The sequence below is a fragment of the Carassius auratus genome, chromosome 12 (assembly GCF_003368295.1).
Source record: "Carassius auratus strain Wakin chromosome 12, ASM336829v1, whole genome shotgun sequence".
Classification (NCBI taxonomy): domain Eukaryota; kingdom Metazoa; phylum Chordata; class Actinopteri; order Cypriniformes; family Cyprinidae; genus Carassius; species Carassius auratus.
This window is the reverse complement of record NC_039254.1, coordinates 16303148-16428259: the sequence shown is the minus strand read 5'-3', so window position 1 is coordinate 16428259 and position 125112 is coordinate 16303148. Positions and strand designations below refer to the sequence as shown.

At 36.3% G+C, this 125112-nt stretch overlaps 6 protein-coding genes across 16 annotated transcripts; 3 read left to right on the top strand and 3 right to left on the bottom strand.

Annotated features, from left to right (window-relative positions):
• Positions 1-1282: 1282 nt before the first annotated feature.
• Positions 1283-22900, bottom strand: LOC113111979 (microtubule-associated protein tau-like). Of its 3 annotated transcripts, XM_026277285.1 has the most exons (17): positions 22146-22900; positions 20532-20738; positions 14257-14334; positions 13783-13851; positions 13015-13035; positions 10708-11346; positions 9103-9137; positions 8835-8963; positions 7198-7273; positions 6820-7079; positions 6469-6561; positions 5726-5818; positions 4998-5090; positions 3378-3459; positions 3145-3251; positions 2538-2682; positions 1283-1523 (listed from the first exon to the last, which is right to left on the bottom strand). In XM_026277285.1, exons 1-17 carry the CDS (start codon positions 22180-22182, stop codon positions 1519-1521), a joined length of 2169 nt encoding a protein of 722 aa, XP_026133070.1. In that variant the 5' UTR covers positions 22183-22900; the 3' UTR covers positions 1283-1518. The 3 variants fall into 3 exon arrangements, with proteins under 3 accessions (XP_026133070.1, XP_026133071.1, XP_026133072.1); XM_026277286.1 differs by lacking the exons at positions 4998-5090; positions 5726-5818 and having other exon boundaries at positions 22146-22895; XM_026277287.1 differs by lacking the exons at positions 8835-8963; positions 10708-11346 and having other exon boundaries at positions 22146-22343.
• Positions 22901-39338: 16438 nt separating this feature from the next.
• Positions 39339-43540, bottom strand: LOC113112245 (myosin light chain 3, skeletal muscle isoform-like). Its single transcript, XM_026277672.1, has 7 exons — positions 43071-43540; positions 42144-42171; positions 40842-40991; positions 40049-40222; positions 39862-39939; positions 39729-39770; positions 39339-39441 (listed from the first exon to the last, which is right to left on the bottom strand). Exons 1-6 carry the CDS (start codon positions 43329-43331, stop codon positions 39742-39744), a joined length of 720 nt encoding a protein of 239 aa, XP_026133457.1. The 5' UTR covers positions 43332-43540; the 3' UTR covers positions 39339-39441; positions 39729-39741.
• Positions 43541-46475: 2935 nt separating this feature from the next.
• Positions 46476-90395, top strand: LOC113111978 (sodium channel protein type 4 subunit alpha A). 4 transcript variants are annotated; one of them, XM_026277281.1, is made up of 27 exons: positions 46476-46548; positions 46639-46774; positions 58765-59068; positions 59185-59303; positions 59413-59502; positions 60271-60399; positions 61789-61880; positions 62170-62424; positions 62725-62788; positions 62900-63041; positions 63123-63323; positions 63509-63667; positions 67366-67486; positions 68055-68293; positions 69095-69268; positions 69468-69824; positions 76056-76427; positions 78531-78657; positions 78753-78907; positions 79055-79228; positions 79327-79449; positions 81410-81688; positions 82102-82155; positions 83630-83767; positions 83873-83977; positions 84180-84450; positions 85192-90395. In XM_026277281.1, the coding sequence occupies exons 3-27, from the start codon at positions 58817-58819 to the stop codon at positions 86490-86492; spliced, it is 5493 nt and encodes a 1830-aa protein (XP_026133066.1). In that variant the 5' UTR covers positions 46476-46548; positions 46639-46774; positions 58765-58816; the 3' UTR covers positions 86493-90395. The 4 variants fall into 4 exon arrangements, with proteins under 4 accessions (XP_026133066.1, XP_026133065.1, XP_026133067.1 ...); XM_026277280.1 differs by having other exon boundaries at positions 63503-63667; positions 85192-90394; XM_026277282.1 differs by lacking the exons at positions 46476-46548; positions 46639-46774; positions 58765-59068; positions 59185-59303; positions 59413-59502 and adding an exon at positions 59504-59595 and having other exon boundaries at positions 63503-63667.
• Positions 90396-93401: 3006 nt separating this feature from the next.
• On the top strand, positions 93402-96893 carry LOC113111975 (uncharacterized). 4 transcript variants are annotated; one of them, XM_026277275.1, is made up of 5 exons: positions 93402-93633; positions 94102-94395; positions 94479-94594; positions 94700-94753; positions 96107-96893. In XM_026277275.1, exons 1-5 carry the CDS (start codon positions 93417-93419, stop codon positions 96212-96214), a joined length of 789 nt encoding a protein of 262 aa, XP_026133060.1. In that variant the 5' UTR covers positions 93402-93416; the 3' UTR covers positions 96215-96893. The 4 variants fall into 4 exon arrangements, with proteins under 4 accessions (XP_026133060.1, XP_026133062.1, XP_026133063.1 ...); XM_026277277.1 differs by having other exon boundaries at positions 93489-93559; XM_026277278.1 differs by having other exon boundaries at positions 93560-93633; positions 94128-94395.
• A 1569-nt stretch (positions 96894-98462) lies between these two features.
• Positions 98463-100646, bottom strand: LOC113111976 (interferon a3-like). The gene is made up of 5 exons (XM_026277279.1): positions 100087-100646; positions 99058-99135; positions 98807-98950; positions 98647-98724; positions 98463-98560 (listed from the first exon to the last, which is right to left on the bottom strand). The coding sequence occupies exons 1-5, from the start codon at positions 100216-100218 to the stop codon at positions 98468-98470; spliced, it is 525 nt and encodes a 174-aa protein (XP_026133064.1). The 5' UTR covers positions 100219-100646; the 3' UTR covers positions 98463-98467.
• Positions 100647-103336: 2690 nt separating this feature from the next.
• Positions 103337-122151, top strand: LOC113111974 (pleckstrin homology domain-containing family M member 1-like). Of its 3 annotated transcripts, none has more exons than XM_026277274.1 (12): positions 103337-103565; positions 105351-105439; positions 108023-108267; positions 110841-111461; positions 112490-112955; positions 113955-114123; positions 115904-116815; positions 117836-117981; positions 118716-118909; positions 119021-119084; positions 120934-121091; positions 121276-122151. In XM_026277274.1, the coding sequence occupies exons 2-12, from the start codon at positions 105386-105388 to the stop codon at positions 121382-121384; spliced, it is 3138 nt and encodes a 1045-aa protein (XP_026133059.1). In that variant the 5' UTR covers positions 103337-103565; positions 105351-105385; the 3' UTR covers positions 121385-122151. The 3 variants fall into 3 exon arrangements, with proteins under 3 accessions (XP_026133059.1, XP_026133058.1, XP_026133057.1); XM_026277273.1 differs by having other exon boundaries at positions 112487-112955; XM_026277272.1 differs by having other exon boundaries at positions 103339-103565; positions 112481-112955.
• The last annotated feature ends 2961 nt before the right edge of the window (positions 122152-125112 follow it).

Below are 125112 nucleotides of genomic sequence, written 5' to 3'. Positions count from 1 at the left end.
GTTTATGTCGCCAGAAAATGTATAATACACAACAGTTTGGCAATTCATCTCATCAGAGAAATGAGAAGGACTGTTGGCAGTATTATGGAGGAAGTTTACAGGTGCATAGGTTGTTTTTCCATAAGATACTTCAAATAGCGTTCAGATTCTCACATGCAACCTGTTATTAATAAAACAATAACACTTTACAATGACGTTAGTCAATGCATTTTGAATCAAACTAAAAGACGTTTTTTTAAAGCAATTTTTATTCCAGGTCAACTTATTTCCTATTGGTTGCTGTTAGTAAATAAATGTTCAAATGCATTAGTATATGTAGTAATGAACATTTATCAAGATTAATAAATGCTGTAAAAGTATAGTTGATCGTTATTTCATCAGTCTAATGCCAACAACCTGAACCTCATTGTAAAATGTTACCAATCAAACTTTCCTAAACAGCAGACATGTCATAGCTACAATTTTATGTTTGTTAAAAAATATAAATGGAAGGTAAATGTTCTGATAGTTGCCAAGCTAGAAAACAAGCAAAAAACCCAAAAGGGAGGCATTTTCAATTAAGACTGCCAGTAGGCACACAAAAAAAGTGTTTTCATCTTATAAACATCCCATATTCATCCACATATTAATACTGTACGAGACGTTTCCTTATGAAGCACTCTGAATTTCATGGCCATTTTAGAAAGAGATGTAGACTTTTTACACAGCGCTGTTATGCACCTGTTTTTCTTCACATAAGCCTTGCAAATCCTTTCAAACACAAACTGTGGGGCTTTAAGTTGCTTTCTTTCTCAAAGTCAAGATACGATGCTCTAATTTTCATTTTAAGCACTACTAAGCGACTTAAATATTCATAATCTCAATCTAATTTTAGCCTGATTTAAAAATGAGAACAATCCTCTCTGAAAGTAAAAATGGGTTCTGTATGAACTGTCCTAAATCCAGGAGCTACCAAAAAACGGCATCATGCATAAGTTAACATATAATGGTCAACAAAAGCCATACAAATACACAAACGTAATTTTGTGTTATTAAATATACTCAATGGAGGGCAGTCGGAGGACATTTCCAGTTGTTAAAAATGTCCACCGTGGGAACTGCCTTAAAGTGAAGGACGAGGCAAATTCAAAAAGTTCAAAAGCTTCATTGGCCTATAACAAATCTTAAGTATTACAAAATCGAACAGTGACTGCCAAAAGTTACTTGGCGTTGTTTTCTGGGCCACAAAATGACTTTCAGAGAGAGGTTAGAATACCATCAGGTATGCAGAAGAGAATGGGAAGGGCTGGGGTTGGGGGGCGTGGTTTGGTGGTGGTGTGGTCCAATCACAAGCCCTGCTTGGCCAGCGATGCAGACACCTGGTCAGCGAGGGTGGAAAGCTGCGGGGGGTCTGCCATGTTGATGCTGCCAGAAGAGGAGACGGTGCTCAGGCCATGTGGCGACTCCTCTAGAGACACGATTTCCGCGCCATGGTCGGTTCGCGCTTTGGCCTGCTCACGGAACATCAGTTTGTGCGACTCAATCTGGGAAAAGGAAATGGATATAAACTAGTGACCGCAAATGAAACCTCTGAGGTGAAATGGAGAGTATCCAGCGCTGGTTTATGTTGGTTCACAGCAGGCCTGAGATTCTTGAATGGAGATCAAACCTTATTCTGGACTGAATGTCTAATGTAATGGTGCTATTACTGGGAGTATTTGAATAATTACTGAATAATTCTAGATGAGTATATTTGATTTAAGAGCCTTGATTTAAGAGTCAAAATGCTGAATAAAAATATACTTAAATGGAGAAATTAATAAAATAAAATGGAAAAAAGGGACAAGGGAGCAGATTAAAAAAAAGTTCTTGATATTTCTTTTAACAAGGTGATTATTTTTGCTTGTAGCTATTTTGTAATGATGATTTCACATCCCTCTGTGCCAGAAGATGGCACCCAAGATGCATTTCACCAGATACTTGTGCAAGCTTACAATTACAAACAACATACAATTTATTTTTAATTCATTCATATGAAACATTTTCTCTTTGTTCATCTGCCATTTTACACTATTTATTAAGTTATTTCTAATTTGCAAATGGATTTATCAAATGGTGATGATGATAATTGTTGTTGCCATTCATTTAATTTAATTTAATATTGTTTTTTTTTAAAGGCAAGACACTACAGCCATAACCATTTTGTTTCATACACTGTTCAGTTTTGAGAATTTGGCCTATTTTGCTTTTGAATGCTTATTTTATTACACATACAACTATCTATCGATCTATCTATCTATCTATCTATCTATCTATCTATCTATCTATCTATCTATCTATCTATCTATCTATCTATCTATCTATCTATCTATCTATCTATCCTTTAACAAAATGGTTTGTTGTTATATCATTCATCTAATATATATTTTTAACATTTTATTCTTCAAAACAGAACAATTGTAATACAAATCAACTATTCACCTGTAGTGTCCCCAAATATATGACAGTAAAGTGCTAGATGGTTTGATGTGGATATCTCCCCGTCTTTGAATACTTACGGGAGTCCTCAATCTTTATCTGGGGGTTGCTGAGGAGGATGGGCTCTGGGGACATACTGGCAGATGAGAGGGTGGGGGTATCAGAGGGGTCTGGGGTGACGAAGCCCTCATCTCGGGGCGTATCTGCCCCTCTCCCCTTCTCTCTCTAGAAACGTACCCCAGAGTGGCATAATGGGTGGTGAAATGAACACCATGGTCAACCAAAACAGAAGGAAACACAAAATGATATGGGTTCAACAAAAAGGAAAATGATGGTAACACAAAACTAAATAAATAAATATTAAAATTTAACAATGAAACATGAAATGCTTATGTGTTTTAAATCCCAGTTTAATATGTAGTCATACACATTCACTCAGAAGCTCACGGAATCCAAAACAAAGGACAATGAGATGAGATTTCAAAGAAGTTCAATTAGTTCAGGGATTTATTTAAACCTGATCTTCCAAGAACCAAATGATTCAAACCCAGAGATCAGCTGAGACAGATTTACTCAGACATCTGGTTGTAAAATGATAAGGATTTATGAATGTTCTTATTTGACTCTAGGGTGGAGAGTGAATAATTGGAGTATCATATCCCATCAGCGGAGGACATGTGGTCTTACCCTCCTGCTGCCTCCTCCAGGTGTGTGTTTAATGTTGTCCATAGATCCGACCTTTGACTGAGCCTTGAATTCAAGCTTCTCAGACCTGATCTCAATGTTTCCTCCACCTTGAAAAGGCAGGAGAAATTCCTCGTGATTTAACTCAACTCAATGCATAATAATTTGCATGCTCTAAAAACGCTAAGTAAATCTCAAGTCCAAGGTTTGAGCTGTGGTTGCGTTTGGTGATTTACCTGGTTTGTGGCGGATGTTGTCTTTCGATCCACACTTTGCCTGCACATTGCTCAGATCAATCTTTTTGTGGAGGATTTGGACCTTTGCAGAAAAAAAACCAAGGGTTTTTATTATTCTTCCAGGTAATCCTATAAAAAACTGTACACTTTAGTTTAGGGACAAATTCTCCGTATTAAATAGTTGTTTATTAGCATACATATTACTAGCATATTGGCTACTTATTAGTACTGATATAAAGCACATATTAATGCCTTATTCTACATGAGCATATATTAGAACCCTTAATCATACCCCAAATCTAAATGTAACTACCTAAGTGTACTTACACTTCGGCGCAAGTCACAGTTAATAAGTTAGTTAGCATGAGAATTGGCCCCCAAAGTAAAGTGTGACCAAAGTAACTAAAGAAAATGCCAGACAGTTGCAAAAGTACAACTGGTCAGTAGCCTTTTGAGTGCCCTGAACATGAAACACCCTCTTGGTGGTTTGGTTGTAAAACCAATTTGTATTTATAGAGATGTAATCTCACCTCAAATGATGATGAACCACAACCCCTTCATTATTTTAGATGGTCATCGGTCTACTAAACTAATTAGTTCTTCACTTTAGACCATAGATTGAGGAGACAGCATGAGAACGGTACAATTGTGTACCATCCTTGCTCCCAAAAATAGAAGCGATGACCTCATAGCCACAGCTGTTGGGGTTTTTTTCTGTATAAAACGGCCTCAGTGTCTTTAGGGTGAGGTCAGCTCTCAGCTCTAGCCAACTGCTCAGCATAAAGCAGTACAACAAGACCCCTCTGTGCTAAAGAGCTGATGTCCTTCAACAGAAGATGAGAGCAACTCATCTTGAGTGCATAAGGATCTCTACAGATCAGCCGCTTGGACTTTTAATCAGTGTTCTGACTGTCCTTAATGACAGGTTGGTTGGCATTAAGGGTTTGGATTTTAGTGGTGGTCTGGTCATCTGTTTTTTTTAAGGAGACAGGCTTTCCTCAAAGTCAAAATCAGTCTTATAATTATATAGTAAATTGAAGTATTTGAGCTTTCTGTTTTATGTGCAGTGTATTGATTGAATGTCAATGCCACAAAACCATGTTTGTTCTTCTGAGTAAATGCTTAAACATATAAATATTCATAATGAATTGATACTGTTTTAGGAGGTTTTGCGACTGATTGCAGATTGAGGTGAAACTATTTAATAAACCACCACAAAACACAGAATTTATGAGATTTAGAGGGTGAGTGATCATAAAGTCCAGGCTAAGAAACCATTCAGTATTATCCCTGCATTAATATAAAACACATTTAGAATAAGTGATTTATATAAATAAAAACACTAATGTTTTAATAAATAACACAGTTAAATGTAATCTCAATATGAATATCCATCTTTCATATTGTACATTATGATGACGTGATGCCAAATTTCACTTTTAGCATTTAAAAGCACTGATTTTATATGTTATGCATTTAGACAAAAGCGATAGATCGGTTATTGACCAAACTGGCTAATTAGTATAAGCCACAATTGTAATATCGGTGCGTCCTCACTGTTAATGTCTCTTTAGTATGATTTTTGGTTAAACACCAACAAACGGGCCCCTGTTTACTCACATTTCCACCTCCAGGTAAATGTTTGATATTATCTTTGGAACCACATCTAGACTGCACGCTACTTAAGTCCAACTTCTGATCGAGAATTTGAACCTGAAAGAGTGAACAGTTTGGGGAAGAGAAGGAGTTATCTGTATTTTTAGCTCGGGACCAGAGAGGAAAGGCTTAGGAAAGGCTTTTTAGACCATGAAAGTGCAGGTGCTTGTGACTTTGACAGGGTAGATGGAACAGGGCTTCCAAATTGCTAATCCCAAGGTTTCCACAAATGGTCATAACTTCAGGAAGAACCAAGACTGAAGGTGTTGAGTTCAACCCATAGTTACTCACACTGCCACCTCCCGGTACATGCTTGATATTGTCTTTGGAGCCACACTTTGACTGGACATTACTAAAGTCCAACTTCTGATCCAATATTTTTACCTGGAAAACCAAGTTGGGAAGAGCAGGAATTACCTTTCTAATTATCTTAGAGATAGAAAGAACTGCCAGTTAGAAAGTGCTTTGTTCTTTCCCATTCACTCTTGACTTAGGCTTCAATGTTCAAAAGTGGAATCGTAAAGACCCTCTTTTACAGTTCAATATCAATTCAAAAGTGTGAGTAGTTAACATAACAGACAGAACTACTACATCGAATGGGAGCGTTCACGTTTTACAAGGTTTCCACAAATGGTCATAACTTCAGGAAGAACCAAGACAGAAGGTGTTGAGTTCATCCTATAGTTACTCACACTGCCACCTCCCGGTACATGTTTCAAATTGTCTTTGGAGCCACACTTTGACTGGACATTACTGAAGTCCACCTTCTGATCGAGAATTTTTACCTGAAAGAGTGCAGAAATCAAGGAAAAGAAGAGTTACTTTTTTGGGTGAAGCCAAACCAGAAACCTTCTGATAAAACCTAAAAAGTACTTTTACTTATAATATCTGAAGTCATACAGTAATTTTAACTTCATGAGGAACATCTCAAGTCAGTAAGGGATGGCTGGGAGATTGATTAGTCTTGATTTTCATCTATCAGTAGTAAGGAATGAAAGAATAATAGTATATTTAGGAGTGAACCGGGTCTGGATACTGTTTTACCCCAATGTAACTTACATTGCCACCTCCGGGTGTGATATTGTCTTTGGACCCACAAAGGGACATTACTAACATCCAACTTCTGATCAAAAGTGTTTACCCGTTTAAAGCAAACGTTCTGAAGTTTTCAATGAACAAAAATACCAAAATGGTACCCTGATTCTCATGAAGCATATTATAAAGTGCTTTCCCAAAATAGACTTGGAATGGCATATATTTTAAATTGTATGCACAACTGGATAGTTACCATACTTGGGACATGTAACCATTACAATACCTTGAGATAATTAGTCAGTTCTCACTGTACAGTATAATTCCTTGCTAACATTTGGCAATCAGTGATAGTTTACTTACTATTTTGAGATGTCAAATGCATTTTGGTGATAATACTCACATTTCCACCTCCTGGCGTATACTTGAGGTTGGCTTTGGAGCCACACTTGGCCTGAACATTACTGAAATCCACCTTCTGATCAAGAATTTGTACCTGTGAAATGAAGAACATTGGGAGAGTTGACTTGAAAGCTCATTTTAGCAAATTAATTTTAGCTGAAATGAATTGCACAGCCAATCCAATTATACTTCAAAACTTAAGTTGTTGCCATTTATATATACATATAAATTTTAGATATTTTTAAAAGTGCACAAATGTTTCACATACTTCAACATAAAAATGTGATTTTAACTGGATCTCAAACATAACTGCAAAGAGAACATTCAAGTGAATCAACTCGAGATGAATTACCCTGCCGCCTCCAGGCTGGTGCTTCAAGTTGTCAGTGGAGCCGATTTTGGATCGTACGTTCTTCAGATCAGGGAGGGGGGCAGCGGCCGACAGTGATGTGGGCGAGCGGTTCTTTGGAGATTTAGGAGTCGAGCGAATCACTGCGACCTTCTTGATTTCATTTCCTGTGGTTGGAGGCTTGCCACCCGCAGCCTTGCTGGCAGGGGATTTGGGAGTGCCGGGGCTGCTGTGCCCGCTGGTCTCCGGGGTCTTAGGAGAGTCTGGGAAACAGTATCGGGTTATGTACATGGCAATAATCTCATAATCAAATCTTCCATTCATCAAAAATATATACAAGATGGATTCCTAGAAACTCCTTTGTGAAAGAAACTCAATTACCTTTTCCATTTTTGGCAGCTGCAGTCATGGCAGGAATCTTTGTTCCGGCAGCATGAGGTCTACTGCTACTAGGAGCCTGGAGATACACAGATATAATATAGAGGCAAAGCAACAGAAATACATTAATAATTATATATTATATTAAATTATAGATTAAAAAAACTGCTAATGAATTTTTTTTTGTCACAAGGATTGGTGTACAATTAAAACTTCAAAAGAAAAATTCAAATGTCTTTTAGAACTAGATTTTATTTTTATACCCTTGACTAAGTTCTTTGAAATAAGAAATAAGAATAATAAAAATACTAATAATATTTTGAAAACTATGATAACATAGTGAATTAAATATTCAATATTTTAATATTTGTGTAAAACTAGTTGATATCCAATTTACACCCATTATCACCCCTGTATTAACCAACAATTTTTAGTTAGTGTAAATTTACTTTACCAAGAAGAAAACTTGAAATAGCTTGAAATAAGTTCAAGAAGAAAAAAGATAATTATCACTTTTGACAATATATTACCAATGCTTTAATATTCTCAAATTATGCAAAAGCTGTAAAATATAATTTAAGGAGCCAAATGCTATACTTGCATAAATAAGACAAAGAAGTTTGCTATTTTTATTACAAACTTTTTTCTTTTTTTTATCACTGAATGACACTGTTAGCATATTAAAATGGCAATTCTCTAGCAAGACCTGTACACCCACTGTTGAATATTACTGGACAAAAGTACTCATATTTTAAGAAGCATTCATAAAACAAATTAGGAAAATTAATTATTGGCCTAATAGCATGTTTGTCTGCTCAAACATACAGTTTTCTAAAAGCACAATCAATAATCATGAACCCATCCACCGGAAGCACGTAACAGAGCTGCAGCTGAAGTTATGCAGTACAACCATTCTATTCATGTTGACTATTTTCAGCCGTCAGTGTTGATGCTGTATCCTAAATCAAAGTTAACATCAAAGATGTGTGAATAAGTTGGTCAGTTAGTTGGAAGAGAGAAAAAGTTGCCATTCATCACAACAGACAGTGGACAGGCTGCCAGCAAAACAGATGCAAAGTTAAAGGAATACTCCACCCCAAAATGAAAATTTTGTCATTAATCACTTACTCCCATGTCGTTCCAAACCCATAAAAGCTTTGTTCATCTTCGGAACACAATTTAAGATATTTTGGATGAAAACCGGGAGGCTTGTGACTGTCCCATAGACTGCCAGGTAAGTTACTCTGTCAAGGTCCAGAAAAGTATGAAAAGCATCGTCAGAATTGTTCATCTGCCGTTAGTAGTTCAACCGTTACGTTATGACGCGATGAGAATACTTTTTGTATGCAAACAAAAAGAAAGTTTTTTTCATTTTTCTCAGTCTCCTCTGTGTCACTCCACATCACTCAAACTGCCTTAGCTCTTCTTTGTCAGCCGCGCCACAAGGATGCGCTGTTTTCTTTCAAAGGGATTGTTGAATTAAGTCGTTACTTTTGTTCCGAAGATGAACAAAGCTTTTACGGGTTTGGAACGACATGGTGAGTGATGACAAAATTTTCATTTTGGGGTGGAGTATCCCTTTAAAGCACTCTTCATAGAAGCAACAGGTCACGGGGTCCGACACCAGCAGCTGTACTCACTCTTGTCCTGGTTTCTTTGGGCCAAGAACTGGAGGAAGACACTAAGGGAGATCTACTAGAGGAGGTCTTTTTGGGGATGGAGGAAGGTGTTTTATGGAATGAAGGTCTGACTTTACTGTTTTTAGGGGTCTTTATATAAAGAGCAGAACAGTAGATGAAAACTCCATGTAGTACAGATAGCGACAGAAAGCAAAATAAAAGGAAGAAAATACTATAATGAAAATGGAAGAGAACAGAAAGAATATGCCAAACCATTATTAGCACTCACCCTCTTCTCAGTATCACCATTGGTCTTGGACTGAGCTGTGAAGGACCAAAAAATGCACCAATATGAATACAATCAATACATCAGAAATAGCATGTGAACAAATGTGTTGCTAAAGCTAGTGAGCTGCCCAACCATTACTAGATCACTACTAAACCTCACAAGGGACTAATCTGTAACACTAGAGACTCAATTCAAAATCAATTTCAATGCGGTTTGATGTTAACATTGCTAATAAGACGACACAAATACAAAGCACATACTGGATTAAATAGTTTGTTACTGAATCAAATGTTTTTCGTTTATTCTCTAACCTGGCCTGCCATCTTGGATTTTCCCTTTCCTTTTCCATGAAGGATATAAATAATGTTACTTCAGAATTAGAAAGCCTACTTAAAATGTTTATGGTAATGCATATAGCCTTTGTTCTGCAAGCGTCTGAAAAAATGAGCGATTGTGACACTGCAAGGGGATCTCATTATGTTATCACCCCTTAATCTGTACATTTCCACCCTCGGCGCCGTCATTTTTATTACGCAAGCGACAAAGATGTACAATTCTAATAACCTGGCGAAAGTTTGAGCAAAACATGCTAACTGTTCTGTCGTTGCACAGACGAGCACAGAACACTATTTAGAGACCCAGCCTCAGATTACAGAGAGACAACAGAGCAATGGATTTATTGATTCATTTACTGTATATAACACTTCTTCCACACAGATCTAAAATAAACTTGATTTATTTCCCAGCTGTTTTAACTTCACAGACTTTTCAAAACTCGTGTGTTTTTAAAGTAAACTTGTGTGTTAATGAGAACTTAGTTTAGTACTCACATGCTGTGACAGTAGCTTTCTGTATGTCTGCACTCAGAAAACCGTATATAAGAAGTTTAAACTAATATTGTTTAAAACGCATGATTTTCACCACAATGAACATGATAATCCTAACCAAAACAGATGTTTTTAGCAGGTATGAGCTGTAATGGTGCAGCTCTATTCTGGAAAAGGGGGCGGGGTGCAGCAGCTCATTTGCATTTAAAGAAACAGGCACAAAAACAGTTTGTTTCTGCTTCCACTCAAAATAGGCATTTTCAAAATAATATAATAAATAATCTGTGGGGTATTTTTAGCTGAACTTCACAGGCACATCCTGGGGACACCATAGACTTATATAATATATTTTTAAAAGAGGCATAATATGTTTGCTTTAAGAAACAATTGAGAAAAATAAGCTGTAAATGAAAGTGAGGGGCTCTGTTAAAGCAGCGCTGCACCAGATGGTGTTATGAACACATGCAAGTAACACGTTCATGCACATAGACATGCCAAACTGAATTAATTGAAACATGGCCAGCAAACTTGGATTTCATCAATCGGCACAAAACAGGCTGCAAGACCACTGGAGGGAACAAAAGAATGACAGATTGAGACTGAGTGTAGCAAACAATTGCAGGACAACAGATCGTTCTCCTCAGCACGCTGTTCATTTTGCAGGAAGTTTGTCATAGACAGGAAGTGGTGCATAGCTAAGCAGCTCTGTAAAGAATAGGTGGAGGGAAACCAAGAAAGAGACAATGCATTGGTATTCTGTGAGTTTATCTGGACAGACCTTTGAATTGAGCCACTGGCACCAAGGATTTTCTTGCCGTGGAGACGTTGACACCTTTTGGACAGCCAACTGTGCTTGCAGAGGGAGGAGTGGCTTCTGTCTTTCCGTCATCTTCGGCGGTAACGGTAACGATGTGATCAACCTCTGATAACATAGCATCAGCTTTCTCCTGCACTTCTCCCATTGCTTCCATGTGTTCATGAGAAAGAGTTTGGGAAACACTATGTTCTTTCGTTTCAGAAGGTGCATATTCATCAAGTGTCGCCTGAGCCCTGTAGGCCCATGCAGGAAGCGTTTCTTCTTCAACATTGCTCTCGTTGCCATAAAAAGACAGTTCTTCCTCTTCCTGGAGGGTTTCGCTGTAAGGAGCCGTGGCTTCTACAGTCCTCTCCCTGACGGATGTCAGGTCTTCCAGGGCAGCGCTGCGGACCAGGAAAGTCACAGGTGGCTCGTTCTCCAGAGACAGGCTCCTGGTGCGGTCTGGACTGACTGCTGTCCGTCGATGAAGGGAATGGACCGGTTGTCCAGACCAGCTGCTTCTGAGGAGGTCTTGGTCCTGCTCTAGTATTCTCTGGGGGTCTACACGGTTCCAGTCCGAGTGTTGATCATAACCATCTGATGAAAACCCTGCTGCTAAAGCTGAAAACAAAGCCGCTTTTGCCTGTCACTAATGCACGTCCCTTTCACCGTAGAGGAAAGACAACGGGCATAACAAACTGGTTTGCTGGCCTTTGTTAACATACAAAACAAACAGATGTGATGGAACCCGGACTTCACACTAAATACAGGAATATGAGCTGATAGGTACAACTGAAGAGCAAGATTGCTTGCAAAAAGTGTTTTTTTTTATCTGACTTAAACATGAAGCATGTTGTTTTTGTGCCATAAATCCTGAGAAAAAGAAGTACACTTTTGCATACTTTATTTTGTATTTATTGTGGAAATGACATCCGTTAAAATAATATAGTTGTAATGTTGATTTTATGTTATTTACAATTAAATAAAAATGTGACAGGCCGTTGAATTATAAGAAAAAATGCACACTCGAGGTGGTGATGCAGCCACGAAGGGTGTGCATTATTTTTCTAATAATTCAATGGAAGGGAGTAATTTATTCCGCTAATACTCTCTCTCTCTCTCTCTCTCTCTCTCTCTCTCTCTCTGTGTGTGTATCTGTCGCTCTCGCTCTCTTTCTAATAACTCAATTAATGATTGCATTAGAATGCTATCAATAGCTAATGCCTCCATTACCAGGTTTAAAATTACGTTTGGTACTAGCAAAAGAGTCATTTGATGAAATGTGTAAGAAATAATCCAACTCACAATAGCGATTTAACTACAAAAACCGGATGAATCTCTTTAAATAAATCATTGGATCGTTGTGTGGTAACCGTAGTATAAGCGGAATAATTGACTCTGGACCGTTGAATTATTAGAAAAATAATGCACACCCTGGGTGATGCGGTCATGATGTGGAGCGGAAGCCTGTTGTCAATTATTCCTTACATATTAAGTGCAAGTTCTTCTTGAGCAACAAAATTAAATATTATTTCATAATTCTACTGTCTTTGAAAAATGGTTACTGAAAAGCATTCATGATAACAACAATATATGCATGTCATGTAAACTGCAACATAGAAAAGTGCAACTTTTTATTGTAATTAATGTAATATTTTACATGTGAGTCAAGATATCAAAATAAGTGTTATCTCTTTTAAGCATGCCAAAAAATGTAAAATGTACTTTTAGTAAGTAGTCTTAAGAAACAATGTCATGAAAATGTGCAGAACTTTTTATTCTTATTATATAAATACAGGTTTTTAAAAAGATACACTTCAAAGATTTCAAGTGCACTTCTTTTCCACAACTATAGCAATTAACAAACAAACACGCCTCCCTTCTGTCATTGGCAGGTTAAAACAGAAACAGCCCCCCCCCCCAAACTTCCACCACTGGTTGAACTTAACTGTTTACTTAATAAACACAGCGTTTTTATGTTTGCACTGCGTTTTCACACCCAGTGAATGCTTCTATACTATTTAATTCTACACATTTAAGAGAAAAATGATTGCAGCCTGCTCTTTAAAAGCACCTAGCTGCTCCTGATTATTAAAATAAAATTGACATTGGTGAATTCACAAAACTAAATAACCAGTGCAAGATCCAGATCAGTGAGCTGGAGTACTACCAGACAAACATTAATAAAAAACAACCAAATAAAAAATGACGAGATCATAGCATATTGGCTATTCTACAAAGCATGACACTAATATGGTAGTTGTGAAAGAGAAAAAAAAATTACTTTACCTGCAGGTGCTGTTCCTCCAGCTTATTAATTATCAGGATATATAGCAAACAGAGAGAAAAACATAAAGGACAACATTAGAGAATAACATAGCATATTATTTCAGCCGCAAAGATGGACTATAAACACTATAAACCTAGCATGAAATCACACCATCAACATACTACACTCCATTTCAAAAGCAACAAATACTTGCAATTAAAGCATTGTGACCTGTGAGAGGCTGAGATGCTTTTTGGCACAAAGCATTAATTCCAGACTTGGCATAACCTCACACCTACCCTGGCTAAGGCAGCTGAGCTCTCTGAGGTCTTTGTGACTAATCGCATAGGAACTAATCTGAGAATGGTGCTGGAGTCTCACCCGAGTTTATTTTGATTTAAAAGCCAGAAACCTGTCAGCATGCCTCAGCACAGCAGTGATGTCAAAATCAAACTGTGTGCTTGCAGACATGCATATTACCTTACACTTTACAAATCACCCTGTTGTAAGCATAACATAAAAAGGATTTTGAAGCAAGAAATGGCAATTTAAAACAACTGCTTCCAAGATGGCGTTCTTGTTACCCGTAGGCCTGCTTCAAACAGAAGCAAATGCATCCTGCAGGCTTTAGATATGCAATGAATCAGAAAATAAAAATGCTGTAAAAAAATTAGAAGCATTAGGATGTAAGGCACAAAGGCATCCGCATAAATTAAAGCACAGAAGGGCAGTCAAGCAAAGCATGTCGGTCAAAAGAGGCAGCAGTCGATGGAGCAGAAGATCCATACCACTCGTCATTTCCACTACAGGCTGGCACTGATCCTCTTTCTCTTCCTGTTTTGAATCCCGGGGGCTCTCTATAAAACAGTCATTTGAACAGTTCACACACCAAGCTACTAAAGAAAGCCCAGGTTTAAAGTCAAAAAGCAAGCCAGAAATGAAAGGTTTAGCTTCACAGCTCAGCTGCAGTGAGACTTAAGTTGGGTTCTGAAAGGAAAGAACTGGATGATAAACTCACACGAGCACTACGACAAAATCAATTCAAGAGGAGAAAAGCATGTTGCAAACAAGCCTGGTCTTGAAACTCTGTATATTTATCAAGACATAGTTAGTAAAAGGCAAGCCAATACATAAGTACAAATAAATACTTTAAAAAAAAAACCTTGTTTAACTTTGTGCTTAATAAAAAAGGCAATTTGAAATGGAAAGGGAAGATGAAATGAATTTGAAAGCATCTTTATTATATGTGCAGCAATGCATACCACATTGCTGTTGCTCAGCAGAGGAGGTGCCTTCAGCATTACTGTGCTCAGCATCCACCTGTTCTTCTGAAAACTCCTCTGTGAGAGAGAACAGTGGTTAAAAAACACATAAGTCACAACTAATGTGGAGTTATCAGATAATCAGTAATCATAGAGACAAGTTTAAAATCTGTTACCTTTTTTCAATTTGACATAATATGCCTCTTAATTGGCAAAAATAACAAGTTTACACAGGTAACAACATTTTAGGTTTTAGTTGGTCCATGAGACCTCAGTATTTCCCTGCAACTGGGTATCTGAACTTGGTTGTAAAAAAAATATATTATTCAGTTCTGTAAGGACACCTGTAAATTTAAAAACGCACTGCTAATTTTACTGTCAAATAAAATATATGGGGAGAAACAGAGGGCATTTGAATGTCCTGGCATAAAAGCAACAACCCCGCAGTGCTGGAAAGTAACTGCTTGTTAAACTAACAAGAAACATTGTTTCTCCAAAAGAAATTTAGCTTTACAAAAAAACATTGGCATTCAAACAGTATAAATCCGAGGTGCGGAAACTTTTACTATGGGTGCTGTGGGCCAAAAGTGAAAACTGTATTATATCCAGCTATTTCATAAAATGTACAGTATAAACATGAAGATATGAAATAGAAATGAAGACGCGGGCCAAATTAAAGGTCACCATGGGTCAAGCAGCACTGGCCTGCAGGCCCTGGTTTGGGCTTCTCTGGTTTAAACTTCAAAAAGAGATACTTCATAAGTAGACTGCATTAAACACTGAATCATACGCACATCCTCACACGAGGGCCGTTCTGTTTTGCTGAATGTTACTGTTTGAGTCTACTGCATTTTTGTTGGTGTAATCATACCATTCTTATTTTTTTCACAATAGAGTATGCATTAAGAAAGTTGATTTTGATATCATTGAAGCCGACTTCTAAAAGTTAAATTTTTTTTACACAAAACTGAATTAACCGCAAAAAAAAAAATCCAGGATGATAGCTGAAGACAAAGGGATCATATAACACAATAATGGAGTATAGTACCATTTGATTGCTGCATAACTGGATGACACTGGTGAAAACATCCATGAAATGCTCTGATGACAATTGACTATTATTCAAGTTAGTTTTTTTTTAATGTGCAATACTGTTAATCTATAAAAACAAGCAAAACATGTCATGTAGTTATAGCACAGTACACATAGCAAGGTTGTTTTAAAGAATTGAATAGAAAAGAAATACAAGCCTTTCTGGAAAATCACCTGTAAATTACCACTTCATGTTTGATCAATGTATGAACTTGACCTTTTGCGAGATACTGGTAAATTCGTTAAACCTTTGATTGTGTGAGAGCAGCTAATGCTTAATAATGTGCTTCTAGAGCCACTACTAGCTTTACTATCTCTAACATACTCACTCTCTGCTGTGTCATTGCAGTATATGTCATTTATTGGTGACACATGATCTGAGTAGTGTTTCCTCCTTGTGTGTGGCATTACAGGAAGAGCAAAAGGGGAGAAAGTGTGCACTAGTGAAGGCTGTAAACTAGGGAAATATAAACCACGCACTAAAGAATGCAGGGGGTCACAGAGGAAAAAAAGAAGAGTATTATGGTCCCATTTATGGCATGTGAATACATACAACACAACGGAAGACTCTGTGGCAAGCTGGCACCTTCACAAAAGACTGTCAGTCAATACCAGCACTGTGTTTGTTCCTTTCTTCCATACACATGCTTGGAGTTCAGTGATTGGCTGTGGTTTTAAATAAAAGACTACATTTACAAAACGCTGTGTTCTCCAAAAAAAAAAAAAAACTAACGAAAAAAGCCGGATTTTCCCAGGACTATATTGCAACATCACTCAATTAAAGGAATAGTCCCCCCCCCCCCCCCCACAAAAAAATATAGTCAGGTCATCTCAGTTTATTCCTGTAAATGAGAGCCCAAACAGCTGATAAAAACATCACAATAATCCACAAGTAGCCTTATCCACAACCCTCCAGACAAAATCAAATCAAAAACAAATCATGCATTAATGCATTTTCAAATGCAAAAATCGCCATAATCAATAATAATGCTTCCTCCAGTGTAGAGCTGAAGATCTTTGCCCGAACCCGACGGGACCCGTCGGGACCCGACGGGTTCGGTCGGGTTCGGGCTTAATTTCTATCATCTTACGCGGGGTCGGGCCGGGCTCGGGCTTGCGATCCGGTTTGCGAGGTAAACGAGCGGTCATGTGATGTGTTTCGATTAGCGCGAGAAAGATGCGAAAACTAAAAACTAAAAGAAGCTAAAGCAAACACTGAGGTGTGGAAAAGTTTTGACCATGTCTATAATGAGAATAATGAGTGAATAATGACGCACCATCAGTGAGCGCAGGAGCACGCTGAAGACATCTACAGTGGATTCAATCATTTTCCTCCACATAAACATGTAGACCTAGCCTAATCTCTGTGAGTAAAGGTTTTTCAAATGATAACTAAATATTCATTGAGTCTTAAATGCATAGTGTTTACGCTAATGTTGGCATTATTCTTTTATGAAATAAAGCAAATCCGGCGGAGCCTTTATCTTAATTTCGTTATTGCCAAATACCCATCTTAATTTAAAATTGATCTTAATTGAACTTTTTTTAAATGACTCGTTTTTATTGGCGAGTTGGTCTATTTATAGGTTAAATGAGCCTATGTCTAGAATGCTGAGATGTTACGATGTGACACAGGACTTATTTTATTTCTTTATTCCAACTTCCAAGTGGTCTAGTCTAAGTTAGTTATAAGTAAATTATGTTAAAACATGAATAAATTGCTCATTTTTGGCAAAAGGCAAAAGAGTTGTGTGCGTGCGCACATTTGAATAATGTCGGGCTGTAAACGGGTTCGGGCTTTAAAAAAGCTGTCAATCAAAATGTACTTGTCGGGCTCGGGCCGAAACCTGTCGGGCTCGGGTCCTGTCGGGCCTAACTTTTAAGGCCCGATTACAGCTCTACTCCAGTGACCAAGTCCATCCCCTGTTGTCTTCCTACATCAAAATCCACCCACATGTTTGTTTAGAAATTAGACATTTTTTCACTGGAGAATATTTTGGAAAGAGTTGTGTGAATTACTTGTGGATTATTGTGATGTTTTTGTGATGTCAACTGTTTGGGCTCAAATATTCAGTCTGGTTTCAGGGAGCTACATACTACTGAATCAGCTTTGTTGAAGGTTTTAAATGACATCATACTCACTCGGGATGTAAGTTCTGGCTGTATTTTAGTTTTGCTTGAATTGAGTGAAGCATTTGACGCTGTAGATCACAATATTCTTTTACACAGACTAGAACATGTAACTGGGCTTTGAGGCTCTGTGCTGGAGTGGTTTGCCTTTTATCTCAAAGGTAGAACGTTTTCTGTCAAAGTAGGGAATTGTTTTTCATCCCATGCACCAATATATCACATTGTACCCCAGGGCTCCATCCTGGGCACTCTTGTTTTTATTATATTTTCTTCCACTTGGTCATATTATACAGAGACACACTTTTACTGCTTTTATGCCGATGACACTCATCTCTATAATTTCAAAAATAATAATGGTTCTTTGTCCTGTTTGACTGCCTGTTTGACATAAAATGTTGGATGGACATGAACTTCCTACAGTTAAACAATGACAAAACTGAAATTGTTATCTTCGCCTCACCAGATAGGACCTCTGACATAGTTAATCAGTTTGGTTCTTTATCCTCAAATGTTCATGACTGTCAAAAATCTTGATATAATTTTTTATTTTAATTTGAGTTTGGATAAGCAGATTAGTGCTTATGTTAAAAGTAGTTCCTTTCAGCTAAGATCTATTGCCAAAATCAAGATGAAGCTCTCTAAGAAAGATCTTGAAACCGTTATTCATGCTTTTATTACCTCAAAGTTTAATTATTGCAACTCTTTATACCTGGGTTTGTCTAATTCAACTGTAAATCACCTGCAGATAGTTAAAAACGCAGCAGCCAGGCTTTTGACTGGCACTAAAAAGTGTCAGCACATAACTCCTGTGCTTGCCTCTTTCCACTGGTTACCAGTTAGGTCCCGGGTTGATTTTAAAGTTTTGCTTTTTGTTTATAAAGCTTTACATGGCCTTGCCCCTCAGTACATCAGTGATCTTCTTGTCCCATACAATACTTCAAGATCCTTATGTTCTTCCAATCAACTACTTCTCTCTGTTCTTCACTCACATTATAAAACTAAAGGTGACCAGGCCTTCTCAGTGGCTGCTCCCAGACTGTGGAACACTCTACCTCTCAAAATAAGATCTTCCCCTTCTGTTTCTACTTTTAAATCTTCATTGAAAACTTATATGTATATTTTATGGTTTAAATGATGGTGTTTATATTTTATGTTTTCAAGTTTTTGATCCAGTGGGTTAATTTTGTTTTACAACCTCTTTACAGCACTTAGGTTGCAATTTCTGTTGTTTTGAAATGTGCTCTTTTAAATTAATCAACTAAACTCTCGTTCTGACGGCACCAATTCACTGCAGAGGATCCTTTTGCAAACAAGTGATGTAATTTCCCCAAATCTGTACTGATGAAGAAACAATTACATCTACATCTTGGATGGCCTGAAGGTGAGTATAGCAATTTTTTTTTTATTTTGGGGTGAACAATTACTTTAAGAAACTATAATCTAGTTTGGATTAAACTAATGTACAATGACTGAAGAAATCACAGTAAAGAGTGCCAGATGAGTCCATTTTCATTGTGGTGATTGAGTTACTGAACAAGACAACTGTTTATACTTTTGGTGGAGTAGTGAATGAGGGGGTTTCAATATTGCTCAACGTCCATCGATTGTGCATGCCTTCCTTTGTACCCTGTTGCCTTACATTTTCTGTAACGAAACTGAGAACTTTGTGCTTTTCAAAAGGCTAATGGTCTGCAAAAAAAACCCACACAAAACCGCACACACATGCAGAAGAAAGCAGGGTGTGTAATGGCGTTGAATTAGTACCAGAGAACGTCCTCAGAGGAGGGTGACCCACATGCCTGGATTACAGCGCGACGCAGCTGCAAAGCCTGGATTGAGGGCCCAGTCAAGCATAGCCTTGTGGTTTATGTAAAGGAATTAAAACACAAGGCTGTATCAAAGAGCTGCTGCCACTGCGGTCACATTCATCACTAAAATGTGTATAAAGATCATACGCCCTACATGTCTTTGATCATTTGATATGTTTAATTTGCTCATGATGGCAGGAAACACACGTTAACGGTAATGCTAATTTATGTTCAGAAGGATAACACATCTGCGTGTATGTCGTATGACTGTGAATTCATGTGCTAATGAAATTATTAATATAATTTTATTATTTAGTAGGCACATGTGCAAATCTTTTTCTGATGTATGACACATGTATGATGTAATCAACTTCAACCATTTTGTAAGTTGTTCCAACAAATTTAAGCATAATAACTGAGTGGTGGCCCTGGAACCAACTATTCTTATCTATTTTAATTCAAATTAACAGCTAGACTTTTGCAAAAAAAGTAAATATTTGAGCACATATGACTCATACTTAACCTTTTTTTTTTTTTAGCATAACAGTAACCACAAAAACTTTAACATAATAGAAACTCTGTTAAATGTCATTTAAACATTCAAACACATCAGCATTACAAAATAACAGGCCTTTCCATTCACTAATACATAAAAAAAAACATAAAATACCAAGTTGAGTATTTATTGCCCAATTCTCAAAGCTATCAATGCAATTTCATCAAGTTACTTTTTTTTAAAGTTTGAAATAAATAAATAAATGCATGTTTGAAAGTTAATATTCTAAATCTATTAAGAGACAGTTCACCCCAAAATGAAACTTTTGTCATTATTTACTCACCGTTATGTTGTTCCAAACACAAAATAAGATAATCTACAATAAAGGAATTTTGAAGAATCAAACAAATAAAAAAATAAAAAATAAATTACTATGGAAGTCAATGGGGACCATTAACTGTTTGATTACTAGCACTCAACAAAATACCTTCATTTATGTTCAACATAAAGAAACTTTTGGGTGAAATATCCCTTTAAGTTGTGGTAGAAGGTCCGCTGAATGTGTAAACCATATTCCATACCAGTACGTCCTTCAAAAACAATGAAACCTGTCCTTCAACTACATATACACACACACCCTGTTCACACTGCAAAGCTTGTTTAATAGTTCTGACTAATCGGTATATGTGTGTATTTATTTTGACTGGCTGTGACACAATCAACCTGTTTTCCCACAGAAGCGAGCTCACCTTTCATTGGACAGTCCCCTGGTCTCACGAGCCCCACCGCAATTCCGTTCTCCTTATGGAATTGGTTGCCATGGTGATGATCGTTGATGGTCATTCCAGAAAGGGAGGTTGCCATGGTATCACCAGAGTTGTAGTGAGCTGTGTGGCTATTGGGCGAGGAGCTCAATAAATCGTGCTGCTGGTCCATAGCAAGTCCGAATGAGGATACTGAGGGGAGGGGGAGGACAGAGAGTAAAGGTAAGATAGAAAAGAGTGAGATTAGATTAGATTAGATTCAACTTTATTGTCATTATGCAGAGTACTAGTACAGAGCTAATGAAATGCAGTTAGCATCTAACCAGAAGTGCAAGAATATAGTGTTTTATATACATAAAAGTGCAGAGTAAGTAAAGCTATGATATACAGAATGTACAGTGGAGTTGCTATATACAGTATTGAGCAGAGTATATTCAGAATATAAATATGAATGCAATGTAGATTTTGTATGTACATTATGAACAGAAGGGTGTAAGAAGAAAAAAAGGAATGAGTTTGTATATTAGCGGTTTGAAAAGCTGATTGTTTTGCTCTGATTCCTTGTGCCAAAATTATGGTGGACAGTAGTGCACAACACAACAAATTTTCCACAACATAATGAAACCACCACAATACAACGGAAGCAAGCCACAACAAAACCAAATTAGCTAAACAACAAAATAAACAACACAATGGAAACAAGCCGCAACACAAAGGAAACAAGTTGTAACCATGGAAACAAGCCACAACAAAAATAAATTAGCATAACACAAAGGAAACAAGCTATAACACAATGGAAAAAAGCAAAAACACAATGGAAACAAGCTGTAACCATGGAAACAAGCCATAACAGCAAAGGAAACAAGCTACAACAACAGAAGCAAGCTGAAACCATGGAAACAAGCCACAACACAAAGGAAACAAGCTACAACAATGGAAACAAGCTGTAACCATGGAAACAAGCCACAACGGCAAAGGAAACAAGCTACAACAACAGAAACAAGCTGTAACCATGGAAACAAGCTGCAACGCAAAGGAAACAAGCTATAACAACGGAAACAACCTGTAGCCACGGAAACAACCTACAACACAAAGGAAATGAGCCACAACACAAAGGAAACAAGCAGTAACCATGGAAACAAGCCTCAACACAACAGAAACAAGCCACAACACAAAGGAAACAAGCTGTAACCATGGAAACAAGACACAACGCAAAGGAAACAAGCTGTAACTATGGAAACAAGCTACAACGCAAAGGAAACAGGCTACAACACAACAAAATTAGCATAACACAACGGAAACAAGCCGCAACACAACGAAAATAGCACAACACAATGGAACAACAGAAATAAGCCGCAACACAAAGGAAGCAAGTTACAACACAACAAAATTAGCAGAACAAAACGGAAACAAGTCACAACACAACAAAATTAGTCCTATGTGTTGTGATGATTTTGTTGTGTTGTGCACTACTAGGCCAAAAATTCAAAATGGCTTTTCAGTGCTGACAGAATTATTTCAGTTATTTCCGTGAAAAAAATTCAGGTTGAAAATCCACAGTCCATTAGCAGAAACCTCAGAAACAACTGTCAAACCAACCATATGACTTTGGTGAGTCAACAGTAGAGGCGTCCATAAACTTTTCGGAGGACAGCTTGGGTTGAATCAATATCCAATTGGCAGGCTCTGTCTCTTCACACAGGGCTGTCACAAGCTCAATGTAAACAGAGCCAGAGTGCCGGTGTGAACCTGGATATTTATACTGTCAAACATGCCAGTCTAGCTTAAGGTTACTGCCATGCAGCCTAAAATAGTGCAGTCAAGCCAACGTGTCCCTACGCACCTCCTGCAAGCCTTTCTGTAGTCACTTTATTAAACCATTGTATCACACATCATAACACAGTGTACTTGCAAAACTGCTTCGGTATGTAATTTTTTTATAAGATGAAAGATTCACGCCTTATATGACGACAGAATGTAATTAACAATCTAATTGTCAAATTACAGAAAACACCCTTTTTTCCACTGACTGCAATTGTTATTTCTACACGGGACACTCCCACTCTAGAGCTATGAGGTGTCAGAAATCCAAATATTCACTCATTACTACATAATCATTTTGTAATACTATAATCGCTATTCGCTAATATTGAAAATCCATCCCATTAGTGGTACTTGTTATGAGGATATTTAGTTAGCTACCCAGCCTAAAGCAGATTATACATGTTGGATATTTCACAGTCATCCTGATGCGCTATTCAACCTACACACAAACACACACACACACACACACATACTAAACTGTGCCCAGCCCTCCAGACAGCCATTCTGACGTGTGTGCTTGTAGCATTTAGAAATGCTTTTTTTTTTCTAGAACAACATTGTGAAATATTATTACAATTTAAAACAACAGCTTTCTCTTTTAATAGATATATATAGTTTTAAAAATATACTTTAAAATATCCTTTATTACTGTGATGCAAAGCTTTCAGCAGCCATTACTTGGTCTTCAATGTCACATAATTTTTGGAAACAGTTGTGCTGCTTAATATGTTTTTATAACCTGTGATATATTTTTTTTTTTACAAGATTCTTTGATTAATAAAAAGTTCAAAAGAACAGCATTAATTTAAAACAGATTTTTTTCCCGGAACAATTTAAGTCTTTACTATCAGTTTTTCATTAATTTAACATATCCTCACTGAATAAAAGAATGAATTTCTTAAAAGATAAAAATAAAAATATGACTGCGAGTAAATGATGACGGAACTTTCATTTTTGGGTGAACTATCTATCCCTTTATTTTTAATGAGCTATGTACAGTCAGAAAGTTTCATGCATTATTTAGTTTCATTATCTTAGGTTTCAGAAGTGTCAAGCACTGATGGCAAATTGATTGGAATAAAGAGCAGCATATTATAGTAGATCTACATGATTTAGAGAGGAAATAAGTAAACCTAAGACTGCTGTAGAGCATTACCAGCATCTTCACTGCTACTATACGACTATACAATACACAGCTGTTGATGTAACCCATTAGCATTCATTGAATACTTAACCAACTAGCTCTTCTCTTTCATCTTCTTATGGGTTTTCCTGCTCTGCTTTACTAAAAAACACAGCTTAAGGAAAAAAATAACTGTCTGGATTCTCCAGGTCATTGCATTGGGCAGTGTGAAAAATCTCACCTGTTTTGTGTGCATCTGGCACACAAGCTGTCTGGAGCACAGAATTTGCACAAGATTCAGGATCTTTGTTCTCTCGCCTTTGCTCAAAGCTTACTGTAAACTGGGAATGTGATGACTGCTCAACATTTGTCAGTGTTTACCTTAAACACATCTTCAAATAGAGTAAGTAAACTCTATAGTATAACAAAAAGACTATGACACAGTAGGATTCAAAAGACTTTTGCATTTTTCTAATGTATTCTACTCATTTTACATTATCATCCCAACTGCAGTGAAAAGTTGAACTGACATGACTTACATTTCAGATCATCTTAGTATTTGGTATGCCAAACTTTTGCTTTACCGCTAATTACACCAACAAAGCACGGTTCATGTTCATGCTATCCCATATAATTTGGAAATGGGATTGTCCAAACAACATCTTGTTCTTCAAAGGAAGCAAGAACATCTGGTCATCGGTCACATTGATTATGTGAACTCCTTTGTACAAATTTGCTTATTCAGTGACCTAAATAGTGCATAATCTCAATCTGTTTATTATGCCACAATTTTCCAAATATAAATTAAATTTTTGTATCCCTGATGTTCAACATGACATTTGGAACACATTGTATGTCCAATGAGTTTGAGTTAAAAGACCTTTTAAAAATGTCCTGACTCCACCTAGTACCATAACACCACATGCCTCCAAGGGCAGTTGAAGAGCACCGTCTAGCCAGGTACTAACATCTGTTGTCTTTTGTGTGTCTGTGCCTCATTCTGAGTGTTAAAGCATTAAAAACATGCACAGTTGGCTCTCTTGTGTGTGTGTGTGTGTGTGTGTGTGTTCAAGGAACAAGAATGATGTACCTGGCGCAGCTCATAGCCCTTCTGCAAACCCACATAAACAGGGTGATTTAGAGGGTGTGTGCAGCTAGAGAAAGCAAAAGGTCAACAAAGATGTTTGCACACCACCTGCTATACTATGCAAAGACATATTCACCACAGAGTAAACACATAAAACCATCCGAAGTGTCAGTAACTGAATGCAGTAATTCAAACGAATATCTTTTTGCAAAGCAGAGGTGAGGGTTAACATGTATAGTTGCCTGGACACAAGATCAGATCGCAGTTGTCTTTCCTTCATTATAGCCTTTGAGTTGCTAATGGACAACATGTGGCAATAAGTAAGGTGTTCTTAATTTTAAAATGAGGCAATCGGTGGTGTAATACTTAACTAAACTAAAGTAGAGTATACAGTACATACAGTAGTAGTATGGTGATAAGTCAATCTAAATATAGGCCTGGTATCACAAAACTTGGGCCCTATGATTTCCGTGATGCAGAAAATGCGGAAGGAATTGCGGAATCCAGTCATAGTAACAGAATTTACAGTTTAATGCAGAATGTCACGGAATTTGTCTAATTTTTTATGAAGTTATCAAAAGTAGATCATTGCACTTACATCAAATTGTGATATTGACTAATATCTGTAAATATTAAGCCGGAAAAGTCTATCTAAATATGAATCCTGCATGTTCTGCGTGTCTGTGTTTATTGCACACACGGTAGAGCATGTGATGCTCGCGGTGATTTCAGCTTCTGCTGTCTCACTAAATAAGGACGTAAACACATGAAGAGCAGCATCTCCAGAACTGCTCTGAGAGTCACTTCATGAGCATTTTACCGTTTGATTTGAGTACAACTAGCGTCATATCACATACACAGAACTGTAAAGGTATTCACAGTAACCCGTCAAAAAGTCTGGTATAATTTAAAGAAAAGTTTCTGCCAGAAATGTTCAGCAGAATGTCCATAGCCTACTACTACAGCAACTAAAAAGAATAAAACATTATGTTTTTAGAGGTTTATTCACACAACATTTCTTCAGTTTTATTTTTAATAGTAAATCCCCTTAGTTTACCAAAAAAATAAAGTTTGCTTAATTTTCTATAATTAAAAGATAAATTAAATGATTGTTTTATGAAAAAATGTAAAAATGTAAATACTCAACAGAATTTCCAAGGGAAAAAAACATTTCATAAAGGCTATTTTAAGAAGAAATAAAGAATAAACTAAGTTGGTTTTTTTTTTGCATTAATATAACTAGAAATTCTTTCATTCATTAATTAGATCGCTCTGTACAAGAAATTGAACAGTATTTATATCATATTTTACCTCTGATTCACACAATGTCTGAACTGTTAGAACTCTCCTGAGCGTGTCCTCTTGTGCGTGTTCTCAGCAGCAGACACGGGCATCTTCTTCTTCTTGCTTTACGGAGAATCGCAGAAGTATTGTTCTTATAAGTCTGCAATCCTCCATAAAGCAAGAAGAAGAATAAGCCTCTTCATGCCCCTGCTTGAAAAAAAAATTGCACAACAGGAAGCCCTCGGGAGAGTTCGGACATTGTGTGAATTAAATGTAACTATTTATACAATATAAATACTGTTCAGTTATTGCACAGACTGATGAGCTGCAGGGTTTAATTTGGTTTTGTTTTATTTTATGTTTTAGCCATGATTCCCATTCACATCCATTGTAAGACTGATAGACTACAATGGTTTGAGCTAAAAATCTTGGTTTGTGTTCTACTGAAGAAACAGTCATCTACATCTTGGATGCCCTGGGGGTAAGCAGATAATCATCAAATTTAATTTTTTTGGTGAACCATCCCTTTTAACTAGACTGTATGCTACTAATAGATGCAGATGAATTCCAACATACACTTCCCTTTAACTGACCGCTGTGAAAGTGATAGTTCAAAAAAACTTGGGAACATTTAATTCTTCTCATGGAGCATCAAGATGGCTCATGAAACGAAACACCCACAGTTACTTTGACAGGATTTCATCAAACTTCTGGGAATTTTGGGCTGTTCTTGTCAGCGTGTGTGGTTCTTGTCATATTGTGGAACTTTTTTTTAATGCTAATTAATCTACTAAACATCTAAAATAGCGATTCATTCTTTTAGTCTTGTTATTGCAAAGATATACATATATGATGATACACTGAGGCAAGGCTGTAACTAGCGTGTTTGCTTCACAGAGCCGTGGTTAACTGAGAAGATGCGCAAATAAACGCTGAAAATGAACGTGGATTTGTGCAGCTTCTCAGTTGACAACGGCTCTGTGTAGTATCAGCTGCTCTATGTGAAATCACGCACCTGATGGAAACTACCGCTGATTAGAAAAAACGGCTTTACTGAAGAGATGCGCATAACGATCGGCCGATCGTGATTGGAGCACCCCTAATATTCAGTATTTGGCTATGTACATCTTACTTCACATTTTTAAAAACTGAAGCAAACTAAAGCAGAGAATTAATGTTTGGTACGTGTGAACAGTACAGCCTTATTTGTTTTAATTGGACATCTTGATTATTTTGACATTGACAATTACTGTCAGATGAGGCAGACCTCCTAAAAATGTAATCTTCATGTCTAAAATAAAATACAATAAATTGTAATGTTAACAATACACAGAGCAGCATCACATCTATCAAATATTAAAGAGGATAAGCTGGTCATTTCTAATTATTTTCTATAATTGTTATGGGCTAAACTGAGGTCCAGTAGACAGTAAAAATGCTCAAATTCTAAAATATATATTTTTTAATCATTGGTGTGTATGTTTGTGTGTGTGTATACCAACTCAACAGGTATTATTTGTTATGCAACCAGGCAAATCTCTAATCAGCAGATCTGACCATGTCAAAAAACTGCTTGTTTGGATTTAGCGATAAATCCATGGATGGCACCAGGAAAAGTCTGAATGTACCTCCTTAGGGTTTATTTGCTTGTTAATCTTGCACTGAAAAACCGTGCTCTCCACTGGCACACACTGGGGTTGTGCTTTAGAATAGCTGAATGTCTGTGATGCTCTCATCACGGATGACTACCCTTGTATCCCTGACCTAAATTTGCTTCACATCGCTTTGAAGCACATTACTCTTCCTCTCTCGGCCCTCGATCCCAACCTCCTTTTGGGCAGGGCCAGTCATGTTCGAATTCAAACACAGTCCCATAACAAGGTCACAAAATGACTCTTCAATATGAAATCCACCAGATCATAATTGCATAAGATCCTAGCAGTCTATGCAGAGCCTGATATTGGATTAGATGTCAAGAGAATACAGACTGTAAATCTGATACCACAAAATGCATTCTGAGTGCTGTGATGACTTAAGCAACTTCTATTATCTCAGTAGCATGTGAAATGATTCTTATGATGAGTCACTCCCTTATAAACTGGGTGTAGAATGATTCCACCGCACTGTGGTGGAAAGACAAATATTCCTTTTAGAAAAGTATGTTCTCTATGTTAAATATGTTATTTGTCTTTTACTGCAGCCCAGCCCATCAAGTAATAAATGTTTTATTATGAAAAAAAACAATTATTATATTCATATATTTACAAATATTTGGAGAAATATACAAAATACAAAATGTATAATCATCCAGCTCTAATATACATTCTAAATGTGATATTATAAGCATTAACAATGTGCTGATTTAGGATAATAATGTGTATTTTGAACAGCACTATACAAAAAAATTTTGTCTCGGCTTTTGAATTTAGAAATGTATTTTTTAAAAATTATGTAAAATAATCTTCAGATTGAAGTTCACAAAATGCTCTTGTCAGGCAGTATAAGACAGATCATGGGGTTCTGCACCAACTTGTGGAATTCATGATGCAGCTGGAGTGCTGCTTTCTTTAAAGTAAAAAGAAGGACAAACCAAATACTGAATTCTGAAAATTTTCAATTCATCTATATACTTGACTATATGCTATAATTTAGAATAATTTGGAATCATTTAATTACTAATAAAATGCTTCGATCTTCTATTTCGATCTATGTCTCAAGCTTTTGGAGCCCACTTTACATATGCTTCAGTTCATGGCTAACAGCATTCCAGAACAGTCATGCTTAAGTTCTCAGGGCAAAGGACCATGTGGATGCATGTAGACATGGAATTCTGGAATTCTGCTCATCAAGCTTCTGTCAGAGAGGTAATGGCCTAAGTCTCTACAGCTGCAAATTCACCTCAAATTACACAAACAGCTAGGTCTGTGGCAGAAATCCCAATCACATCCTCTCATGCCAGTTAGTTTGACGAGACTGGTGTTGCACCACGCGAAATCCCTCTTTCAGTGTCATGCCAATTAAACCTTCACATGGCTACAGGGCCTTTCGCACCGCTTAAGTTCCAGAACTAAATGTACAGTTCTAAGATACTGGGACTATTTTCACTATTCCCAGTACCATTTTAAGGGCTGCATTCACACAGACAGTGTGGACTATGTTTACACAGCGTTTTAAATCATGTCGGGTGAGGGTGTTTTCATAGGAGTTTGGCCAATCAATGTCTCCTTACATCACGGGTAGTACCAGTTGTGCTGGTTAGACCCTGCTCCAGAGTAGAAGCTAATTTGGCCCTGCGTCTCAATGTTCATACTTTCCATCCTAAATAGTATGTGAGATTAGAATAAGTGTGTCCCAAAGCACAGAATGTCGAAAAGAGTATGCCAAAAGTCTACTGATGGTCTACTATTTCAGGTCGATTTTAGAAGTGTGGATCCATGCACACACTAATGCCTAAAATTGTCCTTAATCTATTGTGCTTTGGTGAACTATTTGGTCTAGAAAGACAAACACAAATAAAACACGTTAAAAAAACTACAAACGTGGCAGATGTGCGCGATCGACAGTTATGTGAACTTTTATAAATATCCATTTGGTCGTTAACTTTTAAATGCATCATTGTGCAAAAAATATGAGCAGAGTTCTTCGCAACTGGCAGGTCAATGAGCTACTACTTTTCTCTCCAGTAAGGTGGGGAGTTGAGATAAATTAAATTAAATGTGAAGGATGTTAACTGTGATGAGATGATTGACAGGCCAGTTTACTGTGTGACGTGATAGTATGTCCCAAAGCTTGCCTACTCTTCTACTATACACTCAAAAGTGTGTACTTTTTCTTCACCAAAAGAGTACATACGTTAATGGCGTAGTATAAGTAGGCACACTGAGACCCAGGGTGGTTCTCGAAAAAGGCAGTCCGGTATTAAAATTGCACCCAGTTCCTGTGGTGCGAAAATGCCAAAATTGGGTAGTTCCACAATTAGTTCTGGTACTATGAAAATGTTCCCGCGGTGCGAAAGGCCCTATTATGTCAGAGATTTTATGTCGTTTGTAAGCTTGCCCATATCACTAAACCACAACAATTTGCTCAGATGTTTTCATGCAGCTTAGTGACCATTAAAAATAATAAGCGTGCACAGCTAATATTTATAATGCTGCAGCTAGCTAAAGTTTATCTTTTTTTTTATTAAAAAAATAATGACAAACTGAAAAAATCCAAATAATAGAATAGATAATTTTTTTTGATCGTCCCTTTAACACATTCTATTGACTGTAAGGAATATTGCCCATTAAGAGTTTTAATAGAGTAGTAGTAGAGTGGTAGAGTAGCATGTACTTGCAGTGTTACTTATAGAGCAGGTAATAGAGAGTATGACAATAAAGTGCAACATTACTTATTGTCAACAGAATGTTCAAAATGCCCAATCAAAATAAAGCGTTGCTGAATGAAAATAAATAATATATAATATATATAATATAATATATATATATATATATATATATATATATATATATATATATATATATATATATATATATAGTCTGGATAACGTTACACCCTTCGAAGAGTCTTGTCAGAGGGGCATGTCTGGTCCTCAACAGTTACTGGGCCCTCGACTGTAATCCAGATTCAGTCACATTAATACAATTTTATACCATCAAACAGCATTCAGCCGCGTGTAATTGCGAAAAAAAATGTTATAGAAACCGTCAACTTCAATTACTAAGAAAAAAAGGTGAGGCAACCCAATAACACAACCAGAGAGGCGTGTGTACACAAAAATCCTCAACCCCCATTTTAAATCGGATTACAGTCCACAGGGATGCAATGTAACACAGTGATAATATACCGTAGGTTCGACATCATATGCAGAATAATCCTGGTTACTGAATGGAATTCTGCATCCCCATGATTAGACAACTGTAGCCTAGTGTCGTTGAAGAAAGGCGTTGCATGCCATTATTTGAACACCGAATCAGCATTCGGTCAGCGACGAAGCGTAAACACGACTTGTAATAAAAACGAGTCGTCTATTATTTCAGCGTGATTTCAGACACTGAGACACTGTGATGGCTGAACACAGACGACATGAAGAGCTGGGATCATGGCCGCATCTCTGTTCTTTAGAGATGGAGAGGGAGGAGGTGCGTTCCAACAAAGCATCCTTCAACCAAAATCTATATACAATGAGTTTGAACTCGCAGACATATTCGGATTATTAAGAAGAAACAGCCTAATTTAAATTAATTCTCCATTTTATATGGAAATAGTGGCATTATTCGAATTCTTTATATTTAGTGCAGCAGAAATATTTAGCTAATACTAAAATTACACATTGCACACAACAGCTCTTGCAATTTGCGTTCAACTGACAAGAAATACAGGAAACGTACAGGAATAACGTTTTACGCGTTTAATCTTATAAGAGCAAGACAAGAGGCTACACGGGTATTTGGTGAACATTCACATAAATACCGTTACATCTTCGCCTTGTTAATTTTGAATAATTTAGTTACTTAACGTGTTTTTCTTATGAGACCCGGTATTTCCCACCCCTAATAACCGAGTCGATATTCAAGCATATTCTATATTCAGAGCATTAGTTAATTATCACGTAAGCAGCGCAGGCCCGATTTAACAACATGACATGACCGACGCAGATTTAAAATTGCTACAGGGCACGCATGTTTTACGTTTAATATAAATCTCATTCGAATACATTGGACGAAAACCAGTGGATACACTAATAAATCGCATTTAAACATCACATACGGCAGCTCTGACAGGTTTTTCCTTACCTGTGCACGGCTCGCTGTTATTGTCTCTCCAGCTGCAGTCGCTCGCTGAGCGCACGAGGAACTGATCGAGAGAGGAGGCGCTAGAGAGACATCACACACTCACAATAAACTGCGTTCTTCAGATACGAGCGAGAAAACAAGCTGAAGAAATGTCTGTTTACTATAGGTGACTGTATACAGTGGATGGGAATAAGCCGCCTGTACATCTACACTTCAACCCTAAGAATTAATTATTATATAGCTGCAAAACATCAATCAAAGTGACATTTAATTCAAATAAAGACTGCAAAACATGCTTCGAAGTAAATTACTTAAATAAGTTAGGTTCATTTCAGAACAACTGTGTGAACTCACACCTAAAAACACTTAGAGACAATTTCTTGGAGACTGAATTCATGCTTGAGCTTTACTTAGAACTAATTTGGTTACACTTTATTTTGCAATACATGTACTAGCATGCACTTATAGTGTACTTACAGTGTATTTATCTAAGAAAGTTCTGGTAATACAAGGTTGGGGTAGGGTTAGGTTTAGGGGTAGGTCAAGGGTTAGTACCTAGTTATTAGTTATTGTAATTACTATAATAAGTACATAGTATGTACATGAGGAACAGGACTGTAAAATAAAGTGCTACCACTAATTCTTTGCGGAGTCATACTTGAAAGTGTCTAAAAACACCTTTTGGGGACACTATGTGTCGTATATATTGACCAACCTAGGAGTATTTTCTTGACTCTTTTCTCATAGCAGTCATGAGACTTGTACTGAAATCAGCTGCTATGTAATCTCCAGGGTGAGCGTGATTTCACCAAGTACAACATGTTCCTGGATCAGCATCCTTGTTGAACCTGGAACAACATTTCAATCAACCAATCAGAATTGAGAGATAACTTTTCTGGAAATATTGGTTTTAGGCTTGCAATCAAGGTTAGGTGCTTATAAATCCTTGTTAATCAGCTATTATTTCCCACTGATTTTAGGAATAAGTTATGGGTAGGGTTTGGTTTACGGTCAAGTCTATATTTTTGGACAATAATGTTGATCCAGGATCATGAAAAGATGTTGATCCAGGAAAACGTCTTGGCAAAATCACGCTGACCCAATCTCCAGAGATTATTGTACTCTCTAAAGAGCTGTGAGAACGTCTAAGCAAGTAACAGTCTCTTTATCTTCTCACTATTTTCTGGACACGAGCCCAGGGGAACATCTGTTCGAATAGTTGATTTTCCAGATGGGGATCTGTTTTGACCTGCACTTTCCTGTCTATCAAGTGTTTCTTTATATCCTGATCAGCAAAAGAATTATAGGTCTCTTCCCTTAGCACCTGTTCATAACATGGCAAGTAGGTTTTGAAAGTGGATGCCCCTCTTTTTAAATGCTGGTTTAGTATAAAGTTTAGTATAAAGTGCACAATTTGTGCCAATTTATTGTTGAGAACAAAACATTTAAACAAAAGAATGATAGTAACAATGTGATTTGAGAGAATACAAATGTGCAAATACGTAAAATATTTATTGGGATGTATAAAGAGAGGCAGCACTTGCCACCACAAATGAAGAATGGCTCAACTTGTTCAGTTGTCTTCAGCAATTATAACAGGATGTACAATTACAATCAATGTACATGCATTTGCTTTTTAATTAAACATCTCAGAATGCAGCAAATTAAATGGTCAGTGCAACTTTTACCTGGGCATTTTGTGCATCTGACCACAGGTGAAGTAAGCAGTAAACCAGTAGATGGCGAAGTAATGCAGTGTATGCTGAGTTTTCTAGAATATCATGCAATGCTGCTGTATGGATAACATGCAAGAGGGAGGTGCTTATAAAAGCTACATAAAGGGCAATAACAAACTTTACAGTAATATTGTGTGAAAATGTGTGTATTGTGTGTATATGATGTGTTCATTTCAGTACTGAATCATTTTCCTTATTTTGCCAACCATTTGAGATGTAAATCCAGTCTGAGCTCTGAATTAAGCAGGACACTGATCCTAATCCACCCATGAAAAAGGTGACAACAGTGCCTCATAGGTGAAGCATGTTGTTTTTTAAATTTAAAGCGCTTTACAATATTGCCAATGTTTTATACACAAAACAAGAAGCATTAGGACAGCACCTTTTTATATGTTATTTGTTACTCTAATTAATTAAAATAAGAAAAAAAATCATAATATCTAAAAACAAAACAAAAATACTGTAAAATGGTTAGGTCCATATATATTTGGACACTGACAATTCTCATAATTTCAGCTCTGTATGCCACCAGAGTAGAACTAAAATGAAACAATCAAGATTAAATTGTAGTGCAGACTAAGTTTGAATTCAAGGGGTTGAATAAAAATATAACAAAAATCTTAGGAATTACAACCATTTTTATACACAGTCCCCACATTTTCAGGCGCTTAAATGTAATTTGACAACTAAATTATCATAAATAAAATGTTGACACCGTTCACATTTCCAATTAAATGCGATCTTTTGTGATCTCCTGTGTGCACGTGAAATGACCCAGAAGTGACCCGCATGCGCAGAAGAGTACTCAACGGTGAACGACGTCACTCGTTGTTTGCGGAAGTAGCTAATGTTAAACATGGATGTCAACAACAGTGTAACTTGGTCAGCAGTTATTTTCCCAATGGAGCCAGCACAATTACAATCTTCTCGAGAAAATTAAAAAGAAGGAGGAGAGCAAGGTTTTTGGCCACGTCGGTACAGAGAAACGTGTGGGTGTGGAGTCGAGTGGTGGGATACTGATGTGAGTGGCTCTTCTCGTTCCCGCCTAATTCAACGCAGAATTATGATGTTTGTAGCGTTTCAGTGACGTACGGGTCGGATACATGTGGCCTGGCCGTTCAGACTGAGGTCGCATTTCAAAAGATCAGATACGTATCGGATTCAGGACCACATACCCAAGTGGCCTGGGTCACATTTGAAAAGATCGGATCTGTGTCGTTCAGACTGTCATGAAAAGATCAGATATAGGTAAAAATGTTTTTTTTTGTGTGTGAATTTGCACTCGTGGTCGATCCATACCATACCAAACAAGGATTTGGCAAACCTGTATGCAACAAGCTTCAGGAGTCAGATTTGCCATATCATGGGTCAAGAGTACGAAGAGAGAATATTCTTCAAAATGGCACTATGGTGATGTGGAGACACATTTTCACACTTCAAAACGTTACCACTGATGGCAGATCGACTATTCTGACAATGTTTTTTTTGTATTATGACCGTATAACTTACTTGGCAGTCTATGGGACAGTCACAAGCCTCCAGGTTGACATCCAAAATATCTTAAATTGTGTTCCGAAGACAAACAAAATTTTTGTGGGTTAGGAACGACATAGGGGTTTAAGTGTTTAATGTCAAAATTCTAATTTTGGGGTGGAGTAACCCTTTAAATGTGACTATAGTGCCAAAATATGTTTTAGAACTAGGCCTAGCCTATAACACTCATAAGACACTTTCTATCATTTTTTTTCATTGAGTTGTGCACACCTCCTTAAATGTTATCTAAACATTTCAAGTTAATACTGGCTAGTACTGTACAGTATATCACACTTCAAGCACTGCAGTCACATTCACTATAACAGTGGTCAAATAAGTTCAGCATTCATGCTAAATGATGAATAATTCAAGATTAAATGTTCTTATTCTTTATTAGCCTATTAATTTAATATCACCAATGATGTTTTATTTTTTATCTTTAGATGTGAAAGTGTGACAAATACAGCTTGGAGCAATGAAGTCAACCAAAGTCCCTTTGTGTAACCTGGTGGTGATTTCACAAAAGAGATTAATTTGTGACTGGGTTTTATTCAAAGGAGTTTGCAGTTTTAAAGGTCCCATTTTTCGTGCTTTTTTCAAGCTTTGATTGTGTTTACAGTGTGCAATATAACGTGTTCATTTTTCGCGTGTTAAAAACAAACAAACAGTATTTTTCACACAATTCACCTATCTGTATACCGCTGTCATAAAAACGGGCTGATGACTTCCTTGTTCTATAAAGTCCCTCCTTCAGAAATACGTAACAAGTTCTGATTGGGCAACGGTTCCTGTGTTGTGATTCGACAGCAGCTGAACGCACGCTGCCCTCCTGGGAACGCAGTTGGGCTAGTTTTGAGCAGCAAGTGGGTAGGAGCATGTGCTGGAGATGTACTTGTAAATCACAGGAGCATTTTTACCTACGAGGTGCGCATAAAATCGCATTAGATTTTTTTGCACAGCCCTAACATCTAGTTAACAAAGCTAAACAGTGTTGCTCTTTGTGTAATAAGTAGTGGTGGGCATAGATTATTTCTTTTAAACTAGATTAATCTCACTGTGATCTTGAAATTAATCTAGATTCATCTAGATTAAAATGGCTCATTCGAATTCTGCCGAAGGCATTCAGAATATGTGTGTTGTTACCCAAATAAAATTGACAAACAGTAAGTCATTGAGAAAGGGTTTATCAAGCTAGGTGGTGCATTAGAAAAGGGGCTCATCTCCTGTTTCTGAAATGCATGACAAAATGCTTGAAAAAGCTGTAAACTAATTCCATGTTGCACAAGGTGCAATCAACCTTACGCCTGTTTCACACATACTCCGTCTCCATATTTTTTTATGCAACCATGTTAACGGATTCCAGTTGCATTCCAGGAGCGTTGCGTCTGCAGCAGTGCAGCGATCATTTATGTACCGAGTAGGGAACTGCAAACGCGTCTTGTGTGAAAGCACATCGAGTCTGTGCTGCACCACATACGTAACGCACAGGGACTGCATACGCACTGCAGAAGGAGTATGTGTGAAACATGCGTGAGCAGGGCCGTAGCTGGGGTCAGCGGGGACCCGGTGAAGGTTGTACCAGTGGGCCCTGTTTGAAATTGTTTAATTTCAATGTTCGTTTATTTTTATTTGTGCTATTTACACAATGTTTAAGTTTTTTTCAAGTTTGTAGGTGTGAACAGGGGCGTGTCTATGCGGGTCTATTCGATTGGACACCCCAGGTGCCCGCCCCCCATTAGATGTGTTGTGATTGGTTCATTTTATGGTCAATCATTTTATAGACTCTACTGAAGTTCTCGATTCAAAGACGTGCAGCGGCGTCAGAGAAACAAAGCTCGTCACGGACCTGGACTTTTACTTTATCAAGTGTGGGAATTTGAGACCATCGACAGTAAAGTGATGGGAAGTTCGGATCATTATACCGACTCGGACATTTGAGTCGCGTTCAGCAAAATGAACAAATCTTTTTTCGAGTCATTTCGTTCATTTTAGCAAAATTTAATTAAAATGTTACGTGTTACTTCCCCAACACATCTAGTACTTACGCAAATGTTGATCACACTACAAACAATACAAAACTAAAATGCTATAAAGATACAGAAAAGAAATTCTTCGCGTGACAGACCCATGCGCTATTTCTGACATTTCTGTCACTGTGTTTTTGTAACTGTTTCTTGAGGATCTCTGGTGTTATTATTTTATACATAAATAAAACCTTGTTATAAATAAAATATTGATTAATTTGTCTTTTTGACTGTCTATCAGTAAATAAACACTAGGCTATATAATAATGTTATAATCCAAGTATTTATAGCCTAGTTCAATTTTGAGGATTCATTAAATGTTTTGTAGGAGCTTTTAGTTTATTTATGAATGAGTTTTTAGCAAAGGCTTACAGCCATACAGAAATTTATATTCAAACACTGACAGCTGACCTTGGTCTTGCCTCAATATAGTTATTTCAATGGGACAACATTCTTCCAGCAAAAACTCCAGTAATTGGTTCCCTGAGTTCGCAGATGTCCCGTTAAAACCCTTCTTTCTTTTATAAGTGTTTGTGGCCAGGGGCTCTGTTGAGTGGCTCAAGTTCGTCCTGTGACTATGTTTGTTTTTTTAAATAGTTTTGTATTTGACTAAATTGGTCTGGATTCCCCCCCATGCCCCCCACCCCCTCAAGTTTGCTTGCTTTAGTTTGTAGATAAATTTTATATAATTGTCAATAGTGAAGGCTTGGGAAAGTAGTGAGACTGACGCGACCTTTTTGTTTATTGTAACCTCTTTTTGGACTGTTTTTGGTTGGGTAGCTAGTGTAGTATATTGTATTTTTATGTTTTTTTTTTGAGGGTTTTGTTAAAATCACCAGCTGGAGTGCCATGCATGAGCTCCACAAGAGGAAACTCCCCTCCAGACTGTTCTAACATTCTCACAGGCAACATTCCCCATAATCCTTTGCCCAGACTCATAACCAGTTGCAATGTGTAAGATTGGGACACACTTATGGGCTGCATCCGAAAACGTAGGCAGGTGACTTGCCGCCTTGCTGCCGTATTAGGCAATGACTTTGTAGGAAGCGTTTTTGCACGAAGGCACTTCATTAAACGGATTTCGGACAGGCTTCTGAGGCAGTGTAACGGTTTAATGATCTACGGCAAAATATAGAGAGCTTTGGTGATGACTAATGGGATATTTAATTACTGCAATATTAATTTCTCGCTAGAAATAACATAAAAAGTGGAAAACGTTGATCAGAAACATACATTTACACACAAACTTACCACCGACCGCAACATTCAGATGCCATCTTTATTTTCTGGCTTAACTCTCACAGAATGGAATGCATTGGATTGTGGGATGTCAAAGGCAGTGAAGGATACATCTATGCTGCCTTCAAAAACGGCCAGATGAAGGCATCTCAGGAGACAGGAAATGAAGCTAACAATGAATTAACACGACCTTGGAATGTATCCTCCAAAGGCAGCATTTTTTTAGTTTTCAGATGCAGCCATGTTCACATAGCTGGTGATTGATAGCCTGTAACATATTCCTAGTTCCTGTATTTTCATGCCTTGCCTTCGTGTTTTGATCCTGGACTGTTTTCTGGTTGTTTTCTGCTTGCCCTGACCATTGACTGTCTATTGGATTATTCTTGTGTCACCCTTTGGACATATTTGCTGGTATCGACCCTGCATGTTTCACCATGCTCCATAACAAAGCCTTGTGATTAGATCTTCAACTGTGTGGTAATACCTCCAACTTTAGGTTTAGGAAAGTGGCTATTAAAAAAAGTTGTAGGTCCAAGTCAGTTACCAAAGAAATTTCCTTATACTGTATTTGCATGCTGGATTATCCTTTTTTATACCATTAAAATGTTTTAAAAGGTCCATTGCTTCCAATTGCTCTTTCCATGTTGGACCCGGCCTTTACCCCTAGATGGGGTGTAACATACCCAACAACACTCACAAAAAACACACTTTGTACTTGATTCATATCTTTCCAATAGTTACTTGACTGGACACCATTTGTTCAGTGTGAGGTGCTGTAAATCAGCTCAGCTCAATGTTGCATCCTTTTAGTGAATGTAACTCTTGGCTACAGAACAAGGTTTTTCTTAGTAAAGTCCTTTGAGAGTTGTCTAGTGACAACGAGTCTGGGTTTATCTTATGTGCCTGGTAAAAGATCCTGACATTTGGGGATTAGAACAAACTGGGTACACTAGGTAAACCAAAGTCAAAGTTGATCTGCTGACAGCTGTGTTGATCCTCCCTTGGGACAGAGTCAGAAAAAATTTTTCAAGAGACAAACAGAGTTGGAATTAGGATTATGAATTTTGCTGATATAAAACAGCTTAACACTGGTGGTTGAAGAACAGACCGATTTTAATCAGTTGTACAATAAAATAAAAAAAAGTTGCATTATTTATGATTCATCGATGACATCATGAATCACTGATGAGAGGACAGTTTTCACACTCGACCTTCAGCTCACTGACGTGCATGTGAGGCTGCTACTGTACCTAGGCCATCAGAAAATATATAGTTATTGTTCATTTAAGTTTAAAATGTACTAGCAAAATGTATTATATTTCAGATCAGGACTTCTCAACTAAGGGGTTTGCCATCCTGTAAGAGATCATGAGGTCAGGAAGTTATGAACTGGCAGAATTACATTTATATAATTGATATCATTATATTTATTGAATTGTTAATGTAACACAGGGGGTACTTCAAACAAATCATAGGGATCATAGACCAAAAAATTAAATATAAAAAGGTTGGGACGCCTTGGTTTGGATGCACTTACCAGAAGAGGTCCCTCAGTCAGTCATGACATGTTTTATAAAAGCTTGGATAAAGAATATCAAGATTCATTTCAATGAGAACCTTCATGACATCAATTTTGTCAGTAGAGGAAAGTCTTTAGTAACTGCTCTTACCTTCATAGTTAATACAACCATTTGTGTCTTCTTGCCCTGCCAGCAACTGATCCACTTCACCCTCAGACAGTCTCTCACCTGAAAATGAGCCGGGGTTATAATGAGCAAAATGAAAATGAAATATTTCAATTGAAGAAAATTATGATTTTTTTTGGATTTGGCACATTTTCTCTCCCCAATTCCATACCCAAAGTAGCAAGCACATGGCGGAGTTCAGCCCCCATGACTGTTCCATTCCCTTCTTTGTCAAAGACCCGAAGTCCTTCCACAAAATCTTCAAATGTGCCCCTTTCATTAGATTTTGAAACTTGTTGATACATTGGCAGGAAAGTCTCAAAGTCGATCAGTTTGGATTCCATTTCTGAATGACACAATTTAAAAAGACCAATTTAGCAAATTATATATTTAGAAAAAAAAATTATTATTCAAAAATCCAAATGGCCTCCATTGACTTTATGGAGTGGGGGGGGGGACTTCTTCTTTTGGGTTCCATGGAAGAAATAAAGGGTTGGGCATAGCATGAAAATGAACGCAAATTATCCATTTAAGCTTCAATAGCACACAATTGCATAAAGTGAATGTTACATTTAGTAAGTGTCACCATTTTTTGTCAATGTTATGATGTGTTGAGGTGTCCTAATGCATTCCTGTGGTCAGAATGGCACCTTGACTTAGTGAGCCATTATGATGAGAATGAACTTGATCTTAATATTCAGAGAATGTCTTGCTAATGTAACAGAGGACTAACTGCTAATGATATCTTTGACGTTTGTGCCAATCAACATCTCAGTAATCTCTGACATTTGTGTTAAGTCTTTCCCTTGGTTTGCTCCCGTAGGATCCAGTGGCACTTGGGAAAGCACTAGTTGAATTAATTTATAAACCTGTGGATCTCAACCATTTTCCTGGTGCTATGAACACTGCACATTTTGCATTCCTCCTAGTCACAACAGCTGTTTTTTCCCCAACTGTGAGACTACCTTCGGGCTTTGGTTTCCCAAGAACTTTCAAAACTTCAGCATTGGTTGGGTTCTGACCCAAAGCTCTCATCACATCTCCACATTGAGCTAGTGAAATCTTCATCTCCCCCAATGGAGTCCTGGCAAACAACAGGAAAGCTTCTTTGAACTCTGTATAAAAATGAAATTACATTAAGTTAGTTAATTTTCAACTAAGTTGATCATATGACCTTTTAAAGTGTTAGTTCACAGAAAAATGAAAATTATGTCATTAATGACTCCAAACCCGTAAGACCTCCGTTCATCTTCGAAATACAGTTTAAGATATTTTAGATTTGGTCCAAGAGCTTTCGGCCCCTCCATTGAAAATGTATGAATGGTATACTGTCCATGTCCAGAAAGGTAATAAAAACATCTTCAAGTTAGTCCACACACAGAGCGTCTGAACTGAACAGATTCTTTTGATGATTGATTCTGAACTGATTCGGTGCTAGTGTTATGAGTGCGGGTAAACCGAAGGCTTGAATCAAGGGCAATCATCGCCAATGATGCCATTACGTCAAACGCAAAACCGGTGAACTGTTTTCTTCAACCAGTTTATTGAATCGATCTGTCTGAAAGAACTACTGGTGATCCAAAAACCGATGCAACCGGTTCTTGACTTGAGAAAGAGTCAGTGTTTTGTTCGTTATCTGGCTCGGCTCTGTGTTCATCTTCAGTTCTCTCTTCACAGCAGTTCAGTCAGTGTACTGTTTGAGTAAATGAATTACTCCGGGATATTGGTTTGTTTGAATTCAGAGGGAGTGTCAGACACATTAAAAAAGTTAACAGCTTAAGTCATTTGTGGAGTAATGCGTATTGGAGACGCAAACCGTTTCAATTGATTCAGTTCGATTTGGTGAACTGGTTCAAGAAGATCCGGTTACATCGAGTGATACTTTCACGAACCAGACATCACTAAATTGCAGTGCTTTGAACTCTCTCACAACAGACACGGAAGAGAAGACAATTCTGAATAAAGTCATAGTTTTTGCTATTTTTGGACCAAAATGTATTTTCGATGCTTCAAAAAACTCTAACTGACCCTCTGATGTCGCATGGACTACTTTGATGATGTTTTTCTTACCTTTCTGGACATGGACAGTATACCGTACATACAGCTTCAATGGAGAGACTGAAAGCTCTCGGACCAAATCTTAAATATCTTAAACTGTGTTCCGAAGATGAACGGAAGTCTTGCGGTTTTGGAACGACATGAGGGTGAGTTATTAATGACATAATTTACATTTTTGGGTGAACTATCCCTTTAAGGCTGTTCCTTACCTTCAAGCTGTTCAGCACTGAGATTACCCTGAAACCCAGAACAAGAAGTGTTTATTTTAGGTTTTTGTAGACATTTTCGTCTTAAAGTCATCAGTAAAATATATCAAATGAGACATAGTCATTTAGTGCTGACTCACACATGAAATGCATTTTTGAATTTTTGATCATTAAAGATCTTCTACCATATACTACTGAACAGATGTTTGCGTCATGTGTTTAATAACAGTCTGGCAGTTGTTCTGCCATCATTTTTTCCTGGCACCACAAATAATCTCCTCTCAAAGCACACAGTCGGTTTATGAGATCATATCATCCATATCTGTCTCCCTGGGGAGTCTAAGTTAGGAAGTGTATGAATACAGTGGTAAGTGGTAAGACCTCATAGATCAGTAGCAGGTGCGTGTAGATCCATGACAAGAACTACTACTAGAATCCAGCCATGAAGCAGTGAATTGTACAGTACATGTTCAGGCAACCGCTTAGCAAAATGTGCAGTTTTTTCAATAGAAATGATCCAGCAATTAAACTATTTGAAATTAATTAGTTACCTTTTGCATTGGGGATCTTTGCTGTGTCTACACCATTCCGGTTATTGATCAGGATTTATTATTATTTTTTTTCTGTAAATTTCTGTATTTTTTTTTTAATGAATTTCAGTGTCAGCACATCTCAATTTTAAATATGTGGACTGAGACTTTTCATTTTGAAAAATTTTATCATGGTGCCTCACTTGTACTTGATTACCCAATGCTTGTCAATAAAGAGAAAATCTAGATTTAGAATCTATAATTTAGTCTTTTTACTGTACATACACATTTAAATACAGAAGTCAACCATTATTGTGGGCACACCAATACAGGCCATTGGACACCTGAGTAAAATTAAATGCCACAACACAACACAACACAACACAACACAGAGACTTACTACAGCAGCAGGATCATATTTAAAAGCTGGATCTGGTTCTGGGGCTGCTGCCACTGGGGCTGCTCCAGGAGCAGGACTGGCTTTTTCAGGAGGTTTTGTAGCTGACTCCGATGTTGGGGCAGAAGCAGCCTTCTCCAGCGCTGGCGCTGTTGGTTTAGGATCAGCTGTTGACACTGGTCCTTCTGCTTCAGTAGCTGGTTCTTTTTTTGTAGCTGGAGCTGGCTTTCCTTCTTTTTTGGGCACTGGCTTTTGTGAAGCCATAGTGGTGCAATTACAACAAGTGAATGGACAAAAACAAAACCTTATTCAAATGTTTGATTGCTGTTAATTGGTATGGATTGGAGCCCTAGATGTTATATACCCTCCTCCATCTCCCTAAATTTGCTGCACCTCCCCAATATCACTACCATTTCTAAAAAAGGAAAGAATGCTGTGACTCCAGTGGGATCACTGTAATTGACAGGATACAAATTCACTCCCCACTTCACTTTTAATCAACACCATCATACACATCTCTCCTGTGAATATTTTGCATTAGGCACTATAAATGGATAGATGGATATTATTATATATTTTTTTGCACTTTTCCACTGCATGGTAAGATTAGGTACAGTTCACTTTTGGGGTTTTACAGTACCTAGTACCTGGTTCTTTTTTTAGCACCACCTAGGCTGAGGTTTCAAGTGAAACGTACCGTTAACAATACGTGACATGTAAACTCTGCTGATCACTGATTGTCCGGAAAGAATCGTCACTATCTGCATCACTGAACCGCAACAAACACAACAGAACCGCTACATTAAAATCAGCAAAGCCAGCAAATGATTGAAAAGCAACCGTTTTGAACGAGCTCACCTTTTTTAACAACCTAAAAAATTGCTGTTTCGTTGTCTGTTGAGGAATTACAGACATTCCTCTGATTGATAGCAGAGGAGGGAATCCAGCGAGGGCTTGATGTGGCGATGCAGAATGTAAAAGTAAAAAAAGGTTAAAAAAAAAAAAACTGCAATTTTACCATAAAAAATACAGTAGAAACATTTTAGGTTTTACGGTTTTAACTTGCATTTACAGTTAAATACCGTAATTTAATTAACTGATATAATATAATATACCAACTCTTCTGGTCATCCCTCTTTTTGGAGTGCATTATATCGTATTATTTCCTGAACATGTGGGTCTAGAGGCGAGACTCTTTTTGCTAGGTTCCTTCCAGGTACTGTTTAGGCACTCATAATGTAAGAATATGCACTGTAGAGTACAATACAAAACAAGAAATCATATTCTTTAATCAATAGGTCTAATAAATGACTCTGTTGTTATTATTTCTCTCATCTGATGTTATTATTGCTTCTAATGAGCCTTGTGAGAGAAACTCTGCCCTCTACTGTAAATATACGATTACAAAAGCTACTTATCTTGACATAGTGTCCCTTTTATATAAAACAATTATATATATTAGCAAAATGCAGAATGGTACTAATATATAGTACTAATCAATAAGTAGTCTACTTAAAGAAATCCATAAAGTGTTATTAAAGACTTATTCATTATGCTACTAAAAATGTCAAAATATTAATTATGGTTTTTCTTTGAAGGGTTTCATTGTGGCATTGTTACTTCTTGAACTGTGAGGTCTAATACATTTAAATAACATATAAAAATATAAAGTAATAGTGCATGACCTTACCAGTTAATGAATGCATTATAATATTTTTATAGAGGTCCAAAATGAACTAAGAAAAGAGATTGGGAAATATAATTTCCAAACCGACAACAACACTTTTCAAATGGCGACTCAAGACTTAACTGCATATACTTAAGTATGTATTATCACAACTGCACTTAAAGGTTTAGTTCACCCAAAAAACATTGCTGATCATGTTGATTATGTTGTGGGATACTCTCCGCAATGGCAGAGTGGTAACTCAGGGAGACGAATTGTTGAATAAATTATGTTATTATTGTTTTCTTTGTGCACAAAAAACTATTGTCCTAGCTTCACAAAATTGAAGTTGAGCCACTGATGTCACATGGACAATTTTACTAATGTCCTTACTACGTTTCTAGACTTGGGAACATTATAGTTGCATTGCTGTCTAAGGGAGGGTCTCAGATTTGATCAAAAATATTTTAAGTTGTGTTTTCTGAAAATTGTATGAAGGTCTTCTGGTTTTGGACCAAAATGAAGGTAATTAATTACATAATTTGAATTTTTGGTGAACTGACCCTTTAACCTTGTTATTACAGTGGTTATAATTGTGTTAATATTTATATTCTAAAATAGTCATATTAGATTAGTTAGATGTTAGAAATTGGTTTATATTTGGCCACTTAATTTGATTATATTTTTCTGATGCAATGACATCCATACATTTTTACATTACATTTTTGTCTCTGAAAACTTAATTTTACTTTTCTTGCTGAATTTCTTTGCTTACTTTCCTCAAATAGCCTGTTACACCAGAGGATGGCGCTACATGTTCAGTATTCAATGTGATGTATTACGTCATCAATATCACTTTTCAAACATGAGCTCCTTTTCAGCCAGTAGCCTATTTACAGTAGGCTTACGTGCTTGTAATATGCATTAAACATTCAACATTAAACACTGTGCTAATTACGATGTGAATACTTTCAGTAATTTATTTCTATCTGATTAAAAGAATGTTGTTGTTAGCATGTGCAGTTCAATGGTGGCACTTCCTCCCTTCCAAGAAGCATCTGCAACTTTATCAGTGGGAGTGATCAAGTATATTAGATTTCTGCTCAGCTGCCTGATCTACTTCAAACGGGCGGTGTTTGTGCGTGAGAGAGAAAGAGATGGAGGGAGAAATATAGAAAGAGAGAGTGTGAGTTTATATATATGTATGTATGTATGTATGTATGTATGTATATATATATATATATATATATATATATATATATATATATATATAGATAGATAGATAGATAGATAGATAGATAGATAGATAGATAGATAGATAGATGCTTTGGGTATGAATATAAAGTATTAAAGGCCCTGAAACTTAAAAAAAACACAATTTATATTAGGCCTATTTAATCATGACTGGTAGCATGTAAAAAAAAAATGTAATTACATTGGGTTAGCTACTACAGCTCCAATTATTCATTCATTTTCAGATTCATTAATAATTAAAATTAAATCTTAATCGCGTTAATCGATTTACTCCTTTGAGAGATTTTCGCGCCTTTTATCAAATCAACGGTCAAAATACGCATTTGAATTCTTTCCCACTCGCGAGCCCTGTACGTGGTATACAGTCTGAATATTTGTTCGATATTCAACAGTATAGCTTATTTTCGTTCGATATATTTTATAAATAAGGAAAACAAACTGTTTATATTGTGTTCCAGCTAAACCTTTAAATATTTGTGTGTGGAAAATCCTTTTCTTGTCCATAGGTGATACAGAAATTATTATAGTAAAACAACCCATAAAAGCATCTGTCCAGGAAAGGTAAAGTAGAAATAACGTTTTAATGTTTCAGGACCTTCGTAAGTAAGAGTTTTCCAGTGATGATCATCTGTACCTGCGGCTCAATCTCAGGTTTCATTCAAGACGTTTCTGCGTCAGCAACAGCTGTCCTGGAGCTCGCGCTGGACCCTGGTTAAGAGAACAGACTTCAGCTGGGAGGAAGACAAAGACTGAGGGTTTTGTGGAAATATTTACCTCACTGTGACAGGTAAAGCTGTGATCTAGAGCAATGTCTGCATGACGTATAGGTCAATGAGGGCAATGCTGTGTATCTGGAAAGCTGCAGGATTAATTTTGGCCCCCAAGGGTTTTGATTTCACTGTTGATTTAGTTTACTGTTGAGCACGTCTTGATAGAACTTTCTAGCTTGATATATGAAATATAATGTTGAGGAATTATCTGTTATAAAATTGTGACAAATATTTAACAGAATGCGATATTTTATCAGAAATTCTAATTAGGATCATTAAAAGTCATTAAAAATGGGAAAGTGAGAAAGATTTGAAAACATTTCTCAAATAATTATTGATTCTGATTGGTCAGTTTTGTCATTCTGCTGGCAAATATTTTTGTATAATAACCACTAAATATATAATAATTGTATAATTGACCATAGTCTCAGGCAAACTGTTTCTTATAACTGCACTAGATTCATGTCCCGAAATCACGCTGTGGCTTTTCTTTTAAAACAATAAAATAATAAATAATGAATACTGAAACTCAATTCAGTACTCATGTCTTTTTTATATATTTTGTAAGCATCCACGTAATAAAAATGTATAATGTATTTTATTCTTTAAATTTGATTTCTAAATGAGATAGGCAGTGTTGCCTCATTTTCCAGTTTTATCTTTATCACTGTCATGCTCATTTACCCTCCTTGGGACTTCCACAAATGTAAACGTGAACTATACACAGAACTTTTGTTTATGTCTAATGTGTCAGGTCTATTATTCCAGCAGATGCTGATCGTGTAGCCGTACACTTTTTCCCATCCCAACAGTGTATGGAGTCAGAGTTAAATATAGCCCATGTCTTCATTTCAAGGGCTCGGTTGATGATGCTCATAGTGCCCAGTTGTACCCCACCATTCCTCCCCTGTTAATCCATGTTGCCCTGATCAGAGGTGTAGGATGATGGAGACTTTGGACTGCTGGTCCCGAGATGCTCGTCAAAAGCACTCAGATCAGATTTTGCTTAACCCCCCTTCAGTTTTGTGCTCTTGCCTTTCATGGAGGAAGTGGAAGTAGACTTTGTCTCATGTAGACACCATTGTTTCAGAGAAGAGCCAGCTAGCTAAATTTAAGGTTGTTTAATGCTAGCTATTGCTTGAGAATGAAATAAAAGGAGATGCTTGTTTTTAGTTTGATCTCTAAGGGCAAGATTGAGACATGAAGTTGGAACTTGTGAGCTTCAGTTTCATAATATTAGCCCAGACTGGATGGGATGGATGCATGGAGTTAAATGGTGACACCATCATGTATATGATACAATCTTGGGTATATAGATGGAGCAACTATACACAGCATCATTCAGTGACATACTAGGTATTTGGTGTGGATTTTGTTGAATTAAAGAATGAGTTGTCTAGAGTGTGCGTCTCTACTGGGCATCACATGTTCTTGGACACAGTAGGTGTTGGTTTTAGGTTTCTTTCACCGGTGGAACCATGTGATCTTCTGGCGATCCCCCTACCAGCACCCTCCTATGTGCAAAAAGGGAATCAGTGTTGAAGGTGCAGACATAAATTTGACCCGTTTCATAGACACCACACACTTATGTGCATCTGGAGATTGTAGCATCCTGACATTTGATATCTTTGCACATGAGATGTGTTGATTAGGGCTGTTAGTAGCCCCCATCCAAAAATTGTCCAATATCAATATCTTTTGTTTTACCATTAGATATTGTTACGGCTATATTTATATAAATTGGCTTTGCAGTCAAGCTGCTTCATTGCCGACAAATGTCAAACGACATTTGCAGGTTTCTTTTCCTGCAATGGATTGTGGGTAAATATCTTATCTATTGCTTTTATGCTTTTGATTTTCTAAATATCTTATTGGTATTTCAGAGTAAGAAATTCCTGAAAAGGATTTGATGCAAATCAATCCAACCGAATCACAAACAAATTGAGAACATTTTGCAGACCTAATAAGATGAGATCAAAAAATAGAAAACAGACACAACATGATTTCTGAAGTATTATAAGAAAAAATGATTCTCAGGTCAGTATAAGGTAAACTCCAGTGCCACAGTAAAATATGTATTGTGACACCTCTGGTCACAATGAATTGTCATTTAATTTAATAGTTCATTTAAAAAAGAAAACTCAGTGTTGTTTCAAGTCTGTAGTACTATGACTTCTTCTATGGAAGACAAAAGAAGCTGTTTTGCAGAATCTCCACGCTACTCTTTTCTAGTCTTCAACAAACTGAATGCCAATCAAAATGAACAAGAAAAGCACAATCAAAATCAGAGACGTGATTTAGAGGCAACCTGAATTTGAGTACGTTACTGCTCATATTTTTTTTATTTTTCTCTCTGTATCATGTTGTTCAATACTTTTAAATTATATATTCAAAGTTGCTGTGTCTTAAATGTGTACAGGTGTGAATGCGAATTGAGAGCTACAGGGGAGGGAGGACTTTCAGCTAATAACAACTGAATGTTAGTCTGTTTCTCACAGAAAGCTATAGTATGGCTTCAGAATACTTAAAATATTATGAATTATTCATATAGAGTATGTTTATGCTTGTTTTGTATTGTTTGGAGCTTGACAGCCACTGGTCAATGTTCACAGTAAGCAGCTTAGACATTAGGCAAAATATCTACTTTAGTGTTACACAGAAGATGGGAATGCACTGGTTTCAAATGGCATGAGCGGTAGTAAATGATATCTGTAGTGTTAACACGCTTGTATGCTTGACATGCTATTCCATCTCCTGTTGTCTCTTACATCAAAATCCAGCCACATATTTGTTTAGAGCTGCTTAAACACTGCTTGATCTATGCAGATTTCTCTCCTGATTCAGACCAATTCAGGATTTCTGCGACATAGACCTTTTACTATTTCCTCAAAACGTACAAAGATGTCTTTGACAGTTTTTCAAATCTTAGAGTCCCACATTTTAGTGAATACATACATCTTTCTAGAAGTGATTTTCATTTCAAATGTCAAAACCTTGCATAGTGATTTCAGTTGATAGCAGTGGATCCAGCATACATTAAGGCCCATTCACACCGCACAGACAAACGCCAACAAACAAGTTGGCTGTTGGATTTAGAATTTTCTGAAAAATAACTGTCATGTTCACACTGCCCCAACAAACAACAACAAACCTCGAGTGACAGAGAGTCAAGTTAACACTGTGTCTTCACCAGACTCAACAGTTGTCACATCTTGGCGCATCCAGTGTAGACAGCATCACTGATTATAATCAGTTGAAACTTTGTATTTTGTTGCTGCACTGTGCTGTTTGTGTCCAGTGTAGTCTGTATGGGTTTAAGTCTGACTGAGGTGGGGAAGAAACTGATGATCCTGTAACCACAATTAAAATTTGACTGTTATTAAACTTTGCATGTCATTCTTCACCTGAAAAGACGCCATATAAAATAAAAGAGACTGTGGGTGAAGCACACTTTAAGTGAAATATGCACATTGTCATGGCAGTGGTTCATCAGATTACTTCAGAAATTTTTTGTAGTTTGTTGTAAAATCATTTACTGATTAAGCATGTTCAGTGAAAACAAACTCTAAGCAACGCCAACACACTGAGTCAACAAACTCCAGCAGACTAGTTTGTTGGTGTTTGTCTGTGCAGTGTGAACTGGCCTTTGGGACTTTACATGAGGCCTTATAGAGACCGGAGAGAAAGGTTAAGTAGACATGGCAGTTAAAGAGAGGCATGGTTTACAACCCTTTAAGAAGACATAGACCCAGAGCACGCCCCATGTCATCACACTATAGTCATAAAATGCCTGTTTGTACTGCTGATCATTTGTTTACAACTTACCACATAGGCATAAGTACGGGGTCAAGCAGTCATGAATGGATATAGTCAAGCAACTGCGGATTATGTTGAAGTGAAATGTAGAGGTGTTTTGCTATGTTGAATGTCTGTCAGTTGTGTTAGCATAGTTATATAGTTTTAAGATATATTTTATCATTTTAAGAGGATGACATAATTCATCTGAACCTTTTCTTGCATTAATTAACTTTGTTTTAGCTGAATGTCAATGCATGTGCTCTGTGCAAAGTAAAAATAGGCTTTTAATTTCCCTTGGATGTCAGTCAGTGACGCTGTGTTTTATGAGCCAACATCGATCATGTGTTAAAACCTCTCAAGCGGTTGCACATGGAAAGTTACTCCAAAAAGTATTTGGACACTTAAGCTACTTTAAATATGTAAGAAAGTCTAAAACAAAGTGTTATTGCTAAACAGCAATTTCTAGGCAGAAATGTGTGTATGAAGTAGGGGACTTCACTTCGAACATGATGAGAATGACTCAAATTTAAATTAATTTTAACGGGTCTGTCTCATGGCGGGTTTTTCTTTCTTTTTTTTTTCCTTTTTTTCATTGAGATGGTTCGAAAGAAGTGATTCAGTTCAATTTGGGTCTGGTATAAATCTTAGAATTCAGAAGACGTCTAAAATGATTGTAACTCCTCTCATTTTGGTGAAACGTTGCAAAAAAGGCCCACACATTGGGAAGATGGAAATAGTCAACCAAAAAGCAAATGCACTGCTTAACTGAGGAAAAATTTTATATTGCCTATGTTATTTTTTTATTTATTTTTTTGCATTTGCTTTTTTTGTGTTTTTTTTCATCCTAATAGTGTGACATTTTTTTTGTTTGTAATTTTGAGGATGACATAATTCATCTGAACCTTTTCTTGCATTAATTAACTTTGTTTTAGCTGAATGTCAATGCATGTGCTCTGGTGCAAAGTAAAAATAGGCTTTTAATTTCCCTTTGGATGTCAGTCAGTGACGCTGTGTTTTATGAGCCAACATCGATCATGTGTTAAAACCTCTCAAGCGGTTGCACATGGAAAGTTACTCCAAAAAGTATTTGGACACTTAAGCTACTTTAAATATGTAAGAAAGTCTAAAACAAAGTGTTATTGCTAAACAGCAATTTCTAGGCAGAAATGTGTGTATGAAGTAGGGGACTTCACTTCGAACATGATGAGAATGACTCAAATTTAAATTAATTTTAACGGGTCTGTCTCATGGCGGGTTTTTCTTTCTTTTTTTTTTCCTTTTTTCATTGAGATGGTTCGAAAGAAGTGATTCAGTTCAATTTGGGTCTGGTATAAATCTTAGAATTCAGAAGACGTCTAAAATGATTGTAACTCCTCTCATTTTGGTGAAACGTTGCAAAAAAGGCCCACACATTGGGAAGATGGAAATAGTCAACCAAAAAGCAAATGCACTGCTTAACTGAGGAAAAATTTTATATTGCCTATGTTATTTTTTATTTATTTTTTTGCATTTGCTTTTTTTGTGTTTTTTTCATCCTAATAGTGTGACATTTTTTTTGTTGTAATTTTTATTTTGTTTGATTACTGTGGTTTACCTTCCTAGACTTTGGGCTCTACATATTGATCCATAATTTACTCTATTTACATTTAGTCATTTAGCAGACGCTTTTATCCAAAGCGACTTACAAATGAGGACAACAGAAGCAATCAAAACGACAAAACAGTAATAATATGTAAGTGCTGTGACAAGTCCTGGTTAGTCTAACACAGTACACATAGCAACATTTTTATAATAATAAAATGAAAACAAGTAGTATTATTTATTTGACCCTTTTTTTGTTTTATTTTTGTGCAATGATGTTAATTTTTAAGAATGGCTTAGGTGTCCAGATATTTTTCAAGGGAATTGTACATGAAAAGACTGTATGGATTGATGTCTCTTGCATCTGTGTTTTGCTGCCAAACCAGCCACTGAGTATCAGTTATCTGAAAAAGCATTGCATGAATCACTCAAATGAAGACAAGTGTGTGTGCATAACAGTCTGCCTGTTGTTCTTGGCTGTAGATACAATAAGAGATGAAGTAACCCAAGAGCATATTGGCGTGTCATCAGACAGCATTATGCACTTCTGTTCTATGATTGAGCTTTCAGTGTTATTTGCATGTTGGTTTTAGACAAACTTCTTTTTGACAGACAGTACAGTTATAAAAAAAAAAAAAAAAAAAAATGAGGACATTGGCAAGCTTCCGGATTATCCGGTAGTATAACTCTTTACTTGTTGAAGACCTGATCTGCTATAATGCAATCAGGAAACATCTTCAATAAAGCCTTTGCAATAAGTATATTTTAAGACTTGGGGAAAACTGAGCCTCTGACCTGATACAGGCTCTTAAAAAGTATAGGAGGGGGCGGTGCTCTTTCTCATCCTGTAGTGATATGAGAGATCTTGATGGTTGCTTATTAACCCCCCAACCCAAAATGGCATAGTGAAGCATGATATCAGTGGGAAAATGGCATAGAATGTCCTCCATTTTTGGCAGGAAACTCTTAAAGGGGACATATCATGGGCAGCATTGCTCTTTTGAAAGCTTTTCATTGACTGTGTAGACAAACTGACCATTTTTTGATAAAAGGCTGCAAAATTTACTGACAAAGACTGAGAAATGCTACTGATGTCACAACCATAAACACATGAAAATTTTAAAGAAAAGAGAGAGGTTGAACAAAATAACAATGAATCGGTAATGGACCAACAGTAACTTGCTGTTGTAACTCAACAAATTGTGTGCTGTAATAGCTGGAAGGATCAAGGGGAAGGATCATTTGTTCTGGTTTTTAAAGGAGTACATAAGTCTGGGTGTTGGGAGATGAGGTGTGGGTCGAGCTGAGTTGGTGTGCTTGCCTGTTTATTGGTGCGATGCAAGTAAAGCTGGAATGAGCAGAGTCATCGCACTTCTGTAACTCGATGCTGAACCGTGATGGCCCACGGCAGCTGGGCGGCCACCATATCGGTGTTTGTGTGGTACGCATGTGTATGAGAGTAATACAGAGTGTATGTCTGCTTTTCACTTTCCCTGCCCCTCATACCTTGTATACTGGGGCCCCATAAAGAAACACTTAATCCTCTTAGGCATATGTGTGCATTCAACTTGCACTTACACTGTCAGAAAAATATATGCAAAAAATGTACCTTTAGAGGTACAATAGCTTGTCACTTAGGTAGTAACCTCAAAGGTACACCTTTGTTCCTTCTTTACTCCTAAATGGTCTATTTTAGTAACTTAGAATAGTATTATGTTCACTTAAGGTAGTAGTATGTATTCCTGTTGCACTATTAGGAACCCTTTGGGGGTAAGAAGGTACAAAAGTGACCCTTTAGGGTAACACACCCTTAGCTTTAAAAACATAAGATCCCACCCTCCTTGCAAATCACTCTTCAAAGCCACACCCCCCAACCCTTATGGACACCTTGGTAATTTAATCGCCATTGGCTAGTAATGTATTTTCCGTACTATAAGGCGCACTTAAAAGCCTTTGATTTTCTCAAAAAACGCCAGTGCGCATTATAATCCGGAGCGCCTTATATATCGATCAAGGCGCTCTGTCAAAATGTTGACATTCCCTTTAGCACAGCTCCATCTAGTGGATGCATAACGCAAACCCAGTCAAAGGTTTGAATGCAGTATCTTCTATTCTATGTGCCTTGAAAACAGTTCTAAAATAGGCCATTCATTGAAGGTGCGCCTTATAATCCGGTGCACCTTATAGTGCGGAAAATACGGTAACAATTTTTGTTTACTCGCCAGACTGATATATAATAAATGTTTGTATAATGGCACAGTTTTTTTATTAACTAAAAAGAACACTCTTAACATCAGTCTGTCAGACTTTATAATATGATAATCAATATTTTTAATGATAGAACTTTAGTAATTAGAATTAAAACTTGTTAACCATGTTTGAATTCATATTAGTAATTTAAACTAAACATTTTAATTGGACAGGTGGTGTTGTTTTTTGGTCATTAAGTGTTTCTGTTAAAACAATTTGGGGAAAAAATGTGTGTGTGTGTGTGTGTGTGTGTGTGTGCGTGTGTGCGTGTGTGTGTGTGTGTGTGTGACGGACAGACAGCCTCCGCGGCGCACATGAGTTCTCGCAGATCTCACAGACAAACGTCTTAATAATATCGCAAATTAGAAATGTTTGGTAAGATAAAATGTGCAAGATAACATTAAGCAAATCTCTTCGCCATCGTCACTCTTTATTATTAAGCAGGAGTTTTCATACTGTTATGTCTGTGCATGCGCCGCGCACGTTCTTGTTGTGTGTGTTTGACTGACAGACAGCCTCCGCGGCGTGCATGAGAGATCTCGCAGATCTCACAGACAAACGACTTAATATGATCGCACATTAGAAATGAGATAAAATGTGCACGATAACATTATTAAGCAAAAATACATAGTACATTATTTTTTTTTTCTCCAGTACAGAAAGCAGAACCGATACCGTCAGATCTTACTGATAATACGGTCTTTCATAATTTAGCCCCGGGGCAGTTTAATACCGGGTTTCGGTACCCATACCTACTGTCATAGTCCAGAAAAGTATGAAAGATGTCCTCAGAATAGTTCATCTGCCATCAGTTGTTCAACCGTAACGTTATGAAGGAACAAGAATACTGTTTGTAAGCGAAGAAAACTAAAAGAATGGCTTTATTCAACAATTCCTTTATCAACAGTCTTCTCTGTGTCTCTCCACATCACTCAAATGCTCTTCTGTCAACCACGCAAAGGAATTCTTGAATAAGGTTGTTATTTTTGTTTTATTTGCACACAAGTATTCTCACCACTTCATAATGTTATGGTTAAATCACAAGCCTCCCGGTTTTCATCCAAAATATCTTCAATTGTGTTCTGAAGATGAACAAAGCTTGTATGGGTTTGGAACGACATGGGAGTAAGTGATTAATGAAAAAAAAAATTGGGGGTGGAGTATCCCTTTAATGCTTTAACAGGTTGTAGGGGTGTGTGATGATATAAGTGATCCTGTGAATTTAGATCTAGCTATGTTGTATTTACAGTATTTTCTAGCAGATAAAGTGTTCAGACTTTGCTTTGTGTATTGGCTCGACATTGAAAACAGGTGAATGTAAATGTCAGAAAAACATTTCTGGCCACATGTCTAAGTCCATGGAAAACTAGTTCTTTGGTAAGTTGTAAGGATCATTGTCAAGACCAAATATAACCCAGGACCACAAAACCAGTCAGTTTGTAGCAGTAGCTTACAATACATTATATGGGTCAAAATTATTGATTTATCATTAGGATATTATCTAAACATATTATTATTATTTTGCACTCTAAGATTCCAAATTTTCTAATAGTTGTATCTCAGCCAAATATTGTCTTATCTTAACAAACCAAACATCAATGGAAAGCTTATTTATTCATATATTCATATTTATTCAAGACTATTTATTCACATTTATTCAGTTATTCACATTTCAGATTACCAGGGTCACAAATGGCTTCCATTTAAGCAAGTAGGAGTTTGTATTACACTTATTTTTGCAGGATATGTATTTTGTTCTTTATAAATTTTAATATATATTTGGTATAATGTTTTAATTCACAGTGTGTTCAATCAGAAAATGGCAGCCTGACACATGTAACCTCCTCCAAAGTATTAGTGGGCTGCCATTGGCTGTGTCTCTGTGATCTCGTCTTGATCTATGTGTGTTGGCCTGGGTGACTGTGCCTGCTATATTAATAAGTAATATGATGTTCTAGAGTTATGTTCAGTTCTTTTTGGTACTGTGGGAAAGTGTCTTGCTGCGGCTCCTGAGCCTGTTTTGCATATTTTGTCACATTTATTTGGGCTGCCCCGTGTCTTAAAGGTGCCATCTGTCATGTCTGGCAAAAAAATCAAGTCATACTCCACATTCCATACAAGATGGGGGCAGTATGCCTCAATAAAGTGAATTGGTCTACTCTAGAGTAACAAACGAGAAATGGCATAGTCTCTATGCTCCGCCCCTACCTTCACAACAACACTACAGCCATAGCCGAAGCCTAAGAGGACGTTTTGCCTCCAGAGGAACGTTGGGTGATGTCAAGTGATATTGAAACATGACATCTTCAAGCTACTCCCCTTCACCTTTACCAGTCAATATGTTCCTATTCGTTTTGTTCATATTACATTTTGAGTTGTATATACACATTATTTGAATTAAATTAATTTGACAGACAGCATTCTGTCAACATCATTGGTAAACATCAGACAGCTGATCAAGGCTAGCGCCAACCAACGTAACCAGAGCTGCCAACTCTCAAGCATTCACCGTGAGACACACACAATTGACTCTTTTCACACGCTTTCATGCCACACATCAATTTTCTCACGCACAGAAACACCACGAAGCAAAGAGGACACGGAGACCAACAGACTAGACAGAGCAGGTTAGTTATGATATAAAAAAATGGGTAAGTTATAGCTAGCTAATTATCAAACGCAGCTACGGTTAGCCATCGCTAACATAAGCACGTTTATCGAACAGCCTTCGATACATTTCTATGTTATAACTTCCCGAAAAAAATACACAAACATATAAAACAAACTTCTAGCGAAATACTAAAAGCATCTAACTTACCAATCCAAAAGAAATGTTGCAAGTTCGGAGTCGAACCTCATTTCTTTCAGGTCCATCAGTTGACTCCAGTGATGGAAAGCAGTGCCGATGTTTACTCTGGTTCGGCTCCTTTTCTTATCGGATTTGATTTGTGATTCCGAGCGTGGTTGTTTCCCTGTAGCGGGTGGTGGTCTCTTGCCAAGGGCTTCGGTCATCCTTCTGCTCTCTTCCCTGAACTGAAATGAAGTAGTGGGCTGTACTTTCCACAAGATTGACATCAGGTTAATCTATGCCCACAAGCCGTGCAAGTTATTCATGTATTACAGGTTGGCCTGTGGTTATGTTGCCCGGATACCGCCTCCCATGGCCGAAACTGGTGGCTAGTAATGCTAATGCTTATTAAGGGTGATATCTCTGCAGCACTATAACTTGACATTTTTTTTATGACATCATCGCCCTTATTTCTTCTCATTCTTTTGATGCGTGTAGGTCATTTTTGGGATATTTTTACCTCAATTTTTACACATGGCACCTTTAAGAATGGGATTTTACAGGTAGGGTGTTGCAGACTGGAGGTTCAGCTGGTAGTAGTTCATGTCTTACGGGATGTAGTAGTCTGCCAAGTGAACATCTTCAAAGTCAGCTTGCAATGTGGCCTTTCCTGGCAGTCCACAGACTTATATATACACACACAATATTTATTTTCGAAAATCTTTAAGTAAACTTAAGAAAAATCATATTTATAGTAGGCTAATATTTCAAGATCAACATTTACTGGACTGAAGCAACTACATACAGTATAACTAAATATTCAAATTGTCTTTAATAATCTTAATAATATATATGTATATATTGTATATATATGTTAGTAGTCTGCTATACTCTTATTTAATTTACAAGCTTTCAGAATTTAATTAAATGTTTTGACCATATAAATATCAGCAACTGCACCAAATGGCATATTTTGCTCAGTTTGGGCCTCTGAATAAAATTAAGAATAAAATGAAGCTGTTGAGTATGGGCTCCATACTCTCATATCTCTCTCTACATCGTACCATATTTGCCATAAAATTATATATATATATATATATATATATATATATATATATATATATATATATATATATATATATATATATATATATATATATATATATATATATATATACATACATATAGACTTATAGCATAAATTAGGCTTTACAGGGTTAATCATGTCTAAACTGTATAATGTCTTGATCCCATTCTGAATAAAAGACAAAAATAAATATATACATTTATGAATTCGGTGCGATCAGTAGTCCAGAAATGTGTTTCCTAAACCATTCTTGAACCATTTTCTGCCATTTATTTCTTCATACCAAAATAAATAATATTTTGTATATTTTGTGTGAAATGTTTCATGCATATATGATTTATATTGTCAAGTAAAGTCAAGTCTGCTTTACTGTCAATTCTTCCACATGTACAGTACATACATACATACAGAGAATTGAAATTGCATTACTTTTAGACCTGTCAATTGATAAGCTCCATAATAACATTTGCCATAATTTCAAAGATATTTTTCCTGTCTATCAGGAGCTTTGTGTAGAGATTCCCCATTGAGGTGGTATCTCTTCGCGATGCCAAAATGGCAAGCCTGCTCCCACCCAAAGGCAACAGAGTCTTCCACAGATTCACCCCAGAGTCACTGGTGGAAATCGACAGGCTCATCCAGGAGAGGAGCACCAGGGAGGATGTAGAGGGGGTTGAGGAGGAACCACAGGCTCCGAGCAGTGATTTAGAGGCAGGAAAGTGCCTGCCAATGATCTATGGTGACCCACCTGAGAATTTCCTCAACACTCCTCTGGAGGACATAGACCCCTTCTATAAAACACAGAAGGTCATTCTCACACCCATAAATATTAAGTGGTGCTCTTTATTTAAAACTAAACTTCTGTTCATCTGGTGTCCATAAGTGTTCTTAAACCTATGTGTTAACCTCTTTCTCATTTGCAGACTTTTATTGTCATTACAAAGGGAAACACAATCTTCAGGTTCACTGCTGAACCAGCGCTGTTTTGTATCAGTCCTTTTAGCCTTGTCAGAAGAGGAGCCATCAAAATTCTTATACATTCATATCCTTTTCATTCTCATCATTTAAATACATTTTTGTAATGATTTATAATGATTTATAAAGTAGTGTGTCATTACTTATTTGCCATATTTACCTTGACTGTTCTTCAAATATTTTAGTATGTTCATCATGATCACCATCCTGTCCAACTGCGTGTTCATGACAATGAGTAACCCTCCAGCCTGGAGTAAAACTGTAGAGTAAGAACTGCCTTGTGTGAACTCACACATTTTCAGCAGAACTGATCTGTTGAGTACTAGTAGAAGTCTGGAATAATTTTGGAGAGATGAAAGGTTAGCGAGTAATTAAAAAAGTAAACGGAGTGTCTGTATATACTAAGAGAAAACAGCCCACCTTGTTGTCAGAAGTTACCAATGTGTGGTTGGGAAAGTCAACACTAAAAATGAGGACAGTCAAACAACAGCTTGTGTTGATCTTTTTGATGCAATCGACTTGAGTTTGAATCAACCAAACTTTTTTTCTCCCTTTTTAAATCTCATATCACATTGGAAAGGCATATATTTTTAATTGAAAAAAAAGAAAAAGAAAATAATCGAAAAGTTAAAATAAAGTATCAGCTTTGCTTAGGATAGGTGTAGGGAGGTCTTTATTGTCCCAATAGGGTGGCGTCCATTTAATGATTTAAATAAAAAATATAATTTGCAAACTGTTTTATAATGTATTTACATGTAGTAAATACTGCAAATACTGTAGCTGCTACTAAATGTAAAATATCTATAGGAAATAATTACACATTGCTGTGTTGGTTTATTTTGTATTTGTGTTTGTATTTTAAATGTATCCCGTATAAGTAACAGAAAAAAATTATACTTGTCATTTAAAACTGATTTGTACTGTGTGTTTAATATTAATACTAGCACAGTATAATTGTGGCTCTGCAGCAACTTTATGATAATTTATTCATGAGAAATGTTGATTTATATATATACATTTATTTATTATTGTAGGTATGTGTTTACTGGTATATATACCTTTGAAGCAACAATCAAAGTTTTGTCCCGAGGCTTCTGCATCGGACCTTTCACATTCCTCCGTGATCCATGGAACTGGCTTGATTTCATGGTGATCAGCATGGCGTGAGTATTTCAATTCATACAGTGTATATAAATATTAGGGCTGGTAAGCGATTACATTTTTAAAATCTAATTAATTACATGATGTGGTGATTAATTAATCAGATTAATTGCACATCAAATTTGGAGAAATTACTCCCAAAATATAATTTAAAGTCATTGTTGTGTAAAGCATCAAACAGGCATTACAAAAAGTAGGTTCAGCAAGAAATATTTTGTTTGATAAAATTTATGACATATAGCCTACTCTTTTGGACCATGTGAGTAAATGATGACAGAATTGACATTTTTGGTTGGGTGAACTATAACTTTAATAATTTATTTTCTTAATTTTATTATTATTACTAAGAAAATATGAAATTATTTATTTAATGATATGATACTCTAAATAATAAACTAAAACTCCCAGTAGGTGGTGGTAAATATTTTAATGATTAAGTCATCGAGTCATTTATTCATTCATTTGATTCGTTCAAAAGGCTGATTCATTCAGGAGTGAAGGAAACGGTTCTTTATGAATGGTTCATTCAATCATTAGGCTTGTTCGACTTGAAGCGGGTCATCACCATCAGACCAATCGGTGTGTGACAGCAAAGAAACACAAGAGCTTAGAGAGCAGACAGCTCCTTCTGCTTTTGAATCGGTCTCGGAGTACTTTGATATCATACACCGATCGGTCTCTGCAGCACCACTTTCAACGGTTCAATGCACCAAATGGTTCACCAAATTCGGTCAAAACGTGGATTAAGAAACTAAATGCTGCTGTGGGTTGTCCTGATTTGTCTTTCATCTGATGCATATGGGACACAAAAGTGGAAACACTTCAGGAGTTTTGAAGTCGTCATTGGATTGGTTGAATTCTACAGGATTTCCACGAGACGTGTGTGTCGCATTCTTTAACCTTCCTCCTGGAAACAAAGATCACGTGGTGCCAAACCCCTTTACGAAAGAAGAAAGCCACTGTGTTTACAATTGTGTTAAAGCTGCCATGAATTCTAGACCTTCAGTCTGAAGGTGGCTATGCGAGACTATGGTGATTGTGACACCCTGCATGCTTAGTATCATTCAGACACCTTCTCAATAACTGTCATCTAATGCTGCCATTTGGCCAGTGGTCGTCGGATCTAAATATAACATATATTAAAACCAATCTTTTTTCCACTGCCAGGAACAGCTGACTTTAAAAAATTAAATTTTATAACTGTGAACCAGTACAATTTTCTTTATACCATGGAACACACCATTTCAGAATCTGAGGAGTTTGCTGATCCTTATTTTCTATAGATTTATAATGAAATAGGATGAATTGTTTTCTGTATTCCAAGCATATTTTGCTTATGCTGATCTGTTCTGACCATTTCACAAATTGATTTGTAGTTTGATTGTTTTCAGGTACGTCACAGAGTTTGTAGACCTTGGTAATGTGTCAGCACTGAGGACATTTCGTGTGCTTCGAGCTCTCAAAACCATCACAGTTATTCCTGGTATGTAATAATTGTGTTAAACAGTGTATGTAATGCAACAGTTCAAAAATTGGAAAACCACCCAAAGCAAATGTTTTCAATATGTTTTTGTTTTCTTGTATGTCTTTGTATGTAAATGTTTATTTCTAGAATTTAATAATGACACCTTTGCATTGTATTATTAATTAATTAATTAATTAATTTTCTACTGTGTAAAGAAAATGGTTTGTTTCTCTCTTGCGTATTTTCCACTCTCCGTATTTTTCAAAAAATAATTTCAAAAAGGTTTCATCTTGAACTTTCTGCTCAGGTTTGAAAACCATTGTCGGGGCTTTGATTCAGTCTGTCAAGAAGATGGTAGATGTCATGGTTTTGACTCTTTTTGCACTGGCTGTATTTGCCCTCATTGGCCTGCAGCTGTTCATGGGAAATCTACGCCACAAGTGCATCCGTTGGCCCATTCCCAACAGCACCATGTTTGATGATTACAACTCCACCATGGTCAATGACACCACCCTCAATGTCACAGATACTTTCGATTTCAAAGCATACATAGAAAATGAAGGTGAAGTCAGGTCAAGGTTATTAAATATTTCCAATATTTACTCAATTATGTCATCACATAGTTAGAACAACAAGTACTACTTGTAATTGCAAGATAATAATAACATTATTTTGTAAAGGTGAAAAATGTTTGAATGGTATTGGCATACATTTTCTTTTTTATTGTGAGGTTTGAATTTTAAATATTAGACACAAATGTATTAATGCATGTGATAAAAAAAATTACAATTTCCTTTGGGAAAAAAAATAATAGAATGATTAATATATTGCCTGCTATAAACTTTCTTATTATACTTTGCAGAAAACCAATACTTTCTGGAAGGAAGTTTAGATGCTTTGATATGTGGTAACAGCTCTGATGCTGGGTAAGTTCATTCAAGTTATTTCCAACAGCTTTGTAATACACCATAAACGCAACAAAGATTAATGTATGAAAAGATAAAGATTCATTTTTTTTTTGTCTGTTGTTTTCAAAGGAGGTGCCCAGAAGGTTACACATGTATGAAGGCTGGACGAAACCCAAACTATGGCTACACCAGCTATGACAACTTTGGCTGGGCATTTCTCGCCCTCTTCAGACTCATGACTCAAGACTATTGGGAGAATCTCTTCCAGTTGGTCTGTTAACTTGTTGTTTTACTGTCTGTTTATCATAAGGAATATCATATGCAAATTAAATTCCATTTCTGTCTTGTTTAGACCCTTCGTGCCGCTGGGAAAACCTACATGATCTTCTTTGTTGTGGTCATATTCCTGGGCTCTTTCTACCTCATCAACCTGATTTTGGCTGTGGTTGCTATGGCATACGATGAACAAAACGAAGCCACCATGGCTGAAGCTCGTGAGAAAGAAGAGGAGTTTCAAAGATTACTTGAGCAACTCAAGAACCAAGAGCAAGAGGTCAGGTGACTACCATATGATTTCACTTTAAAATATAGTTAAATTAAGACTAATGCTACCTCAGATTCAAAATGCAATTTTGATAATGTTATGCATATCAAAACCCCCAAACACTTACTCTTAATTGATTTACATTGCTGCATTACACTAATTTGTTGATATATTGTGGTTTATTTAAGTTACAGGCAGGCAGTAAAGCATCTTTAGCCAGCCTGGTGACACAAAGTCAAGGGTCAAACAGGACAGGTTCCCTGCACAGTCTTGGTGGTGATGATGTTATAAATGACTGTAACGGACGAATATTGCCTCGCCTCATTGTCAACAGAGCCTCCTCTAACAAAGAGGTAATATAATTTTGACATCAGGAGTATTTAACATTATTTTTTAGAGTCAGAGGTTCAAAGAATTTGAATAATAGTACTTCACTACTATGTTGTTGTGAATCTTTAATTCAGTTCTGTTAAAACTAGGGCTGCCCCGACTAAAGATTTCCCTTGTGACTTGTAGTTGTTCATTTGAAGCATTAGTTGACCAATCGCACATTTTTTCTTAAAAAACCAATTAAATCATGATAATGCTCCTTTAGAATGAGTTTTATTGCCAGGTATGTTTTACAAGGTATTTTTTTTTTTCGTGACAGAAACTATACAGTACAACAGAATGACAGCGACAGAACAAAAAACTAAAATAAAACATACAAATACAAATAAGTAGGTAAGGAATGACAATATACACACTGACAATTGTATGGCAGGTATATTACAATAAGCAGTTATGTATGTACAGGTATATTATGTGCAAAATTTAAGTGTAGACTAAGTATGTGTGCTAGATAAATAAGTGCACGTGTATATAAATATAAATAGTGTAGTGTGTTCCACAGTTATTATCAGCTGTTCATAAGATGGATTGCCTGAGGGAAGAAACTGTTCCTGTGTCTGGACGTGCTGGTGCTCAGTGCTCTGTAGCGTCGACCAGATGGCAACAGTTCAAAGAGGGAGTGTGCTGGATGTGTCCCTTTGCTCACTCTGGATAAGTACAGTTCTTGAATAGAAGGGAGGGTTGTACCGATGATTCGCTCAGCAGTCCGGACTACCCTCTGTAGTCTTCTGAGGTCAGATTTAGAAGCTTTGGAGCGTCTGAAGCATTAAGGGACTTCACACAGCTCCAGTGATCTGTTAAAGATCTGTGTGAAGATGGAGGCCAGCTAGTCAGCACAGGATTTCAGACAGGCTGGTGTAAACAATCTGGGCCTGGTGCTTTTTTCCTTTTCTGCTTCCGGAAGACCTGGCGCACCGCATCATCGCTTATCTGTATTGCAGGTGTGGGGGAGAGGGGGGATGCAGGAGGTGTAAATGGAGAGCGGTTGTTTGGAGAGGTGTTCAGGATGGGTTGCAAGAGTTGTGAATGATGTGAACGGTTGTGTAGAGAGGCGATCAGGGCAGGTGATGGGGGTTCTTCTTTCAAACCTGCAGTAAATCTTGTTCAGATCGTCTGCCAGTCGTTGATTCTCCACAGTGCTGGGGGGTGGTGTCTTGTAGTTGGTGATCTCTTTCAGACTTTTCCAGACTGATGCTGAGTCGTTGGACGTGAACTGAGTCCTTTTTTTTCCAGAATAATTCCTCTTTGCCACTTTGATCTCCTTTTCCAGTGTTTATTTAGCCTGTTTATACAAGACATTGTCCGCCTTCCTGTAAGCTGCTCGTGGAACAGAGTGATATGCATCCTTTATTGTGGTGGAACAGTGATCCAATATATTACTGTCTCTGGTCGGACATGTGATGTGCTGTCTGTATTTTGGCAGTTCACGGGAGAGATGTGCTTTATTAAAGTCCCCGAGATTGATTAAAACAGAGTCCGGGTGTTGTTGTTCTGTCTCTGTGATCTTATCAGCGAGTTTCTGTAAAGCCAGGCTTACGTGCGCTCAACACTCACCATAATGAACGAATAGAATACATTGCAGTTAATGAATAGAGTTTCTAGATCTGAACAGCACATTGTATTTAACACTGTTACATCTGTACTCCACCTTAGATGTTAAAGCATGTCTCGCCGCCGTGCGATTTCCCTGTTGATTCTGCTCCGCGGTCCACTCTGAACAGCTGAAAGCCCAGCAGATGGAGCGGGCTGTATGGAATGGTGTGGTTTAGCCAAGTTTCAGTGAAACACAGACTAACAGTTTGTGAGAAATCCTTATTTGTCCGGGAGAGCAGAAGGAGTTTGTCCGTTTTGTTGGATAGAGAGTGGAGATTTGACAGATTGATGCTAGGCAACGGTGTTCGAAATCTGCATTTTCTGAGTCTCATGAGCGCGCCAGCTCTTTTTCACCATCTTCGCATCCTCCTGAAGTGTGTGATCAGCGCAGCTGCTCCACCAATGAGAATGTCTAGCAAAACATCAGAATAGTCGAAAAACTGTAATATATCGGGAGATGTGTGCTGCCGAATGTCCAGCAATTCATCCCGGATGAAACTGATTGGAGGAATATAACTAAAGACAGGACAAACTAACAAAAACACAAAAACAACTGCAGAGCACGTCACGGAGGCAGCCATCCTGTATAGCCAGCGTTAGTAATTGCCTTTACATTGCCTAATAAGCTTGACACAGTGCACTGGCAAAAGTAATGATTATGAATGTGTAATGGAAAAACAGTAAGGAGTCTGCATTAACATTTGAATAATTAATTGATAAACAAGTGCTTTCTTAGCTTTCACTTTAAGAGATGAAGTCGGCGACGCTGACTCACCATCACAGTGGACGTGCCTGTATGCATATTTCATACGTATGACATAATCTGAGAATATTCGTCTTCTATATGAACTGGTTTACTTGAAAGTAGACATTTCACTCTCTATAGCCTATGTTTTTATATCTGTAAGGCACGTAGGCTATACTCTGAGTTTCTGAGTATACAAGTTTACATAGACCAAGACAGCAGAAAGCACATCCTGTTTCTTTCATTGATTTACAAAAGGACCATGTTTTGTTGTTATTGTTTGTTGTTATTGCACACAAATATATGAAGAGTCTTTACAGATTTAAAAGATATGTTACTTTTATCTGTATGGTCAAAAATGAGGGAGTATTTTAAGAGCAAGTGAGCAAACCAGCTCCTCAATCTGTCCTGCAGTGAGCGCTTCCACACACTTGATTAGCGCAAATTTTTCTAGGTTAACATTAGATTGAGCAGCCATGTAAAGTTGCTGCTTCTAACATATTTCAGATGATAATTCATATTTAAGGTCGATGAATTATAGGCAAGCATTTGCATGTCCTGCCCGCTGTACTGTATTGCCACAAAGACCAGCCATTAACAATCTGCATTACTTCACCAATGTGGATTTTTTTTCTGCGACTAATACAATTTTGGTTGACCAATCCTCTTCTGGTTGACTAACAGTTAGTTGACTATTAGGGGGCAGCCCTAGTTAAAACCGAATATTTGTACTTTTTACAAAAATAATACTTTTTACTCTGTAACAATTTCATTTAAACATGGTAAAAATGTCATATGATACAGTGTTTTAATAATAAAAATAGTATTTTTATGGATGAACTTGAGTCATGTGTAAACACAGTTCATGATTACTCTTAATTATTCATGTAAAAAGCACTATTTTTTCACTATACTTTCACTTACATTTTTGGGATAGGTACATGGAGTTTCAGATGAGTACAGTTTTTTTTACATAGTATCTGTACTTTAACGAAAGTACAATTTTCAGTATTTTTTTATTTTTTGATACTGATTAGTATTTTTTTAATACATAACCAGTCAAAGACACTTGACAGAATGTTGATGATCTCATGATTATAATGACCTTTTAATGGATACCACAGAATTTGAGTTTGATGCATGCCTACTTGTGTGTGTCTAGATTCAGTATGAACTTATTGTTATAACTGAATGGTAAATAGAAGTCTCTTTTCTAGTCATTTAGAACTTGTACAATTGCTTCACTCCAGATAATATTACTAGTACTAGTATGTTTTGCCAGTGTGATGACATCTGTACTGTTTATTTACATTTATCCTCCAGTTATCAGCTGAAGAAGACCACAGGTCCTTGAACTCCAAACACAGCATGCAGTACCTGGACCAGCCCAAACTCTCCAAGAGAACAGCTAGTGCTATCAGTGTTCTCACTGCAACGATGGAGGGTACTAGCTTGTAGAAACTCATTGAGGCTCGATTAACTGCAAATTTAAATACCTTATTAAGTTGCTTTGTCACTGAGGAGCATGTTGAGTTTTTCCATTTATTATGATTCTTCAGATGTTTCAGAATGTCTGGACTTCAAGATTTTACACACCAAATTTTTTGCATATAAAAGTTAAAATGCAGTACATTTATTACAATGACACGATCAAAGACATGCTGAAAACCCTCAGCTATTTCTTGTGAAGTCCCAGTAGCAGGAATGTAAATGCACTTTTTTTTATGTCCCTGAAGTTTATTTATTTATATATTACTTTGCTATGGGGTGACAGAACAGTTTGAGAGCATCTGAAGATAGAGATTTATCCTAAGCAAAGGTCAGACACATGGTGTGTGGAGAAAAACCTGTTAACTTTATCTGAGTGGTGCTAATCTTTGGACTATTTCAGAGTCATGGGTTGACTTTAGACTGGCAGAACTTGTTTCTGTCACTCTGTTGGTGTTCATTCACTACTTGCCCTAAATAAAAACTGTTCAAATAGTGTTTTCAATCTCTCTTTGTCTCCATAGTGTTGGAAGATTCTCAGAGGCCTTGTCCCCCTGGCTGGTATAAGTTCGCTGATATTTTCTTAAAATGGGACTGCTGCACTCCCTGGATCATATTTAAGAAATGGGTTCATTTTGTAGTGATGGACCCATTTGTGGATTTAGGTATCACCATCTGCATTGTGCTCAACACACTTTTCATGGCCATGGAGCACTACCCCATGAGTCCGGATTTTGAACATGTTCTCTCAGTGGGAAACTTGGTTAGTATTAGTCTCAATACTTATGTATTATTGACAAATAACTCTAAAATGTTTTATATATATATATATATATATATATATATATATATATATATATATATATATATATATATATATATAAGGGGGGTAACGGTACGCAAAAAACACGGTTCGGTACGTACCTCGGTTTTAATGGCACGGTTCGGTTCATTTTCAGTACAGTAAGGGAAAGAAATGCAAACATTAAACTGCAGGTTTGTTTATTACTATAAACTTTTTTTTTTACAATTTGTTTACACTTATTTTAAAGACTTTTTAATAAAATATAATAAAATATATAACGTTATATAATAAAAGGTTCCATTTAATAACATTAACATTAATTCATGAAAATACCTCTAAAGCAAGTACAGTATTAACAGTAAATGTTAATTTCAACATTCACTAATACATTATTGAAATCAAATATTTTGTCATGGATCTGAACTAATATGAACTAACAATAAACTGTTGCATATTAAATAATTAATGTTGACAAAGATTTCTAAATACTGTACTCTGTTGCTGCTCATTGTTATTTCTTCTTCGTTAATGTGTTAACAGTAAGAAATGGCCTTCTTGCTTTTTCGGGCTTGCCTTAGAAAGTATATATCCCTGAACAGCAGAACACAAAAGCTTTCTTATTTTATTAAAGTCATTGGCATCAGCAGAAGTAACTGTAATAGTAAATAACAGCAAAGCATGATTAACAGGTTTTAATTTGCTGCCATTATTTCAGGTTATTAGTAGTATCTCACATCACATTAAATTGTATTCTTCAAGGTATTTACAGGAATCTTCACAGCTGAAATGGTGTTCAAGCTCATTGCCATGGACCCCTACTACTACTTCCAGGTGGGCTGGAACATTTTTGACAGTATCATTGTCACACTCAGCCTGGTAGAGTTGGGACTGGCCAATGTTCAAGGATTGTCCGTTCTCAGGTCCTTTCGTTTGGTAAGTCTGAATCTCAACCCCTCAATACCTTTTTTTATTTCATAGTTTGTGTGATTTATGTTTTCTGAAAAATTTATGAATTTAAGAAATACCTCACGCTAGTACAAAAAGGGTATGTAGTTTAACTTTGTATGCTATTGTGTCTCTCACTGTGTGTGTGTGTGTGTGTGCCCCTCTCTGACGGATGTGCTGGAAGTAGCTACGTGTCTTCAAACTGGCTAAATCTTGGCCCACCCTTAGCATGCTGATCAAGATCATCGGCAACTCAGTAGGTGCCCTGGGGAACCTAACACTTGTCCTGGCCATCATCGTCTTCATCTTCGCCGTGGTGGGCATGCAGCTTTTTGGCAAGAGCTACAAAGACTGCGTCTGTAAGATTTCTGAGGACTGCGAGCTGCCCCGCTGGCACATGAACGACTTCTTCCACTCTTTCCTCATTGTCTTTCGGATCTTGTGTGGAGAGTGGATCGAGACCATGTGGGTCTGCATGGAGGTGGCGGGAGCGAGCATGTGCCTGATAGTCTTCATGATGGTCATGGTCATTGGAAACCTTGTGGTAGGTGATTTTTTAACTAGTATTTTGTCTTGTTTTCCAGTGTAAATATCTAAATATTCTTAATTCAAGATATAAGAAAAATAATTTTTGCAGTGCATTGTTTGTGCTAGAACTTCTAAAGCACTTAGTCCAGAACAGCTCTGATATGGTGCTATTTTCGTCCACACTATTATTATAAGACATCTGCAGTCACTGCTAAGCTGATAATCTTCATAACTGTTACCCTGAAGCTGTACTGATCTGAAGCTTTAGCGTAGCAACCAAGCCAAACCAAAAGGATTTTCAGCACTGCTGATGGCAGGCCGGCTGTTGTTGACATTCAGGTGACACAGCAGTTAGCGTCTGATTTCTCTGGGTAACCAGGTGTTAATTAGTCATAACTTTTAAAGGGGTGATTGGTTGTGATTTCACTTTATTTCATGTAAATATCTGCAAAGCTACAGCGTTCAATCCATTTTCTTTTAAAACGACAAAAAAAAACATACAGTTTCTGCACAATCCTCTTCACTATTATCATGTATTTAAATTGATAGGCAATATTGACAATGCCATTATTTACAATACAACTGGAGCACATGCCGCTGAGGACAAACAGCTTCATGTTCACTGTATTCTCCAATGCATTGATTGACACTCTGTCTGCTCACAGTTAATAGCCAACCAGTGCAATAATATAAATGCTGTAGCTTAATTTATCGAATATTCCGCCACCTCCTCACACTCCTTCTTTTTGAACATGATTTTTCTTCAATCCCTCATTGAAGAAAAATCACAAAAAAATAATTTGTGTGACTCTGTAATCCAAGTGATGATAGTAGTAGACGTTATTGCGGATGTCTTTTTTTCCTTTATAAGGTCACCTAATTTTTATTTTTTACAATGTTTTTGTAATGTATTACCTATCACTGTAACAAAAAAACAAGTAGGTCTAATACTAAGAGTATATTTGGTTCAAATAACCAGTATTTAATAGGCTATAAATATGTGTCTGTTACATTATTTATTGGTAATAAATTATCTGTAATATATAACATTGATGATAATATATTATCAAAAAATATCGTCCTTGTTTTGGTCTTGTTTTGAAGCTTGCTTATTTGAGAATTGGCAACAGTGCTGTGCACATAATTACCATACTGTACAGGAGCTGCTGCCTTAATACACTTCCTCTCATGTTATACATAGTGAGAAAAGGAAATGGGCTTTTTTAGCGAGCTAACAAAAGCATCATTACTCAACATGGTCCATGGCTAACATACGTTTTCTCACACACTCTTCATGTGGTTACGCTCTCCTGCACTTGTCTTCAGGACAAACATGCAATGCACGACAGAACCACATGTTCAGTGCTGCTTTCTATTTACATCGTATGACTGGAGCCAGCGAACAGCGGTTTTGATCTTGGCTGTGTGCTAAGATTCAGCTCAAGTGAGTCTTGGCGCACAAGAAACAAACATGGACAGCTGAGATGCATAGTAGCAGAAGCTATTCTTTATACAGTAACTCAGGGGCCATGGGCCATGACCCAAAAAATAATGATAAATGCAAATAATAATGCAACTAAACATGCATTATCTTTCAAAAGTTTGGAGTTTAAATGAGTTTAAAAAGTCTCTTTTGTTCACCAAAGCTGTATTTATTTGATAAAAAATACAGTAAAATTTGTAACATTGTTAAAATATTACTACAATTGAAAATAACCATTTTCTATTTATAACATTGCAAAATGTATGTATATTATGAAGCTAAAGCTGAATCCTAAGCATCATTACTCCATTGTTAATCATTACTCCATTCACCTGATCCTTCAGAAATCATTCTAAAATGCTGATTTGCTGCTCAAGAAATATTTTTTACATTTAAAATTTGTGCTGATTAATAATTTTGCAGAAATCATGTTTTTTTCTGGATTCTTTGATACTGTAAATAGCAAGTTGAAACAGCATTTATTTGAAATAGAAATCATTTGTAACATTATACATGTCTTTAGTGTCATACATTTCTTCAATAAAATAATAAATAAATAAAAATCTTACTGACCTTAAACTTTTGTGTATATGCCCCAAACAGTAGCATGTAATTGAAAATTCAAAAGAAAAGAAATCTAAAATCTTTTGTTGTGGTCAGATGTGTCAAACTAACATGTTTTAGTAAAACATTGTTAGGGTTGCTGGGATGAAAAAGGGACCCAAGATCAGATTAGCAATTTGCTAAATTTATTGACCAAGAGCAAAGGCAATAGTCCAAAGCAAACACAGAAAATCAGAAACCAGGTAAGGGATCCAAAACAGAACTGCATACAGGAACTGGGTAAATCAAAGAAGAAAAATCAAGATTAAATAAACAAACAGGGCATGTAAACTAGGCACAACTAGAGCAAGAAAGTCTTAAGGGCAGCAGTGAAACAGACGGTAACCAAGACACACTGACAGAGAGGCAAAGAAAGAGAGAAGTATTAGAAGTGGAGAAAAATAAGAGACAGGTGTGTGTGAGGAGAGCTGGAGCACTAATTAGAATAAGGTCCAGCTGTGATGGCAGAGTGAGTGGAACTGACAACCTGGAACAATTGTGGAACAAAAGACATACAGTAAACACAACAATAAGACTGATGATTAAGTTCTGACAAATGTAATCTGTCATTTGGACAAATCGAGCCTAAAAATAATTCAAAACCAAATTTTTTTTAAAAAAATTCATTTTTTTTTTACTGAGCTAAACAAGAGGGTCTTAAAGTAAAACAAGCAGAATACACCACATGATGGAGAGCAGTGAAATCTTATGAAGTGTTGGTACTGACATGAGTTGCATCTGCACTTTAACTTTAGTGGGCTGGATGAAAAAGTAGACTAGAGGAGTGTAAGATGGGAAACCAAATATCAGTGGCCTCATTTGGCATACAGCTCTGGTGTGTAATGTGAAAATCACAGCACCTGCTTCTACTGCTGTGTTTCTCTGGAAGCTTGATGTATTTCATACAATAGGCTGATATGTTGTCAGATGGTCTGGGCATTTTGCACTAGGATGTGACTGAGTGCCAAATAATATGTGCTTTGATGTACATGACACTATTATGATAAATATAGCATTGAGAAACTTGACTAAGGAAGATGAATTGGTAACGATATATTTTTGCTTTGGCCAAGAGCTTTAAATACCCCCACATACCTTGATAAATTCATACCCACAGTATCAAAGATATATTTAAGCACTGAGCTGCTGGAAAATGTAATATTACAAACCATATTGCACTATATTGTGACATGAGCAAAAATTTATCAAGTTAAAATAATATGACTTAAATGGATCGTTCACTCAAAAATAAAAAAAACATAATTAATTAATTAATTAATTATTCTCCTCCTCATCCCGTATGCAGTGGTTTGCCGTTATTGTGGATAGGCAGTGGGATTTGGACAAAAAAAAAACCTATCACGGTTTCTTTGACCAATTTTGTGATTTCGATTTTAATCACGATTTTTACACACACAGACATGCTTTACATTCATAAATGCATTCAGTATGAATTTGAAACATATTTCCCAAAGACAACCAATTAGAGCTTTATCAAGAAGTTGTAACATCTCTCTAGAATAAACATATTCAAAATAATCATTATGTGAAGGTTTGACAAAATGTCTAGACATATGGCAAAAAAATAAATAATTTTAATTTTTTGCCATGCATTGATCACAGAGCTCATGGTTGCACTTTATTTTACAGTACGTGTACTAACATGTACTCATAGTGTACTTACAGTGTATTTATCTAAGAAAGTTCTGGTAACACAAGGTAACTACATGGGGTAGGGTTAGGTTTAGGGGTAGGTTCAGGGTTAGTACCTACTGTAGTTATTACATAGTTATTGTAATTACTATAATAAGTACATAGTGTGTACTTGAGGAACAGGACTGTAAAATGAAGTGCTACCGAGCTCATTATAGCGGTGCCTCAGGTGTTGAAATATATTTGTAATACAGTATACAGGTTCACACGTACTCTGTCTGCAGTGTGTATACAGTATGTGTATGCGGTGCAGAAGCAGCAGCGAGAGCGTGTTATTGAAACGCGAAAGCACATTAAAATAATCTCTCTGCTCAGACACAGATTCCTTTGCTCTGTCACAAAACCAGATGCATGTGCTCAGATACATGCTCAGATACAGAGTGCGCACACTTAAAACATGTCTTCTCTTGCTCAAACTGTGTCCTGTGCACTCACACCTCTCTCTATGCTCATGTGCTAGATATTGATTATTTTGGCACCTTTCTATTACTAAACTTTTCTGTTCACATCTTTTGCATCTTTTAGCGCTTTGATCCATTAACATGGGCTCAGAAAAAATATGCATCACAGAGTGTGTGAACCTGGAGTTACTCTGTTCTCGTGCTCCATTATTGCGCACTGCATTCTGATTGGATCGGATAGCATACTGCGGGAGGTCGGGGCTGCAGAAAATCGTGCTATAAAGTGGTTTAGAAATCGTGCACGCTCAAATTTTGATTTTATGATGATTTCGATTAAATCGCACAGCGTAAGCATCGGCACCATACGCATGCATGTTTACATAAAGCAGAAGCAAGTGCATGCATCGTGATTCTCTCCCCACAATGGAGGCTGTAACGGATGAGCAGTTCAGTGAATCATTGGTTCTGAACTAATGAATCACGGTTTGTTGAATCTAAAACAATGCAAACTCAAAGCTTGTAGATTTTGAATTCAGGCATATAAACCCAACTCTCTCTAAACTAAATGCCTGGCACCAGCCTGGCTGGATTTAAATGATTTGCGACACTCTGGAATGATAAATTCCTCAGTCACGGGTTAACCAGTTATGCGATGGTTATGATTTTCTGATTTATAACTTGGAAATGTTTCTCCTAATTTAATGTTCTCAAATAAGAGTCATGATTCTGTAACTCTACCCCTGTCCAGGTTATAAAACTTTATGACCCAACTCACAGAGCAGCAAAGCCAGCTCACTGGTACCTTTTTAAAACGTATTTCTAAACATATTTACTGTGTTGCCTTTTATGGTGCATAAGATGTTTTCCATAATCAAAAGTTGGAGTATCTGCCGTTTTATTGCATGTTTAATCAAACTTTATATGCATGTAGTTAAGAACAACTCTGTATCTCTGTATCCCTGACTCGCAAAATTATGGTTTATGATATCTTTATAATCGTAAAAATCTGACTGTGTTGAATCTTAAACTACTTATGTTGAATCTGACATATTTATGAGTAAATTACAGTGCCTTGTAATGAGTTGTTGATATATACAATTGACCTATTTTTCATCTTCAAAAATGTTAATGTAACTGTCATATGAGATATATATATGAATCATATTCCTGATTAATTATTAAAATTCCCTATATATAATTTGAGTTAATTATAATGTACAACCCAGTGCGGCTACAAGGCGTACTGCTGCAGACGGGATGAGGAGGAGAAGAATTATTTAATAAAGTCATTATTTTTGTTTTCTTTGCACACAAAAAGTATTCTCATAGCTTCGTAAAAATTTCAGTTGAACCCTTAATGCCACTTGGACTATTTCACCAATGTCCTTTCTAGAGATGTTCATTTTAACCACTTAACCATTAACTGACGGTTAAAATTTTGTTGTTCGTCAAGGTTTAAATGTAATTTTTTACATTTTTCCAGTAATTTCTCAAAATATTAAAAAAGGTTTGCTGCATGGTTAAAATATGCTACGTTTATATAAAAAATTCTAAAGAGAAAAAAAGTTTTGTAAAAGTCATATTTTATTATTTCATTCAGAAATAGGCCTAATGCCGATGCGAATGGTTTACAAACATTATAATAAACACTGTAAGCATAGCTAGGCTATTTCATGTTCTAAACACTGAAATTTTGCACCAAGCTGATAGATGTGTATATTTTAAATTGTTACTGTAACTGTTAATCTCATATCTAATAAATCTATGTTATGTTGCATTGGATAATCAGAATTTTTCAAGTGGATTAGTTCTTCAGTAAATGAGAGGCCTAATTTAGTTCCTGCTTAGCATTTTATGTCTGCTTCTTTAAAAAATAATAATAATAATAATTTATATATTTAATTGGTCTCTTTTTTTTAAAGAGTAGCTTAAAGTATAGGTAACTTTGCAGCATGGCAAGTGCGCCACATTTGCCACTTAAGCTACACAAACTCCTTATACTGTATGTGTTCAACCTGCCAACCTAATTCTGACCTGTACTTCTCAGGTACTGAACCTGTTCCTGGCTCTGCTGCTCAGCTCCTTCAGCGGGGATAACCTGTCTGGAGGGGATGATGATGGTGAGATGAACAACCTTCAGATCGCCATTGGTCGCATCACCAGGGGTATAGATTGGCTCAAATCCTTCATCGCCAGAAAGTTGCGCCAGATTCTAGGAAAGAAACCTCCTGACAATAATGAAGGAGGAAGGGAAGGAGACATAGAACTGTGTGCTATTAATCACCTGGATGAGGGGAAAATGGCAGATGGCTTGACCAACTGTTTGCCTCCAACACTGACTGTACCTATTGCTCGTTGTGAGTCTGATGTTGAAGATGATGAGGACTCTGATGAATCTTCTGATGAGGGGGATGGAAAGGTAAAACAACAATCTGTCCTCTCTCTGCCTCCCTCATTATCTAGAATGATGTGTACTGTGGTTTACCATTAGCGAAAGAAAGAAAGAAAGAAAGAAACTAAGAAAGCAAGCATTAGAGGTACAAATCCCATGTATTCTATGGTGAGAAATCTATGCTAGAACAGTTATGCTAGATAAAACTTTTAAACAAAATAAAAGGTTACAATGAAAATAATTGGATGTTAAACACATTAAATGTCTTTATTTCCGCCTTAACATTATGATTTTGGCCTGTCATTTTATTTTAAAACTTAATACTTTTTAAAAAAAATTTAAAGGGGTCATATGATGTGATTATTTACATTTTTCCTTTCTCTTTGGAGTGTTTCAAGCTCTTGGTGCATAAAGAAGAATTGTAAAGTTGCAAAGTCTAAAGTCTCAAATCCAGAGAGATATTCTTTATATAAGTTAAGACTTGTCCACACCCTCATTTAAACACGCCCCCACATGTCTACATCACGATGTGGGAAGATTTGCATAACGCTGCCCAAATGTTCACGCAAAGAAAGAAGGCGTAACTTTTATTTTCGTTGTTGCCACTGGCGCCATGTCATGGAGATGCTGTGTTTGGTTGTGAAAGCCAAGATGCTTTGTTTTCCTTCCAAAAGAGAACACAACTAGAAATCAGTGGTTAAGTTGTATTTACAACACTGTTGTATTCAACCCAAATATTCAGATGTGTGCAGTGCATTTTATGGAGGATGAGGACTATCTCCTGTGAGAGTAGCCTACACTACTGGTGTCTGTTTCTATAAAGTGGGGCAGTTACAACTTTGCAAGGACAGTCTGGCACTTCTGACTCACTGCCTGTAAGTACGAAGTACGTTTACTTATTTAAAGAATTTGCCACTGATGATTAAACATTAGTTTTAAGCAGTGTAGTGTTTGTTGTTTGTCGTTTCTCCAATCACAAATGCAGACATGGTTTTATGTTTACGCAGTGCAATACGCAACGTAACGCATAAAAATAATATAACCCATTATATACAAGGTATTTGTTACATCCAGTGGGGACATAAGTACTGATTATAATGACAGATACTGTGTTTTTACACAGTATCTGTCATTATAATCAGTACTTATGTCCCCACTGGATGTAACAAATACCTTGTATATAATGGGTTATATTATTTTTGCCTTGTCACACTGAGACACAGCATCACAGTATAGAAAGGCAGTGTTTCCCAATCCCAGTCCTCTTATCATGTACAACACTTGTTCTGTTCGACCGTAAGTGCCCTGTGAAGTGGACATCACTGGATATTCCACCATGATTCCAGTTTGAAACAATTGTATAAGTTCCATTCAAAGGGCATTAAAGTGTGCTGCAGGCAGCGGCGCAGTACAAATCCATGAATGAATATTCAGAAGTGAAGTAAACTTGAAGTAAACAGTGAGTAGGGAAGCAATGAACCCGGTGCAGGGATAAAATAAATCAGAACGCAGATTATGCACGTAGCTCTCTCCTAACAAGCTGGTTATATGAGTCAGGTGTGTTAACTAAGAGAGACATGCAAAATATGAAGAGTAGGGGGGTGTGAGCTCTGGGACTGGGAACCACTGTGGTAAGGAGAATAACATTTTCATCATACGCTTGAGCCATTCAGCCAATCACAACACACTGGATAGCTGGCCAATCAGAGCACACCTAGCTATTCATTACTATGAGCTTTGTAAAAATCAACATGTTTCAGAAAGGCGGGGCATAATGGAGAAACGATAATGTACAGTATGTGGAAAATAATGTGTTTTGTTTAACCTTAAACTGTATAAACATGTTTCATTACACCAAATACACAAGATAATGTTATTTTTAGCAACATCATATGACCCCTTTGATAAACTTTAAAATGTTATCATGTAAAAAGTATCATAATTTATGTATATTTATATCAGTATATATCAGTGATTTTTGTCTAATGCTTATTCCTAGAAATTAAATGATCACAAGTGAGTCTTTAGTCTCAAAATTTTAGGAAACATTACTTTAACACTTTTTGTTTTGTTCTCCTCACATATGTTTTTCATTCTCTCTCATTTCTTTACGTCTTTTTTTCTGCACAGGCTGCTCTCGATGATGATGACTCATCAGTTTGTAGCACAGTGGACTACCAGCCTCCAGAACCTGAGCCTGAGCCTGAAGAGGAAGAAGAACCAGAGCCTGAAGAGCCAGAGTCCTGTTTCACAGAGGGTGTGCATGCATTTTCCTTCATTAGGAATGTTATTACTCAAGGCATCACATCAAGGCCAGAAATATCTTATTTATTTTTCTCTATTTTTACTTAGGTTGTGTCAAGCGATTTACATTTTTGAACGTAGACATCACAGAAGGATGGGGGAAAAAGTGGTGGAACCTTCGAAGAACATGCTTCACCATCGTTGAGCATGACTACTTTGAAACCTTCATCATCTTTATGATCCTTCTTAGTAGTGGAGCTCTGGTCTGTCTGTCAATACTGAACCTATGCTTAGTAAACTGCATATTAAATCTGTGTGATATTAAATCTAAATTTTAATTTCATTTTAAGGAAAAGGGAAATTATAAATCCATTAATGTTTGTCTGATGCATCAACTTTTATTCTGTCAGGCTTTTGAGGATATCAACATAGAGCGCCGCAGAGTGATCAAGATTATCCTGGAGTATGCTGATAAAGTCTTTACATACATTTTCATAGTAGAGATGTTACTAAAGTGGGTGGCATATGGTTTCAAGACTTACTTCACTAATGCGTGGTGCTGGCTGGACTTCCTCATTGTGGATGTGAGTTCACTTTTTCTTTTTTCCAAAGCTTCACCCTTATAAGCAAATGCATGTCAGATGCCGAAGACTGTGTGTTGATAATGTGCTGTTTTACTCAGGTGTCACTAGTCAGTTTAACAGCTAATTTATTGGGATATTCTGAGCTGGGAGCAATCAAATCTCTCCGAACACTCAGGGCTCTTCGACCACTTCGAGCCCTGTCAAGATTTGAAGGAATGAGGGTAAGAGACTCTTCATTTATGAATTTGTGGGTGGTTTTTCAAATAAAGATCTGAAGTTCACTTTTTGGAGTGGAAAATAGCATTATTTATTTGGACCTGCTGACACAAATTAGCAAGCAGTCAATAAATGGACTGGCTTTATGGAAATGACAGCAGTGTTGAGAAGAGGAATGCTTTGTTATACAGTCATGGCAAAATATATCGGCACCCTTGAAAATTATTCTGTATTGTTAATCCTTTCATAAAATAATTCACAAAAATCTAACCTTTCATTGGATAATAATAATTTAAAATGGGGAGAAATATCATTATGAAATAAATGTTTTTATCTAATACACATTGGCCACAATTTTATTCAATACTTTTTGAAACCTCCATTTGCCCATTTAAGAGATCTAGGTTTTCTCCTATAATGCCTGATGAGGTTAGAGAACACCTCACATGAGATCAGAGACCATTCCTTCATCCAGAATCACTCCAGACCCTTCAGATTCCCAGCTTCTCCTCTTCAGTTCACTCCTCTCATTTTCTGTTGGGTTCAGGTCAGAGGACTGGAATGGCCATAGCAGAAGCTTGGTTTTGAGCTCAGTGACCCATTTCGGTGTTGTTTTTGAGGTTTGTGTTTGGATTATTGTACAGTTGAATGATCCAAACATGGCCCATTATAAGATTTCTAACAGAGTCAGTCACTTTTTGATTTTTTTTATCTGTTGGTATTTGATAGAATCAAAGATAACATGTGTCTAAACAAGATGTCCCGGACCTCCAGCAGAAATATAGACCAACGACATTAAAAATACAGCTGTATATTTCATTGTAAACATGGGGTACTTTTTATCACTGTGTTCACCAAACCCATCCTGAGTGTTTGCTGCTAAAAAGCTCATTTTTAGTTTCATCTAACCATAGAGGCCAGTCCCATTTGAAGTTCCAGTCATGTCTTATAACTGAATATGCTTTAGTTTGTTTTTGGATGAGCTAGGAGATTTTTTCTTGAAAAACTCCTAAACAACATTTGGTTATGTAGGTACTGTTTGACCATTTTTTTTAAGGTTTTCTGACCCCGAGACTCAACTATTTCCTGCAATTCTCCAGCTGTGGTGTTTTGAGAGTTTTTGGCCACTCAAACTGACCTCCTAACCGTGCATTAGAACAATATAGGCACATCTTTTTCTTCACATCAGAAATATATACTTTGGTTTTTATCATTTTGATGGGTGATTAAGGGAATTTGGGCTTTGTTTCCCTCCTATTTATATTTCTATGAAACAGGAAGCCATGGCTGGATAATTTCATCTTTATAATTACCCTGGTGAATATGAATGGGAATATACTTCAGAAGTATTTTACTTAAAATAATTTCTAGAGGTGCCAATACTTTTGTCCAACGTGTATTTGAGAAAAACATTCATTTCATAATCATATTTCCCGTCATTTTAAATTCTTAATATCCAATGGAAGTTTAGATGTTTGTGATTTTTTTTTAAATAAAAGATCAAAAGGATCAACAATGCAGATTAATTTTCACAGCCTCTTTTGATCATATTTACCAAGGGTGCTGATATTTTTGGCCATGACTGTAAAATGTATCCACATAAATACCAAATGATTGGAAATGTGATTATTTTTAAAAAATACATTTTGAAGTTTAAGTTATAAATTCATATTTAGTATTTTAACACTTTGATAGATTAGGAAAAGCACAAGAGTTTAAAAAGGTTCAAAGTTATAAATATAAACTCTTTAATGCTTGAATGATTTTTAGAACCAATTTTATTTCATAATTGAAAAGGACAGAATATTTGACCTAATGTAAAAATCAACTTTGTACTGTGTGTTTTTAACATTTCTGAGTTACGCCTTTAAATGTTAACTTTAACATTGAGCTAAAGTAAGTATTTGCACAAATATCTATTACTCATTTGTCTCTAATTCCAGATTGTGTTTATGTCCCATACAGGTGGTAGTGAATGCACTGGTTGGTGCCATTCCCTCTATTTTCAATGTGCTGCTGGTGTGTCTGATATTCTGGCTCATCTTCAGCATTATGGGAGTCAATCTGTTTGCTGGAAAGTTCTACCACTGCATAAACACCACCACAGAGGAACGCTTCCCCATGGATGTGGTCAACAACAAGAGCGACTGTATGGCCCTGATGCACACCAATGAGGCACGCTGGGTCAATGTGAAGGTCAACTATGACAACGTGGGACTCGGCTACCTCTCTCTACTGCAAATTGTAAGTTTATTATGACTTGCAGAGTTTATTCTAATACATATGGTTCGCATGTAACCATTAACAGTCATATCATGATGATATTTGATATTTGATAAAGAAGGGTCATTCTTTCCCCAATATCTTGAATTTTAGGGGTATAACGTCTCAGGTTACGAATGTAACCATGGTTCCCTGAGAGGGAACGAGACACTGCGTCCTCTTAAACTAAGCTAAAAATAATTCGAGAAATTTCATGTAGATACAGAGTATAATAATGTCAGAGTTTTAATATATTTACTGTCAGTGAATGTATTTTCCTGTCCTTTCCTTTTTATGCATCAGAGGACACAGAGGTAACTCAGCACAAATGCATAATGAATAAATGGGTTTTATATGATGTGCTGATATTCAGAAAAATACTTCTCTCCACATAGGCTACGTTTAAAGGCTGGATGGATATCATGTACGCTGCAGTGGACTCTAGAGAGGTAGGTGAATGACAGTGTTTCCACCTGTACAACTGCTACAAATAATGTAGTATATGCACGCATGTTACAGGTTCACAATACAGTTATTAGTCAACACAACTTTATGATATGTTGCAAAGTGGTGTCCAATTAATAAGCACATTTCTTAGTTAGGGTAAAAAGAATAGTTGATAAATATTCCACCATTCTATACTCACTCTCATGTCTTTATAAACCTATATGCTGCTGTTTTTAGATAGAAACAAACATTTTAAAGAATTAAAATCAACAATCTTATTTTTATACAACTGCTTAGAGCGTTAAAAGGGATAAAGAAATGCTTAGTCCATACAACTTGAGCACTATATTGTAAGTGTTTTGATGCCATTTGATAGATTTGTATAATCAATCTATCTTTCCCTGTGGCAAAGGTTGTCAGTAAAGTCAGTAAAATAAAATTATTCTTGGTTGTCATATCCAAACGTCATGCCATTGATTTGAGTTCTGTAGTGGAGGTAAAGATAAAAAAAAAAATATTATTGAACTTATTTCTGTTTGGAGTAGGGCTGTCAGTCGATCTAATTAATAACAGGTTGCTGAGATTAAAATATCTAATTAATCACAAACAAAATTTGGCTGTGAAAATACCCACAAAAGATAATTTAAAGCCATCATTGTGTTAAATGTTTAGTCTACAAAGACCTAACATAAAGTATGGAACATAAAAGAAGATCATTTGAGAAACATCTCAGTATTTTTTGTTCATGCAATGAAAGTCACTGGTAGCCAAAACAGCTTTGTTACCAACAGTCTTCAAAATACCTTCTTGTATGTTGTGCAAAAGAGTGAGTAAAGGATGAGAGAACTTATTTATTAATTGACCTATTTTTGGTGAACTATGCATTTAATGTTTTTTTATTTATTTTATTTGTTTTATAAATTAAATGATAAGAAATTAAATCTACCAGCAGGTGTCTGTGAATGTCTTTATTTATTCGTTTCGATTCATCAAACAGCTGATTCATTCAGGAATTCATTCATTCTCTCTATGAATGGGCCTTTGAATCATTGGTTCACACGATTCATTCACGTGAATTCATTCAGAAACTAAACACTGCTCTGTTGCTCACTGGCGCACAATCATTCTGATGTGGCTTTATAGGTAATTGTTTTGTTGGCAATATTGAACAAAAAAACACAATATCGTCTTTAAAATAGGTCTGTGTAAGTAACATAATATAAACTTCTTTTTTAGAGAACTGTTGTATAAAATAGCCTACAGTCTATGAGTTGCACTCGTGTTCTTTGTGATAAAAACAGCCCTTGTGCGTTAAATTTTTTTTTCCTTGTGCGTTGTTTAATTTTTATCGCGTTATTTTTTTGTAACTAATTAAGTTAACACATTCAACTGACAGCCCTAGTTTAGAGTTTAAAATCTTGCTTATAGTGTGACTTACATTTATTGTGTCATTCATTTGATTATTTTCCATGTTAGGTGGAAGAGCAGCCGTCATATGAGATCAACCTTTACATGTACCTATATTTTGTTATTTTCATCATTTTTGGATCCTTTTTCACTCTCAACCTCTTCATTGGTGTCATCATTGACAATTTCAATCAGCAGAAGGCTAAGATAAGCATATCTTTTTTAACTAAACTCCATATTATTTTGAATTTGTGTTGTACATTTGGGTAGTTCTTTACCAGAAAGAATAATTAATATTTGTTTCTTCTGCACTTTGGAGGGAAAGACATTTTCATGACAGAGGAGCAAAAAAAGTACTACAATGCCATGAAGAAGTTGGGTTCCAAGAAACCTCCAAAACCTATTCCTAGGCCATCGGTATGACCCACTCGACTTACATCAATAACAACTAATTGACTTTCAACAAATGTTTTATATATATATATATATATATATATATATATATATATATATATATATATATATATATATATATATATATATATATATATATATATATATATGCATTAGATCTCTTGAGGTTTTTAAAAACTAATCCAGTACATTGTTCTCCTTACAGAATGCGATCCAGGGTGTGGTGTTTGACTTCATAACAAAACAGTTCTTTGACATCTTTATCATGGTGCTTATCTGCCTCAATATGGTGACCATGATGATAGAGACGGATGACCAGAGTGCTGAGAAAGAGGATATCTTGTACAAGATCAATTTGTTCTTCATCATCATCTTCACAGGAGAATGCGTACTTAAGATGTTTGCGCTCAGACATTACTTTTTCACTATTGGCTGGAACGTCTTTGATTTTGTTGTGGTCATTCTTTCTATAGCAGGTAAGTGTAGATCAACCCAAGCTCATTAAAAAAAAAAAAGCTTGCAGTGACATCTCTGCAAAATTACATTATGTTTCCTCTTGCATGTTTTGTAGCACATTGAAAGTGAAATGTCCAGTGAATGATGCAAACAAGGCTTATGTTCCATTGTGTTTGAAAATAATGTACGATATACACAAAAACCTACTCTAAACTTAACTAAACACAACAAAACTTGAATTTGCTGAAGTAGCCATGCCATTTTAAGCTTGATTCTATAAGTTTTATCAAAATTGCAGTGCTACTGGGTGTGAGTTTAGTTCGAGCAAGTTTACTACATCAAAAAAAAAATTTGATATGGAGCTGGTTATGTGATGCAGCAGATATCAAAATGTATTCATTTACAAATCAAACACTGTGGTAAAAGGGTTTTGGGATCATGACATAGTATTGTGCAAGGACCCACATGAAAATAAATCTTTATTAATCCATAATCTGCCCCTGTAATCCCAATTTGTGTAATAAAAATTGTTGGTGACATTTTGCTTCTAATGTTCATTTCAAATGGAACCTGTTGGAGTTCTGCCAAGATTTTCCAATAAGCCTTTAGTTGTGAAACATCATGCCATTATAGCTTGTTATGGTGTATTTTACTGATTTGAATAAACTAGATACTAGATGCGGACCAGTGTATACTTTACTACTAGTACACTGTAACAACACTAAATAGTTTATAATAACCCATATTTATTTTTTCCCAAGGTCTGATGTTATCAGATATCATTGAGAAGTACTTTGTGTCTCCCACCTTGTTCCGTGTGATCCGGCTCGCCAGAATCGGCCGTGTGCTACGTCTCATCAGAGGGGCAAAAGGCATTAGGACTCTTTTATTTGCCTTAATGATGTCACTTCCTGCCCTCTTCAACATCGGACTGCTTCTGTTCCTCATTATGTTCATCTTTTCAATCTTTGGCATGTCTAATTTTGCCTATGTAAAAAAGCAGGCAGGCATCGACGATATCTTCAACTTTGAAACCTTTGGCGGCAGCATCATCTGCCTGTTTGAGATCACAACCTCGGCAGGCTGGGATGGGCTTCTGCTGCCTATTCTGAACAGCGGCCCTCCAGACTGTGACCCTGACATAGAGAACCCTGGTACAGACGTTCGGGGGAACTGCGGGAATCCTGGCATGGGTATCATGTTTTTCTGCAGTTACATCATCATGTCATTCCTGGTGGTCGTGAACATGTACATTGCTATCATTCTTGAGAACTTCAACGTTGCTCAAGAGGAGAGTGGAGACCCGCTCTGTGAGGATGACTTTACGATGTTTGACGAGACGTGGGAAAAGTTTGACATTGATGGAACACTGTTTATTGAGTACAGCCGCTTGTTTGACTTCGTCGATGCTTTGCAGGAGCCTTTACGAATTGCCAAACCCAACCGCCTTAAACTAATCACCATGGATCTACCCATTGTAACCGGTGACAAAATCCACTGTCTGGATATTCTTTTGGCAGTTACCCGTGAGGTTCTTGGTGACACGATTGAGATGGCTGCCATGAAGGAGAGCATTGAAGCCAAATTCACAATGAGCAATCCTACATCTGCCTCCTTTGAACCAATCACCACCACTCTCAGGAGGAAAGAGGAAGTGCATGCAGCCGTTGCGGTTCAACGAACATACCGTAGACATCTCCTCAAACGTGCTATCCGGTATGCATGCTTCATGCATCGTTCAAAGAGGAAAGTCAGGGGTCAAAACGATGAAGAACCTCCTGAAACCGAAGGGTTAATTGCAAGGAAAATGGATGCCCTTTATGGCAGCAATCCAGAACTTGCCATGGCTCTTGAGCTGCAGGCTAGGCCGCTGCCACCTAATGCACAGCCGCCCAAGCCCACCTCGGTCATGCAGCACCGAGTATCCATAGCCTACCCTCGTCCACAGGGACAACTCACACTTCCAGTGGAGCTTACAAGTGAGGCGATCCTCCAGTCTGCACCCATGATGCATGGCCTCTGCAGTTTAGAGAATGCAACAATAAAAGAGTCAGTAGTATAACTGGTGAGATAATCCTTGTGATGTAAAATGGAGTATCACCTGCACGCACTGAACAATTACTCTCCTAAAACAAGATGGCTTAAAGGATTACACAGGACTGCTACAGTGTGACAGCATTGGAATGCTATTTCTTGGGAGTACTGTTTTTTTTTATTGTTTATACTTTTGTAAAGACCAGTTTCATTTAGGATTCATTTTGTTTGATCCCAATTAAAAATTTCCCAGTATATTTGTCATAACTTAGCCATGTTCTTTTGCCCTTATACAGTACATATATATATGTTTGCGTTTTTTTCCTGTTGTAGCGCCACCAAGTGGCTAAGTGCTGCAGTTATTTTCACATGACCTTAGACTGAATCCATACACAAATGTGCCAAGTTTGGTGAAAATATCTCATTCCATTCAAGACTTGCAGCCATTTAAGTGAAAGTGGCCACACCCACTTTTTAAATTTAGATTTTTGGGAATAATTTAGTGATGGGTCGTTCTTGAACGATTCGTTCATTTTGAACAAATCTTTAATGTGACTCGGTAAGAATAAATCGTCTCAGGAGTGATTCGTTCAGTCGCACATGCGCAAAATTCTATGTTCTGTAGTGGAATTAGTCATGTATTTCACTCGTTTCAGTCAATGCATTCTGAGCCAGAAAGAGAATCGATTAGTTCATCTCATGAGGCATCGGGATTTTCGAGTCGTTCATTCATCACATGACAGACCCATAAGCATAACCAATGGAGTCTGAGTCAGAAAGAGTCTTAATAATAAGCAACTCTTTATTACCTTTGTTACAGCATTCAGTGTATGGAAAATAACCATCATGATCGAAATTCACACATTTATAAACTGTAGTAGTAAAAAGCTACAATTTGAGACCAGAAATGTAGTAACATAAAGAAACAAATATACACAAAGATTTGTTGCCAAGCTAACTCCTTTCATACAGTCTATGGTCAAAGCTTATGGGACTGTCACGTGATGAAGGAAGACTCGAAAAACCCAAAGACTCAAGATGAGATGAACTAATCTAATCTCTTTCTGGCTCAGACTGCTTAATTTAAAGCTTATGGGGCTGTCACTTGATGAAGGAGCGACTCAGACTCGAAGACTTGTCAGATAAGAGGTTAGGTGAACTAATCACAGACTGAAGACCCAGGTAAACAATGAATTCATCTTTTCTGTTTCTTATAGCGTTATAGTTTTGTATTGTTTGTAGTGTGATCAACATTTGTGTAAGTACTAGTAGACGTGTTAGGGAATAACAAGTAACATTTGAATTATATTTTGATAAATTTTAAATAAAAAAGATTTGTTCATTTTGCCGAATGAGCCTCAAAGGTCCGAGTCAGTGAAATGATCCGAACTTCCCATCACTAGAATAATTAGTAATATTAAGTGTTCAGAGAAACTTTGTACACTTGTTTGATTGCTTTCTTGTGAAAAACCTGGGACAATTTGTTTTGCAAAAAAAAAGAAAAGAAAAGAAAAGAAAAGTCCTATATGGAGGAGAATTTTTCATGTTGAAAATGAAATCACAATGTTTCATCCCCTGCATGCTAGCACCCAGTACTTCTGATGTATTTTCACTACGGTATCTGGTGACAATGGTACATTTCTTATGGTTGTTTAAAGCACAGTTTTTTCCAAAAAGCTCCCATTTACAGGTTTATCATAGTTTTTACCTAAATCATCTTTTTAAATACTTATTGCAAAATGTATCAGTATTAATAGCTTCCGGCGGACACTTAATAATTCAATAATAATTCAAAGAATTTACTACAGTGTTTTTTAAACCCTTATATATATATTAATATATGTATTATTATATATTTTTCTTTATTACTGCTGAATTATAAAACCTGAAATGTTAATTTCAGTATAATTCTGATGTTTAGCTGCACAGATCTCTGTTTAGTCTACTATTTTTTAACTATATGCTGAAAATCTACCAAGCCATAAAGTAAATGCAGTTTTCATGTTCTTATGCAGAAGTTATTTCAGAAGTTAATTAAACCTAGTTAGAATAACCCCATCCATTTAACTGTATTTAGCACTAATATCCCGATGTGAATTGAGCATCATAGTATCCATTTTAATGAACTGATGAATAATATGTGAAATTTAGAGTACCCCTGATAACTGTTGCAAAGTTGCGTCAGATTATTTATCTTTGTCCAGGCAAGGGCATTACTCTGTAACTGCTTTATAACTGATTCCCTTCTTTACAAAAAGAGCCTGAAGTGTCCAGTATCTACTCACATGATTCTTACCTAATTTATATCTAGCTGAAATTCATATTTATTACCTGAGCTATACTTGTGATGTTTACACCTTCCTTTGAATTCCTTTCATTATGTTGTAAACTTAAAATTGGCCATTTTAAAACATTATCAAGTTAATAATCCCAAAGTATATTCAGTGTTTTAGTACCTGTCATAACTAGGAGTTGTATGTATTAGATACATTTAATGATGGATTTCCTCTGAAGTCTTAATGTGACTGCAAATGTCTTATTTCTTAAAACTCATAAATAAAGCACTTTGAGATATGTATATTTCGTATAGTTTTTAGATTTGGTCTCTTATTTCCAAAAAGCATTAGTTTACTATATGTTAAAATGAGAATTACTTTTGTTGAGAATAAAACAACAACAACAAAAACTGGGCAGTTTGGTGCAATTTTGGTTTCATATTGATATTGTTAATATGCAAATAATTTTCTATTGTTTACATTTTTATCAAGGAGAAAGACATTGCAGGGCTTTAGGATTGGCTAGCCTCATTGCCTGTATATATACTTTGCAGATAGAAGCCTATTTTGTTAGATGCTGTCTTTTCTTTGTATCATCACAGGACAACATTTAATTTAAAATGTCCTTAGAATAAATTTGATAAGATAAAGGTGCGTCTCTTTATGCTTTAAAGGTTTGAACTGCAGTCTCAGATTGCAGTTCTTCACTAACACACATTATCTCATGGCAGGATTTAGTTGAGTTTACAGTCTTAGCATGCTATCATGTGTTGTTTGTGGATATGTTTTCCCAGAGGTGTTTATCGAGACCATTTTTTTTCCATTCGACTTGTGCTCCTTATGACTTTTTCTGTGTGTCACAGTGGCCTCTGCCCAGATATCTGTTCTTGTTTCACACCTTCTATTTTTACCCCCAGCTGGAGATGTCTTCACCTCAGGTAACCAATCTTAATAAGTTTGGAATCCAGTGATCTATACATTGGCATTTGTGTTATGGGGATAATTTAGCTTTCACAAGCACATTCACAGATGGGAGAAAGAATGATATTGTTGAGCGTTCTTACTGTTCAGAAATGTTTACTAGCACAAAATATTTTACTGGACAAACAACTATTTCACAAACAGTATTTTTTCAGTATTTTTTCAGTATTTACAGTCGTTATTCCCTCAGCTTTTGAGTCAATCAGAATCTGGGGCATTAAAGTGTGTGTGTGTGTGTGTGTGTGTGTGTAATTGGCAGACTGTCATCTGGCCATCTCCTTAGGCCACTGAGTTCCCAGCACTGAACCAGTGTTAAAGTACAAAGAGAGCTGGTGAATTACAGTCTTGCTTCATTGCATGTCATAGCAGTGGTAAGTACACAGAACTTGTTTTTTTCCATCCGTCCTGTTTTCTAACTGCTTGTCCTTCAGGTATTTATAGTCACAGGGATGCTGGAGTTTTTCCTTTGTAGTCTCACATCGTAGGCAGGGAAACACAGAGGACTGAGAGCCACTCCATAATTTTTATCAAATCATTTTAGTTATTTCCTCAGCGATAGCTTCTTTTCTATTTTACATCGACTGCAAAACTTTTTAAACCACGCTCCCTACAATTAGACATTGCTACATTGCTTATTTATTGCTACAGTAAAAATTGCTAGTACATTTTACAAACAATTTCAAAGAAATAATAAACAAGTAATATTGAATTAACCTTGAACATTTTGAAATAGTATAATAAAGTATAAAATATAGTGCTGTCAATCGATTAAAAAAAATTAACTAATTAATCGCACAATTTTTTAAAATTAATCGCGATTAATCGCGATTAATCGCAATTAAAAGACTGAAACTTTTTGGATATGTAAATGTAAAATGTAAATAATTAATGTAAACTCAAGACAAAGAAACTATTTAAATTCAAAATATGATGTTATTGGAATTTTTGTTTAACTTGTAACACAGATTTTCTCATGTAAACAACATACCTGCAATAAACCATCAATATCTTCCAAATTAACTGTTGGCTTGAAAGCCATATTTATTACAGAAATAAAAACACAGGCATGTAAGTACCATTTGAATTTCAAAACAATCAATGCCAATAAAAAACAAAAATGATTTCCACGTTGAATTCTAAGTGGACTGCAAAAAAATTCCAAAGTATAGTCATTGCCAGTGCTTTAAGTGGGCCAGTGCACAGGTACTCAGTACCGCCACTTCCAAATATAGCTCTCGAGCGTACCGCCACCTCTCCGTGCGCCCAGAACGTGCTTGTAGCGTACCGGTACGCTCATTTGGACATCTGTTTTAATAGAGGTTTTAATCTTTTAACTGCACTGCCGATTTTCAGAGCGCCCTTCACAATGCAAGCTTCCTAATTCATCCCACCCAGAGCAGAAACTACATTACCCATTCACCCTTAAGTTATACAAGTGAATAGCGCATGTGTCGCTTTTCCCACTGTTAAGTGTCAACAACTCAACGTGGCCGGAGAAGGTGTGTGAAACTCGTTGTGAGTTATACTTAAGCAAAATCTTGAGTATTTATTGTCTGATAAACATTAAAAACTGTCTGCGGAGGTTGAGTCGTCCTGCAGCCCCCGCTGGCTGCTCATTGGCTGCAGCATCTTTTTTCTAAGTTCTAAAAAAATACCGTAGACGGCAAGGCACAAATTTAGATATTCATTTATCTAATTAATCTATAGCCTATGCACAAAGACAATATGATCTTTTTGTCCCCTTTTTGTTTTAAAGCTTGATGAAGAGAGAGAGCGCAAGTTGCTGCAGCTGAGGAGGACAGTGATGCACGCGTACAGGAGTGATTGACAGTTCGCGGCACTGTGTACAAAAAATACTCCGCTACACAATTATTTCGTTATTTTCGTTTAAGCTTATTAACGTTAGCGTTACAGAAAGGTCTGATTTATGCACTGTTACAGTCATACAGTCATAATGTTTCTTGTGGCAGACTGAAGAGTAATCCGGCAGAGTTTTATACTGAAACTTTCCGTCTAAAAGTCCTTCCTTGGTCTTATCCATATTTCTTTGCACGTTGAACACACATAGGCCACAACTGGAAATAAAAAAAACTGCAACCGCGTTAATTGCGTTATTTTTTTTTAACGCGTTAAATATTTCAAATTAATCGAATGCGTTAACGCGCTAATTTTGACAGCACTAATAAAATATACTCCATTATTTGTTTTATTTAAAGCTTCAAGAATTTATTTTTGTACAGTGGACCGAACATTTAACCACATAAGTTAATAATACTTGATTGGTTTTATTTGTTTTTTGTGAGTGAGTGTGGTTACAGCTGCTGAGTGTTACATCACTTACACAGCTCAATGACTGTGACAAACTGCACCGCAGATGCACATGACAAGCACCATCTTGTGCATTGAAATTAAAGACACTTTATTGTTATTTTGCGATATAACAAAACTTTAATTAATAAATAAAATATAATAAACCAAGGGTGTCCAGTCTTGGGCTACGTCCACATTAATCTGAATACATTTGAAAAAGTTTTTTTTTTTTTGGCCTTTCATCTACACTGAAATAGTATTTTGTCCAGCAAAGAAAAATAGCTGGATAAACCATTATTCATGTTAAGTCATGTGATGCACATTGTTTTAATGCATATCTATGGTGGTACCAACATTGTTACAACATTTGCTGTCCTGTGGCAAAAAGTGATGATTCATTTTAGACCGTAAATGCGACCTGAACACACACAGGTCTGTTAGAGGTGCAACTTTTAGAAAACATTAAAAAAAAGTTCTTAAAATGATCCAGATTAATGTGCACATAGCATTTCTCCTGGAGGGCCGCTCAAAACACCTGACTGGAAGTTGACATGTATCACAATTATAAAAAAAATAAGAGTTCTCCTTTGGCATTTGTGGTTCCATAAGGAACATTTCACATCCATGGAACCTTTTTTTTTTTTTTCACTTCTGTGGCATTGCTGCAAAACCCCTTTTGGAACCTCTATTTTTAAGAGTGTACTTGCAAAGTAACTTATAGTCAGTAAAATGTCATTAAAATAAGTGTTAGCAGATATTTAAGCAGACGGTCTACTAATACTCTAATGACTAGTGTTTGACATAGCATGTGTTTTAAAGTAAAACATTCTAACTCTTATTTTATTTTACTTCAAAAATGTAATGTTTAGTTGAGTGATGTTGTTTGTTACATTTACTGATAATTTCTGAGTAAAAAAAATATAGTTTTTTTCAGTGTAGCAGCTATTATTTGCACAGCTGAATCTTCTTAAGTAATTGTTTATTGCATAAGGCAATATATGTAACAGGGATTTTGCATTTAACTCTTTGTTGCAATGGCTAATTTCTTTTTTTGTGAGCATATGATTCACTCTAAGAAAGTCTGTAATAATACAGGCAGCCTGATGTAGGCTGACCATGTTAATATTTAGAAATGTTTCATGTTCGTTCTTCACAAGGGGTTTTCTCATTTATTTTGAATTAAACATCGCATTGCATTCTGTTTTAGGGTTAAAGGAAATGCCTACAGACAGAAAACATACTGGTAATTTTCAGCCAAGATATTAATCTGGTTTTGTGATGCATAAACGGTTATCATTACTCATGTGTGTACATACATGGTAAAGCAGTCTATATCAGTCTTTATATTTTGCATTAAGATGATTCACTTGCTCCTTCAATTTTTGATGCATGAGTGTATTGATTTGCATGTTTCTCTGAAACGGAATCGTCTTCATGACCTGCACCCTTCACCCTTCACTCTGGTGGAGCTGTCTTCCTTCTCTTCTGTCTATGTGATCTGCGCAAACTTCTGCACTTTCTTAGAGAGGTATATTTCAGGATCAAGAATCATGCATTACTTCCTGCTGGGATCTTTAGTCATGGCGCTGATTTACCTTTCAGGTAAATATGACAGCTTTAGACCTTGAAAACTGTATATATTGTATACTGTTGTGTTTGACTTTTACTTAAGTTACTGTACTGAAATGCAACATTTGGCACACTTTTTAGGTTCCGGACAGAATTTACTAGGATAGCAGTAGTTTAAGATTGCATCATATGATTTTTGTTGTACATTTGAAAGTTGCAGGATAACAGTTTGCATAATACAGTTGTTTTCAGTGTTGTTCTTCCTTTCCATCTGTGAGTGAAAGAGGAAGTCCCATCGCTTCAAAACAAGTTTGCATTTGCCAGATACCCTTTTATAGCAATAAACCGTTCATGCAGTTTTATAATCCTTGCTGTTTAGCGTCTTTCATAATGAAAGCATGCTTCTTGGCTTTACCTCGGCTGGTAACATGAAAATGAATTTTGCAATATTAAACCGGCTCTGTTTTGCATTTTTTCTCTCCATCCATCTCATCTTTTCAGCTGAAGGAAATATCCATGTGTTCCAGAAGCCACGAGTTATTGCCGTTAAGATGGGTCGGACTGTGTGGATAAACTGTTTTCTGACAGATCAGTCTTTGCCGACTCATGTAGAGTGGTTCAAAGGCCAGAATAGCAAAATCCAGCTCAAGAGCAGCCAAAGAATAAAGATAAAGGAGAAGAGTGATAATGAAAGTGCTTCCATTACCTTTTATAAAGTGGAGACCAAGGACAGCGGCACTTACTTTTGCAAACTGAACGGCACACTTGGACCAGGAACTGAGCTTATAGTGTACAGTAGGTGTCAGTTTATCAATGTTTTTCGCTTGTTTTCTCCACTAGCCTGTATACGTGTGTTTTTCTCTCTTTTTCTTTTGCAGGATACACTCAGCCCCAGATCTTGAAGAGAATGAGAGTCAAAGATTTTATAATTTTCCTTCAGACTTTACTCTTGATTTTGTGCATCATCGTTCCTCTGGTTTACTTTTACAGACTGGTATGGGCCACTGCATTTCCACAGACTGATTTGTGCACTTATCCATGTAAAGTATCCTTTACGATTTTTATTGACATCTAACAGCTGTTTCTCATTGTGTTTCAGGAGAAAAAAGAAGATGCGGTTTACGAAGAGCCTGATGATAATCACATATATGAGGCGAGTGTTTTGGTTCATTTGCTTAGTTTGTTACTGTCATTGTGTTGGTTTACGGTTGGTTGAGTTTTTAGCTCTGAGCTCTGCAGCTATTGTTGCATTCACTTCCGGAAGTGAAGACACGCATGGTCTGTTGTGATGCACAATGCATGAATTTATACTTCTTATACTTAAAAAAAAAGGAAAATTAGAATTTGATTGGCATTCCAAGAGTATTGCTGTAACAGTCCATCAGTGCACTCTCAGAAAAAAAGGTACGAAAGATGTCACTGGGGTGGAACCTTTGTCAACAAGAACACTTTTAGGTACTAAAATGTACAATTTAGAGTAAATAGGATAAAAACAAACAAAAAAAGAAACTTAATACAAAGGTAAAAAAAAGTTTATTCTTCTTACCCCATTAGCAGACATTTGTTGCTGTCGAATCTGATACATTTGTAAAATTATCAAAATCAAGTAAGTTTATCAAAGAAAAGGAAAAAACTAATCTAAGTTTATAAAAAAGGAAAGCAATCTGCCAGTGGGGTAAAAAAATAAAATAATAATAATATGAAAAAAATAAAAATAAAACTTAATTTAAAGGGGAAAACAAGGTTTATTTATGTTTCACCCCATTAGCAGATATTTGTTATCTCAATTGAGTTAAGTTAAGAAAAAAAACAATTTGCCAGTGGGGTAAATATTTTTAAATAATAATAATAAATAAATAAATAACTTAATTTAAAGGGAAAACGAGTTTTATTTTTTGTTGATGTTTATGCATTAAGTAACTTTTTTGGGTTTTTAAAGTTAAAGTGAGCAAAATTAAGTGAGTTCATGCATAAAATAAAATAAAACACAATCTACTAATGAGGTGAGAGGAATACATTTATTTAATAAGGAAGAACGGGTTTTATTTGTAGTTTTTTGTGTAAAGTGTAAAGTGTGAAGTGTAAAGTCACTTAATTTTAATATATATTTTAGAAAACAAGACTATTTAATGTCATGTTGCCTCTTAAGTAAATGTATCTTATGAATATTTCAAGATATTTTACTGAAACACAAGAAAAAAAAACACATTTTTTCAGGGACTCTTTGTGCATGTTACTTTGTTTTTCCAGCAGGTTATGACAACAGAGTTATAGAATTGTTAAATAAACTGCTTCAGTGATTCATTTAGCAGTTTATCACTACTGTTATCACCTCAGCTTCATTACTAATGAAATACTGACCTTTCTCCCTGATGGAAGAATGCTTTATTCTTGTTATAATAATAAATGAATCTTAATAATTAATGCTTCTCAAGACTTATAGTATGTAATTTTCGTCCTCTTCTTTGCCTAACATCGGTGTGCTGTCTGTGTCTGTGCTGTCCAGGGCCTCGCGGTTGAGCAGTGTGGTGGTGGCGATCTGTATGAGGACATCTCTGCTTTTCAGCAGGCCACAGATGCATCGTGGGAAGTTGAGTACCCATACCAAGAGTGAGAAAAACCCATCCATCAGATAATTGATCTGCAGATATCAACACCAGACACAAATGTTCGCAATGACATCCAATCCCCTGTCAGTTTGTGCTGGATAAGTCACATGTAGGCAGACTGACGTCGCTGTGTGCAAATACAGTAAATGCTTATAAAACAAACTTTGGAAAGTATGAAATTATTATGATGTTTATTGGCTTGAGGTTTATTTTTGAGGATGTGACATATACAACAATAACAAACATTTAAAGACATTGTAATACATTCAACTTGTGTTTTTTTTTTGCTTGTTTGTTGTCTGTATTACACTTTTAATTCGAGTTTATATTCCTTTTCCTGTACAGTGTATTATGTGGTAGTGACTGTTGTATGAATGCACCGGATCTGCTAGTCATTCATAACAAGGTGCTCTCTATTTGGTTATAAAAATACTATTGGTAAGGAACTGTTTAAAGCTCAAGGGAGCTTTCACTTCAAATCTGTACAAATAAGCATGTGAATAGCAGGTGTTTTCCACAAAGCAGCTTTTTTTGGTAAATGTTTGCTATATTTTCTTTGCACTAATGCCACAAGTCTTCGAAAGAGCATCTGCACAGAACACCTGACCATCTGTACAAGGATTTAACATTGTCTTTGTTGCAAATTTGCTGTTTGATTAGTAAAATACAGAATGCTAAAATGTATTTTTCTTTTTTGTCATAATTTTTGTTTTTAACTTTTTTTAATAAAATTTTGTTTTGTGTTTAAAACAGGTTTAAAAAAAAACTCCCAGATTTCCTGAGTGGTCTTAAACCACATTTGGACTACATGCATGGATTAAGTATATACTTCATTTGAAGGACAGGATAATACAAATATTATTAAAGGAGAGAAACACAGAAAGGCTGTCAGAAAGATAAAGACTGTTCAGTCTTCTAATAAAAAGCTACTGTAAGAGTAAATTTAGGGAGGGAAAGTGCTCCATCTTATGGCCATTCAGACACACTACAAATATTTTATGTTTGAAATATTCTGCTTGACTTTGCCCAGGTGTTTACCAAAACCAGTCAAAACCAGATTTGATTTTACAGAATTTCATCATGTAGTTTACCCTCAGGCCATCCAAGATGAAAGTTTGCTTCTTCAGATTTCAGACAGATTTCTGTCAGAAATGAAGCACTGCATCACTTGCTCACCAATGGATCCTCTGCAGTGAATGGGTGCCGTCAGAATGAGAGTTGATAATAACATCACAATAATCCACAAGCAATCCACACCTCTCCAGTCCATCAGTAAGCTGTGTTTTTGTAAGAATATATGTGTGTATATATATATATATATATATATATATATATATATATATATATATATATATATATATATATATATATATATATATATATATATTAAGCTATTTTTGACTTCAGACTACACCTCTATATACCTTAATGACAGATTTGTTTCTTCTTGTTTTCACTTCATAAGATCTTAATTGTTGGACTGGAGTGGTGTGGATTATTGTGATGTTTTTATCAGCTGTTTGGACTCTCATTCTGACGGTACCCATTCACTGCAGAGCATCCATTGATGAGCAAGTGATGCAATGCTTTATTTCTCCAAATCTGTTCCAATCAAGGAATGAACTGTTAAATTTTAAAACTTTTTCTTTAAAATCTGTACAAATTTGAAAGGTCATGTAGTGTACAGCAAACAGGAATATATATATATACACACACACACACACACACACACACACACACACACACACACCCATATATATATATATATATATATATATATATATATATATGATTATATATATATATATATATATATATGATTATATACTTTTTTCTAAATTTCATAAATAACTTAACAAAAATGTATTAAAACATTCAAAGTTCTTTATTTGATGCCAGAAATACAAAAATATTTTTTTTTATTGTAATCACTTCATTTTTGCCCTTTTTGTAACAGCTAAAAAATAAGACTTAATTAATAAATAAGGAAATAATCTTTATATATTAGTATGCTAAATCATAATGTATAAAATATATTAAATTACACAAAATAATATTTCTAAATAATTTATTAAAATGTAGCATTTTTGCTATAAATAACTTCAAAAAAAAACATAAGGAATAAAAAACAATAAAAACAATAAATAAACACTGCAGACAGCTGTATAAAATAACAAAGGAGTAAAAAAGGAGAGTAAACACTAATTAATAACACTGATTTTTTTTCTTTTTTCTTAAAGCTTCAAGAGGTCCAGTTATTAAACATGAGTGTGGAAGGAGAAGAACTCCAGCTGGTTCATGAAACTTATGACCCGTTTCCTGACGATCTCCCAGCTGTGATCTCTGTCCTCCTGAAAGAGTAAAACAACAGTCAGTCCATCTTTAGATGAGTTTACACATTCACAGCTGAGGATTCATCTATATATTCAAATCTCACCGTGTTCATTTCTGCCATGTGTCTCAGTCTTTCAAAATACAGATGCAGCTTTTTGTTCCTCTTCATTTTGTAAGCCCCCTGCATTGAGAGAGAAATCAATCAGTTCCTCTGGCTTGATGCTGCTGGTATTAAACATGCAGTATACACACACTGTACTCACACATGAGTGCAGTCCATCGATCTCCTCATGCACGACATCTAAGAAATCTTCCAGTTTTTTAGCATCCCAGGGGACGACGGCATCGTCAAAGAGGACAGTGATCTCCACCAGAGCCTGAATGACGAACAGGATCTGTTTCTCAGGCTGAGAAGAAGAAAAAAAGACATATGAATATAGATTCGTAATCAACAGCACATACAGTATCATGGTGTCTTTTTAAAATAATAATAATAATAGTAATTTTTACTAACCTCTGCTGTTCTGTGGTTATTGATCAGTTCATATGGGATTGGGTTGATGTCCTCGTGGTCATTACGGATTTTCTCACCCTACGAAATGTTTAGAGACAGATTTACTGAAGAAATTATTTTGAGTAGAATGAACAGATTCAGGCGGGAACTTTGTTTCAAAGAATTCTGATTAGCTATTACAACTGCATATGTGATCCTGGAGCACAAAACCAGTCTTAAGTCACTGGGGAATAATTAATAGCAATAGCCAAAACATACATTGTTTGGGTCAAAATGATTGATTTTTCTTTTATGCCAAAATCATTAAGATATATAAGTAAAGATCATGCTCCATGAAGATATTTTGTAAATTTCCTACCATAAATATATCAAAACTTAATTTTTGATGAGTAATATACATTGCTAAAAACTTAATTTGGACAACTTCAAAGGCAATTTATTTTCTCAGTATATAGATTTTTTGCACCCTCAAAAACGTCTAAATATTTTCCGATCCTAACAAACCATATATCAATGGAAAGCTTATTTATTCAGCTTTTAGATGATGTTTAAATCTCAAATAGGACAAAAATTGAGCCTTATGACTGGTTTTGTGGTCCAGGGTCACATTTAGTTTTAAGGTTAAATTTGTATTTTCTGTATATTATATGAATTGTAAAGGGCGAGTGTATCATCATTTATCTCTCATGATATGTCTTACTAAGATGATATTTAATGCTTAGTCCCATAATCGAAGCTCTGTAGTTTCAAAATACAATGCAATGCAATGATGACTTGGATGGATCATATTTGATACATTTTAAGGTAATTTTTCTAAATGAAGTAATAATGAAGATTTTTCAATCCAGTGATATTCATCTTGAATTATTTTTTTTTTAAAGTACCAATATTCTAAGTAGTCTCTCTCATATGTAATAAAATTAAAAGTTAAAATATTAAAATCTAAATTGTAATCTTCAAATATACCTCCTCTCTCAATTAATAATAATACACATTGTGTGTGTGTGTGTGTGTGTGTGTCAAACTCACCAGCTTTCTGATCAGATGCACCGAGGCTCCGTGGTGTTGCTGGAACTTGTGTTGGATCCATCTGCAGCTCAGCACAGAGCTGAAGCCGCACGCGGACAGAAGAAGACAGAGCTGCACCAAACGAAGGTCCATCGTGTCGTGTTCTCCAGAAGACTGATGCCACAGGTTTGATGCACTGATCAGCTGCTGCTGTGTTTAGCTGTGTCTCCTCCATTCTCTCCGCCGTTTATATGAGCGTCGCGCGCCTCGGGAATCGCAGCCGGTATTTCACTTTCCAGTTGTAAACGGCGCACACCTGAGCGAAAGGTGAACCACAGTCACGCAGCAGCTCTAGAGTCAGTGTGGGAACTCAGTGTCTCACTCACTGGAATTCTTATGCACTACAAAAATAATAACCACAAATACATTACACTAGAATAAACGGAGTAAACAACACCACACACGCCCTATTGCTAGTGAAACAGTGAAAAATAAAACGAAAAAGAGTGTGTGGACCCACATAGACGAACAAACAAAGCTGCCTTAGCTAGCGTAAACAAATAATAAATTAATAAATAAAACATGGCAGTTTTTTTGTGCATTTTTTTTTTTTTTTTTTTTTTTTTTGCTTTTTGCTTTTTTTTTTTTATCCCAGTTATTAAAATGTTTACTACTAGGCCTATAATGTGTATTTTGATAGTTCCTTCACTTTGGTCATTTGTAGGGTTGGCTAGTATTTATTCGTTATGTTAGTTTGTTCGTTTATTCAGGGTTGGGCTCATGGTTTAAAGAAGAAGAAGGACAGGTTGCGTGTGAACCTTGACTCTTACAGAGGACTGTGGGAAAGAAATTCCCGCAGCGGAATACCTGAGAAAGTGAAATCGAAAGCGAGTGACGACACGATTCATATTTCTATTATTCACTGAATTATTATCAATTATTTAATCAATTATTTAAAAAATGAAAACGACGGAGGAAGATGCTCCTGTTAAGAACAACGTTAAATCGCAGCGTGTTTAATCTTATTAGGTTTTTTTTTTTTTGAGTGTCACTATTTTAAATTTTATTTTTACAACAATGAATGACCAATGACAGACAAAACATTATGGCTAAAGAGATTAATCTGAAATGTAAAAAGGCCTATCATATTTCTATATTTAATTGTCTATAGTTTAATTGTCCTAATAGAAACACTATGAATGAAAATGTAATGATTCAGGCTATAGGTCTAATGAAAGCAAAGATATCTGAAATGTAGTCTATACTTCATGGAAATATTAAATAATTTCGACTGACTAAATTTGACAAATGTCAATGCAATCAAAACTCGAACCTATTTTACTTCCTGGGAATACATAATGATATGATGTAATGCTTGAGTCGAAAACACATGCAGATAATAGGCTTCTATACTTCTGCTGGATGGATGGATGGATGGAAGGATGGATGGATGGAAGGAAGGAAGGATGGAAGGATGGATAGATGGATGGAAGGAAGGATGGATGGATGGATGGATGGAAGGATGGATGGATGGATGGATGGATGGAAGGAAGGAAGGATGGATGGATGGATGGAAGGATGGATGGAAGGAAGGATAGATGGATGGATGAATGGATGGAAGGATGGATGGATGGAAGGAAGGAAGGATGGATGGATGGATGGATGGAAGGAAGGATGGATGGATGGATGGATGGAAGGAAGGATAGATGGATGGATGAATGGATGGAAGGATGGATGGATGGATGGATGGAAGGAAGGATGGATGGATGGATGGAAGGAAGGATGGATCCATCCATCCATCCTTCCTTCCTTCCAAGGATAGCCCACACAACCAAACACATATGTTTCCACGGCCCACTGAAAAAAAAAAACCTCTACTGCTGCGTTAATAACTTAGTACTCCGCTAGATTGTTAACTGTCTTTATTGAATGAACTGGCAATGAATGGAAAATAATTCAGGAAATTCAGGCTGCATCCCCTTTGTGTCTGTGACATATGCAGCAAAAATATATAAGATAAATTGGCAGTTTATTCTTAAACCAATCAGCGAGCATAGTTTCAGTTTAATATTTAATATTTAATATTTAAACAATAAAAAATATTATTTAATTATATATATATTAAATAATGTTATTAAGTTATGACTTAGACATTTTTACATATATGAACAATATTATTATTCCTTTTAATAGCGTATAGACAATAGAGTATTGACTTAGTGTATCTCAGTGTGGTATGGGAACAGCTCCAGTCAACACTGCAAAGCCCAGCAGAGAGTTGTGCGCTTAGCTGAGCGCATCTCAGGGTCTGCTCTCCCCTCTCTGCAGGACATCTACCTCAAACGCTACAAAAGCAGAGCTATTAAAATCATCAAGGACTCCATCAACCCCAGTAACTGCATCTTTTCACTTTGTTGCCATCTAGTAGCTAAGTGCTTCCGTAGCCTGATTTTCCATTCTATATTTAATTCTACAATATACAACTTTTTTATATTTTATTCTTATATTTGTATTGTTTAGTTTTATTTCCTTCTTTCATAGCTATATTTATGTATATTTGCATGTGTGTTGTATTCTTTAATAATTGCACTGTCCATGGAGCGGACCTGACTCACATTTCACTGCTGGTTATATATGCTCTATATAATTGTGTATGTGAGAATAAAAATCTTGAATCTTGAATAGTAATTGGTGGCCCACCTGCAATACCAACGCGACCCACAGGTTGAAAACCACTGAGATAGATAGATAGATAGATAGATAGATAGATAGATAGATAGATAGATAGATAGATAGATAGATAGATAGATAGATAGATAGATAGATAGATAGATAGATAGATTAGAAAATAAATAATACTAAATAAATAAAGACAGTCCTATAACTGCAGCTTCTAGGGCTCTATTTTCATGTTTCAGTTATTGCATATTGCAATATTATACGATTATTATTATTTTTTTTTAGCTGTTTTAAAACAGCTGTCTTGGGGATGCTGTGAAATATCATAAACATCACAAATTATTTTTTTTTCCCATTAATTAATGATAAGGATGCCATCCGTTTATGCTTATTTGTATTTCAGTGTATTTATTCACTTTAATTTTCTATTTGATTAAACCATGCTGTTGGTTTGTTGTAACGATGTGGAGTTTTATTTATTTCCATCAGACATAAACCCAACATTAAGCAAACAATAATGGACTTCCGCCGCTCAGTTTGTTTTGGTTTCAGCTCCAGTGCTGTTTCCTGTCTCTCGCTGGAGTCCTCAACACACTCAATGCTGCGCGCGAGTTGCGCAATAGCGCTGGTCGTCAACAGGAACACGGCGAACCTTGCGTTCGCTTCCCATGCTGCCTTTCGCGTCAGCTGATCGGATCACATATCGCCTGCCCGCTTCTGTTTTCCTCCTGATCAACCGAAGGAGAGTGACAGCTATCACACCCGGTGAGAGGAAGGAAAACACATTCGCCGCCGCGACAGATAAACGCAGAACAAACATGGTGAGTGCACGAGCTTATTGTGCTGATTCTGAATTGTCTGCTGTTTTATGAGCATTTTAGCCGGATTCATGAGCATTTTAGCCGGATTCATGAGCAGTAAGAAAGTCTCTGTGTTTTCGTGTCTCATGTAAGGGCGTTTGGATGTTTCTCAACTGAAAATTAACCAAGTTTTTACTGTAGTAAAAGTGTAGTTATGTTTTCTGGGGCATATTGAGTTTGTATAACCACGGTTTTACAACAAATACCATGGTTAAACTATGGTTAGTGCTGCAAAACCATGCTTAATTTATGGTTACTGGGTTTAACTACAGTAACCATGTTTTTTGGTTTTATTTGTAGTAAAACCATGGTTAATTTTCGTAAGAGATGGAATCAAATATATTTTAGACCACATGCTTTGGGAGGGATTATCGTGTTATTATGTTCATTTTCAGTAAGGTGTTATGAATAATGTGCCGTTTGTTGTCTTCTAGATAAGTCTACTTCAACTTAAGGAAGTTTTAATGCTAAAGACGCCTGTCTTTTTAAAAAGAAGTACACTTAACGTGTATTTAATATAGGATACTAAAGAGTTAACTTTAGCCTACAAACTGAATGTAATATTTTTGGACTTAAAGATAATGTTACTTGCGATTAAAATATAGTTTATATGTATATTAAATGCAATTAATTGAACTTAAGAGTTGCACTTAGTATATGTAAATGTATAATTAGTCATGTTGGCGTATGAATGTCATTTCTGTAAAAACATTTAAAATACAAAAACAAATACTTTAGTATGTTAGTGTTTTTTTAAAGCATGATAAAAAATAATTAAAATGCATTAAAATATTCTTGAAATTGAAACCTTTAATTTGGCATTTTTAAATGTACTTAAGTGTGTTAAGAAAGAAGTGCTTTCTCTTTTGGCACACTTGAGTGGTCTTGTATTTCATTAATACTATATTATCTGGAAGAACTGTTTAATATTTATATACTTTTAAGTTTACATGTACACAATCAATATAATTAAGTGCACCTGTCTAAAATAACTCTGGATGTACTTTGACGTACAGATTAACATGTTTTCTTCTTATGGTGTGACTAGGAATCTGTCTGCTGTTGGGTGAAACTGGCCGGGATGTGTGTATCACTTCCACTATTTGCTACTTAACAAAGACTGCCAGTATATTAAACAAACTGTTCTTCTTCTCCTCATTGTGTTTTTATGAACCTCTTTTATTATAGGGTCATTTTTAGGGAGTGTATTCATTGTCGTACATGAACTGGTATCATTTAAATCAGAAAGTGATGATGTATAATATAAAACATCACAAAAGCATTTCATCTACTTGTGTAAAAAACATAATAGCTGAGCAAACAGAAGGGGTTCTGAAACTTTCCATTGTACTGTTACTGAGTTTTCATATGTGGCACAAACTTAAAGAGTGACTAACACACACTTTGTCTGTTACACTTTTAGATTATTATTATTATTATTTTGTGTGTGTGTGTGTGTATTTGATTCTGCTGATTTTTACCAATATGTAAAAAATGTAGATAGTTTTATTTGTGTTATATCCAGTGTGGTAGTGCGGTAAGTTATTTTTTCATTAATTTACTCTGATTTAAAGTCAAATATTCATATTTAAAGTTTAAAGCAACTTAAGTTTAGATTATAACATGTAATGGGTATGTTATCAAGTTTGAGATACACAGAGTCTGAGTGAGTTACAGACCCGAATCGGTTACTGTTCCAGTTGTGTTACACTCTGTGTGTAAGTCACTCGTCTGTGTGTTTTGTAGTGTGTGAAGTGAGACGAACTGAAGCTAAAGGAGCCATGTTGGCCACCCAAACACCTGAGAGTGGCCCAGAAACCAGAGATGTTAAACAGGTTTGTAACTTGCTCATCTTTATGAAGATTATTTGGATTGTGGACATTACAGTGTCACTGATGGCAAAGCTTTCACATCTCTTGAAACCCATCGAGCAGGTTCTTGGTAGAGGTCATGTAATGAGGGAACCTGGATTTGTTTTGAGAAACCAGCATTAAATCAAAGATGATGACCGTTATACTTTCTTCTATCACAGCTTATATGCACAGACCATTTCTGTCTGTTCTCATTCTTATATTCTAATACAGGTTATTAAAACGAGTTTATAAAAAGCCACAGTTTGCTTATTATCTTGTAGAATTCCAGACAACTAATGCCTTCATGAGAGAGATTTTCTTTCTGGCCATTTCCTCTTTATTTGCTCGAGACTTTTGCTATTAACTGCAGTTCAGTAGTTCTTTATATTCAGTTCACTTACAGAAATGGATAACGAAAGCAAGACGAAGTATTTGAACAAAACTGTGTTAAATTCAATAGCTATATAGGACTTAATAGTCAGATTCATTTTTTTTGTTTGTTCTTACTGTTTATATTTACCTGACCAACTGTTCGTTTTTCTTGATTTTGTTTAAACATCAACAATACAATGCAACACACACACTCACCGGCCACTTTATTAGGTTCACCTGTTTAATTGCTTTGTAACACAAATAGCTAATCAGCCAATCACACGGCAGCAACTCAATGCATTTATGCATCTAGATGTGGAGAAGACGACTTGCTGAAGTTCAAACCGAGCATCAGAATGAGGAAGAAAAGGGATTTAAGTGACTTTGAACGTCGAATGGTTGTTGGTGCCAGATTGCCTGGTCTGAGCATCTCAGAAACTGCTGATCTACTTGGATTTTCACACACAACTATCTCTAGGGTTTACAGAGAACGGTCCGAAAAAGAGAAAATATCCAGTGAACGGCAGTTGTGTGAATGAAAATGCCCTGCTGATGTCAGAGGAGAATGGGCAGACTGGTTAGAGATGATAGAAAGGCAACAGTAACTCAAATAACCACTTGTTACAACCAAAGTAAGCAGCATATTACCATCTCTGAACACACAACACATCGAACCCTGAAGCAGATGGACTACAGCAGCAGAAGAACACACCAGGTGCTGCTCCTGTCAGATGAGAACAGGAGCTGGAGGCTACATTTCACACAGATTTACCAAAATTGGACAATAGAAGACTGGAAAAACGTTGCCTGGTCTGATGAGTCTTGATTTCTGCCGCAACATTCAGATGGAAGGGTCAGAATTTGGTGTAAAGAACATGAAAGCATGGATCCATCATGCCTTGTCTCAATGGTTCAGGCTGGTGGTGGTGTGATGGTGTGGGGGATGTTTTCTTGGCACACTTTAGGCCCCTTAGTACCAATTGATCATCGTTTAAATGCCACAGCCTACCTGAGTATTGTTGCTGACCATTTCCATCCCTTCATGACTACAGTGTACCCATCTACTGATTGCTACTTCCAGCAGGATAATGCACCAAATCACAAAGCTCAAATCATCTCTGACTGGTTTCTTGAACGTGACAATGAGTTCACTTTACTCAAATGGCCTCCACAGTCACTAGATCTCAATCCTATAGAGCATCTTTGGGATGTGGAGGAACGGGAGATTCATTTCGTGGATGTGCAGCCGACAAATCAGCAGCAACTGTGTGATGCCGTCATGTTAAAGTGGATCAAAATATGAGGACTGTTTCAAACACGTTCTATCTGTGCCACGAAGAATTAGAGGTCCAACCTGATACTAGCAAGATGTACCTAATAAAGTGGCCAGTGAGTGTTTGTGTATATTTTAATTTTTAATATCAGTATAACATCAGCAATCCAGAATATAAAATTGCAGTCTTTGTATATTTATATTGCCACAAATAAAGTAATTGCTTCAGAACCATCCAGTCTTTTTAAAGAGGTAGAAGTATTTTCTCACAATCACAGTGTTTTGCTCTTTATACACTTGCAACAAGACCTGATCTGAGCCAGAAGTTCCTCACTTGTCTAGTCATCGTGTCTAAGTGCTTATGACCGAGCCTTCAAGACAAACTCAGAGTTTCTTTTTTTAGTCATCTTGGCTTAATCCCTTCCAGAAACATGACTACTGTTTGCATGTCGTCTGACGTAAAGGTGCTGTGTCGAATTTCCACAGCTTTGGCTGTCGGTGCTTTGGCTGATATGTATTCAGTCAGCTGACGATCTGTCTGTAGGTATGGCTCATGTTCACATGGCAGAACACGATGACTTCTCCATTCTGCCCTCTTGTCTGAGATCATCAAGAGGCTACGCAATGCTTACTCCACATCTTGTGAAGTTGTTTTGTTCTAGAAGTGCCTTCCTTGATTTGGAAATGTCACGATGATTTCCTAAATGTCACGATGGTTCCAGTGACCTGTTCTCACAGCAACGATGCAAATCAATACAACATTATAGACCCTTAAACTCTGTTATTGATTTTGACTGGGCTGTATCGTTAAATCACTAGCTACTGATTTCATGTGTTTCCTGGTATTTCTCTCCCTGGTTCTTCTGTTTTGACATCTGGTCCATAGACACCCTTTTTATTAACCCTTCTGTTCTCCTCAGTGGATTAAGGACAAGATTGCACGGACACTGAAAGTCCTGCAGAAGCGGTACATCACCACAGACACGGCGGTCACCAGCGAGGACCTGGAGGCGAACCTGCTGTGTTGTGCTTTGGAGGCCGTCTTCATCCATGGAATCAAGAGCAAGTTCATCCGGTTTGATGGAAGTCAGGTGCGCAAAGGAGGGTCACGGGGAGCACTTCCTCAGCCCGTCTTCTGGAGCCTGTTGAAGACCGTCACCCACAGGTGGGTCAGAGAATATGTAAGTTACTTTTAATGAAGCCCACATGCATTCAGAAAATAAAGAAGGTGGATTTCTTGGGATTGATCTTATTGTGAACAGTTGATGTGTGGATATGTCACAACTTGTCAAAACATTACAAACTCACATTGATTTGCCTCTAGTTTAGTGCCACGCCCACATCTCAGCATCCAATCAACAACAGATGCATAAAACCAAGTCTCCGCCTTACATTTGTTTTTGATTCTGATAATCCATTATACTTCGATGTAGGTCACAATACGGAAGAAAAGAACTTCCATTTAACTGTGGTTTTAAGGGGTGCGGCAACCGTTGTATACACTTTAACAACAGCCAGCCATGTAAAATGACTCTTTTTAAATGGTAATGTCTGTATTTAAAAGATTATATAATGTAAACAGTGTTGGGATAGGCACTAGGTTCCAGATTACAAGTGACCCTGCTTAAAATGTAACAAGTAGTTTACCTATTCAACTGTTTCAAATCATTTTCAGAAATACACTTGGGCACGGTTCACCTTACAGTAATGCATTTACAATATTGCATTACTCCAAAAAAAAACAAAAGTAGTTATGTTACGTAGTTACTTTTTATGGAAAGTAATGCGTAACGTTACTTTTGCGTTACTTTTTAAATCTACAGGGCTTGCTTGTTTGTTTTTCAAATAAAAAAGTTATATTTTTGGCAAATATAAAAGCCTTTTCACACCAAAAGTGAAATGAATATGCCTCAGGCTGAAGGGAAAGTGAATTTACGTCTGCACAATAGAATGCAGAAGAAGAAATTTCAACACACTTCAGCAATAATAAAAGACACACAAGTGTTTGTCTAAAGTAATTTTTGTTTATTATGGTTTACTGGATCATCGAAGATCAGAAGCAAAGACATTGGTTAATAGAATGGGATTAAATACATAAAGGATGTTTGTGTTGTGTAACATTTAATCATTGCAAGTTTGTGTCATTTTCTGAGTTGCATTATTTTTATTCTTTTTGAGGAATACTGAATCTGTGTTTTATTTTTTTATTTTTTTGGGGATGAATTAATGCATATTAATATATACAGTAAATCTGATTTCTCCCAATATGGGGACAGGAGAGCTGTCAATCAATAAATTGGAGAAAAAAGTAACTTGCGTTACTTATTTGAAAAAGGAACTCAGATATTCTCTTGTAAATTTAAAAAGGAATGCATTACTTTACTAGTTACTTGAACAAAGTAATCTGATTACGTAACTCACGTTACTTGTAATGTTACCCCAACACTGCTGATTGCTGTCATCGAAATCATTCAGCACCTGAATTAAGATTATAAGTGAATTTAAAAACACAATTACCACAAAATCAGACTTTAGTGCCACTTTTTATTTTGAGATCGTTCTGAGATTTAAATACAGATTTAAAATCATAACAAAAAATATTTATACTAGAACTGTAATTTAATTAAACCTTATTTTCTCAGTAACTGTAACAGATTAGATACATTTATTTTGTCATTAAATTACTTAACACTGTTACATGTAACTAGTTACTCCGCATTTCAGCAAATCATGACATGTGATATTACATTTCTCTTGAATATTGGATGCATAGGGAACAAAGTGTTATTCATAAGCCTTATGAAATTATAATATATCCCCATTCTTTCCGAAGTCATTGCTAGCCTTTGGTTTGTTACTGAGTCGACTGATGTTGGTTTATGCTTTAAAATAACTTTAACCTTTTGCAAGTGAACAGCCTGTCACCCGTTTGGAAACAGAAAGAGACACGTCAGGGAGACTCTGTGAGGATTGGCACAAGTCTGTAGGATTAGATCATCATGTGGTTTAGTAATTGGCTCCTAAGTCTTTGGGCAGTAATCAAGTGAGGCTCTTTAAGACCTCTAGACTCAACAGGACAGTTTTAGGCTATATTTTGAGTGTAGTGTGTCATATTTATACTTAAAAATGATCTAGTATGAATTTAACAGTATGTCACATCACAATACCTCATTTTACATACAGTACATAAAGATTTCTGTGCATTTAAAAAATGATTGCACTTATTTAGGAGGCCTTCACTAAACTGTAAAAAGTCATGTGAACGCCCACATTAAGAAGTAAATTAAATAAAATTATAGTATTATTGACAGTATAGTGAGGGGGTGGGGGGGGGGGGGTAATTGTGAATTTATCTATATATGAGCAAGACTTCAAATGTTATTTTATCTTCAATTGCTCTTACTTTTTATTTTATCATGTGACACTGAAGACTGGAGTAATTATGCTTAAAATGCAGCTTTGCAATTAGAATAGAAAAGGGTTCCTGGAGTGCAAATAGCACTGGAGTGGTTTAATCCAAAAAACACAACCACTTTATATAATGAACTGGTTTAATATAAGCTTTAATTCACATATGAACATTGAGCAATACATGCTTGAAGAATGAGAACAAACGTCATTAAAAAAACTACTTATTTTGACATGAGTGCATGAATATGTAATATGTGAAACAATGACATTTTCTTTTTGGGTGGTCTAACCTTATAATGTTTCACATGTTTCTTTTTGACACTATAGGGATGTAGTTCAAGAACTGGAGCGTCTAAGCTTCATAAACTCAGACATCGGCCGCTGCAGAGCATGGGTTCGCCTGGCGCTAAATGACGGGCTTCTGGAGTGTTACCTGACCTCGCTGCTTCGTGAAGGCTCCAACCTGGGCTCCTACTACCAGCCCGGGGCTCTTTTGCTGGACCCGGAGGACCGTGAGGTTCTCCTCACCCTCCTGCAGGGTTTGTCCTCCATGATCTTCCAGCTCTCCTATAAATCAGCTGTGCTGAATGAGTGGACCAACACACCCCTGGTCCTCGCGGGTCTGTGTCCCCCAACGCCTGCCGACGAGCATCTTGTAGGCCCCAAGCGCAAGGAGTCTTGGGATACGGTCTCCCAGTCATCCGCAGGGTCTGGAGGCTCAGACTGGGCTCAGGAGGTGCTCCAGAGGGAGCCCAGGAGAGAGCAGCTGAACACACCTCTGACCACATCAAACCAGAGTCTGGACACGTCCGGATCATCACAGCTGTCCTCCAGCCTGAGCTCTGATAGTCTGCTGCAGGGTCACGAGCTCAGGAGTCCAGAGAAGGAGCCCTGGAGCTGTGACACGGAGATCAGCCAACACACACAACAGAAGATCAGCGCTGCAGAGTGAGTACAAGTCTGTTCTATGACACTATGACAAGGGAGAAATCATCTTGTTGTCACTAGGTTTGTGCAGAGCTGTGAATTTACTAATGTCCTGTATAATGACACTAGTTCAAGTTTACATCCAAATCAGGGGGGCAGAAATATTAAAAATTCAAACAATTATAAATTAAACGAAATTAATGAAAATGTACAAAATTTGACCGTATTGCTGTTTTTTTTCTGTTCATTTTAATTATTATTATATGAATGAATATTATCTTCAGATTTTATATTTTATTTTAAAATGTAATTTATTCCTGTGAGTCAAAGCTGAATTTTCCTTCAGAAATTATTCTAATGTGCTGATTTAAAAATATTTCTGATTATTATTAATATTGAAAACAGTTGGTCTTTTTAATACCATTTTTTTTAACTATGATAAGAATTTTTTTGAATTTTTTTGATGAATAAAAAGCTAAGAATAAGCATTTATTTTAAATAAAATTCTTTGGCAACATATTAAATGTCTTTACTTTCACTTTTGATAATCTTCAGATGTATCCTTGCAAAATAAAAATCTTACTAAAAAAATTAAATCTAAAATCTTACTGAACCCAAAATTTTGAACGATATATTCCAAGTAAATAAAGTTACTGAATCATCCTGAATCCTCATATTTGGAGGTCTATAGCAACAAAACGTTTGAAACCCCATTTATTAGATGGTGATCTAATGCTCATAGCATTGCTGTCAATATGCTAAAACCTGCTTATCGGCTCTAAATTAATTACTTTTAAAGTATCCTGATTTAAAAATATTCATGGCAAACTCTATAGTCATTGTCTCTAATTGACATGTTAAACATTGGACCATCTGACTCAGATTTTGTACTTGGCCGTGGTTTTGCTGCTTCTGTTACAGAGCTCAGAAACCTCCATGAATGTCAATTCTAGTCAGGACAAAGTTTTCTAAAGTAAATGTGAAGGAAATGACTTTGAGTAGAAATGTTGTAAGCTGCAGTCGTGTCTGTCTGTTTTCAGTGACAGCAGTTCCTCTAATCAGGACTTGAAGGAAGACTTTGATGTGTTCATACCGGCTTCAGATTCTGCAACACAAGCTGTCAATGACAACACACACAAGCCTGACGCATCTCTCACAGCTGCACAGGACACACATCAGTCAGAGGCACACATCTCCGAGCAATCTAAAGCATGCTCAGAAAACATTTCAGCTGAGACGTTACCGGAGACGCAAGAATCCAAGACTCTAGTTAAAACCGCCACAGTCACCGAGACTCCAGAAGGTGGCCAGAAGAACTCACCTGTTGATTCCCCTTCAGTTTCTGCTTTGACTGAGATGGTTGAGAAGACCTCCGACCTTAAAGACCCCGACGCTCTTCCTTCAGAGACCTTCATCGCCTCTAGTTCAGTGGAGCAATCCCAACATGCTGCATATAGACGCTCCGCAAGCACCGTCAGCAGGAAAACCTCCTCAGACTCTCTGTATTCCTCCTGCGTGAGTGTTTTCAGGGATTCATCCTCTCAGGCTTTCATTTCTTAAGCTTATATATCACTTGATAGGTTTATCTAATTGATCCACCAAAATGAACGTTGATATTGTATCTGCATTTTAAAAGGAATTGAAAGTACAAGTGATTTCAGGCACATACTTGAAACTAGTTATTAATATAGATTGATATAGATGATACAGATTTGAGTTTTCACTTCATGCAGGAACCAAGCTTCAGGAAGCTTTTTGTTACGTTTCCTATGCGAGTGTAGTACAGTAAATGTTAGCATGAGATTCAAAGCACAAGTGAACCAATCATTTCTTCCTCTAGTCACAGCACAAAAAAAAACATTAAAGAACATGACAACATGTTGAAAGATGTACAGAAATGTATTAATTCTCATGCAACAGTGTTTCAACCGCAAAAAGACAAAACAATAATGTCACCTAACGTACAAAGCTTGATAGTTGCTATAAAAATCTCATTTTGCTAAACATATGCACTGTATTACATATATATATTATTTGCATCTAAAATAAGTTGTTTACATAATATATGCATGTTTACTGTGTATATTTATTATGTATATATAAATGCACATAAATACAGTATATATTTACATGCATATATTTATACCCATGTAATTGATATATAAACATTTAATATATACATTTTATTATTAAATATATACAGCCATATGTGTACATACACAGTACATTAGATATATTATTTAAACATTTATTTTAGATGCAAATAATCATGATTAATCGTTTGACGGCACTAATTTGAACTTAAATGAGAAATCACTAAAAGGTTATGTTTAAATAAATCCAAATCATGACAGCAACAGCAGAAACATAATTATATAATAATAATAATAATAATCATATCATAACACAGTTTATATAACACTACTTTAAGAAGGGTTTGCATGCATGCAGCGTTTTTATTTATATGTTGTTAACCTGACGGTGTTTCCATCTCTGCACCTTTTGGTGTCTCAGAAATCCACATCTTGGATATCAGAGGATGATTTCTACAAACCAGAAAAAATGGACAGTCCTGAAGCGTATGCCGTCATTGACATCGCGCAGATGAACGGGCCAGAGACGCCTACCTCTGAACCGACCAGCATCCAGTCAACACCGAGTGTAGTGCACCGGAGACAGAACGGTAAGACCGGAGTTTCCTTCTCTCTGATTCTTAGACATTTTACTTGCCAAGCCCTGAGCTGCAAAGTGATGGAAAAAGTAATGGTCCGTCTGTTTTTTAAACTTCCTTCTCACAGAGCGATGACCTTAAAAGAAACTAGCACTCATGCTTATACTTCCCTTTGCTTGGTTTCACATACAGTTATTAAGTGCTAGATTTAATTTTCATAGCTATATAAAAGCGTTCAGTGGTTTTTTGACCACAGGTATAATTGGGATTTAAACCAGACAGTATCTGCTAAATTACAATGTAGACTGCACATCTTTATAAGATGACAACTTTACCATCTTAGGCCCCAGTTTCTTTGCTGTTTTCTGTTTTCTCACCGTTTTACCGGAATGTTCATCTACATAGAGCATTAACAAGCAATTAAGACAACTTTAAATTTCAAATAATAAACATTTGTATGCTTAAAATATGGTTTTCATATTACTGCTTTTAAACCTTGGATAGTTTGATAAAATGATAAATCTTTGATTATTTTCTCACTCTTATGTTGTTCCAAACCTGCATGACTTTCTGAGGAACATAAAAAGGATAGACTGTTAAATTATACTTTTGTATAATTGATATACTATTATGTTTTTGTTAACAATTTTAGTTAGATTAATTAAATTTTGTTTCCTTTCGTTTCAGTTTCGTTTCAGTTTTTTTTTTTGTATTTTTATTATCATTTGTATTTCAGATTAAACTGAGTAATAGTAGTCAGTAGCAAAACAGGGTCATTTTCGGTAAATAAAATACAATAAAACAATTGTTAATTAAAATATACATTAACTGAAGGAATGAGTGAAAAGAATGATATAACTACTCACTACTCACTGGTTTACGGGGATACAGGAAGTGTCCTCTTAAAGGGTTAGTTCACCCAAGAATGAAAATTCGTCCATCTTCTTCACCGTCGAAGCATCGTAGGTGTGTGACTTTCTTCTTTCAGAATAATCCAATCAGAGTTATATAAAAAATGTCCTTGCTCTTCCAAGGCTTTGAAGGGGGGTAAGCGAGTGTTTGTTGTTCAGAACACGTGTAATGAAGTGTGCGCATCTGTAATAAGACATAATATACACTTTTTTTTCCCTCACTTCTGCTGACTGTTGATATATGAGAGCAATTTCAAAAAGTTACTGTTAAAAGTAATGCATTACAATATTGCGCTACTCCCTTAAAAAGTAACTAATTACATTACTTTCAATGGAAAGTAATGTTACGTTACTTTTTAAATATGTTTTTAATAAGAAGTTCTATTTATAGCAAATGTAAAAGCCCTTTCACGCCAAAAGGTGTAATGAATAAACCTCAGGCTGGAGGAAAAGTAAATTCACATCTGTACAGTAGAAAGCAGGAGAGGAAGGTTTAACAACAGCAATAAACATATTAAATGAAGCACAATTGTTAGTTTATCTAAAGTCATTTTCGCTCATTAGTATGGTTGAACTGAATCATCAAAGGTCATACCAAATGTTTTTTTGCAAGTGAGATGAATTAATGCACATTCGCATTTAGTGGTTACCACCGACACTGATCGTTCCACCCCTAATATATATAAATAAATATATATATATGATCTCATGATATACATGTGTGTGTATACATATATGTGTGTTTGTGTATATATAATGGATTTCAATCATTTGTAAATGAGTAAGCATACGCTCAACCTTGTGTTTACAATAAAAAAAACGACTTGAAATGCTGGATGTGTGTATAAAGTGGACTCTCTCTCTCTCTCTCTCTCTGTCAGGTCTTCGTAACCCGTTCAGGGGTCTGCTGAAGCTGGGTCAGCTGGAGCGCCGCAGTGCGGTGGGCATGTGGTGGGATTATTCCTGCGAGCTCTCTCCGTTTGAGCTGCGGCTTTACATCGACGCAGAGGAGCGCATCTGCTACGAAAACCTGTCCCTGTTGCGCTGCGAAGACGTTCACCTGTCCTCCAGTACCGAGGGCCGATTCCGGCTCTCCTTCCCCGGCAAAAGAATCTACCTGCGTGCACCGTCTCGAGGAGAGGCGGAGGACTGGGTGGATCGCATCGTGGAGGCCATCAGCAAACTACGGCCCATGATAAAAGAAGAACAGTGGGAGGTGCTCCACTCGTCCAGTGACCAGGACGTCCCCTCACCGACACCATCAAGCCCCGAGCACACCAACTCTGAGCTTCCAGATACCCCACAGTTAGATTGGACTCGTTATAAAGACCCAGAACCAGACGCCATAAAGGAAGCGGTGGTCTATCAGAACTTGGAGGAGAAGGGTTGGAGGTGTGTTTTACTTTCCCTCTCCCTGGAGACCCTCAGAGGTTACCAGGTCCAAGGGGACTCGAAGACGCCTCTGTTCTCATACCCCATTGGGAGCATCAGGGATGTGGTTCCGGATGTCTCTTTAGGAAGCCCAGCCTTTTTTAAAGTTCTGACTGTGCGGGACACTCTGACGCTGCGGGCGGAGAGCGGTGAGGAAGCACGAGGATGGAGGAGTCTGATCAGAGGAGCGCTCGACTCGTATCTGGAGACGGAGGATGACGGAGCGGGTCAGGGCGTCTCAGCAGTGGGCAGTGTCCACAAACTGGTCCAACACAGACTGAAGGGAGATGGGGTGCTGCTCTCTCACCTGTCTACCGTCCCGAATGAGAGAGGACTAGATGCACAAAACTACAAATGTGCAGGTATGAGAGGCTGGCATGATTTGTATTGATTTTTTAAATTACAATTAAATGCAAATCACACAGATTACTTTTAATAAACTCTTGTTTTCAATATCTGAATTAATTTATTTTAATTAAGCAGTGGAGGTGTTTTTGGTTAAAAACGTATCAAACTGGTGTAACTTTTAGTAATGATATAATGTATATTGTTATTTTTGTTATTGAGTGTGTGTGTGTATATATATATATATATATATATATATATATATATATATATATATATATATATATATATATATATATAAAAATATGTAATCTTTATTTATTATTGTATGATATAGATTATAATATAATCTATATTATCATTATTATTAATTATATTTTCTTTGTTAATTATATTAATATTTTTATTATTTATTAAACGCAATGAAGCAGTTGTATCAGTCATGAATATTTATGATTTATATTTTTCAGTTTTTATAATAATTGATATTTTGTGTTCCTTTATAAATTATTTAAATATGCTTGATGCACAAGAAACACTTATCAATATATAAAAAAAATGTTATTAATATTTTTGTGGATATTTCATAAATTTATCAGATATTTCAATCTTATATGATATGGCAAGGTTTCTTTAGGTTTTAAAATGTCAATAATAATTAATTAATAATTCATATAATAATAGTTTTTAAACATTAAGTTCAGATGTATGGGGAAAATATATTTTTGCTTTGTTTACACCACTACTGACATTCTTGAATCATTAATTTTTTACATACTATAAATATTTGACAGAAATCTATGAAACCAGCATTGCAAATATTACATTATAACTGTGCTTTTGCATTTTAAACTGGATTTGTCTTATCTTCACTTCTCATCGGCCCAGAAGTGAGGCATTAGCCACATGTTTATTTCCTTTGCATGCTTGCATTTGTGAGCTGGAGGAAGTGCTGTGCTCTTGTCTCTGTGTAAGTGTTTTTCTCTGTTTCTGTGCTCTCTGGCTCTGAGTAAAAGCTGTTGTTAATGTGTCCGCAGGTTGCCCTCGTCAGATCGGGATGTCTCTGGGGAGAGCCAGACTCTGTGAGTTCTCGGGTCAGTATTACTGTGAGAGCTGCCATCAGGGAGACACCACCATCATCCCCTCACGCATGCTGCACAACTGGGACCTGACCGCACGCCAGGTCAGCTCTTACGACTCTGCATCTAACTGAATTGAATTTTATTTTAATTTATTTATGAACATATTTATTAACATAAGTGGGATTCACTTTCCTTAAATAAATCAGATACATATTATTAAAAAGAAAAAGAAAAAAAAGGTTAAAATACTCTATTTTAAAGAGTAGGTCTGTCATTCGATAACCTTCATTACATGAAATGCTGATTTATTCATTAATTAATATACTATCTTAATTTGGATGGTTAATAAGATTTTTCTAAATATAGATGCACTAACACAGATTTCTTTTTTTTCTTTTTTTAAGAAATTCACTTTTATTCCGCAAGGTGATCAAAAGAAAAGACATTTATAATGTTATAAAAATAAATAATTGACAATTAAATGCTGTTCAGCTGGAAAAATATCAGTTTCCATAAAAGCAGCACAACTGTTTTCAGCATTGATGATAATAAATGTTTCTCAAGCAGCAAATCAACATATATTCATGATTTCAGAAGATCATGTGACACTGAAGACTGGAGGAATGATGATGAAAATTCAGCTTCGATCACAGGAATAAATTATATTTTACAATATATTCAAACTGAAAAAAGTTATTTTAAATTATAAAACTATATTCCATAATATTACTGTTGTATTTTCCATCAAATTAACGGAAAATCTTGCCAGGCCCAAATTTCTGAATCGTTGATATGCGTTTGTCATTCAGCTGTGTGTGTATTTCTATATGTTCAGGTTTCAAAGCAAGCCTTTAAGTTGCTGACTCAGATTGAGCACGAGCCGCTCCTGCACCTTGAGGTTTTGAACCCTGACCTGTTTGATCACACTGACATCATGGAGAAAGTGCAGAGCCTGAGACTAAGGCTTCGTTTTCTCGGAGACTACATCCTCATCTGCCGCAGCGGCATCAGCAAACAGATCCAACCCAGGTGTGTGTGTGTGAGTGTGTGTATTCTTAGATGCGTGTGTTTGTAATTGGGACACAATCAAGTCTTTACCAGATGATTGCAAAAGATTAGTAATCTGTATTTTGTTTCCAGACTTCAGCAGCGGACATACTTACTGGACAACAGTGATCTCTACAGTGTACTGGACTTGCAGCAGGTATCACTGGCCGTTTCTTGTTGTTTAGCATTTGAACTAGGGGTGTGCGATACATTTTATTTTATTTTAAACCTACTACTCTTTTAGGATTTTAGCAATTATTTTTTGGAAATTAACTCTGCTTTGCAAAATAAGGTGGTTATATCAATGTAAATTTCCAAATGAAAGAACTGCTTTGCCTCTCTGAGACAGTAACACACAGTGCTTCGTTATTGAATGAATCCGCATTTTGTATGATTTGGCTTAATGAATGATTTAATGACCAAATTAATCAGCCATTAAAATGAATCACTTAAAGGGATAGTTCACCCAAAAAATGATATTTGATATTTATCTGCTTACCCCCAGGGCATCCAAGATGTAGAGTTGCAGTCTGTCAGTCATATAATGGAAGTGAATGGGAATCACGGCTTTGAGATAAAAAAAAAATTAAACATATACAAACAAAACCAACTTAAACCCTGCTGCTCGTGACTGCAATGTCTGAACAGTCCTGAGTTCGTTCTCAACAGTCTGTGTGTGATGCATCGTCCTCTTGCTTTACGGTGGCACGCAGACTTATAAGTGCATTACGGTCATCCATCTCTCAAATGGACTATTGACATTCTATCTACAATCTCATTTAGGAGTGTCAATGGTCCATTTGAGAGATATCTGGCAGTAATGCTCTTATAAGTCTGTGTTCCGCCATAATGCAAGAAGAAGAAGAATATGCGTCATGCATAGGCTGTTGAGAAGTTCGAACTTTGCGTGAATCAGAGGTAAAAAACTATATAAATACTGTTCAGTTTCTTGCACAGACCAATCGTTTCGTGTCTTCACGTCAATGTATCATCACGAGCCGCAGGGTTTAATTTGGTTTTGTTTGTGTATGTTTTTTGGACTCTCAAAGCCGTGATTCCCATCCACTAACATTATAAGACTGACAGACTGCAACAGTTTGAGTTGAAAATCTGTTTGTGTTCTCCTGAAGAAACATTGTCACCTACATCTTGGGGGATGCCTTGGGGGTAATCAGATGAAAATCAGATTTTCATTTTGAGTGAACTATCCCTTTAACTCATTAGGACAGTGACTTGGCCACACCTACTGGTGATCTTAGATATATATTTTAGGCCAGATTGACTATCAGCTTGCGCCAGCGCAAAACCTCAATTTGACCTAAAAAGAAATGACTGGTTAGGGTCTAGAGTGGAAAATTAGGGCTGAAAAGGTGGGAACTGTTATTTTTGCACCTCACCTTATTAAATATGCATTTGTAGTTTAAATTGAGTAATGAATCATGCAACGCAATTGACTAAGACATGCGCTTGTCAATTCACTGCTATTTGTGGCATTATCCATCCAAAAAAGCATAAAGTAGGCTGTAATTCATAGATTGCGAGGGTCATTATGGAACTGAGATGTTGCATCTGTGTTCTTTAATGTGGGCATTGTTAGTAAATCACCCGCAAAATTCTCCCTTCCCATAGGCACTTGTATGGAATTGCGCTCTAGTGCTAATTTGCCCTTTTTAGTAAACTTGGCCCCTAGTAGAAAATAGAATTTTCTTTTAAAAAAAAAATTTTTTTTTTTTAATTAATGAAATCAGTTTAAAGTGGCATGTATTGCTCTTAAATTAAAAATGTATTTCTGTCACTGGTGTGAACTGACCACACTATTAGGAAAAATGGTACAAATGTTGGCACTGGGGCACAAAAGAACATTTAAAGGCTGCACAATGTTACCTAAAGTGCATACATTTTGAAAAGGTGTGCCACTAGTAACTTTTGTTTTCTGAAGAATAGGATATGAATATGAATGGAGTGCTATTAAGTGATCCAATTTGTGATTTCTTTTTTGCACACAGATAGCAGACGAGCACTATGAATCTTACCTGCAGTCTCTGATTCAGTTTGGGTCCAAGCACGTGCTCAGCTGTGACCTTTGCACCCAAAGGGGCTTTATATGTCAGATCTGCAATAGTGACAACATCATCTTCCCTTTCCAGTTTGACAGCACCATTAGGTACTGTTATATGACACTCATTAGACATCAGATCTAAAACTCCTCACATCCCCTTTCACTCCTGACCACTGCTGTGCTGCCACTTTCTGTTCTAGTGGAGTCATGTGATTCAGTCACATGCAGCACAGAAGTGGGAGAAATATCATGAGGATGATGGTGTGACTCTGTGTTTTCTGTCTCTCAGGTGTGACATCTGCAAAACGGTGTTTCATTCCTCCTGCAAGGCCAAGTGTCCGGTCTGTCCACGCTGCGTTCGCATACAGAAGTATATGGAGAGGGATTTGGAGGACTGATTTAGCTGTTAGTTAGAAACAGGTCATGCTACAAACTCAAAATCCAGGGTTGGTACTATATGATTGTAGTATTGTATCTAAAACATTATTTTTCTCAGTAGCTGATCAACTGGAAGCGTTTGATCGTTTTTCTTACACTAAGCGTTTTATTTGACTCTGGACCTTAAGTGCACTTATTTACACACTCATCTGTACATATTTACTCACATCTGCACTCCCGTGTAGGTTTCATGAAATGTTAATAATGCCAAATCAACACTTTTCTGCAATGGTGGAGGAAAGTATATTAAAGCTATGAGAACTGTATGGAAGCACGTGTAATTCTGCAGGTTTGTGTTCAGAATCACAAGTCTTAGTTCCCTTTTTGTTTTTTTGCAAAGTGGTTATTGATTGTCAAGCCAAGGAAGTCTTTATTTATGAAACGTAAGGCACTTGAATGCCAAGGATCTTGTTTTTATAGTACTTTTTTTAACATCTGAATGTCACATGGCAAGTTTTATATGATGCATTACGAGTTTACAAATCATCGCATGCATTAACAAGTTGTAAATGCAGGTATTGTACACAGTTATTAAGAGGATGTCTAATGGAATTATGACATGTACCAACACTTACAACCTCCTTTAACAGTTTTTGTATGATACTGTGCCTTTATTTTCGAGATTGAGTGTATCATTCATCACTAAAATGGGATGTGCCAAAAATGTAACTATTATAAGCCAATGTGAATTATTAATGCTTTCCACAATATAAATTCATGAGTCCAATTGCTGACATTCATCTCTCTGGATGATAAAAACTCTTTTTACTTATTATTTTCCTGGTTTAATGAATGCATATGAAGGTCTGACCACTGCTTCATTAGCACAGTTTATATTGCGAACTGAAATATGAGAAAGAACAAGGATTTTTGTACTTCCTTTTTTTTTTTTTTTTTTTTTTTTTACAATGCTGATATTTTATGACAAGTTCATTATAGCGCCTGTTCCCAGGTGACTCTTTGTCTTTCTTATGTTTTGCCACTAGAGGAGGTAAAAGTCTTAACCCTTAATTGACAGGCTGATCTCTCTACAGTCATGAATACTGAAGCTTTTCTCTGGTCTATAAGCACAAGTGATTAACATTCTAATGATTTATCTTTTTAACTTCTTTTTTTAATATAATTATTATTAGTAGCAATTCTTTGGAGTAATATATGTCATAATATATGTGCATATAGTTATTCACCAGATGCTTTTACCCAAAGCATTGATGAAAGCAACACTTTATGTGTTTGCTGATCTATAAAACAATATTTTCGTGCTAATATATATATGCTCAGAGCTTCCTAGAATCAAAGAGCAGCTATAGAAAGATGGATGCATATTTTTGTCTTTAACTTGTCATTCCCCTCAAACCACATCGCAATGTTCGTCTCTGACTGGTTCTTCCTGTTTTCTTACCTCCTGGCACTCTTCTTCTGTCTCTGTTTGTTTTGGTCCCTTTCCTGTACTAAAACTTTTTGCTATATAAAAATATGATAGACTGTAAGCAGGGGCCGGTTTCATAAAACAAAGTTAACCAAATAAACCAGGCTTATTCTGAACCAAATTAACAGAAAAAAACGTCAGACTAACTGAAATAAACCTGGCTTCTTTGGTAAACTGGTTTTATGAACAGACCCCAGGATGGACTCTTGAATTGACTAATGCAAACCAGTGAGTGTAACAACTAACACTGGGTCTGAGTTTGAAACACACACACACACACACATTTATACAATGACCTCCATAAGTATTGGAACTGTTAAAATAAAATTGTTTTCTCTAATGTGGAGGTAAGACATTTGCAAATATGATTAAAAGATAAATAGGGGACAAAACTAAAGAATGTCACATTTTATTATTAGGTCTTTCACGTACATGTTTTGCCAAATAAAACTAACAGCACTTTTAGAGTTCATCCCACTATTTGATGTGAGCATAAGTATTGAAAGAGTTGAATTTATGGCAGATGTAAAAGATTAAAAGCTAATATTTAGTCAATCAGAGCAGTGAGTCTGTGACCCATAGACTTCACCAGACTCTTGGTCTTCTGCTTTGAAACTCTTTTCTCCAGCCTTTAATGCAGTCAATTTCAACTGTTGCTTGTTTTGGGCTTTAGTCTCCTCTTCAGCTGGTGAAATTAATGTTCAATCGGATTTAAATCTGGAGACTGATTTGGGCAATCTAAGGCTTTACATTTCTTTGCCCTGATAAAGTCCTTGACTGAACTGGCAGGGTGTTTTGAGTCATTGTCCTGATCCAATATGAAGTTTGATTGCATTTTCTTCAATATTGATACCCAAGACGATTTTGTACCATTCCAATTCTGCTACTGCCATCATACATTAAGTCATCATTAAATTGAAGAGGTCCTGTTCTAGAGACAGCCATGTATGCCCATGCTATGACACCACCTCCACCAAGCTTTACAGATGAGGCTGTATGCTTCGGATCAATTGACGTTCCCTTTTTTCTCCACACTTTTGCTTTCCAATCACTTAGATACAGGTTCATCTTTGTCACATCGGTCCATCAACTCCAAAACTCTACTGGCTCATATTTACTGGCTCTCTTTTCTTTTAGCATCCAAATTGCTTGATTTTCTTTAAAAGTCGGCTTCCTGGTCTTCATCCTGGTTTGTGTGTGTCATCATCGAATGCAAGACTCAGAATGCAGAAGCAATGGATTTAACTGCTAAAACGCATTCCCTGCTTTTAATGAAAGAAGAATGAATGCAACAGGACACAGATGAACACTTAGAAAGACTGTTCCAATGCTTCTGCTCACATCAGACAGAGATGAAACTCTAAAAGTGCTGATCTTCATCGCTTAGCTCATCTTTGTGTTGAATCACACAATAATAAAATATGATATTCTGTATTTTTGTCTTCGTATTCAATTCGTCTTTTAATCATATTTACTGATTTCTTGACTCCACAGCAAACAGAACAATTTTGTCTTTACTGTTCCAATACTTATAATACTTACAAAAACATATATATAAATTCTTTATTGATTTTTTGTTTGTTTTTGTGAGAAATTACAGGCAAGCCTTTTTTTCCCTTGTACTGCACAATTCTGATTCTATGACATGTCTTCTTTCAGGAAGTGACTTGGAAGGAGTGTGGAGCATTGATGTTAATGAAAATTAACTCAAACATAAGAGATAAAAAAATTACAAAAATAAAATATTAATAATAATAATAATAAACTTAGTAGTGATTCTTTAAATCCTGTTTATCAACTCTTTGAGATACTTAATCTGTGGAACATTTCTATAGTCACATCTTTATTTAACAATTTCTAAAATGAGATCTGATTTATTTTCTATATTAAGTGCTTCTGAAAATTGTAATCTTTCGTTGTCATATCTTTTACATTTTATTAAAATAGGTTCAACTGTTTCAGGAAGATCACATTTAACACAAAGTCCAGACACATGTTTTTTCTCTTATAAATAATGATTGATTAAGTGCAATGTGTCCAAGTCTATGACGAGATCTTCCTTTCTATCCCCAAAATTCTCCTTTCATTTCCAACTGTTCTTTGAATATTATATAAATGCCGTCCTTTATTCTCACCACCCCATTTAATTTTTCATGCATATTTTTATGTTTTTTTTATTAGCCCTTTTTATTTCTAATTTACTCATTGGATTATTAAATTCGATGTCTGACATTTTAATGTTTTTATTTGATACAAAAT

Excerpts from the sequence above, each read along its gene's own strand:
- LOC113111974 (XM_026277272.1), top strand. The coding sequence starts at position 105,386 with ATGTTGGCCACCCAAACACCTGAGAGTGGCCCAGAAACCAGAGATGTT. Across the intron at positions 105,440-108,022 it reads AAACCAGAGATGTTAAACAG|TGGATTAAGGACAAGATTGC; the intron begins GTTTGTAACTTG and ends TGTTCTCCTCAG. Across the intron at positions 114,124-115,903 it reads AGTGCACCGGAGACAGAACG|GTCTTCGTAACCCGTTCAGG; the intron begins GTAAGACCGGAG and ends TCTCTCTGTCAG.
- LOC113111979 (XM_026277285.1), bottom strand. The coding sequence starts at position 22,182 with ATGGACGCCTCTACTGTTGACTCACCAAAGTCATATG. Across the intron at positions 7,274-8,834 it reads CCAAAGAAACCAGGACAAGA|GCTCCTAGTAGCAGTAGACC; the intron begins GTGAGTACAGCT and ends GTGTATCTCCAG. Across the intron at positions 3,252-3,377 it reads CAACATCCGCCACAAACCAG|GTGGAGGAAACATTGAGATC; the intron begins GTAAATCACCAA and ends TGCCTTTTCAAG.
- LOC113111978 (XM_026277280.1), top strand. The coding sequence starts at position 58,817 with ATGGCAAGCCTGCTCCCACCCAAAGGCAACAGAGTCTTCCACAGATTC. Across the intron at positions 62,789-62,899 it reads GGTAACAGCTCTGATGCTGG|GAGGTGCCCAGAAGGTTACA; the intron begins GTAAGTTCATTC and ends TTGTTTTCAAAG. Across the intron at positions 78,908-79,054 it reads TTCTTAGTAGTGGAGCTCTG|GCTTTTGAGGATATCAACAT; the intron begins GTCTGTCTGTCA and ends TTATTCTGTCAG.
- LOC113111975 (XM_026277275.1), top strand. The coding sequence starts at position 93,417 with ATGCATGAGTGTATTGATTTGCATGTTTCTCTGAAACGGAATCGTCTT. Across the intron at positions 94,396-94,478 it reads AACTGAGCTTATAGTGTACA|GATACACTCAGCCCCAGATC; the intron begins GTAGGTGTCAGT and ends TTTCTTTTGCAG. Across the intron at positions 94,754-96,106 it reads ATGATAATCACATATATGAG|GGCCTCGCGGTTGAGCAGTG; the intron begins GCGAGTGTTTTG and ends TGTGCTGTCCAG.
- LOC113111976 (XM_026277279.1), bottom strand. The coding sequence starts at position 100,218 with ATGGACCTTCGTTTGGTGCAGCTCTGTCTTCTTCTGTCCGCGTGCGGC. Across the intron at positions 99,136-100,086 it reads TGCATCTGATCAGAAAGCTG|GGTGAGAAAATCCGTAATGA; the intron begins GTGAGTTTGACA and ends AACATTTCGTAG. Across the intron at positions 98,951-99,057 it reads ATAACCACAGAACAGCAGAG|CCTGAGAAACAGATCCTGTT; the intron begins GTTAGTAAAAAT and ends TCTTCTTCTCAG.
- LOC113112245 (XM_026277672.1), bottom strand. The coding sequence starts at position 43,331 with ATGGCTTCACAAAAGCCAGTGCCCAAAAAAGAAGGAAAGCCAGCTCCA. Across the intron at positions 40,223-40,841 it reads TGGGAAACCAAAGCCCGAAG|AAATGGAATCCAAACTGATC; the intron begins GTAGTCTCACAG and ends TGTGTCATTCAG. Across the intron at positions 39,771-39,861 it reads TGGTTGTATTAACTATGAAG|CTTTTATAAAACATGTCATG; the intron begins GTAAGAGCAGTT and ends TCTTTATCCAAG.